Source organism: Lissotriton vulgaris, chromosome 10 (genome assembly GCF_964263255.1).
Source record: "Lissotriton vulgaris chromosome 10, aLisVul1.2, whole genome shotgun sequence".
Classification (NCBI taxonomy): Eukaryota; Metazoa; Chordata; class Amphibia; order Caudata; family Salamandridae; genus Lissotriton; species Lissotriton vulgaris.
Window position 1 is genome coordinate 1,148,013,995 of NC_141698.1, and position 144,179 is coordinate 1,148,158,173.

Here is a 144,179-nt window from a genome sequence, read left to right on the forward strand (position 1 = left end):
GGCTGCAGGTACTTAGTTACTCATCCATGAAAGCGATTGCAGCTTCGTAGGCTAACATTTCCAACATGAGGTCATTGTTGACTTCATCAAACAGGACGGTGAGTTCATCCATTAGCAGGTCCAGACAGATGTGCTGCATCCACCCCCTTTCACCAGCTTGCACTACAGCCCAATAGGGGAGCAGTTCAATGTGGTCACTGCACACAAGGATTTGTGCAAGGTTCAGCTGCCAGCATGTAAGCCAATTATCAAGGCATCCCATTAACGGGTATCACAGTGACACTCCTGGTCATGGGCCGACAGGGGGCGCACACACATGTCAAAATCCAGTTCAGCTACCTTCATGTTGGATAGGCAGACATGCACCACTCGAATGTGCACGATCAACAATGCAACACAGGCTGAACGCAGGTGACGTTGGCATGGCGGAAGCTAGCCGGTGACTGATCCGCATGACTGCCAATGGCAGTGCCCCAGTAAATGCAGCATACATTCACGGTACAGTTCCATGTGACAGGGGTGGGCATGTGTCCGGGATGTTCGGCCATTGTGCCAGTGGCTCTGGGTGAAGCAGGCACTGAGCTGACCAGCGCCAGTTCTGTGGATGAAATGCCACATCTTAGATCAATGAGTTGTTTTAGTGTGCAACAGTTGTACGCCTGGGATGTTGTGTTGGAGCAAGTGTGAAGGCATTCCATGCAAGATAACTTCAAGCAAGGACTTCTGTCTGTGGGGTGTGTATACGTTGTTCCTTCTAAGAGCTGTGCACAGTGTGGAAGTTGTCATCAGCTGCTATGGTATCTGTCAAGGGGTGCCAGGCACATGCAATTCCGAGGTCGGAGGTGCAGATGTGCTCCCATCCGATAGTTCAAACAAAGGAGCTTTCATTCCAATGTTAGTTTGTCATCTGCTTGCATTTAGGCAATGTAATGTGACTTGTTGGGGGTGGGGTTTTGAATGTGAGTGACTTTTGGATTCATGTTTGACATGTCTTGCATGTGGCATATGAGCTTATTAAACAAAACAATTGGTTCTGTCTGAGTTTTAATTGCTTTTGAGTACTCAAGGAGCATAAAGCTTACTTGCAACACATACCAATGATTTGAGAAAGAAGAACAAAAAAACATGACACACACCAAAGTTAGAATTCAATAATGTTTTCAGAAATAAGCATCAAATATTCACGGCTGTCACAATTTACAAATTCGATTGCAATAAAAAGTTGGTGATGTTGACAGTACACTATATACAAGACAAATAAACGTGCGATCAAAAAGAGGAAAAGAGTTTCTGTTTGTCCTTATGATGTTTGCACATATGCTTCAGGACCATTGATAAGTTAAACTGTGATCATGAGCACTGTGCAGACATATGTGGTACGTTGAGGTTTCAAGCCCGTTAGTAGCGCAAAATGTACAGTGCGTCAAGGTGGGTCTTCTTCAGGACAGGAGGGGAGAGTAGGCAGCCAAAGTGCATATTCTCTAATACATCTGCAAGTATGAAGGGCTTCTTATTCAGGGAGTGGCTAATTATTAAAACCTCTCCATTCTCCTCCAGCCGGTTGGAGCCTCAATAGTTTCCTTTAAACGACTCCCACCCGTCGGTAGGAGTCTTTTGTTACGGCCATTCAAGTGATTTACGTAATCTGGCAAAAATGCGTCCATCCAGCAGCAGCTTAGTTCAAAGAATATGAGCGGCATCACTGTGTGTTACGTTGCCTCACAGCTGCTGCTCACTCCCCCTGAGCCTATTTACTTGTGTGCACTGTGCAGTTGCATTGCTTGAACTCCTAAGACACACCATTGTCATGCCTGTCTGCACATGTCCACAAGCCTGACGACGATACTGTGATGTTGGCCGTTGTAGATGGTGGGCCACGTGAGTGTAGGCCTATGGTAAGGATAGGGCGGACACAGATGTAGAGTACATGCCTGGCTGAACTAGTGCAGCTAATGTGGCTAGGCATTTGGCTCCTGCTGTGGCAATACTGATACACACAACACTTGGCATGTATGATCCCGGACCCCAAGTGGCCTTCTGCTCCTTCATTACTCCGTTTTTGCCAGCCCGCCTTCCGGGTGCATGCTACATTGCAACATTTTCACTTATAGGGGATACGGGACTTAGCTACATGTCCAAGCTCTTCACCACTGCCTGAGGTAACATGGTTTCGTGCACTGGCCGCAACACTACAAACACCAGCAGTATATGTCCACATGGACCGGTCTGTGCTCTGCACACTGAGGTCTGTCCAGCACATCACCGCCACACTTGGCATTGTGTGCATTCCTATTCATGGGTGACTTGCCTCCTTCACAAATACTTAGTTCCCACCTATCCACACATTTTGCCATTGTGTGGCTGGGGGCCATGTCATTTTTGGAACATCTGCTGTCCTGTTCTGTGCTGCCTCGATGGTAGTCCGGGGGTGGTCCGTTGGGGGGGGTCCCGGGGGTTTTGGCGGTGGGTGTTTTGGTCTTCTTGGGTCTCCAATCTGCATGATCATTGGCTCCATGTCATGTGTTGTTCATCAGATGTGGATCTGAGCTGGGCTCCCTTTCATACTGCAGTTAGTCGTCCTGCTTAACACTAGTACGCCGAACTCAGCGCTCTTCTCAAGAAACCCACAGCGGACCCCACCGAACTCAAGAACTACCGCCCCATCTCGCTCCTCCCGTTTCCAGCCAAAGTCATTGAGAAGACCGTCAACAAGCAGATGGCCGCCTTCCTCGAGACGAACGGATCCCTCGACCCCTCACAGTCCGGCTTCCGAGCCAATCACAGCACCGAGACCGCCCTCATCGCCGCCACCGATGACATCCGAGCCCTGATGGACAACGGAGAAACAGCGGCCCTCATCCTCCTAGACCTCTCCGCGGCATTCGACACTGTCTGCCACCGCACCCTAGTACAGCGCCTCAGCAACGTCGGAATCCAGGACAAGGCGCTGGAATGGATCATCTCCTTCCTCGACGGAAGAACACAGAGAGTCCGTCTATCACCGTACAAGTCAGAGGCCACCGAAGTCATCTGCGGCGTCCCTCAAGGATCCTCCCTGAGCCCCACCCTCTTCAACGTCTACATGAGCCCCCTCGCGGCCATCGCACACCAGCACTACCTCAACATAATCTCCTACGCCAATGACACCCAGCTGATCCTCTCCCTGACCAACGACCCCGCCGCCGCCAGAGCCAACCTGCACGAAGGGATGAAAGAGGTAGCCCAGTGGATGACGACCAGCCGCCTGAAACTGAACTCGGACAAGACGGAGGTCCTCATCCTGGGCTCCTCACCCTCCGCCTGGGACGACTCCTGGTGGCCTCCCGCCCTGGGCACCGCACCCAAACCGACAGACCATGCGCGCAACCTGGGCTTCATCCTGGACTCCTCCCTCTCCATGACCAGGCAAGTCAACAACGTCTCTTCGGCATGCTTCAACATCCTTCGCATGCTACGGAAGATCTTCTGGTGGATCCCCACCGAGACCAGGAAGACCGTCACCCAGGCCCTCGTCACCAGCCGACTGGACTACGGCAACGCCCTCTACGCCGGTACCACCGCCAAGCTCCAGAAGAGACTCCAGCGGATCCAGAACGCCTCAGCCAGACTCATCCTCGACATCCCACGAACCAGCCACATCTCCGGACATCTGAAAGACCTTCACTGGCTCCCCGTCAACAAAAGAATCACCTTCCGCCTCCTCACCCACGCACACAAAGCCCTACACGACCAAGGCCCGAGCTACCTCAACAGCCGAGTCAACTTCTACGCTCCCAAACGCCACCTCCGATCAGCCAACCACACCCTCGCCGACGTCCCCCGCATCCGAAGAGCGACTACAGGAGGAAGGTCCTTCTCCTACCTGGCCGCCAAGACCTGGAACTCCCTCCCGACCGACCTGCGCCTGACCCAAGACCACCTCTCCTTCAGGAAGAAGCTGAAGACCTGGCTGTTCGAGCAGTAGCGGCACCCCCCCCACCCCCCCAGCGCCTTGAGACCCTACGGGTATGTAGCGCGCTCTATAAATGTCATTGATTGATTGATTGATAGTAAAAGGCAGGTGTTAAATCCAAACTGCTATCGCTGCATATCTTCTGTTTTTGGGTCTCATCTAGCACCAAGGACGCCTTCAAAAACGCCACCCGCATACACCACCAACTAATCCGAAAGGCCAAAAAAACAGCATTCATGGATCGACTAGACAACAACGCCCACAACAGCAAGGAACTTTTCAACATCGTCAAGGAATTCACCAATCCCTCGGCCAACTCCAACGACATCACCCCCTCTCAAGCCCTCTGCGACTCCCTAGCTTTATTCTTCCACAACAAAATTGCAGACATCCACAACAGCTTCAACAACCAACCCGGAGACCAACCCACCCAACCATATGCTGAACATTCACCCCCCTTGAACACCCTTAACGACTGGAACCCAATCTCCACTGAGGACACCATCCGCCTGATGAACTCCATCCACTCAGGATCCCCCATAGACCCATGTCCTCACCACATCTTCAACAAAGCAGACTCCATCATAGCACCACACCTCCGAGACGTCATCAACTGCTCCTTCAACTCTGCCACCTTCCCGGAAAACTGGAAACACGCTGAACTCACAGCCCTTCTGAAAAAACCCACAGCGGACCCCACCGAACTCAAAAATTACCGCCCCATCTCGCTCCTTCCTTTCCCGGCCAAAGTCATTGAGAAAGCTGTCAACAACCAGCTCGCCACTTTCCTCGAAACCAACAAATCCCTCGACTCCTCACAGTCTGGCTTCCGAGCAAAACACAGCACTGAGACCGCCCTCATCGCAGCAACAGATGACATTCGAACTCTACTGGACAATGGAGACACAGTCGCCCTCATCCTCCTCGACCTCTCTGCAGACTTCGACACAGTCTGCCACAGCACCCTTTTACAACGCCTCAAAAACATCGGAATCCAAGGAAAAGTACTAGAATGGATCACCTCGTTCCTCACCGGAAGAACCCAGAGAGTCCGCCTTCCACCATTCAAGTCCGAGGCCACTGAAGTCATCTGTGGCGTACCACAAGGATCCTCACTCAGTCCCACCCTCTTCAACGTATACATGAGCCCCCTCGCGGCCATCGCCCGCCAACACAACCTCAACATCATCTCCTACGCGGACGACACTCAACTGATCCTTTCACTCACCAATGACCCTTGCACCGCCAAAACTAACCTACACGAAGGAATGAAAGAAGTTGCCGAATGGATGAAACACAGCCGTCTGAAACTGAACTCAGATAAAACAGAAGTCCTCATCTTAGGTACATCCCCCTCTGCATGGGACGACTCTTGGTGGCCGGAAGCCCTTGGAAAAGCACCCATCCCGACGGACCACGCACGGAACCTGGGCGTCATCCTGGATTCCTCACTCTCAATGACCAGACAAGTCAACGCCGTCTCATCATCCTGCTTCAACATCCTTTGCATGCTCAAAAAAACATTTTGGTGGATTCCCACCGAAACCAGAAAAACAGTCACCCACGCTCTGGTCACGAGCCGTCTGGACTACGGAAACACCCTCTACGCAGGTACTACCGCTAAACTCCAGAAAAAACTCCAACGAATCCAAAACGCCTCAGCCAGGATCATATTAGACATCCCGCGTAACGAACACATCTCTAATCACCTGAAAAACCTCCACTGGCTACCCGTCAATAAGAGGATCACTTTCCGACTTCTGACCCACGCACACAAGGCACTCTACGAAATCGGACCAGAATGCCTCAACCCACGACTGTCCTTCTACACCCCCCCCGCCAACTACGATCCTCCAGCCAAGCCCTCGCCACTGTACCTCGCATCAACAAGACCACCATGGGAGGTCGATCCTTCTCATACCTGGCGGCTAAAACTTGGAATTCACTTCCCACTTATCTTCGCCTTACCCAGAACCACCTAGCATTCAGAAAGCAACTTAAAACATGGATATTTGACAAATAATCCTCCTCCCCTCCCTAAGCGCCTTTAGACCCTTTGGGTATGTAGTGCGCTATATAAATTTTATGACTTGACTTGACTTGACTAGATCTGGCTGGTCGTTGAGAATGTTGAAAAGTGTTATTTTTGCTTTTTTTTGCATGGGAATGCCTACTCTGCATATCATTAGCATTATTTGTCGCTCTCATCTGTGGCCATGTTTTTTGCGGGAGCTATCGGGGGAAACTGGCGATACGGGCAGTTTGCACCAGCTTGTGAATGGGGCGATGATTCTTTCACCACTTTTGCTGCGCTAAAGTGCCGATAACTCGGAAATGAGTGCTTGAGAATATGCACCTGTGTCTTCCCACTTATTCGATAAATAATGTTCCCCTTCCCCAAGCGCCTTGAGACCCTCTGGGTGAGTAGTGCGCTATATAAATTCCTGAACTTGAACTTGAACTCCACCACAATTTGTAATCTTGGGCAAAGCAAAGTATTAAGGGCCTTAAAAACAAAGCTTTTTGCACTTTTTAATTATTAGCATTTTACAATTGTGTGCAATGCCATCTCACGTGCTTTGCTATGGGTAACATGATTTGTTCAAGATCCATATGGACTTAAAAAGACGAAAGAAATTCTTTAATTTTAGTACTTGGCTATCGAACATGCAAAGTATTTTTGTTCATATGATGCTTTCCATGCAGTGTTTAAGAGGTGTTCTATTTATGACCTAGTGGAGAGGTTCCAAATGAGATACATTTTAGGAGCATTGTTTGGTAGATGCTAATAGAGCCACTAGGGCCAGGTATATAAGAAAACAGAATGGGAGGGATTGAAATAATGACATGGGGAGTGGGGCCTCTGACAGAGACTAGATGGGAGAAAGGGAGGGAGAGACATGGAGACGGGAATATAGGAAGGTAGGGAAAGACATGGAGACAGGAATATAGGATGTGAGGGAGAGACATAGAGACAGGAATATAGGAAGGGAGGGAGATACATGGAGACAGGAATATAGGAAGGGAGGGAGATACATGGAGACAGGAATATAGGAAGGGAGGAAGAGACATGGAGACAGGAATATAGGAAGCGAGTGAGAGACATGGAGACAGGAATATAGAAAGGGAGGGAGAGACATAGAGACAGGAATATAGGAAGGGAGGGAGAGACATGGAGACAGGAATATTGGAAGGGAGGGAGAGACATAGAGACAGGAATATAGGAAGGGAGAGAGAGACATGGAGACAGGAATATAGGAAGGGAGGGAGAGACATAGAGACAGGAATATAGGAAGGGAGGGAGAGACATAGAGACAGGAATATAGGAAAGGAGGGAGAGACATAGAGACCGTAATATAGGAAGGGAGGGAGAGACATGGAGACAGGAATATAGGAAGGGAGGGAGAGACATGGAGACAGGAATATAGGAAGGGAGGGAGAGACATGGAGACAGGAATATAGGAAGGGAGGGAGAGACATGGAGACAGGAATATAGGAACGGAGGGAGAGACATGGAGACAGGAATATAGGCAGGGAGGGAGAGAAATGCAGACAGGAATATAGGAAGGCAGGGAGAGACATGGAGACAGGAAAATAGGAAGAGAGGGAGAGACATGGAGACAGGAATATAGGAAGGGAGGGAGAGACATGGAGACAGGAATATAGGAAGGGAGGGAGAGACATGGAGATAGGAATAGAGGAAGGGAGGGAGAGACATAGAGACAGGAATATAGGAAGTGAGTGAGAGACATGTAGACAGGAATATAGGAAGGACGGGAGAGACATAGAGACAGGAATATAGGAAGGGAGGGAGAGACATGGAGACAGGAATATAGGAAGGGAGGGAGAGACATGGAGACAGGAATATAGGAAGGGAGGGAGAGACATGGAGACAGGAATATAGGAAGGGAGGGAGAGACATAGAGACAGGAATTTAGGAAGGGAGGGAGAGACATGGAGACAGAAATATAGGAAGGGAGGATGAGACATGGAGACAGGAATATAGGGAGGGAGGGAGAGACATAGAGACAGGAATATAGGAAAGGAGGGAGAGACATAGAGACCGGAATATAGGAAGGGAGTGAGAGACATGGAGACAGGAATATAGGAAGGGAGGGAGAGACATAGAGACAGGAATATAGGAAGGGAGGGAGAGACATGGAGACAGGAATATAGGAAGGAAGGGAGAGACATGGAGACAGGAATAGAGGAAGGGAGGGAGAGACATAGAGACAGGAATATAGGAAGGGAGGGAGAGACATGGAGACAGGAATATAGGAAGGGAGGGAGAGACATGGAGACAGGAATATAGGAAGGGAGGGAGATACATGGAGACAGGAATATAGGAAGGGAGGGAGAGACATGGAGACAGGAAAATAGGAAGGGAGGGAGAGACATGGAGACCGGAATATAGGAAGGGAGTGAGAGACATGGAGACAGGAATATAGGAAGGGAGGGAGAGACATAGAGACAGGAATATAGGAAGGGAGGGAGAGACATGGAGACAGGAATATAGGAAGGAAGGGAGTGACATGGAGACAGGAATAGAGGAAGGGAGGGAGAGACATAGAGACAGGAATATAGGAAGGGAGGGAGAGACATGGAGACAGGAATATAGGAAGGGAGGGAGAGACATAGAGACAGGAATATAGGAAGGGAGGGAGAGACATGGAGACAGGAATATAGGAAGGAAGGGAGAGACATGGAGACAGGAATAGAGGAAGGGAGGGAGAGACATAGAGACAGGAATATAGGAAGGGAGGGAGAGACATAGAGACAGGAATTTAGGAAGGGAGGGCAGGACATGGAGACAGGAATATAGGAAGGGAGGGAGAGACATGGAGACAGGAATATAGGAAGGGAGGGAGGGACATAGAGACAGGAATATAGGAAAGGAGGGAGAGACATAGAGACCGGAATATAGGAAGGGAGTGAGAGACATGGAGACAGGAATATAGGAAGGGAGGGAGAGACATAGAGACAGGAATATAGGAAGGGAGGGAGAGACATGGAGACAGGAATATAGGAAGGAAGGGAGAGACATGGAGACAGGAATAGAGGAAGGGAGGGAGAGACATAGAGACAGGAATATAGGAAGGGATGGAGAGACATGGAGACAGGAATATAGGAAGGGAGGGAGAGACATGGAGACAGGAATGTAGGAAGGGAGGGAGAGACATGGAGACAGGAATATAGGAAGGGAGGGAGAGACATGGAGACAGGAAAATAGGAAGGGGGGGAGAGACATAGAGACCGGAATATAGGAAGGGAGTGAGAGACATGGAGACAGGAATATAGGAAGGGAGGGAGAGACATGGAGACAGGAATATAGGAAGGAAGGGAAAGACATGGAGACAGGAATAGAGGAAGGGAGGGAGAGACATAGAGACAGGAATATAGGAAGGGAGGGAGAGACATGGAGACAGGAATATAGGAAGGGAGGGAGAGACATGGAGACAGGAATATAGGAAGGGAGGGAGAGACATGGAGACAGGAATATAGGAAGGGAGGGAGAGACATGGAGACAGGAAAATAGGAAGGGAGGGAGAGACATGGAGACAGGAATATAGGAAGGGAGGGAGAGACATAGAGACAGGAATATAGGAAGGGAGTGAGAGACATGGAGACAGGAATATAGGAAGGACGGGAGAGACATAGAGACAGGAATATAGAGTGAAAGGAAAGTTATTTCAAAAGGAACTGTTTTTTTATTTAAGAATTTAAACATACGCAACCTAGCTGATGTGGGTTTTTTGTTTTGTTTTCAGTGCCTTTTAAGATAAATTATTTTCATCTGTTTGAACAAAACAATGTATTATTCCATTTCAGACTTGAAAAATAGTATAAACGTCACATTAAAATGTTGAAATATTGGTGAAATAATTAAGCCAGGACCAAGGATTATATATATATTGGCCCTCAGTCTGCTTAAATAAAAAGCAGCATGGTAAAAATGGCAGCCAGATTCTCTTCTTTATAAAACTTTATTTACGTCGGATCTGGCCACCAATATAGGACATAACCCCTCCATTAGGATTACTTTAAGATAAATTAATCCTGCTATTTTTTTAATACGATTCACCTTTGCAAACAGTATTTTAATTGAACATATCTGCTGGCGAGTGTTGGTAATATGGCAGAATGATTCTTAAATCACTGACACTACTTTATTTCCCATTTGGTTTTATATGTGACTTTCATTTGAGGGACAGGGTTTGGTGAGGTATGTTGATGCTAAATGAATAAACTAGAAATGCAACCACTGAATGAAAACAATGGCCTGAGTGGCAAGGCAGAGAGTAAGTTCTGGTTCATTTGGCTACCTTGGCCTTTGTTTTTGTTTTTTTTACAGTTTCATATAGCGCCAACTCAACCCGAAGGGTCCTGAGCACTTTACATGAGCGCTAGTTGCATTACAGATGGACACATTCATTTTTAGGCACTGTCATATTAAGTGGTTTGCCAGAAATCACAGGATGTTTGAGCCTCCCACCAGACTTGAGCCTGGTTCCCCAGCATCAAAGTCAGCTGCTCTAGCTGTTAAGCCACAGAAAGACGGGGGACACTGTTTGTGCGTGATCATAGTCATGCCGAAGACACCTTGGCATTATTTCCCAAAAACCCTGGGGAGCTCTGGCATTGGAAATATTAGGCAAAAAAACAGATGGAAATGAAAACATTATGGAATTGGCCACCCCACAGATGTACTTCTCTCCATGCATAATCTAGCTTCTCAGCTGACAAAAAATGGCAAACATTTGTGGACAAAAGAAACATCTCAATAGTTCTTACCTGAGATGTGCAAAGTGGCACGACCAGAAAAAGATGGCTATGAGAGAAAGGATGTATGGGCTGCCTGTATTAGCATATGAAGTACATCTTGGCAATATTAAAGCCTTACGTGGCAAAACGGTTCTTTGGAAAAAGGAAAGGTGTGGAAAAAAGTAAATAAATGGAGCTTATGAATCACATTCCTCTGTTTTAAACATTAGTCTGAGCTTGCATGGAGCCGGAACAGCCAGGGTGACAGGCAGGTGCAGTTACGGCTCACCCAGGGGATCGCCGTACTGTGCATCGCGCTCGGCCTCGGCTCTTTGAGCTCATTCTGCTTCTTGCACAGAGTTCCAGCATTGACTTTGGTGTGATAGTGAGTGTGCAGCTCCTGCGAGAGCTTGCCCAGCACACATCTACTCCAGTACAAGCACCAGAGGTGCAACTAGAGTCAAATTCAGGGGGGGTAAGGAAAGATTTTGGGGGGGCTGACTCTTGAAGCAAAAGGCAGAGTCGAGCTGCAGGGGCCCTAAGCAGGGGGTGGGGACATCAAAGCATCAATTACAACCAAAAGGTCTTTAAAAGACCTGTGAAGTGCTTGGGTGCAGATGTGTGTGTGCCCGGCAAGCTGTCTCATCCCAGGTTGTGGAGTGCAAAAAAACGATGGATTTAGGCCCAGATCCTTGTACTGGGGTGAATGTATGACATTGTTCTACATTCTGTCCATCAACTGTGTTTTTTGCAATTTTCACCCGAGTGTGCTGGGTATACTCAGACGTGAGTCCCAGGCTCTCCACACCACTGGAGTCAAGCTATTCAGGCTGATGAAGGCTGATAGCCAGAAACCGGTCCTTGGATGCTTGATTCCGGTCTGGGAAAGACATGGCCCTAGTACGGCGCCTCAGCAACGTCGGAATCCAGGACAAGGCGCTGGAGTGGATCACCTCCTTCCTCGACGGGAGAACACAGAGAGTCCGCCTACCACCGTACAAGTCAGAGGCCACCGAAGTCATCTGCGGCATCCCCCAAGGATCATCTCTGAGCCCCACCCTCTTCAACGTCTACATGAGCCCCCTCGCGGCCATCGTACGCAAACACAACCTCAGCATTATCTCCTACGCCGACGACACCCAGCTGATCCTCTCCCTGACCAACGACCCCGCCGCCGCCAGAGCCAACCTGCACGAAGGGATGAAAGAGGTAGCCGAGTGGATGACGACCAGCCGCCTGAAACTGAACTCGGACAAGACGGAGGTCCTCATCCTGGGCTCCTCTCCCTCCGCCTGGGACGACTCCTGGTGGCCTCCCGCCCTGGGCACCGCACCCAAACCGACAGACCATGCACGCAACCTGGGCTTCATCCTGGACTCCTCCCTCTCCATGACCAGGCAAGTCAACAACGTCTCCTCGGCATGCTTCAACATCCTACGCATGCTACGGAAGATCTTCTGGTGGATCCCCACCGAGACCAGGAAGACCGTCACCCAGGCCCTCGTCACCAGCCGACTGGACTACGGCAACGCCCTCTACGCCGGGACCACCGCCAAGCTCCAGAAGAGACTCCAGCGGATCCAGAACGCCTCAGCCAGACTCATCCTCGACATCCCACGAACCAGCCACATCTCCGGACATCTGCGAGACCTTCACTGGCTCCCCGTCAACAAAAGAATCACCTTCCGCCTCCTCACCCACGCACACAAAGCCCTACACGACCAAGGCCCGAGCTACCTCAACAGCCGAGTCAACTTCTACGCTCCCAAACGCCACCTCCGATCAGCCAACCACGCCCTCGCCGCCGTCCCCCGCATCCGAAGAGCGACTACAGGAGGAAGGTCCTTCTCCCACCTGGCCGCCAAGACCTGGAACTCCCTCCCGACCGACCTGCGCCTGACCCAAGACCACCTCTCCTTCAGGAAGAAGCTGAAGACCTGGCTGTTCGAGCAGTAGCGGCTCCCCCCCCCCAGCGCCTTGAGACCCCACGGGTATGTAGCGCGCTTTATAAGTGTCACTGATTGATTGATTGATTGATTGATGGCTTAGTAGTTCGGACTGGACTGTTCCCATGAGGCACAGAGTCAGAGCTGATTTGCATATAGCCAGTGTCTAACCCAGGGTGGTGTGGAGTGCAAAAAAACGATGGATTTAGGCCCAGATCCTTGTACTGGGGTGAATGTATGACATTGTTCTACATTCTGTCCATCAACTGTGTTTTTTGCAATTTTCACCCCGAGTGTGCTGGGTATACTCAGACGTGAGTCCCGGGCTCTCCACACCACTGGAGTCAAGCTATCCAGGCTGATGAAGGCTGATAGCCAGAAACCGGTCCTTGGATGCTTGATTCCGGTCTGGGAAAGACATCGCTTGGTAGTTCGGACTGGACTGTTCCCATGAGGCACAGGGTCAGAGCTGATTTGCATATAGCCGGTGTCGAACCCAGGGTGGTGTGGAGTGCAAAAAAACGATGGATTTAGGCCCAGATCCTTGTACTGGGGTGAATGTATGACATTGTTCTACATTCTGTCCATCAACTGTGTTTTTTGCAATTTTCACCCGAGTGTGCTGGGTATACTCAGACGTGAGTCCCAGGCTCTCCACACCACTGGAGTCAAGCTATTCAGGCTGATGAAGGCTGATAGCCAGAAACCGGTCCTTGGATGCTTGATTCCGGTCTGGGAAAGACATGGCCCTAGTACGGCGCCTCAGCAACGTCGGAATCCAGGACAAGGCGCTGGAGTGGATCACCTCCTTCCTCGACGGGAGAACACAGAGAGTCCGCCTACCACCGTACAAGTCAGAGGCCACCGAAGTCATCTGCGGCATCCCCCAAGGATCATCTCTGAGCCCCACCCTCTTCAACGTCTACATGAGCCCCCTCGCGGCCATCGTACGCAAACACAACCTCAGCATTATCTCCTACGCCGACGACACCCAGCTGATCCTCTCCCTGACCAACGACCCCGCCGCCGCCAGAGCCAACCTGCACGAAGGGATGAAAGAGGTAGCCGAGTGGATGACGACCAGCCGCCTGAAACTGAACTCGGACAAGACGGAGGTCCTCATCCTGGGCTCCTCTCCCTCCGCCTGGGACGACTCCTGGTGGCCTCCCGCCCTGGGCACCGCACCCAAACCGACAGACCATGCACGCAACCTGGGCTTCATCCTGGACTCCTCCCTCTCCATGACCAGGCAAGTCAACAACGTCTCCTCGGCATGCTTCAACATCCTACGCATGCTACGGAAGATCTTCTGGTGGATCCCCACCGAGACCAGGAAGACCGTCACCCAGGCCCTCGTCACCAGCCGACTGGACTACGGCAACGCCCTCTACGCCGGGACCACCGCCAAGCTCCAGAAGAGACTCCAGCGGATCCAGAACGCCTCAGCCAGACTCATCCTCGACATCCCACGAACCAGCCACATCTCCGGACATCTGCGAGACCTTCACTGGCTCCCCGTCAACAAAAGAATCACCTTCCGCCTCCTCACCCACGCACACAAAGCCCTACACGACCAAGGCCCGAGCTACCTCAACAGCCGAGTCAACTTCTACGCTCCCAAACGCCACCTCCGATCAGCCAACCACGCCCTCGCCGCCGTCCCCCGCATCCGAAGAGCGACTACAGGAGGAAGGTCCTTCTCCCACCTGGCCGCCAAGACCTGGAACTCCCTCCCGACCGACCTGCGCCTGACCCAAGACCACCTCTCCTTCAGGAAGAAGCTGAAGACCTGGCTGTTCGAGCAGTAGCGGCTCCCCCCCCCCAGCGCCTTGAGACCCCACGGGTATGTAGCGCGCTTTATAAGTGTCACTGATTGATTGATTGATTGATTGATGGCTTAGTAGTTCGGACTGGACTGTTCCCATGAGGCACAGAGTCAGAGCTGATTTGCATATAGCCAGTGTCTAACCCAGGGTGGTGTGGAGTGCAAAAAAACGATGGATTTAGGCCCAGATCCTTGTACTGGGGTGAATGTATGACATTGTTCTACATTCTGTCCATCAACTGTGTTTTTTGCAATTTTCACCCCGAGTGTGCTGGGTATACTCAGACGTGAGTCCCGGGCTCTCCACACCACTGGAGTCAAGCTATCCAGGCTGATGAAGGCTGATAGCCAGAAACCGGTCCTTGGATGCTTGATTCCGGTCTGGGAAAGACATCGCTTGGTAGTTCGGACTGGACTGTTCCCATGAGGCACAGGGTCAGAGCTGATTTGCATATAGCCGGTGTCGAACCCAGGGTGGTGTGGAGTGCAAAAAAACGATGGATTTAGGCCCAGATCCTTGTACTGGGGTGAATGTATGACATTGTTCTACATTCTGTCCATCAACTGTGTTTTTTGCAATTTTCACCCCGAGTGTGCTGGGTATACTCAGACGTGAGTCCCAGGCTCTCCACACCACTGGAGTCAAGCTATCCAGGCTGATGAAGGCTGACAGCCAGAAACCGGTCCTTGGATGCTTGATTCCGGTCTGGGAAAGACATGGCTTGGTAGTTCGGACTGGACTGTTCCCATGAGGCACAGGGTCAGAGCTGATTTGCATATAGCCAGTGTCTAACCCAGGGTGGTGTGGAGTGCAAAAAAATGATGGATTTAGGCCCAGATCCTTGTACTGGGTTGAATGTATGACATTGTTCTACATTCTGTCCATCAACTGTGTTTTTTGCAATTTTCACCCCGAGTGTGCTGGGTATACTCAGACGTGAGTCCCAGGCTCTCCACACCACTGGAGTCAAGCTATCCAGGCTGATAAAGGCTGATAGCCAGAAACCGGTCCTTGGATGCTTGATTCCGGTTTGGGAAAGACATGGCTTGGTAGTTCGGACTGGACTGTTCCCATGAGGCACAGGGTCAGAGCTGATTTGCATATAGCCAGTGTCTAACCTAGGGTGGTGTGGAGTGCAAAAAAACGATGGATTTAGGCCCAAGATCCTTGTACTGGGGTGAATGTATGACATTGTTCTACATTCTGTCCATCAACTGTGTTTTTTGCAATTTTCACCCCGAGTGTGCTGGGTATACTCAGACGTGAGTCCCAGGCTCTCCACACCACTGTAGTCAAGCTATCCAGGCTGATGAAGGCTGATAGGCAGAAACCGGTCCTTGGATGCTTGATTCCGGTCTGGGAAAGACATGGCTTGGTAGTTTGGACTGGACTGTTCCCATGAGGCACAGGGTCAGAGCTGATTTGCATATAGCCAGTGTCTAACCCAGGGTGGTGTGGAGTGCAAAAAAACGATGGATTTAGGCCCAGATCCTTGTACTGGGGTGAATGTATGACATTGTTCTACATTCTGTCCATCAACTGTGTTTTTTGCAATTTTCACCCCGAGTGTGCTGGGTATACTCAGACGTGAGTCCCAGGCTCTCCACACCACTGGAGTCAAGCTATCCAGGCTGATGAAGGCTGATAGCCAGAAACCGGTCCTTGGATGCTTGATTCCGGTCTGGGAAAGACATGGCTTGGTAGTTCGGACTGGACTGTTCCCATGAGGCACAGGGTCAGAGCTGATTTGCATATAGCCAGTGTCTAACCCAGGGTGGTGTGGAGTGCAAAAAAACGATGGATTTAGGCCCAGATCCTTGTACTGGGTTGAATGTATGACATTGTTCTACATTCTGTCCATCAACTGTGTATTTTGCAATTTTCACCCCGAGTGTGCTGGGTATACTCAGACGTGAGTCCCAGGCTCTCCACACCACTGGAGTCAAGCTATCCAGGCTGATGAAGGCTGATAGCCTGAAACTGGTCCTTGGATGCTTGATTCCGGTCTGGGAAAGACATGGCTTGGTAGTTTGGACTGGACTGTTCCCATGAGGCACAGGGTCAGAGCTGATTTGCATATAGCCAGTGTCTAACCCAGGGTGGTGTGGAGTGCAAAAAAATGATGGATTTAGGCCCATATCCTTGTACTGGGGTGAATGTATGACATTGTTCTACATTCTGTCCATCAACGTGTTTTTTGCAATTTTCATCACAGGTTGACACACACAATGGGGGGGCTGAAGCCCTTTCAGTCCAATGGGCGTTGTGCGCCTGACAAGCACTCACCGCTTGGACATGAGCCTATCTAGGCTGCAGGGATAGAAAAAAAATGTCCGCAGGAGGAAGAGAACAAATGTGCTCCTGCACTTTTGCTAACTGTATGTAAACTACTGAGAGATTACAGTATCAAGGCCTGCCAGGCATCACTGCTGCTGCTCCCAGTTTCCGCCTCCTTCGATCCCTGAAGCAGCCACCGCCCGAGGGGTTGGCTGCAAGATCACAATCTGCTTACTTCGCTGGAGCCCGCAGCTGTTTGCAGCCACTTTCCATAGCCGAGCCCTGGCTAAATGCTCAATATGGCCGCAGCGCTACTATCTGTGCAGCACGGAAAGCACCCGGCCTCATGGACACATCACCGAAAGCGAAAACCCCAGCCTGGAGACCGGCAGCTAATAATTGACAAAACAGCAAAAAAGGGGCACCACGCCTTAGTACATGAAAGCTGTGCCTGTGGCAGTCACTGAAGAGGGACCATGATAAATAAATAAATGCACAAATGAAAATAAAATGTGAAAATTATTACAAATAAGCACCCATATTTTGGAACATGCACCTGTGTCCATAAAAGCTGTGCGTGCGGCAAGTGTGAAGCGGATGCGGTGATTAGCGTGATGAATAAATACACCTAAATTAAATAAACAGCACACTGTATTACAAACTATACTACCTATAGTGGAACACGAGGCGAAATTAAAATTTGTAGTCCACATAGGTACACACAAACGTTTTCATTGTAAGGAAACTGAAGTTGGCCGGGGCTCCTGAGTGAAACAAGAACAAGCCCAATCCTCCTTAAAACAAAGCCCCAAACCAACTAAAATATTACTTAGAAATGCCCAAATGAACTTCAACAATGAAAATTGCTATAATCCTAAATAAATATAACAAAGGAAGAGGGAGGCATGGCAAAAGACGTACCCCGATACAACTGTGGAATTAGGAGGTGGTGGGAGGGAGGAAAAGTACATTTAAATGTAATCAGCTATAGTGTCAAAACTACACACAAGCAAACAGAAACAGAGCAGGAAACCAAGAAAAAAAAGTAGTCCCCCAGAGAACAGACAAAGCACTGTTGCATGATGAGACAGTACTTAGTCCCTGCTGCATGGGGGTAACAGAAGAGAAAAAGGGGGGACAAAAAGGCAGGACTGACCACTGACAAGCAAGCATTTTTGAAGGACACTGCAACAAACAAATTAAAAGCAGGGGGATGGCTTTAAGTCAACATAAAACATTACAATAGATCTTGAATGCCCGACCTAAAAAATAGCTGTAGGGATATAAGGAAAGACTAAGAGCAAACTTAATAAACAACAACACACAGTTGTAATGATTGAAGAGGAAAAATGAATCAAATTAATTAAACGAGGATGAATGATACTAATTTACTGTATGTTATTACTTCTGGTCAAATTGGGAACATGTATCTCGGTATTTCTCTTGGTTCTCCCTTCCATGGATGCTCCATCCATCAGTCTTGGGTGCCACTGCCTGCCTGGCAGATGCGAATTGGTCAGGTAAGTGTGAGTTGTTTTTCCCAGTATAGCACAGGGTAAAGGCCAACCTGTAAGTGTAGATGAAAAAAAAAAGGGATATTGAAAAATCAAAGAGAAAAGAGTTAAAATGCATAAATTAAGGAGAAGAACAAAAAGAACACTTTCTGAGGCGGTATGGCTAAATCATGTCAAATCTGTTTCCAGCATTAACCATGCTACTACAAAAACAGGACAGGGCAGGCCCACGGCACCCACCCAACCTCGACTTAGCTTAGATTTCGACTGAGTCAGACAGAGGACACATATACAGCAACATAGCATGTGCCAAATTAACTAACTAAATCAATGCACCACTGTCTGACATACCACTACACTCAACTCCACCACTACACAGACATATAGGTCTTCTGAGGCTGTTGTTGACTTGTTTACCTTTTATGCTACTTCATGAAACACCCTAAGTTATTCCATCCATCACCCCCATTCCTACTGACTGTCTGCGAAGAGTATAGTACGTGGTCATCATCATCATGGTGTCCAACTCAGTGTATAGTGTACCGAGTGAGTCCAGATTCCATATTAAAAATGCAAGTGATCGGCCTACAGTAAAAGTACAATTTTGATATTAAACAACAAAAAGGGAAATATTGACATGAGTCACATTTAGTGTGTAGATAAAATACTAGTAAACTTCATGCACATCAATCTCTCAGAGTCAGCATCCAAGGTATGCCATCATTACCTGTTCTCATCTTAAGCGGCAGTCCCTCTTAGCTCAGAAAGGAGGACAGCTATAGTCATGTTTTTTGGAGGGACTTGACGAGGCAGGCACACATTTCTTGTACTATTCTCTTCATCTAATGCTTGGCTTGAGGGAAATGGATTTAGGGCCAGTCAGGATGGATGGAGCAGGACTCGGAGGAGCAGACTTCTTTAATAAATGCACACAGTTTCAACTCCAATACGACAATAAAAAGACAATACGGTTGTGATGGATTTGTTGTGATTCGAACCAGAAAGACAGAAACACACACACAAATAATAAAAGTAAATAAGGAAGAAATAAAGTAACAAGTTGAAGGCCTAGTTCTCAGGCAAGTAGAGCTCGTCCTCAAACTCTGATGGTTCACCCAGAAGTAGGTATTGTACCACACTACTTCCGTCACCTAAATCACTTTTCTCCTCTTCCTGCTGTGCTTCAGGAATGGTGTAATCCGGTGATATAAAGTACTGCTTCATTTTAATCATGGTTAACCTCTCCAGGTTTTGGAGCGAAAGACTGTTCCTTTTCACTATTCAAATTGCACCAGCAGCACTAAAAACGCCCTCAGAAGAGATACTTGCGAGAGGGAAAGCAAGATAGTTCATAGCCAGCCTGCTGAGCACTGGCCAATGGCAACGTTTTCTATACTTTTTTTTTTATTTGCAAAATGTTATATAGCGTTATATATATAGACCCGGAGGTATCAGAGCGCTTAACATGAGGATCAGCAAGTTACAGGATACATAGTTATAACATTTAAATCAGCGAGTTACAGGTTACATAGTTACAACAGTTTGAATCAAAGAATCCCAGAGGGAGGGGGAGTGAAGGAGACACGAACGGGGAGAGGAGGAAAACAATGTAAAATGACCGGATTGGTAGGTGATGGCCAAGGGGCCAGACTCCTCTATTGCTGTGTAGGACAGATCCACCAGGCATCGCCCAAGGTTGCTCGGGCTCTGCGGTAGGTAAGAACAGCTTTGGTATCTGCCCAGGGGGCGTCGTCATAGTTCCATCGAAGCGGGAGGGAAAGGGACATAGACGGGGAGACAAACAAAAAAACAATGTCAGTTGACCGGCTGGGTTACGTGACGGCCAAGGGGCCAGTCTCCTCTATAGCTACATAGGACAGCTAACCGGGCATCGGCCAAGGTTGCTCGGTCTCTGCGGTGGCTACAAACAGTTTTTGTATCCGCCCAGGTGGCGTCGTCATTGTTCCATCAAAGGGTGAGAGAAGAAGACACATAAAGGGGAGACGAAGAAAAACAATGTCAGATGACCGGCTGGGTAGGTGACGGCCAAGGGGCCAGACTCCTCTATAGCTACATAGGAAAGCTCCACCGGGCATCAGCAAAGGTTGGTAGATACAAACAGTTTTGTTATTTACATCAGTTGAATCAGCAAGTTACGGGTTACATAGCTACATCAGTTTGAATCAAAGGATCAACAGAGGGAGGACAAATGGTTTTTGATCAATGTAGACCTCTGTTGGGTCATCCAGATAGGCCTGGACCATCTGCTCGATACTCAGGGGTGCTCCGATTTGCCTGGCCTCTTTTGCCTTTGCATTTGCATCAGAACTGGACCTAATATACCCTTGCTGTAGAAACCATTCCTGTGCTGTTGATCCTGTTCTTTTTGTCGTTGATGTTGGTGGCTTTGACTGCTGTGAGCCAACGGCACTGCCCTCAGGCTCCGAGGTTGAACTCAACACAGGCTACCTTTCAGTACTTGTTGTGGGGTGGAGTAGCGTGCCAAATTTCTAGCAGGTCTTTTTGAAAGCAACTGGCTACCGCAGCTATCTAAGTTTTGTACTTGTCAACATCCACTTGTGATAAAGGAATTAATGTGTTAGTGTTCAGTACTGCTTTGTACCTTAGATCCAGATTTGTGGCAGAAACGTTGTATGATACATTGTCAGTTTTTACCCTTGTATTTTTAGCTAAGTGAAGGGATAAACCCTCCACCAACTCATATGCTTCTTTTTTCCCTCCACCAACTCATATGCTTCCCTTTTTTCCCCATGGTGCGCCGCATTTACAATGCGGCGCACCATGGGGCAAAAACGGCCCCAACGTGACGCATCTGTGCTGTAAAGGTGGCGCATTGCTGGAGTTGCATCGCAAGCGCGACTCAGCTCCAGCAAGGCTCGGGGGTGCCCTATCTGTCCAATGCTGCGTCAAGCTTTACGCCTGCTTCAAGCAGGCGCAGGGTTTTGACGCAGCATTGGCCTAAAAGTGACTGAGTGAAATCTTGTAGATTTCACTCAGCCACTTTTGCGAGGCGCACCTGCCCCGGAATGCCCACACTGTGCCGGAACGCCCACATGTGGCGCAGGGCTTTACAACGTGACGCATCTGCCTAGATGCATCACGTTGTAAATGGGTCGCAGGGAAGCGCCATGTTACGCCGCCATTGGGTGACGCAACGGCGGCGCAAGACCAACATAAAACTGCCCCTAAGCATGTAATAAGTTGAGTTCCAACGTGTTGGCACCTCCTGGATAAGTTCTTTAACTGGCACTCTATACTCAGGTTGAATGATCCTTAGCTGCTATCAGGCTTTAAATGAATGGCTGAAATGTTTGCCTATTCTTCTGCAGGTGGTCAGTAAGTTTCTGACTCAGTATTCTTTTTTCAGAGAATCTTAAACAATAATGTTAATGCACTGCGCCAACCACGGGACCCTGAAATAGCCACCCTCGCCCATGGCCTTAACTATATTACTGCCGTTGTCCGTGTCAACAAAAAAAATGTTAGCCTTCTCGGTTGCAGCTGTTAAACTCTTCCAAAATGTTTGCAGCAGTATGAGAGCTCTCAATGGCAAACATGGCTACATTTTCATATTTCCGAGTGGCATTAAAAATCTCAGCAGTGTCAACACCTGCAGATATCTTTTCTCTAACCCCTACAAAAGAGATCCAGTGTACAGTGATGCACATGTAATCAGTGACTTGGCAACTGTTCCACATGTCTTTTGTTATGTGGATACTGTGAACAGCACACGCTGCAAAGCTTGTCCAAGCAATTCCAGCACATCCTAAATCTAGTGCTGGAATTGTAACTCTGGCAAAATAGGACCGACTGGGAACTTTCCATTTTGGGCAGATGGCTGTCACAAGTTCAAAAAAACCCACCCCTTCCACAAAAAAAGGGAAAAGGTCCAGTGCTAACACTTTACCCAGCTGCGCATTGTACAAACGTGCCTTTGGGTAATTGCGTTCGTACTGTCGCTCCGACCTAAACATGCTGAGAATGGTAGGGTGAATTTAATTTTTTTTGGTTCCACTGATGCAGTTGACATCTTGATGCTAGATGCTGTTAGGATCAACGCCATACTTTTTTTTATTGCAGTTTCACTCTCAACCTGACTCTTATTCTTGTGCCACTGAGATGTTGCTGAGGCTGATGAGGATGTGGGTGGTACCACTGCACTGCTGTGGACAGGGCCAATTTGTGTCCCAAATAAAAGTTCTCCCTCTTTTTCACCTTCAACCGCGATCTTATCTTCTACTTGTTTTTTTGTTTTAAATGTTTTTATTATTTTTTAACATATAAATATTCCCCCCCTCCTCCCCGGGACAGGTAGACATTCTACACATTAACCTCATGTGCTTTACATTGTTTTTGTCATACATACATAGTCATTATAAACAATTTTCAAAATATATTCACAGTATCACGGAAGACAACAAAAGTTGTAACAATTTATAATGATTAGTTTTGTTTTGTACGTCTCGTAATTGTGTAAGAGGAATCCAGGTTTTTCGTACCCCATTGCGTCTCGATCTGCCTTTAAACTTATGTATAGCTATCTCGGTGTTATACAGAACAGCATTTGTAATAGTACTAATGGTTAGTTTTATGCGTCTCGCCATTGTGGAAGAGGGCCCCAGATTTTCTTACCCCTTTTACGTCGCAATCTACCTTTCCGCTTATATATAGCTATGTCAATGTTATGCACAGCTATAAGTCTGGCTAGCCACTGTTGAAAGGAGGGTGGTAGCGGGTCAAGCTAATCTTCTACTTCTTCATAACCATCAACAGCAATGGATGAAGTTTTACTTTTTTGATCAATAAACAAGTAAAGAGTGTCCTATGGTTACACTTAACCACATATAGGGAGGAAAAAAGGAAGGGTTTTAAACTGCCTGATTCAGGATGTTTAAAGAAAGCCCTCACTCACCACCTGGTGATGACATGCCTCAACATTGGACTCCACCAAAGAGACCGAATGTCTCTTTGGTGTGCTACAACGCCAGATCTACTTGGGTTCCTTGTTGGCGGGGTGAAGGAGGCCGTTGAGTATGGATAGACTTTTTCAAATTCGAATTTTTGTAAATCCTTTTGGAACTTGGTGACTTTGGCTTGCATGAGGTTGTCCTTATACTCATTTAATTCTTTGTTTATTTCATCTATTTTTTTCTTGTAACCAGTGATTGTTGTCTTGAATTGAGACTCGGAATCTTGAATCTCAATAAGAAGGGTCTCAGAAAGTCTTAAGGCTGTTTTGATAATTAGAACGAGCCAGTCGCTGGTACAGTGCCACGCGATCATGGCCCATTCCTTTCGGAAGATAGCATCGTTCAAGAAAATGCGTGGTGCATTTGTAACTAATAGCCCTCTGGGGGCCATATTTTTAAGGAGATATTGTTTCAGTATGGTCCGTATTCTATCTCGTTTGACTTCCGTGAGTTTTTCCCATTCAGAAGTATGGGCTATCACCTGTGAAATGGCTGGATCTGCAAACAGATTAGAGTCAGACAATATGTCAGCTACCTCTGACTCAGAGTATGCCAATCCCAAATTAGACATAGTGACCACGATGTAAGGAGACACGGGAAAGTAAAATTCTTAAAAGAGCCAGGAGTGCGCTCATCAAGAAAAACTCTCACAGCTGTGCGCTGCTAAGTATCCTTCAACAAAAAGAGAGGTGGGGAGAGTAGATTGACACTCTTATTCCCCAGTTATGATCAATAAACAAGTAAAGAGTGTTCTATGATTACACTTAACCACATATAGGGAGCAAAAAAGGAAGGGTTTTAAACGGCCTGATTTAGGATGTTTAAAGAAAGCCCTCACTCACCACCTGGTGATGACATGCTTCATCATTGGGCTCCACCAAAGAGACCGAATGTCTCTTTGGTGTGCTACAAAGCCAGATCTACTGCGGAGCAGGTTGGTGAGAATTAGGGTGTGGTGTGTTTTGTACAAAAATAAGCTAATGAGTGGTGAGGGAATTAAAAGTAGTCTGTAGTGTATCAACTGGAACTTTATCCTATGATCACTAAAGACAGTATTTTAAAATCAATGTGTATGGAAGCAGTTCACATTTAGTTGAGTGGTAGTTTCCTAAATATCAGTCAACATGTTTCTTGCCACGAAACGGTGTAAATTTACCGGGCAATTCTTCAGGACTAGAAAGGTGTATTTAAACCCTGGGGGTATGGACGCGCTAAGGCCCACCCTTACCTAGGGACGCGAAAGTGAAAATAATAAAAAACAGTGAAAAAGTGCAAAAAATTAGGAAGACAGGTAAGTCTCCTAAGTCACTCCAGGTTTTGGAGGCTTCAACTTTGTTGTTTCTGCACCTGAAAATAAAAGGACAAAGACATACATGTAGAACAAGACATATATTTAGTAATTGTTCTGATGGTAACCGTAAGTCTATGGTGCTCCAAATGTGGTTCAGAGACAATAGTGGTGCAACATAGCCATATCGTTAACACCACTGGGCTTGATTACGGGCCAAATTCCTTTCTTAGAACCAGCAACCGGCAACTAGAATTACACCTTCAGTGCCATAACAGCACCCTATCTATTCCCCTACAGGCATCAACATCTGTTCTTCAGCTTTAGCGTCTCTCAACAACCGCAAGATAGAAAACCGTCTAGACGCTCCTGGTTTCTAAGCAATTAGATGCCTACCACGTACCGAAACAGTCAATTGACAGTGATTGGCTCACGGTATGGCGCCAACCCTGGCCCCTCCTTTGACCACACCCATCCTGGAAATGATCCTCACCTCGCTGCCGATGATATATATACGGCATAGGGGCCCCGCTTCCACATCGTCGAGGTCCAGTAGAGGGTGATGCAGGTACACTGAGGGTGCCGAGCGTCGAGGGCGTGAGTAGTACCTACGATACAACGATCGGTTCACCATTAAGCTAAGTACCGAGTGTAATGTCAATGACTCACTCTATGTTTTCCTCCCCTTTTTCTGACAAACGCGCAGGGTGTGCAAATTACGTTCCCACCCCCCTCCTGTGACCCATGGTGTTCTTCCGAAACACCAACAAAGTGAGACATTTTTAACTATGTTTTTAATGACGCGATCTGCCTGTACCATTAATTTGATCGCAAATCGGAGTCTCCCGGTTTTTATCCATTCTACACACCTAGCTCGTACCACAAAATAGCACGTAGCACTTCCCTCTGAATAGTAGCTAAAAACCCAGGGGCTAAGGTGGTGTTAACGATATGGCTATGTCGCACCACTATTGTCTCTGAACCACATTTGGAGCACCATAGACTTACGGTTACCATCAGAACAATTACTAAATATATGTCTTGTTCTACATGTATGTCTTTTTCCTTTTATTTTCAGGTGCAGAAGCCTGAAGCCTCCAAAACCTGGAGTGACTTAGGAGACTTACCTGTCTTCCTAATTTTTTGCACTTTTTCACTGTTTTTTATTATTTTCATTTTCACGTCTCTAGGTAAGGGTGGGCCTTAGCACGTCCATGCCGCCAGGGTTTAAATACACCTTTCTATTCCTGAAGATTTGCCCGGTAAATTTACACCGTTTCGTGGAAAGAAACATGTCGACTGATATTTAGGAAACTACCACTCAACTAAATGTGGACTGCTTCCATACACATTGATTTTAAAATACTTTCTTTAGTGATCATAGAATAAAGTTCCAGTTGATACACTACTGACCACTTTTAACCTAATAACTGCTATGGAACGTACAGCTCCAGTGCTGGATGTTCCATTGCGCAGGTGCAGTTCGAACGTTCAACGGCCGACGGCAGCACTACAGAGGTAGTGGTGCCGTCGGCCGGTGAACGTGCGCAGCACTTAAGGGGTTAATTCCCTCACCATTCATTAGCTTATTTTTGCACAAAACACACCCTAATTCTCACCAACCTGCTTCGCAGTAGATCTGGCATTGTAGCACACCAAAGAGACATTCGGTCTCTTTGGTGGAGCCCAATGATGAAGCATGTCATCACCAGGTGGTGAGTGAGGGCTTTCTTTAAACATCCTAAATCAGGCCGTTTAAAACCCTTCCTTTTTTGCTCCCTATATGTGGTTAAGTGTAACCATAGGACACTCTTTACTTGTTTATTGATCATAACTGGGGAATAAGAGTGTCAATCTACTCTCCCTACCTCTCTTTTTGTTGAAGGATACTTAGCAGAGCACAGCTGTGAGAGTTTTTCTTGATGAGTGCACTCCTGGCTCTTTTAAGAATTTTACTTTCCCGTGTCTACTTACATCGTGGTCACTATATCTAATTTGGGATTGATATACTCTGAGTCAGAGGTAGCTGACATATTGTCTGACTCCAATCTGTTTGCAGATTCAGCCATTTTACTGGTGATAGCCCATACTTCCGAATGGGAAAAACTCACGGAAGTCAAACGAGATAGAATACGGACCATTCTCCATGGGACCATACTGAAACAATATCTCCTTAAAAATATGGCCCTCAGAGGCCTATTAGTTACAAATGCACTACGCATTTTCTTGAACGATGCTATCTTCCGAAAGGAATGGGCCATGATCGCGTGGCACTGTACCCGTGACTGGCTCATTCTAATTATCAAGACAACCTTAAGACTTTCTGAGAGCCTTATTATTGAGATTCAAGATACCGAGTCTCAATTCAAGACAACTATCACAGGTTACAAGAAAAAAATAGATGAAATAAACAAAGAATGACGATTCTCCAATTTTCATGCAGAGAGAATCTTGATTTCATTAAAGACATACGGAGGCTAACATTATGCAAATACTTGTATTTGCTGCCCAACATGCAGCCCTTTAAAGAATGTTAATACATCATAGTAAAATAGAACTTCAACAACAACATAATAGGCCAGTGCACACTCCCATCTTCCTCTCAGGCTGCGATGACACAGGAATAAAATGAATAGTTCCACGAATAAACCCATTTTTTCTTAAACCGTGTTATCTGAGAAAGAAACAAGACAAAAAGCATAGTAAACAGGAAAAGATCTTTTGGAATAAATTAATTTTCAGTAAACAAAGTTAACAATAATTAATCCCAAACCAACCTCTCAGGGAGAGGCGGGTGGGATAATGTTACCCTTCGTATGTCTTTAATAAAATCAAGATTCTCTCTGCATGAAAATTGGAGAATCGTCATTTCATTACAAGACCGGAGGCTACCATTATGCATGTTTAAAGCCATGTAGAGCTACACTGCTAACATGCTCAATTGGTCTCAGGTAGAACTTAGAGAAGGTACCCGCATTAGACCAATCTGCAGCTTTAAGTATTTCAGGGAGAGATCCCCCTGCCCAAAATACTTTACTAGCCATAGCTCCTCTAGAAGAATGAGCACCAAATCTAGAAAGATCGATACCTGCTTCAGACATAATCAGCCTAACCCATCTGGCTAGGGTGGCTGAAGAAACAGGTCTAAAAGGACTAACATAGGAGAGGATCAGTTGATCAGCACCAGTAGGTCTAAAACTTTCAATTTTTTTACCGTAACATTTCATACAATTTACAACACAAAGCTTCTCACATTCATGAAAAAGAGGATAGAAGATAAATTCAGACATAGTCTTAGTCCTTTTCCAGATATCAAAATGAACACCATTGGATGAATAAAATCTATTAGAAACCTCTAAAGCCTTAATATCCGAAACCCTCCTAAAAGAGATCAAGCACAAGAGAGTAGTTAATTTCATAGATATTTTCTTGAGAGAGAGCAAGTCATTAACTGGCCAGGAAAGGAAAAGACTGAAAATTAAGTTAACGTCCCAAATAGATTCGTACCTGGCTTTGGGAGGTCTTCTCAATCTAATGCCTTTCATAACCCTTTTGATTAAGGGGTTGCTACCAATGGCAAGATTATTAAACAAGGCATGTCCCGAAGAAATTGCTGACCTATAGCAGTTGATGGTTCTATAAGAGAGGCCTAATTCACAGAGGTGAGCAAGATAATTTGCTATTAGTTGCAAAGAACAATGTACGGGATCCAGACTCCTTTCCATGCACCAACAAGACCATTTTCTCCAAACACCTTTGTATCTTTTCCTGGTTCCGGGTGCCCATGAATCCTCCAAAAGGCTTTTAGCCTCTCCTGAAAGGCCAGAATATCTGTCTGAACCCCTGAAATCTTCCAAGCAAGAAGGTTCATCTTGCCCTCTAGAATCAAAGGATGTTCTTCTCCGTCCGGACCTAGGAGGAGTTCTAGAGAAGAAGGAATTAGACGAGGAAAGTCCATCGCCAATTCCATGACTCCTGGGAACCAAGCTTGAGACTTCCAGAATGAGGTGACTAGGACGATGGAGTAAGACTCCAGCCTCACTTTCCACAGCAGTCTCTGACTCATTGAGAATGGGGGAAAAGCATAACCTCTGATCCCTTCCCAGGACTGGAGAAACGCATCTACTCCCGAAGCAAGCGGGTCCGGTCTCCAACTGAAATATCTCTGGACCTGGTGGGTCAATCAGCTGGCAAATAGATCTATCTGAATTGGAAACCATAATTCCTCTATTTGAGCGAAAATTGTTGGATTCAATTTCCAGTCGCTGGAATCATGCAGAAACCGGGAATTCCAATCTGCCCTCAGATTCTGAACTCTTGGAATAAATTCTGCCCTGAGAGTAATCTTTTGATTCCAGAAAAAATACCAAATCTGTTTGGCAATATCCGAAAGCATCTTGGACCTCGCGCCCCCTAGGCGATTTATATATGAGACTGCTGAAAAGTTGTCTAGACGGATTAGGATATTTGAGTCCTTCAATAAATCTTTGAAGCTCATGAGAGCATTCAGGGCCGCCAACATTTCCAGAGAATTTATATGGAGGGGTTGCTCCTCTAAGGACCATCTCCCGCCAGTCTCCAAATTGTTTAGGCGAGCACCCCAACCTTGGTTGCTCGCATCCGATTCCAGGGTAAAATCTGGAATGTTCCCGAAAATAGCTTTCCCGTTCCAGGCCTGGAGGTTCCTCAGCCACCAGAGAAGATCCTCTCGGGCGTCCTCTGACAGGGGAATTAAGTCCTCGTACCAAAGGCCTTTCGTCAGACCGTGAGCCTTTAATCTCTGAAGACCCCTGTAGTGGAGAGGACCGGGAGAAATAGCCTGGATAGAAGAGGATAACAGACCCAAAACCCTGGCTAGGTCTTTCAGACGAACCAAATCTTTTGATAAGACAAGGGAATCAAATTTCTTTATCTTTGTCACTTTTTTGTGAGGAAGGATTAGGTTGGAGAGGATTGTATTTACCTGGAAACCAAGAAATTCCAGTTCCTGAGTGGGAACCATAATAGATTTTTCCATATTCACGATAAACCCTAGATCTTGCAGGAGGTCTACAGTCATTTGAAGATGTTTCAAAATTTCTACCTTGTCTTGATTCATAATGAGAATATTGTCTAAGTAAATAATTAGACAAACTCCTCTTTCCCTGAGATAGCTGACCACTGGTCTGAGCACCTTGGTGAAACACCAGGGTGCTGAGGACAGGCCGAATGGAAGACATTGGAACTGATAAAGAGTCCCCTTCCAAGTGAAACAAAGGTATTTTTGACAATTTACGTCCATGGGGATAGTAAAAGAAGCGTCCTTTAGGTCCAACTTTATCAGCCAGTCCTTGGCTTGTAAAATATCCCTCAAAATATGGATACCTTCCATCTTGAAATGTCTGTAGGTTAAAAAGCTGTTCAGGGATTTTAGATTTATTATGGGTCTCCAACCTTTGTCCTTCTTCTTGACCAAGAATATAGTGCTTAGAAAACCTTCTGCGATGTTCGAAAAAGGAATCTTCAGAATGGCGCCTTTCTCTAACATTTGTGAAATTTCTAATTCTATCAGTTTCGTATTCTCTGAATCTAGAGTTAATTCTCTTGGGACTCTCTTTTGGAAAGGTTTTTTCCAGAAGTCTATCTTGAAACCAACAACAGTTTCTAAGACCCAGGGGTCTTGAGTAACCTTGAGCCAATTGTGTGCAAAAAGTTTCAGTCTTCCGGCCACTTTTAGTGGGAAAGAAGACTTCGAACTTACCTTGGAAGGTTTGGTCTTGAGCTCTGCCTCTGCCACGAGATCTCGCACCCCTTGTTCGCTGGGGATAGAAGTTTGAGTTTGAGCGGTAGCCTCTTGAGCGGAAAGAGCCTCTCTCTTGGGGATAGAATTGGGACCGATACACACCACGGCCGGCAGACTGTCCCCGTCTGTCGGCCCTCCCAAAAAGTGGGCGGCCTCCAAAGACCCTGCGCATGCTGGATTGAGCTCTACTAAAGGCATTAAAGGTCGAAACGTAGTTTCCCAAGGACTTAACAAAGTTGTCTCCAAAGAGAAGACCTTTGGTGTCACTCAAATCTTCCTTGGTAGATAGATCTGCAAGTTTGGGGTTCATCTTTAGAAGAACTGCTTTTTTACGTTCTGCGATGAGGTTAGCATTTGCATTGCCTACAAAACAGATTGCTCTCTGGGACCAACCCCTAAGTAGATCGATGTCGACCGGAGAATCATTACTCCTAGCTTCCTCAGTCATGTCAAGAATTTTTGACAAAGGGCCAAGTACATCCAATAGCTTGTCTTGGCACTGCTTAAGACACCTTTCAATTCCTTTCCTAGGATCTCTGCCAGACTTAAACAGGAAGGTAATCAGTTCTGGGTCCAGATTAGGGGTGTTGCAAACTTTATCCTCCGAAGAGGGACGAGGACATTCATTACGCAACAAATTGCGTGTTTCCCTATCCAGAGGTTTCTTAACCCTTAGAGATGAGTATTTCCCAACATGCTCCATGGGCCACCACTCACTACTCCGAGGGTGGCGGATGTTAGATGGGTTAAACATTTCCCCCCCAAGGGGATCTTTTACAATAGAGGTCGAAGTAGATGGATGGTTCAGATCCTCATCAACATCCTCTAGAGTATCCTGAGGGTCAAAAACAAACTCATCAAACTCCGAATTTTCAAAATCTTCGTAATCATCGTGAGTAAATGAAGGATTGTCAAAATCATTTGTACCGTAAAGGTTACTCAAATCTTTCATGCCGCTAAGGACAACTCTCTTCTTTTTCCCAAGGAAGTGGGCTCTCTCTTTTGTGTTGCAGAGAACACCAGGATCTATTGTAGCACGAGGGCTACCACACTCAGTTGCATGAGTTAATGCTTCCTTCATATGCTTTTTCTTTTGTGAAACTTTTTTATGGCCAGAGGTAGAGGGCGAATCTCCATCTGAGAGTGAGAAATAAATCTCCTCCACAGGAGAAGTCCGTTTCCTTTTAGTTAGTGCGGCACTGACAGCTTCCTGAACGGAAGACTTAAGTTCTTGCCCAATAAATTTTTTTAAAGATTCACCCAAAAGCTCCTCAGGGGGCTGTTGTGGTGTTGGAGTATTACTCTCCATCTGATTAAATAAGGGAGTTTATTTTTTTATTTGTTTTTTTTTTTAATAAGAGTAGGGAGAGTAATATATATATATTATCTCTATTTATATTGAAGAAACGAATGTCCTCTAGCTAAGGTTTACTCACGTTCACCTTGGAGAGATAAATCTCGTGTAAGGCTGTTGAAGCACAAAATAGGCTCTTGTACACTACCAAAAGCGGTCACCGGGTGGTGCAATATGCCCAGAAAAGAGTATAAATTGTTTAGGAAACAGGCCGAGAGAGGCTCCGGCTCGGCAGGCACCGTTACGGGTTTTGACGTGTAGCCATAGTAACCTGCCGAGACGGAAGAAAAGACGCGTTGCTAAGGCACGCGCCTCTCGTCACAAGTCTTTCACGATCAAAACACGCTATGGGCAAATGCGCATCATTAGCAAAGCCTCGCTCTCGCGTCCCTGACCCGGTTGTTGTCCGGTTGCTAGGAGACGCGAGGGGGAGGCGAAGATTGATTTCAATACCTAAAAGCTTCTTGAAACCTCCGCTTCCCGTTCCATAAATACATTTTCATATTTCCGAGTGGCATTAAAAATCTCAGCAGTGTCAACACCTGCAGATATCTTTTCTCTAACCCCTACAAAAGAGATCCAGTGTGCAGTGATGCACATGTAATCAGTGACTTGGCAACTGTTCCACATATCTGTTGTTATGTGGATACTGTGAACAGCACACGCTGCAAAGCTTGTCCAAGTAATTCCAGCACATCCTAAATCTAGTGCTGGAATTGCAACTCTGGCAAAATAGGACCGACTGGGAACTTTCCATTTTGGGCAGATGGCTGTCAAAAGTTCAAGAAAACCCACCCCTTCCACAAAAAAAGGGAAAAGGTCCAGTGCTAACACTTTGCCCAGCTGCGCATTGTACAAACGTGCCTTTGGGTAGTTGTGTTCGTACTGCCCCTCCGACCTAAACATGCTGAGAATGGTAGGGTGAATTTAATTTCTTTCTGGTTCCACTGATGCAGTTGACATCTTGATGCTAGATGCTGTTAGGCTCAACACCATACTTTTTTTATTGCAGTACGCAGTTGCCTTGGTGTTTCACTCTCAGCCTGACTCTTATTCTTGTGCCACTGAGATGTTGCTGAGGCTGATGAGGATGTGGGAGGTACCACTGCATTGCTGTGGACAGGGCCACTCTGTGTCTCAGATAAAAGTTCTCCCTCTTTTTCACCTTCAACCGCGATCTTATCTTCTACTTCTTTTTTTTTTTTTAAATGTTTTTATTATTTTTTAACATATAAATATTCCCCCCTCCTCCCCCGGACAGGTAGACATTCTACACATTAACCTCATGTGCTTTACATTGTTTTTGTCATACATACATAGTCATTATAAACAATTTTCAAAATATATTCACAGTATTCCGGAAGACAACAAAAGTTGTAACAATTTATAATGATTAGTTTTGTTTTGTACGTCTCGTAATTGTGTAAGAGGAATCCAGGTTTTTCGTACCCCATTGCGTCTCGATCTGCCTTTCAACTTATATATAGCTATCTCGGTGTTATACATACCAGCATTTGTAATAGTACTAATGGTTAGTTTTATGCGTCTCGCCATTGTGTAAGAGGGCCCCAGATTTTCTTACCCCTTTTACGTCGCAATCTACCTTTCCGCTTATATATAGCTATCTCAATGTTATGCACAGCTAGAAGTCTGGCTAGCCACTGTTGAAAGGAGGGTGGTAGCGGGTCAAGCCAATCTTCTACTTCTTCATCACCATCAACAGCAATGGATGAAGTTTTACTTTTTTGATCAATAAACAAGTAAAGAGTGTCTTATGATTACACTTAACCACATATAGGGAGCAAAAAAGGAAGGGTTTTAAACGGCCTGATTTAGGATGTTTAAAGAAAGCCCTCACTCACCACCTGGTGATGACATGCTTCATCATTGGACTCCACCAAAGAGACCGAATGTCTCTTTGGTGTGCTACAACGCCAGATCTACTTGGGTTCCTTGTGGGTGGGGTGAAGGAGGCCGCTGAGTATGGATAGACTTTTTCAAATTCGAATTTTTGTAAATCCTTTTGGAACTTGGTGACTTTTGCTTGCATGAGGTTGTCCTTATACTCATTTAATTCTTTCCCCTGAGCCTATTTACTTGTGTGCACTGCGCAGTTGCATCGCTTGAACTCCTAAGACACACCATTGTCATGCCTGTCTGCACATGTCCACAAGCCTGACGACGATACTGTGATGCTGGCTGTTGTAGGTGGTGGGCCACGTGAGTGTAGGCCTATGGTAAGGATAGGGCGGACACATATGTAGAGTACATGCCTGGCTGAACTAGTGCAGCTAATGTGAATAGGCATTTGGCTCCTGCTGTGGCAATACTGATACACACAACACTTGGCATGTATGATCCTGGACCCCAAGTGGCCTTCTGCTACTTCATTACTCCGTTTTTGCCAGCCCGCCTTCCGGGTGCATGCTACATTGCAACATTTTCACTTATAGGGGGATACGGGACTTAGCTACATGTTCAAGCTCTTCACCACTGCCTGAGGTAACATGGTTTCGTCCACTGGCCGCAACACTACAAACACCAGCAGTATATGTCCACATGGACCGGTCTGTGCTCTGCACACTGAGGTCTGTCCAGCACATCACCGCCACACTTGGCATTGTGTGCATTCCTATTCATGGGTGACTTGCCTACTTCACAAATACTTGGTTCCCACCTATCCACACATTTTGCCATTGTGTGGCTGAGGGCCATGCCGTTTTTGGAACATCTGCTGTCCTGTTCTGTGCTGCCTCGATGGTAGTCCGGGGGGTGGTCCGTTGGGGGGGGTCCCGGGAGTTGTGGCGGTGGATGTTTTGGTCTTCTTGGGTCTCCAATCTGCATGATCATTGGCTCCATGGCATGTGTTGATCATCAGATGTGGATCTGAGCTGGGCTCCCTTTCATACTGCAGTTAGTCGGCCTGCTTAACACTAGTAAAAGGCAGGTGTTAAATCCAAAATGCTATTGCTGCTTATCTTCTGTTTTTCGGTCACATCACAGATCTGGCTGGTCGTTGAGAATGTTGCAAAGTGTTATTTTCGCTTTTTTTTGCATGGGAATGCCTACTCTGCATATCATTAGCGTTATTTGTCGCTCCCTTCTGTGGCCATGTTTTTTGCGGGAGCTATCGGGGGAAAGTGGCGATATGGGCAATTTGCACCAGCTTGTGAATGGGGCGATGATTCTTTCACCACTTTTGCTGTTCTAAAGTGATGATAACTCGGCAATGAGTGCTTAAGAATAAGCACCTGTGTCTTCCCACTCCACCACAATTTGTAATCTTGGGCAAAGCAAAGTATTAAGGGCCTTAAAAACAAAGCTTTTTGCACTTTTTAATTATTAGCGTTTTACGATTGTGTGCAATGCCATCTCACGTGCTTTGCTATGGGTAACATGATTCCATATGGACTTAAAAAAATGAAAGAAATTCTTTAATTTTAGTACTTGGCTATCGAACATGCAAAGTATTTTTGTTCATATGATGCTTTCCATGCAGTGTTTAGGAGGTGTTCTATTTATGACCAAGTGGATAGGTTCCAAATGAGATACCTTTTAGGAGCATTGTTTGGGAGATGCTAATAGAGCCACTAGGGCCAGGTAAATAAGAAAACAGAATGGGAGGGATTGAAATAATGACATGGGGAGTGGGGCCTCTGACAGAGACTAGATGGGAGAAAGGGAGGGAGAGACATGGAGACAGGAATATAGGAAGGGAGGGAGAGACATAGAGACAGGAATATAGGAAGGGAGGGAGAGACATGGAGACAGGAATATAGGAAGGGAGGGAGAGACATGGAGACAGGAATATAGGAAGGGAGGGAGAGACATGGAGACAGGAATATAGGAAGGGAGGGAGAGACATGGAGACAGGAATATAGGAAGGGAGGGAGATACATAGAGACAGGAATATAGGAAAGTAGGGAGAGACATAGAGACCGGAATATAGGGAGGGAGGGAGAGACATGGAGACAGGAATATAGGAAGGGAGGGATAGACATGGAGACAGGAATATAGGAAGGGAGGGAGAGACATAGAGACAGGAATAGAGGAAGGGAGGGAGAGACATAGAGACAGGAATATAGGAAAGGAGGGAGAGACATGGAGACAGGAATATAGGAAGGGAGGGAGAGACATGGAGACAGGAATATAGGAAGGGAGGGAGAGACATGGAGACAGGAATATAGGAAGGGAGGGAGAGACATGGAGACAGGAATATAGGAAGGGAGGGAGAGACATGGAGACAGGAATATAGGAAGGGAGGGAGATACATAGAGACAGGAATATAGGAAAGTAGGGAGAGACATAGAGACCGGAATGTAGGAAGGGAGGGAGATACATAGAGACAGGAATATAGGAAAGTAGGGAGAGACATAGAGACCGGAATATAGGGAGGGAGGGAGAGACATGGAGACAGGAATATAGGAAGGGAGGGATAGACATGGAGACAGGAATATAGGAAGGGAGGGAGAGACATGGAGACAGGAATATAGGAAGGGAGGGAGAGACATGGAGACAGGAATAGAGGAAGGGAGGGAGAGACATAGAGACATGAATATAGGAAGGGAGGGAGAGACATGGAGACAGGAATATAGGAAGGGAGGGAGAGACATGGAGACAGGGATAGAGGAAGGGAGGGAGAGACATAGAGACATGAATTTAGGAAGGGAGGGAGAGACATGGAGACAGGAAAATAGGAAGGGAGGGAGAGACATGGAGACAGGAATATAGGAAGGGAGGGAGAGACATGGAGACAGGAATAGATGAAGGGAGGGAGAGACATAGAGACATGAATATAGGAAGGGAGGGAGAGACATAGAGACAGGAATATAGGAAGGGAGGGAGAGACATGGAGACAGGAAAATAGGAAGGGAGTGAGAGACATGGAGACAGGAATATAGGAAGGGAGGGAGAGACATGGAGACAGGAATAGAGGAAGGGAGGGAGAGACATAGAGACAGGAATATAGGAAGGGAGGGAGAGACATGGAGACAGGAATATAGGAAGGACGGGAGAGACATAGAGACAGGAATATAGAGTGAAAGAAAGTTATTTCAAAAGGAACTGTTTTTTTATTTAAGAATTTAAACATACGCAACCTAGCTGATGTGGGTTTTTTGTTTTGTTTTCAGTGCCTTTTAAGGTAAATTATTTTCATCTGTTTGAACAAAACAATGGATTATTCCATTTCAGACTTGAAAAATAGTACAAACGTCACATTAAAATGTTGAAATATTGGTGAAATAATTAAGCCAGGACCAATGATTATATATATATTGGCCCTCAGTCTGCTTAACTAAAAAGCAGCATGGTAAAAATGGCAGCCAGATTCTCTTCTTTATAAAACTTTATTTACGCCCCATCTGGCCACCAATATAGGACATAACCCCTCCATTAGGATTACTTTAAGATAAATTAGTCATGCAATTTTTTTAATACGATTCACCTTTGCAAACAGTATTTTAATTGAACATATCTGCTGGCGAGTGTTGGTAATATGGCAGAATGATTCTTAAATCACTGACACTACTTTATTTCCCATTTGGTTTTATATGTGACTTTCATTTGAGGGACAGGGTTTGGTGAGGTATGTTGATGCTAAATGAATAAACTAGAAATGCAAACCACTGAACGAAAGCAATGGCCTGAGTGGCAAGGCAGAGAGTAAGTTCTGGTTCATTTGGCTACCTTTGCCTTTGTTTTTGTTTTTTTTACAGTTTCATATAGCGCCTACTCAACCCATAGGGTCCTGAGCACTTTACATGAGCGCTAGTTGCATTACAGATGGACACATTCATTTTTAGGCACGGTCATATTAAGTGGTTTGCCGGGAATCACAGGATGTTTGAGCCTCCCACCAGACTTGAGCCTGGTTCCCCAGCATCAAAGTCAGCTGCTCTAGCTGTTAAGCCACAGAAAGACGGGGAAAACTATTTGTGCGTCATCATAGTCATGCCGAAGACACCTTGGCATTATTTCCCAAAAACCCTGGGGAGCTCTGGCATTGGAAATAATAGGCAAAAAAACAGATGGAAATGAAAACATTATGGAATTGGCCACCCCACAGATGTACTTCTCTCCATGCATAATCTAGCTTCTCAGCTGACAAAAAATGGCAAACATTTGTGGACAAAAGAAACCTCTCAATAGTTCTTGCCTGAGATGTGCAAAGTGGCACTGCCAGTTAAAGATGGCTATGTGAGAAAGGATGTATGGGCTGCCTGTATTAGCATATGAAGTATATCTTGGCAATATTAACTCCTTCGCTGCGGCGGCTATTCCGCCGCAGCGCTAAAGGTCGCGGGCGGGCGCGCGGCTCACCCGCGCTGGTGACAGAACCGTTCCGTCACGGCTCGCGGGTGAGCTGTGCTTGTGACGGAACGGTTCCGTCACGGCCCCGCCCGCTCAATTAAACCTGCCGCGCAGGCCAAAATCAGCGCCACGCAGGCACGGCGGCCGGGCCGTGACTGAACCGTTCAGTCACCAGCACAGCCCACCCGAGGGGCGTGACGGAACGGTTCCGTCAGCAGCATCGAAGGAGTTAAAGCCTTACGTGGCAAAACGGCTCTTTGGAAAAGGGAAAGGTGTAGAAAAAAGTAAATAAATGGAGCTTGTGAATCACATTCCTCTGTTTTAAACATTAGTCTGAGCTTGCGTGGAGCCGGGACAGCCAGGGTGACAGGCAGGTGCAGTTACGGCTCACCCAGGGGGATCGCCGCACTGTGCAATACGCTCGGCCTGGGCTCGCTGAGCTCATTCTGCTTCTTGCCCAGAGTTCCAGCATTGACTTTGGTGTGATGGTGAGTGTGCAGCTCCTGCGAGAGCTTGCCCAGCACACATCTACTCCAGTACAAGCACCAGAGGTGCAAATAGAGTCAAATTCAGGGGGGGGGGTGTCTAAGAAAGATTTCTGGGGGGCTGACTCTTGAAGCAAAAGGCAGAGTCGAGCTGCAGGGGCCCTAAGCAGGGGGGTGGGGACATCAAAGCATCATTAACAACCAAAAGCTCTTTAAAAGACCTGTGAAGTGCTTGGGTGCGGATGTGTTTGTGCCCGGCAAGCTGTCTCATCCCAGGTTGGCACACACAATGGGGGGGGCTGAAGCCCTTTCAGTCCAATGGGCGTTGTGCGCCTGACAAGCACTCACCGCTTGGACATGAGCCTATCTAGGCTGCAGGGATAGAAAAAAAAATTCTGCAGGAGGAAGAGAACGCATGTGCTCCTGCACTTTTGCTAACTGTACGTAAACTACTGAGAGATTACAGTATCAAGGCTGGCCAGGCATCACTGCTGCTGCTCCCGGTTGCCGCCTCCTTCGATCCCTGAAGCAGCCACCGCCCGAGGGGTTGGCTGCAAGATCACAATCTGCTTACTTCGCTGGAGTCCACAGCTGTTTGCAGCCACTTTCCATAGCCGAGCCCTGGCTAAATGCTCAATATGGCCGCAGCGCTACTATCTGTGCAGCACGGAAAGCGCCCGGCCTCATGCATACATCACCGAGAGCGAAAACCCCAGCCTGGAGACCGGCAGCTAATATTTGACAAAACAGCAAAAAAAGGGGCACCGCGCCTTAGTACATAAAAGCTGTGGCTGTGGCAGTCGCTGAAGTGGGACCATGATAAATAAATAAATGCACAAATGAAAATAAAATGTGCAAATTATTACAAATAAGCACCCATATTTTGGAACATGCACCTGTGTCCATAAAAGCTGTGCGTGCGGCAAGTGTGAAGCGGATGCCGTGTTTAGCGTGATGAATAAATACACCTAAATTAAATAAACAGCACACTGTATTACAAACTAAACTACCTATAGTGGAACACGAGCCGCAATTAAAATTTGTCGTCCACAAAGGTGCACACAAACGTTTTCATTGTAAGGAATCTGAAGTTGGCCGGGGCTCCTGAGTGAAACAAGAAGAACAAGCCCAATCCTCCTTAAAACAAAGCCCCAAACCAACTAAAATATTACTTAGAAATGCCCAAATGAACTTCAACAGTGAAAATTGCGATAATGCTAAAAAAAATATAACAAAGGAAGAGGGAGGCATGGCAAAAGACGTACCCCGATAAAACTGTGGAATTTGGAGGTGGTGGGAGGGAGGAAAAGTACATTTAAATGTAATCAGCTATAGTGTCAAAACTATACACAAGCAAACAGAAACAGAGCAGGAAACAAAGAAAAAAAAGTAGTCCCCCAGAGAACAGACAAAGCACTGTTGCATGATGAGACAGTACTTAGTCCCTGCTGCATGGGAGTAACAGAAGAGAAAAAAGAGGGACAAAAAGGCAGGACTGACCACTGGCAAGCAAGGATTTTTGAAGGACACTGCAACAAACAAATTAAAAGCAGGGGGATGGCTTTAAGTCAACATAAAACATTACAATAATCAATCAATCAATCAATCAATCATAACATTTATATAGCGCACTACTCACCCAGAGGGTCTCAAGGCGCTGGGGGGAGGGGGTCCGCTACTGCTCGAACAGCCAGGTCATGAGCTGCTTCCTGAAGGCGAGGTGGTCTTAGGTCAGGCGGAGGTTAGTCGGAAGGGAGTTCCAGGTCTTGGCTGCCAGGTAGGAGAAGGACCTTCCTCCTGTGGTGGCTCTTCGGATGCGGGGTATGGCGGCGAGGGCGTGGCTGGTCGACCGAAGCTGGCGTTTGGGAGCGTAGAAGTTGAGGCGGCTGTTGAGGTATCCTGGGCCTTGGTTGTGTAGGGCTTTGTGTGCGTGGGTGAGGAGTCGGAAGGTGATACTCTTGTTGACCGGGAGCCAGTGCAGGTCTCTCAGGTGTCCGGAGATGTGGCTGCGGCGGGGGATGTCCAGGATGAGTCGTGCTGAGGTGTTCTGGATCCGCTGGAGTCTCTTCTGGAGTTTGGCGGTGGTTCCGGAGTAGAGGGAGTTGCCGTAGTCCAGACGGCTGGTGACGAGGGGTTGGGTGACCGTCTTCCTGGTCTCGTGGGGATCCACTGGAAGATCTTACGTAGCATGCGCAGGATGTTGAAGCATGACGAGGAGACGGCGTTGACTTGTCTGGTCATGGAGAGGGAGGAGTCCAGGATGAAGCCCAGGTTGTGTGCGTGGTCTGTGGGTTTGGGTGCGGTGCCCAGGGGGGGGGCACCAGGAGTCATCCCAACAATAGATCTTGAATGCCCGACCTAAAAAATAGCTGTAGGGATTTAAGCAAAGACTAAGAGCAAACTTAATAAACAACAACACACAGTTGTAATGATTGAAGAGGAAAAATGAATCAAATTAATTAATCTATGATGAATGATACTAATTTACTGTATGTTATTACTTCTGGTCAAATTGGGAACATGTATCTCGGTATTCCTCTTGGTTCTCCCTTCCATGGATGCTCCGTCCATCAATCTTGGGTGCCACTGCCTGCCTGGCAGATGCGAATTGGTCAGGTAAGTGTGAGTTGTTTTCCCCAGTATAGCACAGGGTAAAGGCCAGCCTGTAAGTGTAGATCAAAAAACAAAAGGGATATTGAAAAATCAAAGAGAAAAGAGTTAAAATGCATAAATTAAGGAGAAGAACAAAAAGAACACTTTCTGAGGCGGTATGGCTAAACCATGTCAACTCTGTTTCCAGCATTAACCATGCTACTACAAAAACAGAACAGGGCAGGCCCACGGCACCCACCCAACCTCCACTTAGCTTCTATTTTGATTGAGCCAGACAGAGGACACATATACAGCAACATAGCATGTGCCAAATTAACTAACTAAATCAATGCACCGCTGTCTGACATACCACTACACTCGACTCCACCATTACACAGACATATAGGTCTTCTGAGGCTGTTGTTGACTTGTTTACCTTTAATGCTACTTCTTGAAACACCCTAAGTTATTCCATCCATCAGCGCCATTCCTACTGACTGTCTGCGAAGAGTATAGTATGTGGTCATCATCATCATGGTGTTCGACTCAGTCTGTAGTGTACCGAGTGAGTCCAGATTCCATATTAAAAAATGCAAGTGATCGGCCTACAGTAAAAGTACAATTTTGATATTAAACAGCAAGAAGGGAAACATTGACATGAGTCACTTTTAGTGTGTAGATAAAATACTAGTAAACTTCATGCACATCAATCTCTCAGAGTCAGCGTCCAAGGTATGCCATCATTACCTGTTCTCATCTTAAGGGGCAGTCCATCTAGGCTCAGAAAGGAGGACAGCTATAGTCATGTTTTTTTGGAGGGACTTGACGAGGCAGGCACACATTTCTTCTACTATTCTCTTCACCTAATGCTTGGCTTGAGGGAAATGGATTTAGGGCCAGTCAGGATGGATGGAGCACGACTCGGAGGAGCGGACTTCTTTAATAAATGCACACAGTTTCAACTCCAATACGACAATAAAAAGACAAGACAGTTGTGATGGATTTGTTGTGATTCGAACCAGAAAGACAGAAACACACACACAAATAATAAAAGTAAATAAGGAGGAAATAAAGTAACAAGTTGGAAGCCTAGTTCTCAGGCAAGTAGAGCTCGTCCTCAAACTCTGATGGTTCACCCAGGAGTAGGTATTGTACCACACTACTTCCGTCACCTAAATCACTTTTCTCCTCTTCCTGCTGTGCTTCAGGAATGGTGTAATCCGGTGATATAAAGTACTGCTTCATTTTAATCATGGTTAACCTCTCCAGGTTTTGGAGCGAAAGACTGTTCCTTTTCACTGTTAAAATTGCACCAGCAGCACTGAAAACACCCTCAGAAGAGATACTTGCGAGAGGGAAAGCAAGATAGTTCATAGCCAGCGTGCTGAGCACTGGCCAATGGCAACGTTTTCTATACTTTTTTTTTAAGTGCAAACTTTTATGTAGCGCTGGCTAGACCCGGAGGTATCAGAGCGCTTAACATGAGGATCAGCAAGTTACAGGATACATAGTTATAACATTTAAATCAGCGAGTTACAGGTTACATAGTTACAACAGTTTGAATCACAGAGGGAGGGGGAGTGAAGGAGACACGAACGGGGAGAGGAGGAAAACAATGTCAAATGACCGGCTTGGTAGGTGATGGCCAAGGGGCCAGACTCCTCTATTACTGTGTAGGACAGCTCCACCAGGCATCGTCCAAGGTTGCTCGGGCTCCGCGGTAGGTAAGAACAGTTTTGGTATCTGCCCAGGGGGCGTTGTCATAGTTCCATCGAAGCGGGAGGGAAAGATACATAGACGGGAAGAGACAAACAAAAAAACAATGTCAGATGACCGGCTGGGTTAGGTGACGGCCAAGGGGCCAGTCTCCTCTATAGCTACATAGGGCAGCTAACCGGGCATCGGCCAAGGGTGCTCGGTCTCCGCGGTGGGTACAAACAGTTTTTGTATCCGCCCAGGTGGTGTCGTCATTGTTCCATCAAAGGGGGAGACAAGAAGACACATAACGGGGAGACGAGGAAAAACAATGTCAGATGACCGGCTGGGTAGGTGACGGCCAAGGGGCCAGATTCCTCTATAGCTGCATAGGAAAGCTCCACCGGGCATCAGCCAAGGTTGGTAGATACAAACAGTTTTGTTATTTACATCAGTTGAATCAGCAAGTTACGGGTTACATAGCTACATCAGTTTGAATCAAAGGATCAACAGAGGGAGGAGCAATGGTTTTTGATCAATGTAGACCTCTGTTGGGTCATCCAGATAGGCCTGGACCATCTGCTCGATACACAGGGGTGCTCTGCTTTGCCTGGCCTCTTTTGCCTTTGCATTTGCATCAGAACTGGACCTAATACACCCTTGCTGTAGAAACTGTGCTGTTGATCCTGTTCTTTTTGTCGTTGATGTTGGTGGCTTTGACTGCTGTGAGCCAACCGCACTGCCCTCAGGCTCTGAGGTTGAACTCAACACAAGCTACCTTTCAGTACTTGTTGTGGGGTGGAGTAGCGTGCCAAATTTCCAGCAGGTCTTTTTGAAAGCAACTGGCTACCGCAGCTATCTAAGTTTTGTACTTGCCAACATCCACTTGTAAAAAAGGAATTAATGTGTTAGTGTTCGGTACTGCTTTGTACCTTAGATCCAGATTTGTGGCAGAAACGTTGGATGATACATTGTCAGTTTGTACCCTTGTATTTTTAGCTAAGTGAAGGGATAAACCCTCCACCAACTCATATGCTTCTTTTTTCCCTCCACACCTGCCTACATTGCAGACACCCCCTTCAGCTGTTCCACAATGGGATAGCTTGGCCCGTAGTACAGTCTTCCTTGTTGACTTCACGTGTGAAGAGCTCAAAAGGTATTAGGATCTCTAGCAGGCATTTAACTAGGCCCCAATTGTTCATCTCAATGGTCATGCCTTTCACAGTAGCATCCCCTAGTCTTTGCATGACAAATTCATTGATTGGTCTGTACTGCTCAAACAGACAACTAAGGGGCAGATTTACAATAACTGGCGCATCCCCAGGGATGCGCCAGTTATTGTGCGCCGCAGCTCCGCCACCCATGGTGCGCCGCATTTAGAATGGGGCAAAAACGGCCCCAACGTGACGCATCTGTGCCGTAAAGGTGGCGCATTGCTGGAGTTGCGTCGCAAGCGCGACGCAGCTCCAGCAAGGCTCGTGGGTGCCCTATCTGTCCAATGCTGCGTCAAGCCTTACGCCTGCTTCAAGAAAGCGCAGGGTTTTGACGCAGCATTGGCCTAAAAGTGACTGAGTGAAATCTTGTAGATTTCACTCAGCCACCTTTGCGAGGCGCACCTGCCCCGGAACGCCCACCCTGTGCTGGAACGCCCACATGTGGCGCAGGGCTTTACAACGTGACGCATCTGCCTAGATGCGTCACGTTGTAAATGGGTTGCAGGGATGCGCCACATTTATGCCGCCGTTGCCTGATGCAACGGCGGCGCAAGACCGACATAAATCTGCCCCTAAGCATGTAATAAGTTGAGTTCCAACGTGTTGGCACCTCCTGGATAAGTTCTTTAACTGGCACTCTATACTCAGGTTGAATGATCTTTAGCTGCTATCAGGCTTTAAATGAATGGCTGAAATGTTTGCCTATTCTTCTGCAGGTGGTCAGTAAGTTTCTGACTCAGTATTCTTTTTTCCGATAATCTTAAACAATAATGTTAATGCACTGCGCCAACCACGGAACCCTGAAATAGCCACCCTCGCCCATGGCCTTAAGTATATTACTGCCGTTGTCCGTGGCAACAAAAACAATGTTAGTCTTCTTGGTTGCAGCTGTTAAACTCTTCCAAAATGTTTGCAGCAGTATGAGAGGTCTTAATGGCAAACATGGCTACATTTTCATATTTCCGAGTGGCAATAAAAATCTCAGCAGTGTCAACACCTGCAGATATCTTTTCTCTAACCCCTACAAAAGAGATCCAGTGTGCAGTGATGCACATGTAATCAGTGACTTGGCAACTGTTCCACATATCTGTTGTTATGTGGATACTGTGAACAGCACACGCTGCAAAGCTTGTCCAAGTAATTCCAGCACATCCTAAATCTAGTGCTGGAATTGCAACTCTGTCAAAATAGGACCGACTGGGAACTTTCATTTTGGGCAGATGGCTGTCAAAAGTTCAAGAAAACCCACCCCTTCCACAAAAAAAGGGAAAAGGTCCAGTGCTAACACTTTACCCAGCTGCGCATTGTACAAACGTGCCTTTGGGTGGTTGTGTTCGTACTGCCCCTCTGACCTAAACATGCTGAGAATGGTAGGGTGAATTTAATTTCTTTCTGGTTCCACTGATGCAGTTGACATCTTGATGCTAGATGCTGTTAGGCTCAACGCCATACTTTTGTTTATTGCAGTACTCAGTTGCCTTGGTGTTTAACTCTCAGCCTGACTCTTATTCTTGTGCCACTGAGATGTTGCTGAGGCTGATGAGCATGTGGGAGGTACCACTGCACTGCTGTGGACAGGGCCACTTTGTGTCCCAGATAAAAGTTCTCCCTCTTTTTCACCTTCAACCGCGATCTTATCTTCTACTTCTTTTTTTTTTTTTTTAAATGTTTTTATTTTTTTTCAACATATAAATATTCCCCCCTCCTCCCCCGGACAGGTAGACATTCTACACATTAACCTCATGTGATTTACATTGTTTTTGTCATACATACATAGACATTATAAACAATTTTCAAAATATATTCACAGTATCACGGAAGACAACAAAAGTTAAAACAATTTATAATGATTAGTTTTGTTTTGTACGTCTCGTAATTTTGTAAGAGGAATCCAGGTTTTTCGTACCCCATTGCGTCTCGATCTGCCTTTCAACTTATATATAGCTATCTCGGTGTTATACATACCAGCACCTGTAATAGTACTAATGGTTAGTTTTATGCGTCTCGCCATTGTGTAAGAGGGCCCCAGATTTTCTTACCCCTTTTACGTCGCAATCTACCTTTCTGCTTATATATAGCTATCTCAATGTTATGCACAGCTAGAAGTCTGGCTAGCCACTGTTGAAAGGAGGGTGGTAGCGGGTCAAGCCAATCTTCTACTTCTTCATCACCATCAACAGCAATGGATGAAGTTTTACTTTTTTGATCAATAAACAAGTAAAGAGTGTCCTATGGTTACACTTAACCACATATAGGGAGGAAAAAAGGAAGGGTTTTAAACAGCCTGATTTAGGATGTTTAAAGAAAGCCCTCACTGGTGATGACATGCTTCATCATTGGGATCCACCAAAGAGACCGAATGTCTCTTTGGTGTGCTACAACGCCAGATCTACTTGGGTTCCTTGTGGGCGGGGTGAAGGAGGCCGCCGAGTATGGATAGACTTTTTCAAATTCGAATTTTTGTAAATCCTTTTGGAACTTGGTGACTTTGGCTTGCATGAGGTTGTCCTTATACTCATTTAATTCTTTGTTTATATCATCTATTTTTTTCTTGTAACCAGTGATAGTTGTCTTGAATTGAGACTCAGTATCTTGAATCTCAATAAGAAGGGTCTCAGAAAGTCTTAAGGCTGTCTTCATAATTAGAACGAGCCAGTCGTGGGTACAGTGTCACGCGATCAGGGCCCATTCGTTTTGGAAGATAGCATCGTTCAAGAAAATGTGTGGTGCATTTGTAACTAATAGGCCTCTGGGGGCCATATTTTTAAGGAGATATTGTTTCAGTATGGTCCCATGGAGAATGGTCCGTATTCTATCTTGTTTGACTTCCGTGAGTTTTTCCCATTCAGAAGTATGGGATATCACCTGTGAAATGGCTGGATCTGCAAACAGATTAGAGTCAGACAATATGTCAGCTACCTCTGACTCCAAATTAGACATAGTGACCACGTTGTAAGGAGACACGGAAAAGTACAATTCTTAAAAGAGCCAGGAGAGCACTCATCAAGAAAAACTCTCACAGCTTTGCGCTGCTAAGTAGCCTTCAACAAAAAGAGAGGTAGGGAGAGTAGATTGACACTCTTATTCCCCGGTTATGATCAATAAACAAGTAAAGAGTGTCCTATGGTTACACTTAACCACATGTAGGGAGCAAAAAAGGAAGATTTTTAAACGGCCTGATTTAGGATGTTTAAAGAAAGTCCTCACTCACCACCTGGTGATGACATGCTTCATCATTGGGCTCCACCAAAGAGACCGAATGTCTCTTTGGTGTGCTACGAAGCCAGATCTACTGCGGAGCAGGTTGGTGAGAATTAGGGTGTGTTTTGTGCAAAAATAAGCTAATGAGTGGTGAGGGAATTAAAAGTAGCCTGTAGTGTATCAACTGGAACTTTATTCTATGATCCCTAAAGACATTATTTTAAAATCAATGTGTATGGAAGCAGTCCACATTTAGTTGAGTGGTAGTTTCCTAAATATCAGTCGACATATTTCTTGCCACGAAACGGTGTAAATTTACCGGGCAATTCTTCAGGACTAGAAAGGTGTATTTAAACCCTGGCGGTATGGACGCGCTAAGGCCCACCCTTACCTAGGGACGTGAAAGAGAAAATAATAAAAAACAGTGAAAAAGTGCAAAAAATTCGGAAGACAGGTAAGTCTCCTAAGTCGCTCCAGGTTTTGGAGGCTTCAACTTTGCGGTTTCTGCACCTGAAAATAAAAGGACAAAGACATACATGTAGAACAAGACATATATTTAGTAATTGTTCTGATGGTAACCGTAAGTCTATGGTGCTCCAAATATGATTCAGAGACAATAGTGGTGCGACATAGCCATATCGTTAATACCACCTTAGCCCCTGGGTTTTTAGCTACTATTCAGAGGGAAGAGCTACGTGCTATTCTGTGGTACGAGCTAGGTGTGTAGGTTGGTTAAAAACCGGGAGATTCCGATTTGCGATCAAATTAACCCTTTCCATGCTCATGATGAGCTCAGCTCGTCATGATGCACGGTTGAGCTGTGCTGATGACGAGCTAGCTCGTCATGAAAGTATGGAAATCAAAGTCTTTCAGCACAGGAGGGGAAAACACCTAGCAGCCAAGGTGTTAATGGTACAGGCAGATCGCGTCAATAAAAACATAGTTAAAAATGCCTCACTTTGTTGGTGTTTCGGAAGAACACCATGGGTCACAGGTGGGGGGTGGGAACGTAATTGTCACACCCTGCGCGTTTGTCAGAAAAAAGGGAGGTGAGTGAGTGAGTCATTGACATTACACTCGGTACTTAGCTTAATGGTGAACTGATTGTTGTATCATAGGTACTACTCATGCCCTCGACGCTCGGCACCCTCAGTGTACCTGCATCACCCTCTACTGGAGCCACATCACTGACCGCATAAATTCACAAACACGTAACTGGGCTTGATTGCGGGCCAAATTCATTTCTTAGAGCCAGCAACCAGCAATTAGAATTAGACCTTCAGTGCCATAATGGCGCCCTCTCTATTCCCCTACCGGCATCAACATCTGTTCTCCAGCTTTAGTGTCTCTCAACAACCGTGAGCTAGAAAACCGTCTAGACGCTCCTGGTTGCTAAGCAATTAGAAGCCTACCACGTACCGAAACCCTCACTTGACAGTGATTGGTTCGCGGTATGGTGCCACCCCTGGCCCCTCCTTTGACCACACCCATCCTGGAAATGATCCTCACCTCGCTGCCGATGATACATATACTTTTCTGAATCGTTTTTGGCCACTATCGGTGTGGCAGGGTATACTCAGACATGAGTCCCTTGCTCACTGCACCATCAGGATACAGGCAAGCCGGGCCGACGACGGCTGAAATGTCAGAAACCGGTCCCCGGAAGCTTGTCTCCTTTCTGGTGAAGAATTGGCTTGGTAGTTTAGTCTGCCCTGTTCCCATGATGCACTGGGCCAGGGACAGACTGATTTGCATATAGCCAGGTTCTGAGCTGGGATGGTACAATTAGCTAAATAACAGTGATGGATCAAGCCCTGATCTTTGGACTGGGTAAGAGTGGTCTGCTTAAATCAGACACTCTGTTCATCACCACCCCCTTTTCTGAATCGTTTTTGGCCACTATAGGTGTGGCAGGGTATACTCAGACATGAGTCCCTTGCTCACTGCACCATCAGGATTCAGGCAAGCCGGGCCGACAACGGCTGAAATGCCAGAAATCGGTCCCCGGAAGCTTGTCTCCTTTCTGGTGAAGAATTGGCTTGGTAGTTTAGTCTGCCCTGTTCCCATGATGCACTGGGCCAGGGACAGACTGATTTGCATATAGCCAGGTTCTGAGCTGGGATGGTGCAGTGAGCTAAATAACGGTGATGGATCAAGCCCTGATCTTTGGACTGGGTAAGAGTGGTCTGCCTAATTCAGACACTCTGTTCATCACCACCCCCTTTTCTGAATCGTTTTTGGCCACTATAGGTGTGGCATGGTATACTCAGACATGAGTCCCTTGCTCACTGCACCATCAGGATTCAGGCAAGCCGGGCCGACAACGGCTGAAATGCCAGAAATCGGTCCCCGGAAGCTTGTCTCCTTTCTGGTGAAGAATTGGCTTGGTAGTTTAGTCTGCCCTGTTCCCATGATGCACTGGGCCAGGGACAGACTGATTTGCATATAGCCAGGTTCTGATCTGGGATGGTGCAGTGAGCTAAATAACGGTGATGGATCAAGCCCTGATATTTGGACTGGGTAAGAGTGGTCTGCTTAATTCAGACACTCTGTTCATCACCTCCCCCTTTTCTGAATCGTTTTTGGCCACTATAGGTGTGGCAGGGTATACTCTGACATGAGTCCCTTGCTCACTGCACCATCAGGATTCAGGCAAGCCGGGCCGACGACGGCTGAAATGCCAGAAACCGGTCCCCGGAAGCTTGTTTCCTTTCTGGTGAAGAATTGGCTTGGTAGTTTAGTCTGCCCTGTTCCCATGATGCACTGGGCCAGGGACAGACTGATTTGCATATAGCCAGGTTCTGAGCTGGGATGGTGCAGTGAGCTAAATAACAGTGATGGATCAAGCCCTGATCTTTGGACTGGGTAAGAGTGATCTTCCTAATTCAGACACTCTGTTCATCACCACCCCCTTTTCTGAATCGTTTTTGGCCACTATAGGTGTGGCAGGGTATACTCAGACATGAGTCCCTTGCTCACTGCACCATCAGGATTCAGGCAAGCCGGGCCGACGACGGCTGAAACGCCAGAAACCGGTCCCCGGAAGCTTGTCTCCTTTCTGGTGAAGAATTGGCTTGGTAGTTTAGTCTGCCCTGTTCCCATGATGCACTGGGCCAGGGACAGACTGATTTGCATATAGCCAGGTTCTGAGCTGGGATGGTGCAGTGAGCTAAATAACGGTGATGGATCAAGCCCTGATCTTTGGACTGGGTAAGAGTGGTCTACTTAATTCAGACACTCTGTTCATCACCACCCCCTTTTCTGAATCGATGATACATATACGGCATAGGGGCCCCGCTTCCACATTGTTGGGGTCCAGTAGAGGGTGATGCAGGTACACTGAGGGTGCCGAGCGTCGAGGGTGTGAGTAGTACCTACGATACAACGATCGGTTCACCATTAAGCTAAGTACCGAGTGTAATGTCAATGACTCACTCTATGTTTTCCTCCCCTTTTTCTGACAAACTCGCAGGGTGTGCCAATTACGTTCCCACCCCACTCCTGTGACCATGGTGTTCTTCCTAAACACCAACAAAGTGAGACATTTTTAACTATGTTTTTATTGACGCGATCTGCCTGTACCATTAATTTGATCGCAAATCGGAATCTCCCGGTTTTTAACCATTCTACACACCTAGCTCGTACCACAAAATAGCACGTAGCACTTCCCTCTGAATAGTAGCTAAAAAACCAGGGGCTAAGGTGGTGTTAACGATATGGCTATGTCGCACCACTATTGTCTCTGAACCACATTTGGAGCACCATAGACTTACGGTTACCATCAGAACAATTACTAAATATATGTCTTGTTCTACATGTATGTCTTTGTCCTTTTATTTTCAGGTGCAGAAACCTCAAAGTTGAAGCCTCCAAAACCTGGAGTGACTTAGGAGACTTACGTGTCTTCCTAATTGTTTGAACTTTTTCACTGTTTTTATTATTTTCACTTTCACGTCCCTAGGTAAAGGTGGGCCTTAGCGCGTCCATACTGCCAGGGTTTAAATACACCTTTCTATTCCTGAAGATTTGCCTGGTAAATTTACACCGTTTCGTGGCAAGAAACATGTTGACTGATATTTAGGAAACTATCACTCAACTAAATGTGGACTGCTTCCATACACATTGATTTTAAATTACTTTCTTTAGTGATCCTAGAATAAAGTTCCAGTTGATACACTACAGACTACTTTTAATTCCCTCACCACTCATTAGCTTATTTTTGCACAAAACACACCCTAATTCTCACCAACCAGCTCCGCAGTAGATTTGGCATTGTAGCAGACCTAAGAGACATTCGGTCTCTTTGGTGGAGCCCAATGATGAAGCATGTCATCACCAGGTGGTGAGTGAGGGCTTTCTTTAAACATCCTAAATCAGATCGTATAAAACCCTTCCTTTTTTGCTCCCTATATGTGGTTAAGTGTAACCATAGGACACTCTTTACTTGTTTATTGATCATAACCGGGAATAAGAGTGTCAATCGACTCTCCCTACCACTCTTTTTGTTGAAGGATACTTAGCAGTGCACATCTGTGAGAGTTTTTCTTGATGAGCGCACTCCTGGCTCATTTAAGAATTTTACTTTCCTGTGTCTCCTTACATCGTGGTCACTATGTCTAATTTGGGATTGACATACTCTGAGTCAGAGGTAGCTGACATATTGTCTGACTCTAATCTGTTTGCAGATCCAGCCATTTCACTGGTGATAGCCCATACTTCCGAATGGGAAAAACTCACGGAAGTCAAACAAGATAGAATACGGACCATTCTCCATGGGACTATACTGAAACAATATCTCCTTAAAAATATGGCTCCCAGAGGCCTATTAGTTACAAATGCACTACGCATTTTCTTGAACGATGCTATCTTCCGAAAGGAATGGGCCATGATCGCGTGGCACTGTACCCGTGACTAGCTCATTCTAATTATCAAGACAACCTTAAGACTTTCTGAGACCCTTCTTATTGAGATTCAAGATACCGAGTCTCAATTCAAGACAACTATCACTGGTTACAAGAAAAAAATAGATGAAATAAACAAAGAATGACGATTCTCCAATTTTCATGCAGAGAGAATCTTGATTTCATTAAAGACATACGGAGACTAACATTATGCAAATACTTTTATTTGCTGCCCAACATGCAGCCCTTTAAAGAATGTTAATACATCATAGTAAAATAGAACTTTAACAACAACATAATAGGCCAGTGCACACTCCCATCTTCCTCTCAGGCTGCGATGACACAGGAATAAAATAAATAGTTCCACGAATAAATCCATTTTTTCTTAAACCGTGTTATCTGAGAAAGAAACAAGACAAAAAGCATAGTAAACAGGAAAAGATCTTTTGGAATAAATTAATTTTCAGTAAACAAAGTTAACAATAATTAATCCCAAACCAACCTCTCAGGGAGAGGCGGGTGGGATAATGTTACCCTTCGTATGTCTTTAATAAAATCAAGATTCTCTCTGCATGAAAATTGGAGAATCGTCATTTCATTACAAGACCGGAGGCTACCATTATGCATGTTTAAAGCCATGTAGAGCTACACTGCTAACATGCTCAATTGGTCTCAGGTAGAACTTAGAGAAGGTACCCGCATTAGACCAATCTGCAGCTTTAAGTATTTCAGGGAGAGATCCCGCTGCCCAAAATACTTTACTAGCCATAGCTCCTCTAGAAGAATGAGCACCAAATCTAGAAAGATCGATACCTGCTTCAGACATAATCAGCCTAACCCATCTGGCTAGGGTGGCTGAAGAAACAGGTCTAAAAGGACTAACATAGGAGAGGATCAGTTGATCAGCACCAGTAGGTCTAAAACTTTCAATTTTTTTATCGTAACATTTCATACAATTTACAACACAAAGCTTCTCACATTCATGAAAAAGAGGATAGAAGATCGATTCAGACATAGTCTTAGTCCTTTTCCAGATATCAAAATGAACACCATTGGATGAATAAAATCTATTAGAAACCTCTAAAGCCTTAATATCCGAAACCCTCCTAAAAGAGATCAAGCACAAGAGAGTAGTTAATTTCATAGATATTTTCTTGAGAGAGAGCAAGTCATTAACTGGCCAGGAAAGGAAAAGACTGAAAATTAAGTTAACGTCCCAAAGAGATTCGTACCTGGCTTTGGGAGGTCTTCTCAATCTAATACCTTTCATAACCCTTTTGATTAAGGGGTTGCTACCAATGGCAAGATTATTAAACAAGGCATGTCCCGAAGATATTGCTGACCTATAGCAGTTGATGGTTCTATAAGAGAGGCCTAATTCACAGAGGTGAGCAAGATAATTTGCTATTAGTTGCAAAGAACAATGTACGGGATCCAGACTCCTTTCCATGCACCAACAAGACCATTTTCTCCAAACACATTTGTATCTTTTCCTGGTTCTGGGTGCCCATGAATCCTCCAGAAGGCTTTTAGCCTCTCCTGAAAGGCCAGAATATCTGTCTGAACCCCTGAAATCTTCCAAGCAAGAAGGTTCATCTTGCCCTCTAGAATCAAAGGATGTTCTTCTCCGTCCGGACCTAGGAGGAGTTCTAGAGAAGAAGGAATTAGACGAGGAAAGTCCATCGCCAATTTCATGATTTCTGGGAACCAAGCTTGAGACTTCCAGAATGAGGTGACTAGGACGATGGAGTAAGACTCCAGCCTCACTTTCCACAGCAGTCTCTGACTCATTGAGAATGGGGGAAAAGCATAATCTCTGATCCCTTCCCAGGACTGGAGAAACGCATCTACTCCCGAAGCAAGCGGGTCCGGTCTCCAACTGAAATATCTCTGGACCTGGTGGGTCAATCTGCTGGCAAATAGATCTATCTGAATTGGACCCCATAATTCCTCTATTTGAGCGAAAATTGTTGGATTCAATTTCCAGTCGCTGGAATCGTGCAGAAACCGGGAATTCCAATCTGCCCTCAGATTCTGAATTCTTGGAATAAATTCTGCCCTGAGAGTAATCTTTTGATTCCAGCAAAAATACCAAATCTGTTTGGCAATATCCGACAGCATCTTGGACCTCGCGCCCCCTAGGCGATTTATATATGAGACTGCAGAAAAGTTGTCTAGACGGATTAGGATATTTGAGTCCTTCAATAAATCTTTGAAGCTCATGAGAGCATTCAGGGCCGCCAACATTTCTAGAGAATTTATATGGAGGGGTTGCTCCTCTAAGGACCATCTCCCGCCAGTCTCCAAATTGTTTAGGCGAGCACCCCAACCTCAGTTGCTCGCATCCGATTCCAGGGTAAAATCTGGAATGTTCCCGAAAATAGCTTTCCCGTTCCAGGCCTGGAGGTTCCTCAGCCACCAGAGAAGATCCTCTCGGGCGTCCTCTGACACGGGAATTAAGTCCTCGTACCAAAGGCCTTTCCTCAGACCGTGAGCCTTCAATCTCTGAAGACCCCTGTAGTGGAGAGGACCGGGAGAAATAGCCTGGATAGAAGAGGATAACAGACCCAAAACCCTGGCTAGGTCTTTCAGGCGAACCAAATCTTTTGATATGACAAGGGAAACAAATTTCTTTATCTTTGTTACTTTTTTGTGAGGAAGGATTAGGTTGGAGAGGATTGTATTTACCTGGAAACCAAGAAATTCCAGTTCCTGAGTGGGAACCATAATAGATTTTTCCGTATTCACGATAAACCCTAGATCTTGCAGGAGGTCTACAGTCATTTGAATTTCTACCTTGTCTTGATTCATAATGAGAATATCGTCTAAGTAAATAATTAGACGAACTCCTCTTTCCCTGAGATAGCTGACCACTGGTCTGAGCACCTTGGTGAAACACCAGGGTGCTGAGGACAGGTTGAATGGAAGACATTGGAACTGATAAAGAGTCCCCTTCCAAGTGAAACAAAGGTATTTTTGACAATTTACGTCCATGGGGATAGTAAAAGAAGCGTCCTTTAGGTCCAACTTTATCAGCCAGTCCTTGGCTTGTAAAATATCCCTCAAAATATGGATACCTTCCATCTTGAAATGTCTGTAGGTTAAAAAGCTGTTCAGGGATTTTAGATTTATTACGGGTCTCCAACCCTTGTCCTTCTTCTTGACCAAGAATATAGTGCTTAGAAAACCTTCTGCGATGTTCGAAAAAGGAATCTTCAGAATGGCGCCTTTCTCTAACATTTGTGAAATTTCTAATTCTATCAGTTTCGTATTCTCTGAATCTAGAGTTAATTCTCTTGGGACTCTCTTTTGGAAAGGTTTTTTCCAGAAGTCTATCTTGAAATCAACAACAGTTTCTAGGACCCAGGGGTCTTGAGTAACCTTGAGCCAATTGTGTGCAAAAAGTTTCAGTCTTCCGGCCACTTTTAGTGGGAAAGAAGACTTCGAACTTACCTTGGAAGGTTTGGTCTTGAGCTCTGCCTCTGCCACGAGATCTCGCACCCCTTGTTCGCTGGGGATAGAAGTTTGAGTTTGAGCGGTAGCCTCTTGAGCGGAAAGAGCCTCTCTCTTGGGGATAGAATTGGGACCGATACACACCACGGCCGGCAGACTGTCCCCGTCTGTCGGCCCTCCCAAAAAGTGGGCGGCCTCCAAAGACCCTGCGCATGCTGGATTGAGCTCTACTAAAGGCATTAAAGGTCGAAACGTAGTTTCCCAAGGACTTAACAAAGTTGTCTCCAAAGAGAAGACCTTTGGTGTCACTCAAATCTTCCTTGGTAGATAGATCTGCAAGTTTGGGGTTCATCTTTAGAAGAACTGCTTTTTTACGTTCTGCGATGAGGTTAGCATTTGCATTGCCTACAAAACAGATTGCTCTCTGGGACCAACCCCTAAGTAGATCGATGTCGACCGGAGAATCATTACTCCTAGCTTCCTCAGTCATGTCAAGAATTTTTGACAAAGGGCCAAGTATATCCAATAGCTTGTCTTGGCACTGCTTAAGACACCTTTCAATTCCTTTCCTAGGATCTCTGCCAGACTTAAACAGGAAGGTAATCAGTTCTGGGTCCAGATTAGGGGTGTTGCAAACTTTATCCTCCGAAGAGGGACGAGGACATTCATTACGCAACAAATTGCGTGTTTCCCTATCCAGAGGTTTCTTAACCCTTAGAGATAAGTATTTCCCAACATGCTCCATGGGCCACCACTCACTACTCCGAGGGTGGCGGATGTTAGATGGGTTAAACATTTCCCCCCCAAGGGGATCTTTTACAATAGAGGTCGAAGTAGATGGATGGTTCAGATCCTCATCAAGATCCTCTAGAGTATCCTGAGGGTCAAAAACAAACTCATCAAACTCCGAATTTTCAAAATCTTCGTAATCATCGTGAGTAAATGAAGGATTGTCAAAATCATTTGTACTGTAAAGGTTACTCAAATCTTTCATGCTGCTAAGGACAACTCTCTTCTTTGTCCCAAGGAAGTGGGCTCTCTCTTTTGTGTTGCAGAGAACACCAGGATCTATTGTAGCACGAGGGCTACCACACTCAGTTGCATGAGTTAATGCTTCCTTCATATGCTTTTTCTTTTGTGAAACTTTTTTATGCCCAGAGGTAGAGGGCGAATCTCCATCTGAGAGTGAGAAATAAATCTCCTCCACAGGAGAAGTCCGTTTCCTTTTAGTTAGTGCGGCACTGACAGCTTCCTGAACGGAAGACTTAAGTTCTTGCCCAATACATTTTTTTAAAGATTCACCCAAAAGCTCCTCAGGGGGCTGTTGTGGTGCTGGAGTATTACTCTCCATCTGATTAAATAAGGGAGTTTATTTTTTTTAAATTTTTTTTTTTAATAAGAGTAGGGAGAGTAATATATATATATTATCTCTATTTATATTGAAGAAACGAATGTCCTCTAGCTAAGGTTTACTCACGTTCACCTTGGAGAGATAAATCTCGTGTAAGGCTGTTGAAGCACAAAATAGGCTCTTGTACACTACCAAAAGTGGTCACCGGGTGGTGCAATATGCCCAGAAAAGAGTATAAATTGTTTAGGAAACAGGAGGAGAGAGGCTCTGGCTCGGCAGGCACCGTTACGGGTTTTGACGCGTAGCCATAGTAACCTGCCGAGACGGAAGAAAAGACGCATTGCTAAGGCACGCGCCGCTCGTCACAAGTCTTTCACGATCAAAACACGCTATGGGCAAATGCGCATCATTAGCAAAGCCTCGCTCTCGCGTCCCTGACCCGGTTGTTGTCCGGTTGCTAGGAGACGCGAGGGGGAGGCGAAGATTGATTTCAATACCTAAAAGCTTCTTGAAACCTCCGCTTCCTGTTCCATAAAGAACGTCTCACAGAGGTACTTTAACATTCAGGGAAAAAGCGGGTTATTGTTAGCGTTACGTTTCCAAATTCAGTTCACATACAACCAGCTCAAGATAAAAATGAAAAGATCGAAAATCTAAAGACATGTGAGCCATTCCCCGCCATAAATTGGACCGGGGAGATGGCGGCTGAAAGAAAGCGTCAGTTAGTTAAATAACAAAAGTAATCAACATAGGAAATGCTAAAAAATCAGTGACAGTAAATCAATAAAGGCAACGTTTATAAGAAAACGAAATATCAACCATACTTATTACTAAGGCTATATACCAAGTTGAGGAACTGTGTCTTTAGCTAAGAGGAATAGTACTTATCTGTGTCAGGAGCAGCGAATAAAAGAGGAAGATGGGAGTGTGCACTGGCCTATTATGTTGTTGTTAAAGTTCTATTTTACTATGATGTATTAACATTCTTTAAAGGGCTGCATGTTGGGCAGCAAATAAAAGTATTTGCATAATGGTAGCCTCCGGTCTTGTAATGAAATTAAATGAGTATAAGGACAACCTCATGCAAGCCAAAGTCACAAAGTTCCAAAAGGATTTTAAAAAATTCGAATTTGAAAAAGTCTATCCATACCTAGCGGCCTCCTTCACCCCACCCACAAGGAACCCAAGTAACACTGACCCATCGGATGATGATTCATCCAACAGCAGTGGTTCTAGCAATGGGTCTTTCAAACAAGGCAGAAGACGAGGCAACAGAGGAAACCGTAATAACAGAGGTCGGCAGGATTATCAAAACCAGCTAATAAGATGGCCATTACCGCCACAGATGACAGGAATGGGTCACTAGTTCCCCTTCCAACAACCACCATATCCAATGATGGGTTGGAACCCTGGCTTTATGCCACCACCCAACTTCCAACATCAGTACCGCTAGCCTTTTTTAGAACAGGGCCGGAGAGGAAGAGGGAAGAGGAGAGGGTCCAACCAAGTGTCATGGGAAGACAACGATGCGGTGATCAACCACACCCGAAACAAAGAACAGCAACCAGGAGTGAGCGGCCTATAAGCCTGATAACTAATCTCTCGGACAAAATTCTGTCCCCAGACGAAACCAGGGTCCTAGAAAAAGGCCTTGGATTTGTCCCGACCACCCGCCCAGAAAAATTCAAGCTCCATTGCAGGAAGCTCAAACTCAAGGCATTCTTTTGAAGGGAAAGAAGACCCCAATGAAATCACAAGAAAAGGTGACACTGGATTAAGACTCAATTCCACTTTTACCCGCCACCTCACACAGTCCCAGCAGCTATAACTGCCATTGAACAGGCAGTGTTTCTGGACCTTGAAACTTACCAAGACCCCTCAACCTACTACAATTTCAGCACCGCGGAATATCACGCACTGCAGGCCCTGCAAAACGACCAAAGCATCACAATCAAGCCAGCTGATAAGGGTGAAGGTCTGGTAATACAAAATACATCTGACTATGAAAGAGCTTGCCAAATCCTTTTGTATCATAAGAAAAATTATCTCCCGTTGCTTAGAGACCCAACAGAGGATCTTCGAACTCACATCAGTAACCTAGTCAGGCGAGCCGAAGAAGATGGAGAAATCTCCAAGAATGAGGCAGACTTTCTGAGCACTAATGAAAGCATAGTCCCGTACTTCTATACAATGCCAAAAACTCATAAGAACCGAATGCCCCCCCAGGCCGACCTATTGTGTCTGGCATAGGCTCCTTGCTCGAGCCTCTATCACGCTTCTGTGATTATTGCCTGAAACCGATAGTCCAGAGCACTCCAGCCTACCTCAAAGACACTAAGAACCTCTTCTTGGTGCTCCAAGACCTCGACCGCACAGAATACATGTAACTTTGGTCACACTCGACATCGAGAGCTTGTACACCAGTATTCCCCAGGACGATACCATCAAAGTCCTGGATACTGCTCTCAACTCTATTACCTGGGAATTCCAAACATCAAAAGATTTCATTTTGAAGTGCGCTACACTTGCACTAAAAGAGAACTTTTTCTCCTATAAAGGTAACCTCTTCCTACAATGCACTGGAACTTCAATGGGCAGCACATTTGCCCCGAGTGTAGCTGGCCTCTATGTTGCCGATTTTGAGGCTAAACATGTCTTACACCCGGAATGCCCCTTCGCTGCATCCTTAAAGATCGGGAGAAGCTATATTGACGATGTCCTGGTAATATGGACTGGCAATTACGAACAGCTACAGGCTTTCCTGACCTGGATCAACACTCTGGATCCAAACCTCAAATTTACTTTTGCAACCAGCAAGACTGAGGCAACGTTTTTGGATGTCACAATCAATGTCACTGGGACAAGACTCACTACAAAAACTTTTCACAAACCCACCGCCCGGAATACCCTCTTAGAATTCACGAGTTTCCATCCTCGTCCACTGAAAGAAAATCTACCATATGGTCAGTATTTGCGGCTAAGACGCAACTGCTCTGCATTACAAGATTTTAAATCCCAGTCTGTCGACTTGACAGATAAACTTAAATCTCGAGGCTACCCAATGGCAATACTGAATAAGGGTTACAAAAGAGCATGTAACCAGCCACGGGAAGCTCTCTTGGAGGACAAGGTCAACAACCCCAAAGAAATACCACTAACATGTGTGACTACATACAGTACCCTATCAAACTACATGAAGAAGTCCATTAACAGAAACTGGAGAATCCTATCAAGCACGAACAAAACCTGGGAAAAACCTTTATTCTCTTTCAAAAAAGGATGCAGCCTAAGAGATGCACTCATCCACACACAACCAAAAACTACTGCCCCGGATACAGTGAGATCCATTACAGATACCTGGAATCTACCAAGAGTCACTGGCCAATTTCCCTGCTCTAACTGCAGTGTTTGCCACCTCACTGTACATTCAAAAACACTCGACCTTGAACCTGGAAAAAATATGGACACAGAGAGACCACACAAATTGCAATTCGCAAAATGTGATATACCTGATCACGTGTCCTTGCGACCTACGTTACGTAGGCATGACGAGCCAAAAAGAGAAGCAGAGAATTTGTGAGCATCGCTCAAACATCAGATGCAAAAAACTAACAACTAAAATGAGAAGACACTTTCTAGAAAAGAACCACACAACTAAAGATTTACAGTGGACTGTAATTGAACATGTAAACAGTGGCAACAACATAAGCTGTCGCTTCTTTGAAAAGGAACGGAGGTGGGTCTACAGGCTTGGGACCCATCTCATTGGTCTGAATGATGATATACCTTGGAATGCTGTGATGTAATAGACATTTTATGAGTCTTACAGTTGTTCAGTAAAATCGGTACTTGCTGCCCCCGTAGCCACGTCACTGACCGCATAAAACTCAAAAACGTGTAAATTACAAAACTAATTCACAAACACATATCTGGGCTTGATTACGGGCCAAATTTCTTTCTTAGAGCCAGCAACCGGCAATTAGAATTACACCTTCAGTGCCATAACGGCGCCCTCTCTATTCCCCTACCGGCATCAACATCTGTTCTCCAGCTTTAGCGTCTCTCAACAACCGCGAGCTAGAAAACCGTCTAGACACTCCTGGTTGCTAAGCAATTAAATGCCTACCACGTACCGAAACCGTCACTTTACAGTGATTGGCTGACGGTATGGCGCCACCCCTGGCCCCTCTTTTGACCACACCCATCCCGGAAATGATCCTCACCTTGCTGCCGATGATACATATACGGCATAGGGGCCCCGCTTCTACATCGTCGGGGTCCAGTAGAGGGTGATGCAGGTACACTGAGGGTGCCGAGCGTCGAGGGCGTGAGTAGTACCTACGATACAACGATCGGTTCACCATTAAGCTAAGTACCGAGTGTAATGTCAATGACTCATTCTATGTTTTCCTCCCCTTTTTCTGACTAACGCGCAGGGTGTGCCAATTACGTTCCCACCCCCCTCCTGTGACCCATGGTGTTCTTCCGAAACACCAACAAAGTGAGACATTTTTAACTATGTTTTTATTGACGCGATCTGCCTGTACCATTAATTTGATCGCAAATCCGAATCTCCCAGTTTTTAACCAACCTACACACCTAGCTCGTACCACAAAATAGCACATAGCACTTCCCTCTGAATAGTAGCTAAAAACCCAGGGGCTAAGGTGGTGTTAACGATATGGCTATGTCGCACCACTATTGTCTCTGAACCACATTTGGAGCACCATAGACTTACGGTTACCATCAGAACAATTACTAAATATATGTCTTGTTCTACATGTATGTCTTTGTCCTTTTATTTTCAGGTACAGAAACCGCAAAGTTGAAGGCTCCAAAATCTGGAGTGACTTAGGAGACTTACCTGTTTCCTAATTTTTTTGAACTTTTTCACTGTTTTTTATTATTTTCATTTTCACGTCCCTAGGTAAGGGTGGGCCTTAGCGCGTCCATACTGCCAGGGTTTAAATACACCTTTCTAGTCCTGAAGAATTGCCCGGTAAATTTACACCGTTTCGTGGCAAGAAACATGTCGACTGATATTTAGGAAACTACCACTCAACTAAATGTGGACTGCTTCCATACACATTGATTTTAAAATACTGTCTTTAGTGATCATAGAATAAAGTTCCAGTTGATACACTACAGACTACTTTTAATTCCCTCACCACTCATTAGCTAATTTTTGCACAAAACACGCCCTAATTCTCACCAACCTGCTTCGCAGTTGATCTGGTGTTGTATCACACCAAAGAGACATTCGGTCTCTTTGGTGGAGCCCAATGATGAAGCATGTCATCACCAGGTGGTGAGTGAGAGCTCTCTTTAAACATCCTAAATCAGGCCATTTAAAACCCTTCCTTTTTTGCTCTCCATATATGTTTAAGTGTAACCATAGGACACTCTTTACATGTTTATTGATCATAACTGGGGAATAAGAGTGTCAATCTACTCTCCCCACCTCTCTTTTTGTTAGAAGGGTTTCACTTTTTTGGCCTTTAAGGTGTTCCTCCCACTGGATCAAGTGGTCTGTTTTCAGATGGGTTGTTTGGCCTCTGGTACCATGCTTTGTGCCAAGCTTCCCCCGGCTAACACCTTGCTTGCAAATAGAGCAAAAAGCAGCATTTTCCTTGTTACTGCTATCCAATAAGAAGTCCCATACTAGGGAGGAGAATTTTCTGGAGCAACTGTAGGTGCCACTTGCAATGCCAGATGAAATGGAGGGTGTGGCGTGGAATTTGACTCTGTGCACTTTCACTCCCTACTTCTACTGAGGTGGTTGTGCTGGATTTAGGTCGCTGCAGGGCCTTTGTAAATGCAAATATGGAAGCTGGAGGTGGTGTTGGTGTTACTTGTGTTGGTGGTATCCGTGCCACATCCCTCACAGCAATTTGGGATGGGGTAATGTCGGTCTCCACTGGGGCGGGACTGATGTCCATGATGACTGGCTCGTCATCATCCTCTTCTTCTACATCTAACTCCATAACCGTGATGCTTTCTGGAACCTTATTTTTCCCCACCCTTGTCTTGTGGTATCTCTCATTCTCAGACTGGGGTGGTGGCTTCCAAGTGGCATCTAGACCATCAGAAGGGGGGCTGGCAGAAAAACTTAATGGACTAACACTCCTTTTCCTTGCTGGGGCTGTGGAAGACACTGGATCTCTGAAAGAGTGACTTGTATTTCTTTCTCTGCATGATGCTCAATTTCCTGAACTGCCCCTACTTCAGGAGGAAAACCTGCTATTGTGGGCAGTGGTTGCGGCTGTTGTTGTCCACTTATCTGAGTTTCCTGCATTTATTATGTACTACTTTGAAGTAATGATAAGTCAATTTCAGCATAGCTACTCGTTGCTGTTTTTGTGATGAGACTGGCTGCCTTCTAGAATCGTGGGGTAAGTCCAATGATGCAGGGGTGCTGCTCCCAGCTTGATTCCCAGACATCGCTGCTGCAGGCGCAATGTTTGGTTTCCCAAAAAATATCTTGGTCAGCAGATAAGAAGTGGGAGTGGCACTTCCTTCTTCTCACTGGCCACTTTGTTGGTAATGGAGGACATGGAACCCTTCTTAGGGGCCATCTTCTTCAGATGTCAGCAGCATGCAGTGGCACAAGTTGAAGATATGTCTGTGGTCACATGTCATGTGACATCCTGTGCAGCAAGACTTCTGTCTGGCAGTACAATGGGTGATGACGTCTCCACCACTTTTGTGCACCTAAATGTAAAGAAGCAAGACGAACATCAGTGAAATGTGGCATTTATTGTTGTGGTTAAATTTACTACTGAACAAAAAAAAAATCTAATATGTAGAACTTAGTGGGTGGTCACACTTGTTAGTGTTATTATTATTAATATTAAATTGTATTAACTCAGTTATTTAAAAAAATGTATCAACAGTGTAGCCATTCATAAGACTTTGGTAACAAGGGCTTTCATGGTGTACTGTGTACACTCAGGAAGGATAGGAAGATGAAGAACAAAAACACAAATGTGATGGAACCTGTTTGGCATTATGAATGTAATTGTGCATCACGTGGGATGCAGCATCATTCAGGAAGCTGCAGATGGCAGTGGGCATGGAAGCAGTAAGCCAAGTGGAACAAAGGAAAGACAAGCAGGACTATGGCAAAAGCAGCACACTAACAACCATCACAAAATGGCCACCAGCCACATGGTAACTCACACAACAACAAAAAGGAGGCCTGTAAAACAATGAACTCAAGTAGGGCCTACATAGCCAGACAAAGGAGGCATGCTAAACAACACAGATTTAATGCAACAATACAAAAATAAAATTCCACACAGATAAAAAAAGGTTTGCGAGTGACACAACAAAGACACCACACTCATTCAACAAAAGCATTTGTTTAACACGCACGACAAATAGTGAAATTAACCCTAAAAAACACATTTTGCAATTTAATCCAATGCTATCCATGCCATAAATGATGTTTAAGTTCACCAAACAACAACAGAAACTGTTGTTTCATGCAGACATGAGTAGTTTTGGGCCTACTGGCTGAAAGGACTATTGGCAGACTACTGGGCTAGTGAATTAAAAAAATTTTGCAAATTGATTGCACATGTTGGAGAAAATGTATGAACCTTGCAACATGTTTCCTTTATAACGGAAAACTAGTAGAAAAATTACATACAAAGAAAACAACTTGACCCCTATTGAACCTACATGCCACACACAACAATAAATGTAAAAACAAATCATGAAGAGTACAAAACAATGCAGGCACAACGCTGCCACCAAACAAACAACACCAATTTTCCAACTTACTTGTAAAATCTCAAATCCAAAAGTCCTCAACTTCAATATGATATATCATGCAGCAGACACAAAGAGTGATACTTCCAGCTCCGAATCCAAATGAAAAGTGAACAGGACATGGACAAAACACTGGGAGGAGCCTGCTGGACAGGAACAGGAAGTTGGAGACTTTAGGGCACTTCCTTTCTCTTAAGAAAAGTAAAAAAATAAAAAAAAACTCCTTGCACAAAAAAGTACAGCAAAATGTCAATTTGAGGACATTTTTCATCCAAATCATCATTTTGAGAAGGTTTTATGCTGCTTGAGAGATATTCTGCTCCATCTTGGAAATTCTACATGCTCGGCATTGGGATCTTCACAGAATTTCTGGCGGAAGATGGTGGGTCCAAAATATGTGAACGGATAGGAAATCCCGTCAGCGAACGTAGGCATCCTGGTAATTCACTCCCACATGCGTGAAAACGCATTTTGAAAGTGTGAACAAAAAAAAAACCTGCGCTCTGTTGCGGAGCACTCAGTTTTCGGTAACTCTGAGGTACTGGGTTTTTAGGAACCCGGCGGTGCCAGGGGGAACACCCAGAGACCTCTTGAGTTCTTCCTCTTTTGGGCCCACAGAAACACAGAGTCTTCTAGGTGATGTGAGTGATCAAGTTTTATTGGCTGCAACCAAGTAACAAGCATCCTAGAAGTACAACAACACGGGATGTATATTCTCAGGAGACTGTTCGTTTTTACAGAGCCAGCCTTCTCTTTTTATACACAATATTACACTTCAGGCAAGAATTCTTTGTTTTACAATCGGCCATAAATATATTTTTACAATAAAGAAAAAAGCAAAGTCATGATGGCAAGCCCATATTTTCGTTCATCCAGTTTGTGATGGATTACCCAGCAAGGCCCAGAATTTCCATCAGATATCGATGAAACCCCAATAAAATCGGGCACCTCCCCCTTGTAAAACTAGCCATAAAGAAGAAACAGGGACAGGTGTGTGTATGATAAAGCGTGGTTTGTATGCGGTAAATGGTTTATGACATGTTGTGCCTTGATGCTAATCTTGCTCGGCCAAGGGAATGAGGACTGCCCGAACAGGTTTGGCTGGAGGCAGTGGAGTCAGCTCGCCCAGGTCACAGAGGAGTTATCAAAAGGTCTACGTGTCCTTTCAGCTCGAATTCAGCCTTGGTCAATTGACTATGTAAGGGCAACCACAAGATGGATGCCGTTCATAAAATGGAACCCGAGGGTTCAAGAAGAAAGTGCGATTATTGAGTCATTGTATCACTCAATCACAACGCAAATGCATGGGGATAATGCCTTGATCATTACCGGTCTGCCGATACCAAATTCGTCATGGTATGATGATATTTTCTGACACGAGTGTTGGGCTTCGGTACCACATTATAGAGGGGTCCATAATTTTCAGAACCACAGACCCTCCTTTTGCCCTTATATAGGCAATAACTCATGCTAATCTGAGTCCAGATCTGTATTCATGAAGTCATGGAGATGCTGCTGCAGCATCATCCTGTTACTTAGTTCGACCCTTGACACAGGCTTCCTTACGCATGATGTAGCACAGAGGCCACATATTGCAGGAGGGCACTGTACACACAGGCAGACCAGGAACAGAATGGCTAAGACCATTCCGATGAATATCAGAGTTTTCCATCCCCAGGCAGTTAGCAGTTCCCAGAACCACCCCAGCAGGGACCAGTCCCCTTTATCCACGTGAATGGAATCAGAGATTTTATGCAGTTTTGAGATGGCCTGGTACACTGTCGGAGCATTGTCAGGGATGAAAATGCAGCAACTGGATTGGATCACTCTACATACCCCACCACGGTCTTCAAGTATGACATCTAGGGCAACCCTGTTCTGAAGAGTCATAAGGCGGTCCGACTGGAGCTCCGCAGTCAAGTTACTAAGGGCACCAGCCGTTTCAATCACGGCGGATTCAACTACCCTCGTCAGTTGGCGAATGTTCCTGCTGTTCACCATAGGCCCCCAAAACGGCAGAAAACCTTTTGCGAAATCTCCAAACTCCTGTTCCGCAGTATCGTCTTTACTCACGACACCCCTAACTGTCCTTGTCCGATGGTAGTTTGCCTCGGCCGTGTAGGTGGGTGGCAGCAGAAACGAGATAAAACATGTGCCAGAGAAGTCAGGGGGCAACCATGTATACACTCTATTGTGGCAGATGAAGTAGGTACCCTTAGCTGCTAGGAATGAAGGAGAGGTCTGAGACGAGAAAACGTAAGTTTCAGTACAGACACTCTTCCCTAACCGAGCTCTGGGGTTTTTGCCATTTCCCTGCAGACATAGGTGACCTTGATGGGGCACTATCCAGATTCGGGGGGATTTCTATGCTAGCTGACTCTCACTCAAGGAAATCCCATACTTAGTTACATTCCATCTACTGTACGCTGTAAATTCATCTTTGGGAATGGTTCTGTATGTGTCGATATTCCTGCTCATATTTCTGATTCCTGCCACTAGTGCCTTGTTGCTTGAATTTCTTCCTGTGGGACGTGGGGGATACGGTTCTATGGCGAACAGGAACATTGTCTGGAAAGCCCACAGAGAACCATAGTAGCTAAATGGCAGGACGAAATACGGGATACCCTTATCTGTCGTGTGTGGCATAAGTCCACATACCCAACAATTTGTTGTGTTCATTACAGACTGGTGCTGGTGTAGGAGCTGGACGAATGAGTTATTTACGAATTCTAATCTTCTGGCAGACTCGTGTTCAGGTAGAGGGTGAAAGGAATGCGGAGAAACAGTAGGAGGAGGTGTGGGCTGTGTGCTGTGTACAAATGAAACTCGAAAGGTGAATAAAGCATAGCCCACCAGAAACATCATTATGCTGCACAACATGAAAATGCATATTATTAAAAATTGTTTTCTTGCCATCACAGTGCATATTCTCTTTTCAAAGTTCGCTGATTTGGCAGGTCTCTCCATCTCTGGAAACTCCATCCTCTAAGTTGCTGCCCGCGGCGGGAGATTGATTCTGCTAAGAAGTGCTTCTGTCAGTTTAGGGCAACTCCCTTAGACCGACCAGAACTGTCGACCTAACCGTCTCTAGCTGCACTCCAAAGACTGTGGCAGCCGCGGCCCTAGCAGCAGAACCGGATGGCGGTTCGAAAATCAAAAATGAGTAAGTTTCCTGGATGAGAGAGCTGCACAATCAAAAAGAAAAAAAAATGTTTTTATTTGTCCTTGGCCATAGGTCTTGGCCTTAAGTTATAGCGATCTCGACCAGGAGCTGTGTGGTCCAGAAACAGGAGTTCAGGCTCAGTAGTGTCCAAATGTATTGACGGTGGCACAGATCCTTGCAGAATGTTATTGCTCTCCTTTTCTGAAGTAGTTCCTTTCAAACGTGCATCACTGACGGGTAAGAAGCGAGGCACAGTCTCAGTCTCAGAGTCGGCAATTCCCTCCTGGACCCACCGGTCATATGGAAGGGGCAATGGGACCCGTTTACAATGGGCGCCATGCACCCAGTTCCTCTTGCCGTGGACACGTACTGCAGAGCGGGTAGCCAGCAAAACTTGGAAGGGTCCGGACCAGCGGGGCTGCTCGTTTTTGGTTCGCTGGAAGTTGAGCACCAGGACCCAGGTGCCAGGTTCAATTGCGTGGCCTGGATCATCGGACGCTGGCGGGGAGGAACTGTGGACCTGTTGGTGTAAAACACGCAATTTAGTTGTCAATTCGTGCAAATAGTCAAGCAGTACAGGATGCTCTATCTCGCTGAACTTTGTGGGCCTTGGCACTCCCCATATGTTGGCCGGGCGGCCGAACACAATTTCGTGCGGACTAAGTCCCAGTCTAGAATGAACAGTCATTCTTGTCGATAGGAGTGCCAAAGGCAGGGCGTCAGGCCATTTAAGACCTGTGCTTGCTTGAATCTTGGCAAGTTTCAACTTCAGAGTGCCATTATAGCATTCCACTAATCTAGCGGATTGAGGGTGATTTTCAGCGTGGAACTTCTGGTGTATGCCTAGACTCTCACACACTCTCTTCATCACTCGTCCCACGAATTCACTCCCATTATCACTCCAGATCATTCTAGGCATTCCAAACCTAGGGAAGAATTCCTTGACAAGGGCTTTGGCTGTGGACAATGCAGTATTGTCCTTAAGGGGATACGCTTCCACAAACAACAACCAGTGCATATTTCAGATTGTTGCACCTTTCCATGTGGATGAAATCTAGCTGCAAAACCTCGGACTGGTACGTTGGAGGCGCAAAATGACCAGCTGGAGTTGGGGTTCCCCTACCAGGATTGTACTTCAGACACACCATGCAGTTCTTGAACACGTTCTCTGCACATTTGGGGATTCCACTATTATGCCATACTGGAGCCAACAGCTTACAGATCCCTTTCACACTGATATGAGCCATTCCATGAGCCATTGTCACCACCGCGAGTACATACGCATCGGGTAACAACCATCTCTGATGTTCTGACAATTCAACCCAACAACCATTCGCATCCAGTTTACCCTTACTTTCTCGCCACATGCTCATCTCTTTCTCTGTGGCCTCAGACTGTATCGATTTCACACTCTCTATCGTGTCCTCACACATTCCAACATCACCAACCCATCTTGCAGGACCTGCAACATACATTCGGCTCATGACATTCCTTGCTGTTCCCTTTGCAACTTCATCAGCAACTGCATTCCCGCGACCAACATCATCAGTCACTTTCTTGTGGGCGCTACATTTCACAATCGCAACTTGTAGTGGCAAGGTCAGTGATTCGAGAAGCTCATTTACTAACTGACCATGTTGTATTTTTGTGCCATGTGATGTCAAGAACCCACGTTCACGCCACAATCGTCCAAAACTGTGAGCCACGCCAAAGGCGTACTGGCTGTCTGTGTACACATTCACTCGTTTTCCTTTTGCCAACACACACGCTCTTGTAAGTGCAATCAACTCTGCTGCTTGTGCAGAATTGTGTGGGATACGTGCAGTTTTTACAATCGTGTGCAAAGTGGTCACAGCATACGCTGCTGTGGTATCACCATTCGGTAATTTGAAACATGAACCATCAACCCATAAAGCATCATTACATTCAGGAAGAGTAGTGTCCTGCAAGTCTACTCTCCCTTTAGTCTCTTCTTCTGTCCTAAAACAGCAGTCATGTCGTTCGACCTCATCTGTCTCTGCTGGAGTGGGCAATAACGTGGCTGGGTTGAGTGTATCACACCTTTTTATGTGTATGTGGCTCTCTAACAGTGTCAGCTCATAACTTGACAATCGAGCACTAGTTAAGTGCTGTGTTTTTGTTCTGTTTAGCAAAATGTCCATTGCGTGTGGGACCATAACTACTAGTGTATTATTCATTACTAACCCAGCAGACTGTCGAATACAGACAGCCGCTGCCGCAGTGGCCCTCAAGCAAATTGGCAATGTCTTAGCTACGGGATCTAGAGTTGCTGAAAAATACGCGCATGGACGCTGTTTGTCCCCAAAGGACTGTGTCAGGACTGATAATGCGCAACCCTCCTTCTCATGGACATATAACGTGAAAGGCTTACTGTAGTCGGGGTTACCCAACACAGGAGCCGAACACAATGCACCACGCAATTCGTGAAAACTGTTCTGACAATCTTCAGACCAAGGAATGGGTTTTGGTGTATCCTTGCAAGTTAATGCCACCAAAGGTTTGGCCAACAAGGAGAAATTTGGTATCCATTGTCTGCAATATGATGTAATGCCCAAGAAAGCACGCACTTCTCTCTGTGTCCTTGGGACACTCAATTTTGCAATTGCTTGTATTCTCTCTGGGGTCAGCTTCCTTCCCTCCTTCGATAAGATGTGACCTAAGTAGGTCACTTCTTGTCGACAAAATTGTAATTTTGAAAGAGAGACTTTGTGCTTCATATCACATAAATGGCGCATCAATGACAAAGTGGCTTGCTTGCAAATCTCCTCAGTATCTGCAACTACCAGCAAATCATCGACATATTGAATAAGAGTCGCACCATCAGGTAAAACGATTGTGTCAAGCTGTGATTTCAGAGCCTGACTGAATATCGATGGACTTTCACAGTAGCCCTGAGGAGCGCGTTTGAAGCGGAAGCTTCGGCCATCTAAATTGAAGCCAAAAATATATCTGCTCTCCTCTGCAATAGGGATGCTGATAAAGCATTCTTTAAGTCAATCACCGAGAACCAAGTGGCTGACGCTGGGACCATAGTCAATAAGGCAGTGATATCAGGAACAACTGGAAATTGTGGCACAACAATCTTATTCACTTCTCTAAGGTCAATCACAAATCTATAGACAGGTGGTTGGGAAGGGTCAGTACGCTTTAAAACTGGCAGAACAGGACTATTGCAAATGTTGCCCGTTGTCTCTTCAATGACATCTCTCTCGATCAGATCGTAAATGATTGCTAACAACACCTTTTCGCCTTCGCTAGAGATCTTGTATTGGGGAATACGTGGCAACCTTACATTGACTCTCAATGTTATAACATATGGAGCTATTTCCAAGAGACCTACATCATTGGATCCAGTAGCCCAAAGTATATCAGGAAGGGAAGACAATTCTGTTGGAATATTTTCCCTTGACAAATACATTGGAGAAACCACTTTCTTACCTAGGGTAAGTTGTACTCCCGAGGGAGAACAGTACAAAGTCGCATATAGTCTCTTTAACAGATCCAATCCTAACAAGTTTTCACCACAACCTGTTGTAAGAATGAGGGGTGCTTCTAGTTCACATGGCCCAACAGAAAGGGACATAGGACTAGAGATCGGGTTCCTAACCGGGGCGCCAGAAAAACCTACTGAAACATTCATTTCGCCAGGCAAAGGTGCGCCAGGGAGTTTTGAGTGCATAATAGATTTCTTTGTAGCACCAGTATCCAACAGAAAAGGTTCTGACACACCTGATGTAATTACCTCAACATAGGGTCCATTCTGATCTACTGGAATTGAAACAACTCCCTCTCTCTGTCCATGGCTGTCCTAGCAATCATTACCCTCATTCTCATTCTCTGCATGGTAGTCATCAGCATAGTACTGAGTTGTCCTGGAAGACGCATTATTCTGTTGGTCAAAGCTGTTCATGGAATTCTGAGGCGGAAAAGGACGAGTATTCTGGGGGAAATTTCCACTGCCCCTACCTCTAGCAGCCTGTTGAACACCTCTACCTCTTGCACCAGAAACACCATTCAAACGTCGCAATAAAGCTGGACAACTATTCTTGAAATGACCCACTGCCTTGCAATACGCACACTGATTGGGACCATACGGTAAACGCTGTTGAGAAGACTCGTTTCTTTGCGAGTTTCTCGAATATTGTTGAGGTTGCTGATAATCGTGCTGACTAGCAGTACGAGGCGGATAAGCTTGCTGGAGAAGGACTTTAGTTTTCAATTCTTTAGTCTTTTTATCTGCCTTCTCTAGCTCGTCTTTGCGTCGATTCTCATAGTACTGGGCTGTGGCTAAAATCTGTGCTGACGTGGAAACATCCAATGCACTCTCTGAATCTTTCAACTTATTGCACAGTTCAGGAAGCAAATTATGTACAAACTTGTCAACAAACAATCTCTGGCCACCCTCAGTAGCCATATCCTGACCACTGTGATCGACGAAAGTCTCTTCAAACCTCGTGAAAAAGTCAGACACATTCTCATCTTTCTTCTGCTTGCATGCAGATAACTTGTCCCAATTCACACGTAATTCGGGCCTTACAGTCTTCACATATGTGATAATTCTACCAGGAAGTTCTGCTACCAAAGGCTCAGGTTTAGCACCACCCACTTGTCTAGCATCAGCAGCGGCAATATTCACCCATGTATCACCTAACTCTTGATCATGATCTGCATGAAAAATCTTTCCCCACAAAGGCTGTGGAACAACATTTCCAAACAACATGTCTACATCCGCTAAATTCATGATACAGGAGCTTGCAGTCTGTGATAACTCTTTATAATATCCTGCCGGATTCTTACGGGGATCAGGCAACGTCTGCTTTAGAGCCAAAACCTCAGATCTTTTCCAAGGGACATGTACCCATACACGCTGGAAATGTGGCGGAATTGCTGGATTCGCATTTGCATCACCTTCCCTCCATACTGGAGGAACCTCTCGCATGGGATACTGTTGCGCCTTTTTCCTACCTGGCGTAACATGATCGGACAGTGATCTAGAATTGCTTCCTTTACTCCTATAAGATAACAACATCTCAATTGCTTGTTCAAAATCGGCACCCACAATCATGCCTTCTGCGAACTTGAATTACACACGGAATAATTCATTCATGTTGTACTCTCAGTCATTTCCCTCCAAATCTTCAGAGAGGAATATACACATTTGTTCAAAGACATATCGCTGTGTAGATGCTTCCCATTGACTGAAGACTTCCATAACAGACTGAACGTCATACTTTACGGTATCAGTAACCCATTTACGTGCTAACTCACTCAGCACTTCTCTCTCGTGATAGTCAGGCAGTCGACTCCGCAACTGTCTATGTTCTGTATTAGGGGTCGTCTCGGCGACCCAAAGAAAGGTGAGAAAAGACCAGTGACAGTGTTTGCTACTCTCTGTCGAACAGAAGGAGAAACTGACGGAAAGGCAGATGCGCCAGAAAAGACAGGCTGGTGTAAAGCAGAAGTCGAGGTAGTAGCAGAAAGAGTATTAAGATGAGCAGTTGGAGCAGTAGGCGAAGTCGTAGAAAAGGCAGATGGAGTATGTAGCAAAGGCGGTGGCCCTTGAGAGGGCTGCGCCGGAGGAGTAGAGACCAGCTGAAGAATAGCTGGTGCTTGTGGAAGAACTGGAGTTCGTGCAGCGGGGCGTGGTATAGCAAAGCGTTGCGGGGGTGCAGTAGCGTTTTGTGCATAGGGGGGTGGTGAACTCAGAAAGTGAGACATTAGAGGATCGCTATCGAGTTTCTCTGTTGATCCTTGTCCTTTATGTGGCAGAACTGGGTAGCATTTATCTACTGCTAACTTCCTACCTCTAAGCGTTTGTTCACACTCTTGCTCTTCTTCATTATCCCTGTATGCAACGGCAGCTTGTACCATTGACATACCTCATTTATTTTTCTTCGCTAATTTCATTTCTTTCTGTTTGGCTTCCTAGCGCCATAGGCGAAAGGAGTCAAACATCGCCGGCCGGGGTTTCTTCTTAAAAAGTTTCACCTCTAAATTATCTAAGATTTCTGTGTCAAAGCTACCGTATTGAGGCCATTTTAAAACACCATCATTTCTGGTGTATCGGATCCATACTTCATTATTTGTGATAGGGCCTACGCCATGCTTCACATAGAGCTCATATGTTGGAGTTCCAATCGGAGAAACCGGACACGAATCCTCTAATCGGGAGTCCTTACCACAACCAAGACAAAACAAGTTCCCAAGTCTGCTAAGACCAGGCATCTTCGCGCTCTAGTCTAGCTTCAAACTTCAAAGGATTATCGATTACGATATTCTCGTGAATACACGAGTCCCTTGGTTTTGGCGCTTGCAAGTTCCAAACAAAGCGTATCTCAAGGATACCAAAACTAAGAATCAAACTAAGGACTGGGAGAGGCTCCACTTATACTTAACTGAAGTATTGAAGATCGATGACGTCACTAGAAGACTCGTCTATCGTTTCGCTCTACCAAGCATCAATGGGTCCAAAACAGGGCGATAGCAGGGCAGCAGTCCTTCGTAGCCGTCGGGACGCGGGGAACCTCGCAGCAAAGACCTTTGAAAAAACGTCGACATACAGGTGTTGCTGAAGTGGCTGGCCGTCCTCTGGAATTTTCCCACGAAGCTCCTCACGAACATCTGGCTTGGACCGACACCGCTTGATACCGCCCCGAGTTGGGTGCCAACTGAGGTACCGGGTTTTTAGGAACCCGCCGGTGCCAGGGGGAACACCCAGAGACCTCTTGAGTTCTTCCTGTTTTGGGCCCACTGAAACACAGAGTCTTCTAGGTGATGTCAGTGATCAAGTTTTATTGGCTGCAACCAAGTAACAAGTGTCCTAGAAGTAGAACAACACAGATGTATATTCTCAGGAGACTTCAGGCAAGAATTCTTTGTTTTACAATTCGGCCATAAACATATGTTAGACGGGGACCCTGAGGGTCGGCCGAGAAAGGGGGAGAGGCCTCCTGGTGAGGGCCCTCTCCTTAGATCGTACGAACGAGCAACTACCCCCCTCCACAGATGGACACCACACAAAGATAGGTTCTGCACAATTTTATCAGAATTCTTAAGCAGGTGATACTTGACGATACAGCTGGAGCAGGATACTGTGATCCCTTCAATTCGAGTCTCCGGGGGAAAAGGGGTAGCGGGACAGTATCGGTACCGGTCTGGTACAGGGGTATCTGGCGTACAGCTCTCAATCCTCGAGCTGGAGGGTTGTCAGGTAGGGACCGCAGCAGCGCCAGCAGGCCTTCAAGGATAGTTCACGAGGATGAGCCGCGGCAGCGCCAGCAGGCCTTCAAAGATAGTTCACGAGGATGAGCCGCGGCAGCGCCAGCAGGCCTTCAAAGATGGTTCACGAAGATGAGCCGCGGCAGCGCCAGCAGGCCTTCAAAGATAGTTCACGAGGATGAGCTGCGGCAGCGCCAGCAGGCCTTCAAAAATATTTAACGAAGATGGGCCGCGGCAGCGCCAGCAGGCCTCCAGGGATGAGTTTGTCTAGGTGTCTCTCGACTCCAGGATACAACTGCCTTCCTGCTCTGGAGCTACCGCAGTTATAGGTCTGGCCCTCTTTGATGTCCAGACGCTCGCACTTGGAGGCCGGGGGGTCCGGGATGAGGGAGTCCAGACACCCAGCAGGGGGGTAGAGCCAGCGCCCAGGAAGACTGGGGACGATCGAAACCAGGCGGAGGGAAGCCATCGACACTCCTTCTCCCATTGACTCGCCAAGTGGTCTCTTTACCCCCTGGGTGGAGGGTGGTGCCTCGATGTCGGGGCTTGGCTGGGCCTGAGGCGGAAGTCGACCCGAGGCCATGAGGCCTGGTCGTGGAGGGTCCAAGATGGCGGTTGGGCCGGGGACGGTGGTTCGGGAAAGAGCCCCGGCCAGCCGAGAAGGTTGCGGATGCGAGTCTGAGTTCCGTCGGGGAAGAGCTGGGGGTGACCCGGAGGGCTGCCGGTGCGGCTCTTGTCCTGGGAACAGGGCTAGCAGTAGTCCAGGACCCGCCATGCGGGGAGGGGTTGGGCCATGCCACGAGGCCGGTCCAACATGCTTCCCCCCCAGCTGAAGGCAGGGAGAGTCACCCATCCTCTTGGGTAGTCTCCTTGCCGAGGCGGAAGAAGCGGGACAGGCTGTCTGCGTTGGCGTGGTCGTGGCCTGGGCAATGCTCCACAGTGATGTCCATCCCTTGCAGGGAGATGGACCAACGCAACAGCTTCGGATTCTCTCCCCGCATCTGCATCAGCCATTGCAGAGGTCGGTGGTCTGTTTGCACCCGGAAGTGGGTACCGAAGAGGTAGGGCCGGAGCTTCTTGAGGACCCACACCACGGCGAAGGCCTCACGCTCTATGGTGCTCCAGCGCTGTTCTCGGGCCAGCAGGCATCGGCTGATGAAGGCCACTGGCTGGTCAACTCCCTCTGCATTGATTTAGGAGAGAACGGCCCCCACGCCGTGATCGGAGGCATCGGTCTGTACTATAAATTCCCGGCTGTAGTCGGGGGCTTGGAGCACTGGGGCGGTGCACATTGCTGTCTTGAGGGTCTCAAAGGTGGCCTGACACTCAGGTGTCCAGTGTACCTTCGGTGGGTTCTTCTTGGACGTGAGTTCTGTAAGGGGCCCCACAATGCTGCCATAGTCCTTCACGAAGCGCCGGTAGTATCCGGTGATCCCCAGGAAGGCTCGGACCTCGGTTTGGGTGACCGGAGGCTCCCAGGCTCGGATGGCGGCGATCTTGGGTTGGAGAGGGGCTACCTGGCCACTTCCCACCTGGTGCCCCAGGTAGGTCACGTACCCTTGGCCGATTTGGACTTGCTGGCCTTGATTGTTAGTCCTGCCCGCCGGAGGGCGGTCAAGACCTCCCGGAGGTGTTGGAGGTGTTCCGCCCAGTGAAGACTGTACACGGCAATATCGTCCAGATAGGCGGCGCTAAACTCCTCAAGCCCCGCCAATACCTTGTTCACAAGTCTCTGGAAGGTGGCGGGGGCATTTTTCATTCCGAAGGGCATTACTTTGAAGTGGTAATGGCCATCCGGGGTGGAGAAGGCGGATCGCTCCTGGGCGCCCAGGGTGAGGCCGATCAGCCAATAGCCCGCAGTCAGGTCAAAGGTGCTCAGGTAGCGGGCGGCCCCCAGGCAGTCGATCAGCTCATCGGCCCGGGGGATGGGGTGAGCGTCTGTTCGGGTGACGGTGTTAAAGCCCCGGTAGTCCACACAAAATCTGAGTTCTGGGGCGACGCCAGGGGGAGCGGCCTTGGGGACCAGCACGACCGGACTGGCCCAGGGACTGTCGGAGGGCTCTATTACTCCTAGAGCCAGCATCTTGGATACCTCTGACTGGATGCAGGCATGTACCCAATCGGGAACTCTGTAGGCCCTGTGCCTGATAGGGGGACTATCCCCTGTGTCGACATCGTGGAGGCACCAGGCAGTGACCCCGGGTGTGAGGGAGAATAGATCGGTGAATTGTTGCAACAAGTGTTGGCAGCTGTGGCGTTGTGCTGGGGTCAGGGTGGAAGAGAGGTTGACTCCGTCCACGGAGCCGTCTTGTTCTAGGGTCTTCAGGAGGTCGGGGAGGGGCTCGGAGTCCTCTTCAGCCCCACTGTCGGTAGCCATCAGGAGGCTAAGTTCTGAGCCCACAAAGTGCGGCTTAAGTCTGTTGGCATGGAGGACCTGGAGGGGGTTCCTGGGGGACTCCAGGTCCACCAGGTAGGTGACGGGGCCCTTGCGTTCCACTACCTTGAAGGGTCTGGTCCATCTGTCCTGGAGGGCGCAAGGTTCGACCGGGGACATGACCCAGACCTGTTGTCCCGGCTTGAACTCGATGGACGAAGCGTTTTGATCGTACCAGCGTTTCATGTCCTCTTGGCTGGCTTCGAGGTTGGCCTTGGCGAGTTCCCTGAACCTCTGAGTCTGGTTCCGGAGGGTCAAGAGGTACCTGTACACATCGGGGTGAGCCTTTTGGGGGGTCACCTCCCATCCTTCCTTGACCAGGCTGAGGGGGCCCCGGACGGGGTGCCCATACAGGAGCTCGAAGGGGATGAATCCCAGGGACTTCTGTGGGACCTCCCGGTAGGCAAACAGGAGGCAGGGTAGCAGCACGTCCCATTGGCGGCGTAGGGGCTCTTCCAGGCCCATGATCATACCCTTAAGGGTGCGATTGAATCGTTCCACTAGTCCATTTCCTTGCAGGTGGTAGGTGGTCGTAAATTTGTAGGTGACCGCACACTGTTGCCATAGGGACTTCATATATCGGGAGATGAAGTTCGTGCCCCGATCACTGACGACCTCTCGGGGGAAGCCCACCCGCGAGAAGATCCCCATCAGGGCTCGGCCCACCACGGGCGCTGTCACGGTCCGGAGAGGTATGGCCTCAGGATAGCGAGTGGCATGGTCCACCAGGACGAGTATGAACCGGTGACCTTGCGCTGTCCGGGGCTCCAGGGGCCACACAATGTTGATCCCCACCCGCTCAAAGGGAGTGGTGACGATTGGAAAGGGTTGCAGGGGGACTTTTAGTTTCCGGCCGCTCTTCCCGCTGGCCTGGCAGGTGGGGCAGGCCCGGCAGTGGTTTATCACATCATTCCTCATCTTGGGCCAGTAGAAATGGGTCACCAGGCGGCTGTAAGTTTTGTCCTGCCCCAGGTGCCCGGCGAGAGGCACATCGTGAGCCAGGTTCAGGAGGAAGTCTCTGAGTCGGAGGGGGACTACAAGCACCCGGCTGGCGCCCAGTTCGGCAATCTTCTGCTCACTGTAGAGGAGCTTATTGTCCCAATAGATCCAGTGGGCCCCCGAGGCATCCCCTGCGCTCTGGGCTGCGGATTGCTGTCTGAGCCCCTCGAGGGAGGGACACGTTTTTTGTTCTTGGCGGAACTGTTCCTGAGTGGGGCCACCTTCTTGGCGCCACTGGGCCAGCTCCGGGAGGTCTCGGAGTGGGTCAGGCTCTTCGTTGTGGGGCCCCAGTGGACCGGGTTCAGGGGTTGTGTCTTCAGTAACGACAGGCGGTGGAGGTTCGGGCCACTCGGGTTCTTCAGTGGAGGGGATGGCGCGGGCGGCCATGGATCGGGTCATTGCACAGACCCATTCAGGAAGGCCAAGCATCCCCAGGTGCTCTCTTCGTTCAACGGCTGCCCAGGGGGAGCTCTCGAGATCGTTCCCCAGGAGGCAGTCCACGGGGGCATCGTCTCGGACGGTTACTTTCAGTATGCCCGACACTCCCCCCCACTCGAAGGTGACGCGGGCCATCTGGCACAGGCTTTCGGAGTTGTCCGCAGACCGCACTGGACACAGTACGTTGGGCAAGATTTGATCGGGGGTCACCAGATGGCAAGGAACGGCGGTCACACTGGCCCCTGTGTCGCAGAGGGCTTCAGCCCGGTGTCCATTAATGGTGACCCACTGGCTGTACTTCTGCGTGTTGGCTTGGATGGGGTCCCACGGGACCATGTCCCTTTCCCCTAGACGTACCAGGGACATGGCTGCAGGTTCCCACTCTGTCTGGTATTGTTCGCAATCTTCGGCTTCTTCTTCGCCTTGTTCTTCTCCGAGGGCGACGGCAGTGATCTGGCGGTTCATTGGACCCGGGGCATTGACTGACTGGTTTTTCGGACAGTTGGGGTCATTGGCGTATTGGCCGGGCCACTGGCATTTGTGGCAGACAACGTTGGAGCGGAGTCCCGGTCGCGTCGGAGGAGGACTTCCTCTTCCGGCCGGGGACGGGGGGTTGCTAGTGGGGGGCACCGTGGCGGTGTCCCTGCCCCGACCCTGGCCTCCTCCTCCTCCTCGCAGATGGTGGGACCCCTGGGAGGCTCTGTTGTGTTTGCCCGGCCAATTCCGGGGGACCCGGGTGCTCTCCCATCGATCCGCTTCGATGGCGAGTTTCCGGGGCTCGGTCTGCTTGCTGTCGAGGAGATGCTGCCTTAGTTCAACGTAACAATTTTTGGAGAGGTGCTCCCACACGATGAGATCGACCAATTGTTCGTAGGTGGTGACCTGGCTGCCTTTGATCCACCCATCTAAGGCTCTGCTAAAAAAGTTCACATATTCCACCCAGGTGGTACCGGGGATTCTTTTACAGTCTCGGCATCATTGACGGTACATCTCGGGGGTGAGCCCATAGCGAGTGAGAAGGGCGGCTTTCATGTGCTCGTAGGAGGTCATCACGGCGTCGGGGAGTTGTAGCAGAGCATCTCTTCCTTCGTTGACGAATCTCCCCCACAACCCGGCTCCCCAGTCTTTTCGCGGGATACGGTGGGAGGTCATGGCCACCTCGTAGGCCTTGAACCATTGCTGGATATCGTCGTTCCGGTAGTACTCTCGGACGACGTCTTTGGGAATGTGGACCTTGGTGTCTGTAGGGGGAGCAGAGCTCTGGTTCTCGGGAACGCCGAGGTCCTTGTTCTGTCTTCGAATCTCTAGTTCTTTTAAACTGCGCTCGTGTTCGTACGCTAGCTTCTTCTCCTCCAGCTCCCTCTGGCTTTTTTTCTCTTCTCGTTCTCCCTGTAGCCGTAAGTGTTCGAGGGCTATGTTTTTTTCCGCTAGTTTCAGTTCCCCATCTAAGCGTAGTCGAGCCAGTTCCAACTTGTGGAGCCGGCTCCTCTCCCGTTCCCGGGCCTCCTCGGGAGAGAGGCCCGCTCTTCTTTCCTCTTCAGGGGTTGCAATTGTTTCTGTGGTCTCGATGTTTTCGTTTTGGGGTGGGGACGCTCCTGTCTCCACCCAAGACTCCAAGGCGTGCTTGAGATCGTCTTTGGTGCTCAGTCCCGTGGTAGCGATACCCAAGTCTATGCAGAATTGTTTCAATTCCTTGTGGCTGTATTCTTCCAGCCGTTCCATCTGGAATTTTGTGGTTTTTCCGGTTTCTTTCGTTGACATGGTTGCTGTGTGTCGTGGGGCGAGTTACTCTCCGTACGATTATGCGTCGGCTCGAATCCCGCCGCTACCACCAATGTTAGACGGGGACCCTGAGGGTCGGCCAAGCAAGGGGGAGAGGCCTCCTGGCGAGGGCCCTCTCCTTAGATCGTACGGACGAGCAACTACCCCCCTCCACAGATGGACACCACACAAAGATAGGTTCTGCACACTTTTATCGGTATTCTTAAGCAGGTGATACTTGACGATACAGCTGGAGCAGGATACTGTGATCCCTTCAATTCGAGTCTCTGGGGGAAAAGGGGTAGCGGGACAGTCTCAGTAACGGTCTGGTACAGGGGTATCTGGCGTACAGCTCTCAATCCTCGAGCTGGAGGGTTCTAAGGTAGGGGCCGCGGCAGCGCCAGCAGGCCTTCAAGGATAGTTCACGAGAATGAGCCGTGGCAGCGCCAGCAGGCCTTCAAAGATAGTTCACGAGGATGAGCCGCGGCAGCGCCAGCAGGCCTTCAAAGATGGTTCACGAAGATGAGCCGCGGCAGCGCCTGCAGGCCTTCAAAGATAGTTCACGAGGATGAGCCGCGGCAGCGCCAGCAGGCCTTCAAAGATAGTTCACGAAGATGGGCCGCGGCAGCGCCAGCAGGCCTCCAGGGATGAGTTCGTCTAGGTGTCTCTCGACTCCAGGATACAACTGCCTTCCTGTTCTGGAGCTACCCCAGTTATAGGTCTGGCCCTCTTTGATGTCCGGACCCTCGCACTTGGAGGTCGGGGGGTCCGGGATGAGGGAGTCCAGACACCAAGCAGGGGGGTGGAGCCAGCGCCCAGGAAGGCTGGGGGCGATCGAAACCAGGCCAAGGGAAGCCATCGACACTCCTTCTCCCATTGACTCGCCAAGTGGTCTCTTTACCCCCTGGGTGGAGGGTGGTGCCTCGATGTCGGGGCTTGGCTGGGCCTGAGGCGGAGGTCGACCCGAGGCCACGAGGCCTGGTCGTGGAGGGTCCAAGATGGCGGCTGGGCCGGGGACGGTGGTTCTGGAAAGAGCCCGGGCCAGCCGAGAAGGTTGCGGATGCGAGTCTGAGTTCCGTTGGGGAAGAGCTGGGGGTGACCCGGAGGGCTGCCGGTGCGGCTCTTGTCAGGGAACAGGGGTAGCAGTAGTCCAGGATCCGACATGCGGGGAGGGGTTGGGCCACGCCACGAGGCCGGTCCAACAACATATTTTTACAATAAAAAAAAAGCAAAGTCATGATGGCAAGCCCATATTTTCGTTTGTCCAGTTTGTGATGGATTACCCAGCAAGGCCCAGAATTTCCATCAGATATCGATGAAACCCCAATAAAATCGGGCACCTCCCCCTTGTAAAACTAGCCATAAAGAAGAAACAGGGACAGTTGTGTGTATGATAAAGCGTGGTTTGTATGCGGTAAATGGTTTATGACATGTTGTGCCTTGATGCTAATCTTGCTCGGCCAAGGGAATGAGGACTGCCCGAACAGGTTTGGCTGGAGGCAGTGGAGTCAGCTCGCCCAGGTCACAGAGGAGTTATCAAAAGATCTACGTGTCCTTTCAGCTCGAATTCGGCCTTGGTCAATTGACTATGTAAGGGCAACCACAAGATGGATGCCGTTCATAAAATTGAACCCGAAGGTTCAAGAAGAAAGTGCGATTATTGATTGATTGCATCACTCAATCACGACGCAAATGCATGGGGATAAAGCCTTGATCATTACCTGTCTGCCGATACCAAATTCGTCATGGTATGATGATATTTTCTGACACGAGTGTACCACATTATAGAGGGGTCCATAATTTTCAGAACCACAACTCTGCGTTCTACGCATAACGCGGAGTTGCCAAAAATCTGCATACTCCACGAGCAGAGTAGAGTTTTATGCCCAGGGTTACTCTCTTCTCACAATTGGACCCACAGAGGCAGATAGAGTAAATAATACATTAACCCATACCCGACCGTCTGTATCCAGTGCATCCCGGGACCTCTCTTCTTACATGTGTGGACACACAAAGGCAGATACATTCAATAATAAATGAATCAATACCATGACAGTCTGTATCCAGTACATACCGGGAACCTCTCTTCTCACATTAGTGGACCAACAGAGGCAGATATTGTCAATAATACATTAACCCATACCTGACCGTCTGTATCCAGTGCATACCATTGACCTCTCTTTCACATGTGGGGACCCGCAGAGGATGATAGAGTCAATAATACTTTAAAGCTTAGCATGGAGTTGAACCCCTCATACCTCTTCTTTAAATTCTGCATACAGTGATTTAAATCGTGTGAACTAACTCAAGATAAGGTCTGCCTACAGTCACTCATACAGGACAGCAAAATGCCTGTGACATAGACCAGCCTATAGCTCCAACACTTTCACAACCCAGTGACAGTTCCCTCTTCTACTCGTTTGTGTTAGCACCTTGTCAGGATTATGAAGCACTACACAAATATAACAGCATTGCAAAAAAATACCAGTGTCGCTTTTCTTGTTATACCATTACATATGTATTCTATATCATGGTGGTTCCAACTGTTCATCAGGCACACACTGGTACATGCATGTTCCAGTACATTGCAACATTTGCACAGGTATATACAAGCAACTACCAGTACACAAGTACATCTTGACACAAACTCCTAGTAAATGATTAATGTATTGTATGAGAGATATCACATAACAATCACTGAGTATCTGCAACATTAATCTTCCACTGTATTCAAAGCAAGAAAATAGTCACTATTCTTAATTTAAGTTATTCTTGTGAATCAAATCAAATCAAATCAATTATCTTTATTTAGATATAACACATATATCTTTAAAAGAAGGTTACAAAATTCACATTGTGTATCAATAAATAAGATTAAAAAATCTTGAAGAATAAAAACATGGTCAGTTGACAGTCATTATAAAAACTGAAATTGTCTTCTCTTAAGCCTCTTTAAATAAAATAGAGTAGCTTGAAGCATGATGTATAGGCAAAAAAGTCGTCTCTTCCTCCCTTTTATATTATACTCGGCATCAATGGTATCCTACTTTTAGGAAGCAGACGACATTCCTGAGGTTGCTGGTCGTTTTATTTTAACCTCCCTAAGAGTTGGAAAGTGGGAGGGGCACTTTAGCAGGGCCTCTTTTGATTGAAATTACGGTATGCTTGCAGAATGAAGTTTATGAGTCTTATGTTTAGGGATGTGTTTTCCGGATTTAAAGCTACCATGATAGCTTGCCTGCAAGTCCTGGCACCCAGCCTATTCCATTCTGGTTTTAGTCTCCGCCTGCGTTCTGAATTAAAAGCTGGGCAGAGGCAGATCACATGCGACATAGTTTCAGCTGTTTTGCCACACCCTCTACAAGTTAAATCTTCAGCGGTGCGTCGCCAGGAGGGTAAATCTTTCAGGAATCGCCAGTCGCCCATTCTAATGGCGATAAGGCTGCATTTTAGGTGGAGTGAATATGTACAGGCCAGATAGGAGGCGGGGGCTAGCCGTCTATAAGAGTTTACAAGAGCCCAGGCGTGACTGCGTTTCAAAAAGAGTGCTTTATCGATGATACTTGATCTCATTCTCACACCCTTTTTGATCCCTATTTTGAATGCTGTCTGACTAGGATTCAGGGCCCACAAATCACTTGCTGACATTTGCTGAATGGCGTCTTTAAAGAGACGGCCGTATGTTCCTCCAGTTATTCTTGTGACTTTCAACCATACTGGTTCATACAGGCGAATAATGTCCCGTTTGTGTGGGTATTGCTTTCTGTATGAATTCTGGTTTACACTGATCAATAAACGCCCTTGTATGTATATTCTGGTGCACACTGATCAACAATGGCCCTGGCATGTGCATACTGCATCCGGTAAATATATTATGATGCACACTGATCAATAATGGCCCTTGCATTTGCCTACTGCTTCTGATATACATATTCTGGTGAACACTGGTGAATAATAGCCCTTGCATGTACATACAGCTTCAACTATATATGCTGGTGTATAATAATAATTGCCCTTTCACGTGCATACTTTTCAAGTGCATATTCCGCTACCCACTTATCAATAATGGCCTTACATGTACATTGCTTCCAGTATATATTTGTGTGCATGTTGGTAGATACTTTACATGGTGCTCACTGGGTTCAAGATTATGGTATAAACTATAACCTTGTGACCAAATCCTCCCCAAGCTGTGATGCTTTTGTTAGAAGATTCCTTGGTGAAGTGGTCATATTATCTCCATTTGACGTGATAACATCTGGAAAACACTTATCCCATTGGCAGACTTCTAGGTGTTTACAACTACACAGTTGCAATTGTGCCTTCCACTGTTAGTTCTAAACACACGGTAGAAGTGCTCTGGTATGATGCTTGCACTGTAATAATGGTAGTAATAATAGATACATTCCCATGATGCCTTGCTATGGTGTAATAAATCCCCTTGTAAAATATGGGTGATTCTTGGTGCATTTACACAATATTGTATCTACTGTCGGAGATCTGCAACGGCACTGTTGGTGTATCCTGGCTGAATCCATGACGGTACTCACTCACCTATTCATCCATTCATGTACATATCATTCCAAACAGATTTCAGTCAACTCATTAATTTGACCACTGTTTCATGAAGTTTTCAATTGTTTTATACACATAATCACTTTTTCAACACTTCATACTTGCAGTTTCCCATTCATCCTTGCAGTCATAGTCAAAATTACCCAAGCACGCTGTCATTTACTCAACCATCCAACTGTAGATTCATTTCTCACAGTCTCCAGGTCACAGGTCCATATGTACACGCACTCGTAAATACACGGAGAAGAATATTCTCCTATAAAGAAGGCAGACCTAATAGCTTTGCCATTGCTTGTTTTCAGTACTGACACTCTGCATCTCCCTGCACCTGTTCTATTACCCAATGCACAGATGCCCCATTATTGAACAGACACATTTCCCTTTAGTTCATGCATAAGCGTTCCACTGCCATCCGCACGTCACAGTATTCAGCAGGCACAAGTGCTTTCATATATCACATATCTTGTTGAAGCTTTAAGTCCACATATTTCCTACTATGTATGATAGACCTGTCAGCCCTAGCATGGTCCTCTCTCTAACTCTTTCCCTGCTTTCCTCCTCTTCTTGCTGATTCTGTTTGTTGGCCTTAGGACTCTGAGGACTTTACCACTGTTGACCCATGCTAAAGTACCTGTGCTTCTCGCCAAAACATGGTTAAAATTGGTATATATCCTCAAATAGGATATTTGATTTATCTGTAAGTCCTTATTAGAGTGTACTTACTACCTGTGCCCTGGGTCTGTAAATGAAATGCTTCTTGTGGGCCTGCAGCACTGATTGTGCCACTCACGCAAGTAGTCCTTCAAACATGTCTCAAGCCTGCCACTGCAGAGCTAGTTTACTGCCACTTTAACTTAGCATTTAAAACCCCTTGCCAAGCCTTAAGGTAGTCCCTAAGTAGCTCATAGGGCAGTATGCCATGTACATAAAAGGTAGGACACATACTTTTAAATTTTGCAGGTACTGGCAGTGAAAAACCCCTACATTTGTTTTTCTCTACTGTATGGCCTTCTCCTCTCATAGGTTAACATTTGGAATTCCTTATGACACTTTTAAGCTGGAATGCCTGATTAGAAAGGAGCATCTCTGTCACATATTATATCTTTGGAATGGTAATGTTATAATTCTGGGTTTGTGACCGCTTGACCTTGTGCAATCACTCTAGACATCCACACATACAGGAAGGTTATGTGTGTCTGAGTGCCCTCTGTACCCTTATGGCTCATCCTTGGCAGGATGGGAAGGAGGAGCTGGCACTTACAGTCGAATACACAATGTCCTGTCCCCACACAAAGAGCTGATTACCCCCACAGATAGTCTTGAGCCATTGCTGGGAAGAAAGGACTTCTGTGAATTTCAAAGACCCTTCTTTGAAGTCAGCTCTACTTCAAAGGTACAACTGGGTATATGTACTGGGTCACTGACCCAACCAAGTAAGACACATGTGGACCTGTAAAGAATCCCTGTCAAAAGAACTGCTGTGCTGCTACAAATGACTGACACTCTGATTGACTGCTGACCTGGAAGACCTGCTTTTCTGCTGTGCTGCTGCCTGCTACTCTCTGACCTTGCTGAGGGAGAGCTGGACTCTGCCTTGTAACCCAAGTGATCTTCAGGGGCTTGTTGGCTTGCTTCCTGTTGCTTGAGACTCGGAGATATCAAATTCTCTACCCCATCTCCTGTGCGTGGTCCATTGGAAGTGGACCCAATACTTCTTCCGAAAAATCAATGCCTCTTCAGTCTGCGTGTAGGAGAAGCGGCGCATTAACCATGTTGCAGGGGCATAATTGGTGCATCGCACTCAGAACTAGCGCATCACATTCAGAGCATGACAGATTGGAATTACACATCCCTGTGAGGAAATATAAATTTTATGGTCAAGTTGTGTTCCCTAACGAGACCCCACCGTCTCCATGTACCAGCTTGAAGTGCATGTAACTTCCCTCCTGAGCCAGCTATGAAGACACAAATACATTTGCATCCAACGTCAACATGTCCTCTTTCAGACCCACCCTGACTGGGTTGAATAGTCCGTTCCTAAGTATGCCATGCCAACGTCTTTTTGTGGTGTACTTTACACGTTTTCCAGTCCAGGCGAAGTAGGCCCTGTTTTCTGTCATCCAGTTCCTTTCCGAAAAGCACCTCTGCCTCCTGAAACTGCGAGGTGGGATGCCCCCACCCGTGAACTCTGTCCTACTCCCTGCGCGGCTCACGGTGCTTAGCTCAGCCTGCTGCCTGCCAAGACTGACTTCAACCTTCGAATTATCTGTTGCGCTCTCCGAAAATGCATTCCTGCCTACTAGTTTAAGTAAACATCCTCCCAGCTGCAGAGCAGGGGCTCGGTCTCACTGTCTCCTAGCAAGTAATTCATAGCATCCGTTGCCATGCTCCCATGAAAGGCCCATGCCCCCACGCTTCTCATGCAGACACTCAGGCGCTTATACACGCACTCACAGTCAGTATAGAATAGCTTCTGCCCCAGAGACCTTTTCCGCCCAGATAATATGGTTCCCAAACATCAGATACCAGATATGATAGAAGCACAAGTTGATCTGACATGCCAGACTTCTGTCTCTTTCCGCCAGTGTAAATGTCAAGTCCCCCGTACCCTCCAGTCTCACGTCAATCACACGTCATGCAGCTGCGCGCGCATCCAAGCTTCAGATTTCTGCTGACATTGTAACATTTCTGTTTTGTGCCACCCACTTATGACACCTACCTGTGACGTTTCTAGCACACACCTCTATGTTCACGCCTTGTTCACGCCTTCTAATTACGTATCACTACCACGTGTATACTGTTATCTTGTTTCTCTCAGCTGTTACGCCTACTGTATTGGTTTCTATTGAACGATTTAAGTATATAAGCTATGTATTGTCAATAAAATATTGCTCTATCCCTTCCTGAACCCCCTGTGGTTGCAGGAACATGATATCCAGTTCCGGAACGATTCCTTTTTAAGGAATAAAACCCCTAAGAACTCTAACACCACGGACTCTGCCTTTTTCTTTCCGATTGAGTTATTATTGATTAAGTACTTACCTGCATAGAAATTAAGACGGTAAATCAAATATTTACCACATTATTTTGGCGCCCGAACAGGGACCCCTCCCCCACCCCACGCGCCGGTTGGTGCGTTGCAAGCTCTGTCCCCTCCCATCAGTTAGACGGAAACTACGCGTACTGGCAGGATTTCCTGTATCTCCCTCTGGCCCACGGAGGTGACGAAGACTGCAATCAGCGCCCAGACGAGGCGGTGAGGAGTGCGGAGGATCCCGACCAGAGCCTAGCCGAAAGAAGCAAGGTCCGAGGTGTCAAGAGGCCCACCAGTTTTCCGAAGTATCCACGTGTCGAGTCGAGTCCAGTCCAGTCCGGTCCAGTCCAGTCGAGTTTTCCGAGGCCTTCCGATTTCCGTGCTTCCCGGTGAGTACCATTGCTGGGACGTATCAAGACGAGTTTGGGTACACAAATTCGGTCTGCACTGTTTTAGACAGTGTATCTGTACTGTTTAGCAGTATATCCGTTTTCAAGTTCTTGCACTGTTCTCAGCAGTGTATCTGTACTGTTTAGCAGTATATCAGTTATCAAGGGTAGTCATATATGTCTCAAATGTCTTTTCATGTGATTAATGTCGTGGTATGAGTGTGACTGTTTTAATGTGCATTATTGTATTCTTGTGTAACTAGCTGTATTCAGTATTAAGCAGTAAGGATTGAGCATTCAGTACTAAGTAAGTAAAATGCCGTTTTTCAATAAGTTAAAGCAGATAGGAACTAGGAAAGGGATACTAGAGGAAGAAATTCCTATTCCCCCTAGGGACACGCCTGGGAATTTCATGTACCACAAGCATGGCTTAGACGCCATACTGTATCTAGATTTATGGGCCGATTATACTAAGCATCTAGACGAGAGACACAGATGGCCCGTTACAGGAACATGGGATGCCGAGTGCATCATGAAGGTAGAAGAAGCACTGTGGAAAAAGAAAGCCAGACAATCTCAGAAAGACGCCATAGAGTTTTGGCGTAAGGAATCACATAAGCGTGCTGAAAAAGCACTCCGTAGAGAAGACAGACTTAAAGAATCAGATAAAGCCCAAGAAAACAAATTAGTTACTGAAGGGATTCGAGTAAAGTCAGAACAAGTAGACCGTGCACGAAACAATCTCGTAAACGGTATGTATCTTGTGTCCGAGGGTTCGCCTAAGGCCACTTCAGAAATACCGAAAAATCTGCCGCCACCATTGGTTCCAACTAAAGTAAATCACAGAACTACTAAAGACATATTTCTGAATTCCTATCTAGAGGACGTAGCACCCGCTTACACCAATCTGCCTGTCCGCGTCCCGCCTACTGCCGGTGACGGGGGTGGTAACCCGCCTCCAGACTCTACCCCGCCATTACCGCAAGCAGGTTTTCCCGTTCGACAGTCTGTCTCCCCTCATCACAGACAGCACAGACAGTAGCGGTACCACAGCCACAGCCCATTGCCGCGACTCAGCAAGTGTCACAACAGATGTACCAGTATGCCCAGTCTGCTTACCCCGATTATCAGCGATACTCATGAAACAGCCTAGAGAGGGAAGTTGGCTTGCCTCTTATTGAGATTCCTGTAGATCAAGAGGGTCCTTATGTACACAGTCAAGTATTGGGAAAAGACAGAAAGTTTTTAATTGACACAGGGGCAAGTCGCACAACAATCAGCCATGAAGAAGTTCCAGGGGCACCCCTCTCAGGCTCACAGAATGTTTCCCTTGGTTTTTCAGGACAGCCTATTGTAAATGAGGTATCAGAACCAGTCCCTTTGGCAGTAGGTCCATTATCACGTATTACAGACTTGTTACTTACGAAATCATGTCCAGAAAATCTGTTAGGAATAAAGACATTGAAGGCTCTAGGAGCTGTTATATGTTGTTCCCCAGAGGGAGTTAGACTCTTTCTGCGGGATTTCAAAGGTCACTATGTATTACGAGAGTTTGATGTCAGATTGAAAAATGTACCAGATCACTTGTGGGCAAAAGGCCCAACTGATGTAGGTTGTATGCATATCACACCATACCGTGTTACACTCAAGCCAGGAGTTGTTTTACCCCGAATCAGACAATACAAGTTACCACCTGATGCTGTAGTGGCTTTACTGGAAATCATTGAAGAGCTTATTGCCCAAGGAGTGGTCGTAGAGACCAACTCCAATATCTGTAATTCACCGATCATTCCGATTCTTAAACGTACTGATCCCAATGCACCGCCAGTATATCGGCTGGTGATTGATTTAAGAGAACTGAATAAATGCATTGTTCCACAGTACCCTGTGGTCCCCGATATCTCTTCCCTATTGACTGCTATTGATTCAGAAGCAACGTTCTTTACTGTAATTGACCTCAAGAACGCCTTCTTTAGTGTACCGATTGACCCAGAGAGCCAATACCTCTTCGGATTCAGTTTAAATGGACGAAGTTTCAAATTTTCCCGCGCACCTCAAGGATTCACAGAAAGCCCCAGCATCTATAGTCAAGCACTGAAAAGACAACTAGATTGTATTCAAATGCCAGTTAATACCGCTTTACTGCAATACGTCGATGATCTGCTGATCACCGCACGAAGTGAGCCCGAATGTGAACAAGCATCACTAACAGTGTTACATTTCCTGGCCGACAAGGGACACAAGGTGTCTCCTTCGAAGCTACAATTCTGTGTTCAGCAAGTTGTGTACTTGGGTCACTTGCTGTCCAAAGTGGGGAGACAGCTCACTCCCGATCGCATTCAGTTAATTGTAAATATGCCGCAACCCCAGACACAAAAGGAAGTGCGGGCCTTTATAGGCCTCACCTCGTACTGCAGACAATGGATCCCTCACTATGCATTCCTAGCTAAACCACTCATTCAGTTAACGACACAAGAGGCAGCGAATTCGACTGCCCTTCCTTGGACTCAGGAACATACACAGGCTTTTGAAGAATTAAAGAAAGCCTTATGCCAAGCACCAGTTTTAGCGACACCATGTTACAGCAAACCGTTTACACTTTTTGTTACAGAACGTGACGGTACAGCATTGTCTGTCCTCACTCAAGATCAAGCAGGTTCACATAAGCCTTGCGCTTATTTTTCAAGTACATTGGATTCAGTAGCCCAGGCACTCCCTGCGTGCTTAAAGTCAGTAGCAGCAACAGCGTTAGCAATCAGACAGAGCGATTCAATTGTTTTAGGACATCAATTAACAGTACATGTTCCACATTCTGTAGAGGTTCTTTTAAATAGAACTGAGACTCAGCACTTAACCATAGCACGACTGACAGGTTATGAATTGACGTTATTCCAGCCACACATAGAAATCAGACGTTGTAGCATCCTAAACCCCGCAACATTGTTACCTTCAATTATGACAGATCCAGCCCCGCATGATTGTATAGAGATCATTAATGCAGTAACAAAGCCTAGACGAGACTTAACAGATGTCCCACTGACAAATCCAGACCTGACACTTTACGTGGATGGTTCATGTTTGAGAACAAGTACAGGAGAATTAGTGGCCGCGTATGCAGTGACCACTGAAACTGAAGTTAAAGAAACACATCGTATTGACACACTGTCTGCTCAAGCGGCAGAGCTCATCGCTCTGACCCGAGCCTGTATACTAGCCAAGAACAGAAATGTTAATATATACACTGATTCCCGTTATGCGTTCGGAGTCGTACACGACTTTGGAATGCTATGGCAAGAACGAGGTTTCTTGACCTCTCACGGTACCAAGATCCAACACGGTCCCCTCATTCAAGCACTGTTAGAAGCAATACATCTGCCTTCAGGCATATCCGTCATGAAGTGTAAGGCACATACTAAAGTTACAGATTCTGTTTCCCAGGGTAACGACCTGGCAGACCAGACAGCAAAACATACAGCATTAACTCACACCCAGACTACTGATGTGACAAAGACAATAGTACCGACACAGTGTATGGCAGTTAGAGATCCCACCCTAGATGTAATCGATATCCAGACACATGCCACTCCAGACGAAATAAAGAAATGGACTGAACTAGGAGGGATTCAGACAGATCAAGGATGGGTGACGAAGGGAAAATCTACATGGTTTCTCCCTGACTCAATGGTTCAAATCATGGTAAATACAGCACATAGTCCGGCACATCTAGGAGAGAAAGCAATGTTAGACAGTTTACAGAATCTCTGGTATAACAAACACTTACGAGCAGCAGCAAAACAGAAAGTGCGTACTTGCATGATCTGTTGTCAGTTCAATCCAGGAAAAAGTGTCCCCGTAGAGCAAGGTGGATTTCATCCTCCCGATCACCCTTTTGAAGTACTCCAGATGGATTATATCCAGATGGACCGTTGTCGAGGATTCAAATATGTCCTCGTAATTGTTTGTGCACTTTCCCGTTGGACCGAAGCATATCCAGTCCCAGATTACACTGCTCCAACCACTGCCCGACAGCTGGTTCGAGAATTTTTCCCACGATACGGCTTGCCTCGTGTCGTGTACTCAGATAACGGACAGCCATTCTCATCCGAATTAATGAAACAGGTTTCCCTGCTGCTAGGATACCAGTGGAGATTCCATTGTGTCCGACACCCCGAAGCCGCAGGCCTTGTAGAAAGGCATAACCAGACATTAAAGACACGCCTTGCCAACGTTTGTAAAGAAAAAGGGGTCGACTGGATAGTCGCCCTGCCAGTTGCACTGTTCTTTATGAGGATGGTTGCCCATTCGAGATCAGGACTATCCCCGTATGAAGTGGTCTTTGGCAGACCACCGAATATGTGGGGGACGCCCATGCCTAAGAAAATTACTGATGTTGATTGTAACATGTTGACAGATTACCTTGCCTCCTTGATGTCTGCACTCCAATCATGTCGTTCACAGGTTGCCGCAGCCTTCCCTGACAACACTGATGTAAAGCCGCATGATGTCCGACCCGGCGACCTGGTTTTAATTAGGAACTTTGACAGGAAAAGTCCGCTGGAGCCCCGCTGGAAAGAGCCGAAGATCGTCCTCCTTACAACCCGGACCGCCATTAAAGTAGAGGGCAGAAAGGGGTGGATCCATACGAGTCATGTTAAAAAGTGCAACGAACTGAAACCAGATCCAGACTCGTCCACCCCCTCCAAAGACTGTATCGAGCCTAGTGACTTTGACATTCCAAAACAAGAGAAAACTCCCCGAGAAGAGTACCGCATGAAACTCCGATCTAGCAAGTCAGACAGTTTAATTGTTTAAGTCCTCCCCTAGGTGAATCGGTTAAATAGTTTCTGACATGTATCCCCTAGATCGAGATAGAGAGAGAGAGAGACAACTCAAGAAACGTACATATTGTAAATCACTCCGTAGTCACTGTATAGTGACCTTATTAATTATGTTTTTTCTAAGTCTTCTGATTATTGTTGCCAGTATACTGCTCCCTATCTATTACCCTATTTTCAAGGGTGAACAATCTGCTTACAATGTTTCTGCTGAACATTCTTTTAGTGAATTACCTCCCCCTGAACGTTCTTACAGGCTTGCGCTGCGCAACAACACCTTCATTAGTATGTTACATCACTCCCATCAGACTAACAACGCTACAAACTGCTGGATATGTGGCCGACTCCCTCCCTATCAGAAATACAAGGGAGTTCTGCCCCTCTTCCCGTACCCGTTCACTCACAACGGCTCCTGTGGAGCATGGTTTAGAATAATTAATTCTTTAGATCCTGATGTCGCTGTTTTCAAAGGGAGCTGGGTTTGGGGAAACTTGAACTTAGTTCTACTTAACGCCTGTTACCCTGACAAGAAGGGACTACCCACTAGAATAGGAACTGATCTAGAAAATGAAGTATATGGATTAGGTAATTATACGATTAACCTTATGATTCTTACTGTTGAATCCGAAGCCGCACCAGTTCTCCCCGCTATGTCAGTATTACCAGTCACTGGTGAATTATGTGTTAGTAAGAAAGGTTCAGTACACTTAGGTCATAGTAAATGTACTACTGTAGTCGAATTCAGTGATCAGGGCAAATCGTCTTTTAAAGCTACCCGTCATTCCTACTTTGTTTGTGGCCATACCGCATACATACGCTTGCCTCCAGATTGGGATGGTACCTGTTACATTGCATTCCTTCTGCCCCCTGTTTTTCTAGCCCCTCCTGATTATCACAGAAATACAAATCTAGTAAAGAATAGGCTCCGAAGAGATCTCCCGATTGTCGACTACACTGAAACGGCATGGGAGCAATACACAGATTTCAATAAAGGATTCTTTTTCTTTACAGGCCCCGTCCAAAATAGTAAATTAATACGCAGATTAACTAGAACACTTGAAGCAGTAGTGAATGAAACTGCCTCCGCTCTAGGTAACTTAACAGAGGAGCAGTCTGCTATCCGGATTGTTGTTCTTCAGAATCGTCTTGTTATTGACGTCATCTTGGCAGATAGAGGTGGAGCTTGTAAGGTCATCGGGTCAAGTTGCTGTATTTTCATTCCAGAAAACGCGCCAACTGTCTATCAAGCTATTACACGTCTTCATAAAATTGCAAATCTGATACATCAGAATCCAGGCACCTGGACTTGGTCCGGTTGGTTCTGGACAACGTTAACTGCTTGGGGATGGAAGATCCTATCCTTCCTAGGTATTGGCCTAGTCATAGTATTCAGTTGCTGCCTGTGCCTACAGTGTGGGCCAGCGATTTGTGGACTGTGTGCCACATCGTGCATTGAACATTCCAGTTTTCTCTCAAACCGCCAAAGGAAGAAAGATGAGCAAATGATGTTACAAGAACAGACTGATCAATTCATGAGGATCGATATATCATGAAGGGTCCGTAGGGAACAAGGAGGGAATGAGGAAATATAAATTTTATGGTCAAGTTGTGTTCCCTAACGAGACCCCACCGTCTCCATGTACCAGCTTGAAGTGCATGTAACTTCCCTCCTGAGCCAGCTATGAAGACACAAATACATTTGCGTCCAACGTCAACATGTCCTCTTTCAGACCCACCCTGACTGGGTTGAATAGTCCGTCCCTAAGTATGCCATGCCAACGTCTTTTTGTGGTGTACTTTACACGTTTTCCAGTCCAGGCGAAGTAGGCCCTGTTTTCTGTCATCCAGTTCCTTTCCGAAAAGCACCTCTGCCTCCTGAAACTGCGAGGTGAGATGCCCCCACCCGTGAACTCTGTCCTACTCCCTGCACGGCTCACGGTGCTTAGCTCAGCCTGCTGCCTGCCAAGACTGACTTCAACCTTCGAATTATCTGTTCCGCTCTCCGAAAATGCATTCCTGCCTACTAGTTTAATAAAACATCCTCCCAGCTGCAGAGCAGGGGCTCGGTCTCACTGTCTCCTAGCAAGTAATTCATAGCATCCGTTGCCATGCTCCCATGAAAGGCCCATGCCCCCACGCTTCTCATGCAGACACTCAGGCGCTTATACACGCACTCACAGTCAGTATAGAATAGCTTCTGCCCCAGAGACCTTTTCCGCCCAGATAATATGGTTCCCAAACATCAGATACCAGATATGATAGAAGCACAAGTTGATCTGACATGCCAGACTTCTGTCTCTTTCCGCCAGTGTAAATGTCAAGTCCCCCGTACCCTCCAGTCTCACGTCAATCACACGTCATGCAGCTGCGCGTGCATCCAAGCTTCAGATTTCTGCTGACATTGTAACATTTCTGTTTTGTGCCACCCACTTATGACACCTACCTGTGACGTTTCTAGCACACACCTCTATGTTCACGCCTTGTTCACGCCTTCTAATTATGTATCACTACCACGTGTATACTGTTATCTTGTTTCTCTCAGCTGTTACGCCTACTGTATTGGTTTCTATTGAACGATTTAAGTATATAAGCTATGTATTGTCAATAAAATATTGCTCTATCCCTTCCTGAACCCCCTGTGGTTGCAGGAACATGATATCCAGTTCCGGAACGATTCCTTTTTAAGGAATAAAACCCCTAAGAACTCTAACACCACGGACTCTGCCTTTTTCTTTCCGATTGAGTTATTATTGATTAAGTACTTACCTGCATAGAAATTAAGACGGTAAATCAAATATTTACCACACCTGCCACAGCAGTGTGTAAAGATCGATGCATCCCCTCAACTGCAATGTAGAAGACCAGCTCATCTACCTCGGAACCAACACATCTCGGATTCGGCTCTTCGCCTTCAGAACAGACGCATAACCTCGACTGTGGGATTGACATCAATGCATCACTCATTTGCACCCTGCATCTTGCTGGTGCAAACAGGATCAGGTTACTTTGTTCATTGGGCCTGCATGTCTCCTTTACTTGCCAGTGCTCGGTCTTGGTTGGCCCGAACTCTTGACTTTGCCCTAGTCTAGCGTGGCCAGAGAGTCCCCATCTTTAAAAATTTATATCTCGACTTTTACTTTTTTTTGTCATTTTGGTCTTATTTCATTTACCAAATTATTCTTTATTTTTCTAACCTGGTGTGAATTCTTTTTGGGGTGCTTTTACTCTATTCCTGTGCGTTGTGTTACACAAATATTTTACACATTGCCTCTTTAGATAAACCTGACTGTGTGTGCCAAGCTACCTGCACAGGTTATCTTTAAATACGTATCTGACTTATCCTGACAAAGATTCTGATTCTTACTTGGAGAGGGTGCATACCTCTACAAACCATAAATACAATTACTAACAATGTAACGTACATGTTTATCTCCATAACAGAATACTCAGAATACTGCTGTGCTTCACAGACAGACAGCACCAGGTTATTGATCAAGATTCCTTGATTTAAAAAAACGCCTGTTCAATAAACTGATCACTCATCAGATGAAAAGTATTTTGAAATATGCATGTTGTCCAGGTGTGAGCAGTGACCACCAGGGAGCTCTCACTAGAGGCCTCTCTGCCTGCTGAAATTGATGTTATTGAAGACACCTGTCAGCCTCCAGGCAGAGGTTATTTCTGAAGGCAGCAGGTGGCAGGGAGGCGGGCTTGTTAGAGACACCAATGGGAGGGAGCATCATGGGAGGGCTAATTTTTGTGAACAAGGATCACAACAACTTGCTAGAGATGCCAGGAGGAGGTACTGTCTGGGGAGAGCTCACTTGTGTGAACAGGAATCAAAAAAACAAAGAGCAAATCTTCCAAAAACATATCTTTTCTTGTTACTTCCATCTCTAAGAGCTCCCTGGGCATTCAGGAAACATTCTTCCACCACAGAGAAACATTCAGCAGAGCATCTATCACACTACCACAGTGAAACATTCATCTATCCGTTGTACACCATGTCTCACACCCCCACAGTGAAACATTCATCTATCAGTTGTACGCCATGTCTCACATCCCAACAGTGAAGCATTCATCTATCAGTTGTACACCATGTCTCACACCCACACAGTGAAACATTAAAGCTTTCACCTTCGTTGTACTGTAGCTAGTATACTGCCAGAGTAAAACGTTCACCTATGAGTTGTACACCATGTCTCACACCCCCGTAGTGAAACACATTCATCTATCAGTTGTACACCATGTCTCAAACTCCCACAGTGAAAAATTAATCTATCAGTTGTACACCATGTCTCACACCCCCACAGTGAAGAATTCATCTATCAGTTGTACACCATGTATCACACCCCCACAGTGAAACATTTATCTCTCAGTTGTACACCATGTCTCACACCCCACAGTGAAACATTCATCTATCAGTTGTACACCATGTCTCACACCCCAACAGTGAAACATTCATCTATCAGTTGTATACCATGTCTCACACCCCCACTGTGAAACATTCATCTATCAGTTGTACACCATGTCTCACACCACCACATTAAAGCTTTCACCTTCATTGTACTTAAGCTAGTATACTGCCACAGTGAAACGTTCACCTATCAGTTGTACAACATATCTCACACCCCCACAGTGAAACATTCATCTATCAGTTGTACACCATGTCTCACACCCCAACAGTGAAACATTCATCAATCAGTTGTACACCATGTCTCACACCCCACAGTGAAGCATTGATCTATCAGTTGCACACAATGTCTCACCCCCCCACAGTGAAGCATTCATCTAGCAGTTGCACACCATGTATCACACCCCCACAGTGAAACATTCATCTAGCAGTTGTACACCATGTCTCACACCCCCACAGTGAAACATTCATCTATCAGTTGTACTCCATCTCTCACACCCCACAGTGAAAGATTCATCTATCAGTTGTACACCATGTCTCACACCCCCACAGTGAAACATACATCTATCAGTTGTACACCATGTCTCAAACCCCCACAGTGAAACATTCATCTACCAGTTGTACACCATGTCTCCCCCCCCCCACAGTGAAACATTAATCTATCAGTTGTATACCATGTATCACACCCCCACAGAGAAACATTCATCTATCAGTTGTACACCATGTCTCACACCCCCACAGTGAAACATTCATCTATCAGTTGTGCACCATGTCTCACACCCCCACAGTGAAACCTTCATCTATCAGTTATACACCATGTCTCACACCCCCACAGTGAAACATTCATATATCAGTTGTACACCATGTCTCACACCCCCAAGTGAAACATTCATTGATCAGTTGTACACCATGTCTCACACCCCAACAGTGAAGCATTCATCTATTAATTGAACACCATGTCTCACACCCCCACAGTGAAACATTCATCTATCAGTTGTGTACCATGTCTCACACCCCCACAGTGAAAAATTAATCTATCAGTTGTACACCATGTCTCACACCACAACAGTGAAATATTCATCTATCAGCAGTACACCATGTCTCACACCCCAGAGTGAAACATTAATCTATCAGTTGTACACCATGTCTCACACCCCCACAGTGAAGCATTCATCTATCAGTTGTACAACATGTCTCACACCCCCACAGTGAAGCATTCATCTATCAGTTGTACACCATGTCTCACACCCCAACAGTGAAACATTCATTTAGCAGTTGTACACCATGTATCACACCCCTACAGTGAAACATTCATTTAGCAGTTGTACACCATGTATCACACACCCACAGTGAAGCATTCATCTATCAGTCGTACACCATGTCTCACCCCCCCACAGTGAAGCATTCATCTATCAGTTGTACACCATGACCCACACCCCCACAGTGAAGCATTCATATATCAGTTGTACACCATGTATCACAACCCCACAGTGAAACATTCATCTATCAGTTGTACACCATGTCTCACACCCACACAGTGAAACATGCATCTATCAGTTGTACACCATGTCTCACACCCAGACAGTGAAGCATTCCCCTATCAGTTGTACACCATGTCTCACACCCCCACAGTGAAGCGTTCAACTATCAGTTGTACACCTTGTCTTACACCCCCACGGTGAAGCATTTATCTATCAGTTGTACACCATGTCTCACACCCCCACAGTGAAGAATACATCTATCAGTTGTACACCATGTCTCACACCCCCACAGTGAAATATTCATCTATCAGTTGTACACCATGTCTCACACCCCCACAGTGAAATATTCATCTATCAGTTGTACACCATGTCTCACACTCCCACAGTGAAACATTCATCTATCAGTTGTACACCATGTCTCACACCCCCACAGTGAAGCATTCATCTATCAGTTGTACAACATGTCTCACACCCCCACAGTGAAGCATTCATCTATCAGTTGTACACCATGTCTCACACCCCCACAGTGAAACATTCATCTATCAGTTGTACACCATGTCTCACACCCCCACAGTGAATCATTCATCTATCAGTTGTACACCATGTATCACAACCCCACAGTGAAACATTCATCTATCAGTTGTACAACATGTCTCACACCCCCACAGTGAAGCATTCAACTATCAGTTGTACACCATGTCTCACACCCCCACAGTGAAGCATTCATCTATCAGTTGTACAACATGTCTCACACCCCCACAGTGAAGCATTCAACTATCAGTTGTACACCTTGCCTTACACCCCCACAGTGAAGCATTCATCTATCAGTTGTACACCATGTCTCACACCCCCACAGTGAAACATTCATCTATCAGTTGTACACCATGTCTCACACCCCCACAGTGAAACATTATTCTATCAGTTGTACACCATGTCTCACACCCACACAGTGAAACATTCATCTAAAAGTTGTACACCATGTCTCACACCCCCAGAGTGAAGCATTCATCTATGAGTTGTACACCATGTCTCACACCACCACATTAAATCTTTCACCTTCGTTGTACTGTAGCTAGTATACTGCCACAGTGAAACGTTCACCTATGAAGTGTACACCATGGCTCACACCCCCACAGTGAAACATTCATCTTTCAGTTGTACACCATGTCTCACACCCCACAGTGAAACATTTATCTATCAGTTGTATACCATGTCTCACACCCCACAGTGAAGCATTCATCTATCAGTTGTACACCATGTCTCACACCCCCACAGTGAAGCATTCATCTATCAGTTGTACACCATGTCTCACACCCCCACAGTGAAATATTCATCTATCAGTTGTACACCATGTCTCACACCCCCACAGTGAAACATTCATCTATTAGTTGTACACCATGTCTCACACCCCCACAGTGAAACATTCATCTATCAGTTGTACTCCATGTCTCACACCCCCACAGTGAAATATTCATCTATCAGTTGTACACCATGTCTCACACCCCCACAGTAAAACATTCATCTATCAGTTGTACACCATGTCTCACACCCTAACAGTGAAGCATTCATCTATCAGTTGTACACCATGTCTCACACCCCTACAGTGAAACATTCATCTATCAGTTGTACACCATGTCTCATACCACCACATTAAAGCTTTCACCTTCGTTGTACTGTAGCTAGTATACTGCCACAGTGAAACGTTCACCTATGAATTGTACAACATGACCCACACCCCCACAGTGAAACATTCATCTGTCAGTTGTACACGTGTATCACACCCCCACAGTGAAACATTAATCTATCAGTTGTACACCATGTCTCACACCCCTACAGTGAAACATTCATCTATCAGTTGTACACCATGGCTCACACCCCCACAGTAAAGCATTCAACTATCAGTTGTACACCATGTCTCACAACCCCACGGTGAAGCATTAATCTATCAGTTGTACACCATGTCTCACACCACCACATTAAAGCTTTCACCTTCGTTGTACTGTATCTAGTATACTGCCACAGTGAAACGTTAACCTATGAGTTGTACAACATGTCTCACATCCCCACAGTGAAACATTCATCTATCATGTGTACACCATGTCTCACACTCCCACTGTGAAACATTCATCTATCAGTTGTACATAATGTCTCACACCCCAACAGTGAAACATTTATCTATCAGTTGTACACCATGTCAAACACACCCACAGTGAAACATTCATCTATCAGTTGTACAACATGTCTCACACCCCCACAGTGAAACATTCATCTATCAGTTGTACACCATGTCTTAGCCCCCCACAGTGAAACATTCATCTATCAGTAGAACACCATGTCTCACACCCCCACAGTGAAACATTCATGTATCAGTTGTACACCATGTCTCACACCCCCACAGTGAAACATTCATCTACCAGTTGTACACCATGTCTCATACCACCACATTAAATCTTTCACCTTCGTTGTACTGTAGCTAGTATACTGCCACGGTGAAACGTTCACCTATGAGTTGTACACCATGTCTCACACCCCCACAGTGAAACATTCATCTATCAGTTGTACACCATGTCTCACAGCCCCACAGTGAAACACATTCATCTATCAGTTGTACACCATGTCTCACACCCCCACAAAGAAACATTAATCTATCAGTTGTATACCATGTATCACACCCCCACAGTGAAACATTCATCTATCAGTTGTACACCATGTCTCACACCACCACAGTGAAAAATTCATCTATCAGTTGAACTCCATATCTCACACCCCCACAGTGAAACATTCATCTATCAGTTGTACATCATGTCTCACACCCCCACAGTGAAACATTCATCTATCAGTTGTACACCATGTCTCACACCCCCAAAGTGAAACATTCATCTATCAGTTGTACACCTTGTCTCACACCCCCACAATGAAACATTCACCTATCAGTTGTACACCATGTCTCACACCCCCACAGTGAAACATTCATCTATCAGTTGTACACCATGTCTCACACCCCCACAGTAAAGCATTCATCTAAAAGTTGTACACCATGTCTCACACCCCCACAGTGAAACATTCATCTATAAGTTGTACACCATGTCTCACACCCACACAGTAAAATATTCATCTAAAAGTTGTACACCATGTCTCACACCCCAACAGTGAAACATTCATTTAGCAGTTGTACACCATGTATCACACCCCTACAGTGAAACATTCATTTAGCAGTTGTACACCATGTATCACACCCCTACAGTGAAACATTCATCTATCAGTTGTACACCATGTCTCACACCCCCACAGTAAAACATTCATCTATCAGTTGTACACCATGTCTCACATCCCCACAGTGAAACATTCATCTATCAGTTGTACACCATGTCTCACACCCCCACAGTGAAACATTCATCTATCAGTTATACACCATGTCTCACACCCCCAAAGTGAAACATTCATCTATCAGTTGTACACCATGTCTCACACCCCCACAATGAAACATTCACCTATCAGTTGTACACCATGTCTCACACCCCCACAGTGAAACATTCATCTATCAGTTGTATACCATGTCTCACACCCCCACAGTGAAACATTATTCTATCAGTTGTACACCATGTCTCACACCCACACAGTAAAACATTCATCTAAAAGTTGTACACCATGTCTCACCCCCCCACAGTGAAACATTCATCTATCAGTTGTACACCATGTCTCACACCCCCACAGTGAAGCATTCATCTATCAGTTGTACAACATGTCTCACACCCCCACAGTGAAGCATTCATCTATCAGTTGTACACCATGTCTCACACCCCCACAGTAAAACATTCATCTATCAGTTGTACACCATGTCTCACACCCCCACAGTGAAGCATTCATCTATCAGTTGTACACCATGTCTCACACCCCAACAGTGAAACATTCATTTAGCAGTTGTACACCATGTATCACACCCCTACAGTAAAACATTCATCTATCAGTTGTACACCATGTCTCACATCCCCACAGTGAAACATTCATCTATCAGTTGTACACCATGTCTCACACCCCCACAGTAAAACATTCATCTATCAGTTGTACTCCATGTCTCACACCCCAACAGTGAAACATTCATCTATCAGTTATACACCATGTCTCACACCCCCACAGTGAAATATTCATCTATCAGTTGTACACCATGCCTCACACCCCCACAGTGAAGCATTCGTCTATCAGTTGTACACCATGTCTAACACCCCACAGTGAAACATTCATCTATCAGTTGTACACCATATCTCACACCCCCACAGTGAAACATTCATCTATCAGTTGTACACCATGACCCACACCCCCACAGTGAAACATTCATCTATCAGTTGTACACCGTGTATCACACACCCACAGTGAAGCATTCATCTATCAGTTGTACACCATGTCTCACCCCCCCACAGTGAAGCATTCATCTATCAGTTGTACACCATGACCCACACCCCCACAGTGAAGCATTCATATATCAGTTGTACACCATGTATCACAACCCCACAGTGAAACATTCATCTATCAGTTGTACACCATGTCTCACACCCACACAGTGAAACATGCATCTATCAGTTGTACACCATGTCTCACACCCAGACAGTGAAGCATTCCCCTATCAGTTGTACACCATGTCTCACACCCCCACAGTGAAGCGTTCAACTATCAGTTGTACACCTTGTCTTACACCCCCACGGTGAAGCATTTATCTATCAGTTGTACACCATGTCTCACACCCCCACAGTGAAGAATACATCTATCAGTTGTACACCATGTCTCACACCCCCACAGTGAAATATTCATCTATCAGTTGTACACCATGTCTCACACCCCCACAGTGAAATATTCATCTATCAGTTGTACACCATGTCTCACACTCCCACAGTGAAACATTCATCTATCAGTTGTACACCATGTCTCACACCCCCACAGTGAAGCATTCATCTATCAGTTGTACAACATGTCTCACACCCCCACAGTGAAGCATTCATCTATCAGTTGTACACCATGTCTCACACCCCCACAGTGAAACATTCATCTATCAGTTGTACACCATGTCTCACACCCCCACAGTGAATCATTCATCTATCAGTTGTACACCATGTATCACAACCCCACAGTGAAACATTCATCTATCAGTTGTACAACATGTCTCACACCCCCACAGTGAAGCATTCAACTATCAGTTGTACACCATGTCTCACCCCCCCACAGTGAAGCATTCATCTATCAGTTGTACAACATGTCTCACACCCCCACAGTGAAGCATTCAACTATCAGTTGTACACCTTGCCTTACACCCCCACAGTGAAGCATTCATCTATCAGTTGTACACCATGTCTCACACCCCCACAGTGAAACATTCATCTATCAGTTGTACACCATGTCTCACACCCCCACAGTGAAACATTATTCTATCAGTTGTACACCATGTCTCACACCCACACAGTGAAACATTCATCTAAAAGTTGTACACCATGTCTCACACCCCCAGAGTGAAGCATTCATCTATGAGTTGTACACCATGTCTCACACCACCACATTAAATCTTTCACCTTCGTTGTACTGTAGCTAGTATACTGCCACAGTGAAACGTTCACCTATGAAGTGTACACCATGGCTCACACCCCCACAGTGAAACATTCATCTTTCAGTTGTACACCATGTCTCACACCCCACAGTGAAACATTTATCTATCAGTTGTATACCATGTCTCACACCCCACAGTGAAGCATTCATCTATCAGTTGTACACCATGTCTCACACCCCCACAGTGAAGCATTCATCTATCAGTTGTACACCATGTCTCACACCCCCACAGTGAAATATTCATCTATCAGTTGTACACCATGTCTCACACCCCCACAGTGAAACATTCATCTATTAGTTGTACACCATGTCTCACACCCCCACAGTGAAACATTCATCTATCAGTTGTACTCCATGTCTCACACCCCCACAGTGAAATATTCATCTATCAGTTGTACACCATGTCTCACACCCCCACAGTAAAATATTCATCTATCAGTTGTACACCATGTCTCACACCCTAACAGTGAAGCATTCATCTATCAGTTGTACACCATGTCTCACACCCCTACAGTGAAACATTCATCTATCAGTTGTACACCATGTCTCATACCACCACATTAAAGCTTTCACCTTCGTTGTACTGTAGCTAGTATACTGCCACAGTGAAACGTTCACCTATGAATTGTACAACATGACCCACACCCCCACAGTGAAACATTCATCTGTCAGTTGTACACGTGTATCACACCCCCACAGTGAAACATTCATCTATCAGTTGTACACCGTGTATCACACACAAACAGTGAAGCATTCATCTATCAGTTGTACACCATGTCTCACCCCCCCACAGTGAAGCATTCATCTATCAGTTGTACACCATGACCCACACCCCCACAGTGAAGCATTCATATATCAGTTGTACACCATGTATCACAACCCCACAGTGAAACATTCATCTATCAGTTGTACACCATGTCTCACACCCACACAGTGAAACATGCATCTATCAGTTGTACACCATGTCTCACACCCAGACAGTGAAGCATTCCCCTATCAGTTGTACACCATGTCTCACACCCCCACAGTGAAGCGTTCAACTATCAGTTGTACACCTTGTCTTACACCCCCACGGTGAAGCATTTATCTATCAGTTGTACACCATGTCTCACACCCCCACAGTGAAGAATACATCTATCAGTTGTACACCATGTCTCACACCCCCACAGTGAAATATTCATCTATCAGTTGTACACCATGTCTCACACCCCCACAGTGAAATATTCATCTATCAGTTGTACACCATGTCTCACACTCCCACAGTGAAACATTCATCTATCAGTTGTACACCATGTCTCACACCCCCACAGTGAAGCATTCATCTATCAGTTGTACAACATGTCTCACACCCCCACAGTGAAGCATTCATCTATCAGTTGTACACCATGTCTCACACCCCCACAGTGAAACATTCATCTATCAGTTGTACACCATGTCTCACACCCCCACAGTGAATCATTCATCTATCAGTTGTACACCATGTATCACAACCCCACAGTGAAACATTCATCTATCAGTTGTACAACATGTCTCACACCCCCACAGTGAAGCATTCAACTATCAGTTGTACACCATGTCTCACACCCCCACAGTGAAGCATTCATCTATCAGTTGTACAACATGTCTCACACCCCCACAGTGAAGCATTCAACTATCAGTTGTACACCTTGCCTTACACCCCCACAGTGAAGCATTCATCTATCAGTTGTACACCATGTCTCACACCCCCACAGTGAAACATTCATCTATCAGTTGTACACCATGTCTCACACCCCCACAGTGAAACATTATTCTATCAGTTGTACACCATGTCTCACACCCACACAGTGAAACATTCATCTAAAAGTTGTACACCATGTCTCACACCCCCAGAGTGAAGCATTCATCTATGAGTTGTACACCATGTCTCACACCACCACATTAAATCTTTCACCTTCGTTGTACTGTAGCTAGTATACTGCCACAGTGAAACGTTCACCTATGAAGTGTACACCATGGCTCACACCCCCACAGTGAAACATTCATCTTTCAGTTGTACACCATGTCTCACACCCCACAGTGAAACATTTATCTATCAGTTGTATACCATGTCTCACACCCCACAGTGAAGCATTCATCTATCAGTTGTACACCATGTCTCACACCCCCACAGTGAAGCATTCATCTATCAGTTGTACACCATGTCTCACACCCCCACAGTGAAATATTCATCTATCAGTTGTACACCATGTCTCACACCCCCACAGTGAAACATTCATCTATTAGTTGTACACCATGTCTCACACCCCCACAGTGAAACATTCATCTATCAGTTGTACTCCATGTCTCACACCCCCACAGTGAAATATTCATCTATCAGTTGTACACCATGTCTCACACCCCCACAGTAAAACATTCATCTATCAGTTGTACACCATGTCTCACACCCAAACAGTGAAGCATTCATCTATCAGTTGTACACCATGTCTCACACCCCTACAGTGAAACATTCATCTATCAGTTGTACACCATGTCTCATACCACCACATTAAAGCTTTCACCTTCGTTGTACTGTAGCTAGTATACTGCCACAGTGAAACGTTCACCTATGAATTGTACAACATGACCCACACCCCCACAGTGAAACATTCATCTGTCAGTTGTACACGTGTATTACACCCCCACAGTGAAACATTAATATATCAGTTGTACACCATGTCTCACACCCCTACAGTGAAACATTCATCTATCAGTTGTACACCATGGCTCACACCCCCACAGTAAAGCATTCAACTATCAGTTGTACACCATGTCTCACAACCCCACGGTGAAGCATTAATCTATCAGTTGTACACCATGTCTCACACCACCACATTAAAGCTTTCACCTTCGTTGTACTGTATCTAGTATACTGCCACAGTGAAACGTTAACCTATGAGTTGTACAACATGTCTCACATCCCCACAGTGAAACATTCATCTATCATGTGTACACCATGTCTCACACTCCCACTGTGAAACATTCATCTATCAGTTGTACATAATGTCTCACACCCCAACAGTGAAACATTTATCTATCAGTTGTACACCATGTCAAACACACCCACAGTGAAACATTCATCTATCAGTTGTACAACATGTCTCACACCCCCACAGTGAAACATTCATCTATCAGTTGTACACCATGTCTTAGCCCCCCACAGTGAAACATTCATCTATCAGTAGAACACCATGTCTCACACCCCCACAGTGAAACATTCATGTATCAGTTGTACACCATGTCTCACACCCCCACAGTGAAACATTCATCTACCAGTTGTACACCATGTCTCATACCACCACATTAAATCTTTCACCTTCGTTGTACTGTAGCTAGTATACTGCCACGGTGAAACGTTCACCTATGAGTTGTACACCATGTCTCACACCCCCACAGTGAAACATTCATCTATCAGTTGTACACCATGTCTCACAGCCCCACAGTGAAACACATTCATCTATCAGTTGTACACCATGTCTCACACCCCCACAAAGAAACATTAATCTATCAGTTGTATACCATGTATCACACCCCCACAGTGAAACATTCATCTATCAGTTGTACACCATGTCTCACACCACCACAGTGAAAAATTCATCTATCAGTTGAACTCCATATCTCACACCCCCACAGTGAAACATTCATCTATCAGTTGTACATTATGTCTCACACCCCCACAGTGAAACATTCATCTATCAGTTGTACACCATGTCTGACACCCCCAAAGTGAAACATTCATCTATCAGTTGTACACCTTGTCTCACACCCCCACAATGAAACATTCACCTATCAGTTGTACACCATGTCTCACACCCCCACAGTGAAACATTCATCTATCAGTTGTACACCATGTCTCACACCCCCACAGTAAAGCATTCATCTAAAAGTTGTACACCATGTCTCACACCCCCACAGTGAAACATTCATCTATAAGTTGTACACCATGTCTCACACCCACACAGTAAAATATTCATCTAAAAGTTGTACACCATGTCTCACACCCCAACAGTGAAACATTCATTTAGCAGTTGTACACCATGTATCACACCCCTACAGTGAAACATTCATTTAGCAGTTGTACACCATGTATCACACCCCTACAGTGAAACATTCATCTATCAGTTGTACACCATGTCTCACACCCCCACAGTAAAACATTCATCTATCAGTTGTACACCATGTCTCACATCCCCACAGTGAAACATTCATCTATCAGTTGTACACCATGTCTCACACCCCCACAGTGAAACATTCATCTATCAGTTATACACCATGTCTCACACCCCCAAAGTGAAACATTCATCTATCAGTTGTACACCATGTCTCACACCCCCACAATGAAACATTCACCTATCAGTTGTACACCATGTCTCACACCCCCACAGTGAAACATTCATCTATCAGTTGTATACCATGTCTCACACCCCCACAGTGAAACATTATTCTATCAGTTGTACACCATGTCTCACACCCACACAGTAAAACATTCATCTAAAAGTTGTACACCATGTCTCACCCCCCCACAGTGAAACATTCATCTATCAGTTGTACACCATGTCTCACACCCCCACAGTGAAGCATTCATCTATCAGTTGTACAACATGTCTCACACCCCCACAGTGAAGCATTCATCTATCAGTTGTACACCATGTCTCACACCCCCACAGTGAAACATTCATCTATCAGTTGTACACCATGTCTCACACCCCCACAGTGAAGCATTCATCTATCAGTTGTACACCATGTCTCACACCCCAACAGTGAAACATTCATTTAGCAGTTGTACACCATGTATCACACCCCTACAGTAAAACATTCATCTATCAGTTGTACACCATGTCTCACATCCCCACAGTGAAACATTCATCTATCAGTTGTACACCATGTCTCACACCCCCACAGTAAAACATTCATCTATCAGTTGTACTCCATGTCTCACACCCCAACAGTGAAACATTCATCTATCAGTTATACACCATGTCTCACACCCCCACAGTGAAATATTCATCTATCAGTTGTACACCATGCCTCACACCCCCACAGTGAAGCATTCGTCTATCAGTTGTACACCATGTCTAACACCCCACAGTGAAACATTCATCTATCAGTTGTACACCATATCTCACACCCCCACAGTGAAACATTCATCTATCAGTTGTACACCATGACCCACACCCCCACAGTGAAACATTCATCTATCAGTTGTACACCGTGTATCACACACCCACAGTGAAGCATTCATCTATCAGTTGTACACCATGTCTCACCCCCCCACAGTGAAGCATTCATCTATCAGTTGTACACCATGACCCACACCCCCACAGTGAAGCATTCATATATCAGTTGTACACCATTTATCACAACCCCACAGTGAAACATTCATCTATCAGTTGTACACCATGTCTCACACCCACACAGTGAAACATGCATCTATCAGTTGTACACCATGTCTCACACCCAGACAGTGAAGCATTCCCCTATCAGTTGTACACCATGTCTCACACCCCCACAGTGAAGCGTTCAACTATCAGTTGTACACCTTGTCTTACACCCCCACGGTGAAGCATTTATCTATCAGTTGTACACCATGTCTCACACCCCCACAGTGAAGAATACATCTATCAGTTGTACACCATGTCTCACACCCCCACAGTGAAATATTCATCTATCAGTTGTACACCATGTCTCACACCCCCACAGTGAAATATTCATCTATCAGTTGTACACCATGTCTCACACTCCCAAAGTGAAACATTCATCTATCAGTTGTACACCATGTCTCACACCCCCACAGTGAAGCATTCATCTATCAGTTGTACAACATGTCTCACACCCCCACAGTGAAGCATTCATCTATGAGTTGTACACCATGTCTCACACCCCCACAGTGAAACATTCATCTATCAGTTGTACACCATGTCTCACACCCCCACAGTGAATCATTCATCTATCAGTTGTACACCATGTATCACAACCCCACAGTGAAACATTCATCTATCAGTTGTACAACATGTCTCACACCCCCACAGTGAAGCATTCAACTATCAGTTGTACACCATGTCTCACACCCCCACAGTGAAGCATTCATCTATCAGTTGTACAACATGTCTCACACCCCCACAGTGAAGCATTCAACTATCAGTTGTACACCTTGCCTTACACCCCCACAGTGAAGCATTCATCTATCAGTTGTACACCATGTCTCACACCCCCACAGTGAAACATTCATCTATCAGTTGTACACCATGTCTCACACCCCCACAGTGAAACATTATTCTATCAGTTGTACACCATGTCTCACACCCACACAGTGAAACATTCATCTAAAAGTTGTACACCATGTCTCACACCCCCAGAGTGAAGCATTCATCTATGAGTTGTACACCATGTCTCACACCACCACATTAAATCTTTCACCTTCGTTGTACTGTAGCTAGTATACTGCCACAGTGAAATGTTCACCTATGAAGTGTACACCATGGCTCACACCCCCACAGTGAAACATTCATCTTTCAGTTGTACACCATGTCTCACACCCCCACAGTGAAACATTCATCTATTAGTTGTACACCATGTCTCACACCCCCACAGTGAAACATTCATCTATCAGTTGTACTCCATGTCTCACACCCCCACAGTGAAATATTCATCTATCAGTTGTACACCATGTCTCACACCCCCACAGTAAAACATTCATCTATCAGTTGTACACCATGTCTCACACCCTAACAGTGAAGCATTCATCTATCAGTTGTACACCATGTCTCACACCCCTACAGTGAAACATTCATCTATCAGTTGTACACCATGTCTCATACCACCACATTAAAGCTTTCACCTTCGTTGTACTGTAGCTAGTATACTGCCACAGTGAAACGTTCACCTATGAATTGTACAACATGACCCACACCCCCACAGTGAAACATTCATCTGTCAGTTGTACACGTGTATCACACCCCCACAGTGAAACATTAATCTATCAGTTGTACACCATGTCTCACACCCCTACAGTGAAACATTCATCTATCAGTTGTACACCATGGCTCACACCCCCACAGTAAAGCATTCAACTATCAGTTGTACACCATGTCTCACAACCCCACGGTGAAGCATTAATCTATCAGTTGTACACCATGTCTCACACCACCACATTAAAGCTTTCACCTTCGTTGTACTGTATCTAGTATACTGCCACAGTGAAACGTTAACCTATGAGTTGTACAACATGTCTCACATCCCCACAGTGAAACATTCATCTATCATGTGTACACCATGTCTCACACTCCCACTGTGAAACATTCATCTATCAGTTGTACATAATGTCTCACACCCCAACAGTGAAACATTTATCTATCAGTTGTACACCATGTCAAACACACCCACAGTGAAACATTCATCTATCAGTTGTACAACATGTCTCACACCCCCACAGTGAAACATTCATCTATCAGTTGTACACCATGTCTTAGCCCCCCACAGTGAAACATTCATCTATCAGTAGAACACCATGTCTCACACCCCCACAGTGAAACATTCATGTATCAGTTGTACACCATGTCTCACACCCCCACAGTGAAACATTCATCTACCAGTTGTACACCATGTCTCATACCACCACATTAAATCTTTCACCTTCGTTGTACTGTAGCTAGTATACTGCCACGGTGAAACGTTCACCTATGAGTTGTACACCATGTCTCACACCCCCACAGTGAAACATTCATCTATCAGTTGTACACCATGTCTCACAGCCCCACAGTGAAACACATTCATCTATCAGTTGTACACCATGTCTCACACCCCCACAAAGAAACATTAATCTATCAGTTGTATACCATGTATCACACCCCCACAGTGAAACATTCATCTATCAGTTGTACACCATGTCTCACACCACCACAGTGAAAAATTCATCTATCAGTTGAACTCCATATCTCACACCCCCACAGTGAAACATTCATCTAACAGTTGTACATCATGTCTCACACCCCCACAGTGAAACATTCATCTATCAGTTGTACACCATGTCTCACACCCCCAAAGTGAAACATTCATCTATCAGTTGTACACCTTGTCTCACACACCCACAATGAAACATTCACCTATCAGTTGTACACCATGTCTCACACCCCCACAGTGAAACATTCATCTATCAGTTGTACACCATGTCTCACACCCCCACAGTAAAGCATTCATCTAAAAGTTGTACACCATGTCTCACACCCCCACAGTGAAACATTCATCTATAAGTTGTACACCATGTCTCACACCCACACAGTAAAATATTCATCTAAAAGTTGTACACCATGTCTCACACCCCAACAGTGAAACATTCATTTAGCAGTTGTACACCATGTATCACACCCCTACAGTGAAACATTCATTTAGCAGTTGTACACCATGTATCACACCCCTACAGTGAAACATTCATCTATCAGTTGTACACCATGTCTCACACCCCCACAGTAAAACATTCATCTATCAGTTGTACACCATGTCTCACATCCCCACAGTGAAACATTCATCTATCAGTTGTACACCATGTCTCACACCCCCACAGTGAAACATTCATCTATCAGTTATACACCATGTCTCACACCCCCAAAGTGAAACATTCATCTATCAGTTGTACACCATGTCTCACACCCCCACAATGAAACATTCACCTATCAGTTGTACACCATGTCTCACACCCCCACAGTGAAACATTCATCTATCAGTTGTATACCATGTCTCACACCCCCACAGTGAAACATTATTCTATCAGTTGTACACCATGTCTCACACCCACACAGTAAAACATTCATCTAAAAGTTGTACACCATGTCTCACCCCCCCACAGTGAAACATTCATCTATCAGTTGTACACCATGTCTCACACCCCCACAGTGAAGCATTCATCTATCAGTTGTACAACATGTCTCACACCCCCACAGTGAAGCATTCATCTATCAGTTGTACACCATGTCTCACACCCCCACAGTGAAACATTCATCTATCAGTTGTACACCATGTCTCACACCCCCACAGTGAAGCATTCATCTATCAGTTGTACACCATGTCTCACACCCCAACAGTGAAACATTCATTTAGCAGTTGTACACCATGTATCACACCCCTACAGTAAAACATTCATCTATCAGTTGTACACCATGTCTCACATCCCCACAGTGAAACATTCATCTATCAGTTGTACACCATGTCTCACACCCCCACAGTAAAACATTCATCTATCAGTTGTACTCCATGTCTCACACCCCAACAGTGAAACATTCATCTATCAGTTATACACCATGTCTCACACCCCCACAGTGAAATATTCATCTATCAGTTGTACACCATGCCTCACACCCCCACAGTGAAGCATTCGTCTATCAGTTGTACACCATGTCTAACACCCCACAGTGAAACATTCATCTATCAGTTGTACACCATATCTCACACCCCCACAGTGAAACATTCATCTATCAGTTGTACACCATGACCAACACCCCCACAGTGAAACATTCATCTATCAGTTGTACACCGTGTATCACACACCCACAGTGAAGCATTCATCTATCAGTTGTACACCATGTCTCACCCCCCCACAGTGAAGCATTCATCTATCAGTTGTACACCATGACCCACACCCCCACAGTGAAGCATTCATATATCAGTTGTACACCATGTATCACAACCCCACAGTGAAACATTCATCTATCAGTTGTACACCATGTCTCACACCCACACAGTGAAACATGCATCTATCAGTTGTACACCATGTCTCACACCCAGACAGTGAAGCATTCCCCTATCAGTTGTACACCATGTCTCACACCCCCACAGTGAAGCGTTCAACTATCAGTTGTACACCTTGTCTTACACCCCCACGGTGAAGCATTTATCTATCAGTTGTACACCATGTCTCACACCCCCACAGTGAAGAATACATCTATCAGTTGTACAACATGTCTCACACCCCCACAGTGAAATATTCATCTATCAGTTGTACACCATGTCTCACACCCCCACAGTGAAATATTCATCTATCAGTTGTACACCATGTCTCACACTCCCACAGTGAAACATTCATCTATCAGTTGTACACCATGTCTCACACCCCCACAGTGAAGCATTCATCTATCAGTTGTACAACATGTCTCACACCCCCACAGTGAAGCATTCATCTATCAGTTGTACACCATGTCTCACACCCCCACAGTGAAACATTCATCTATCAGTTGTACACCATGTCTCACACCCCCACAGTGAATCATTCATCTATCAGTTGTACACCATGTATCACAACCCCACAGTGAAACATTCATCTATCAGTTGTACAACATGTCTCACACCCCCACAGTGAAGCATTCAACTATCAGTTGTACACCATGTCTCACACCCCCACAGTGAAGCATTCATCTATCAGTTGTACAACATGTCTCACACCCCCACAGTGAAGCATTCAACTATCAGTTGTACACCTTGCCTTACACCCCCACAGTGAAGCATTCATCTATCAGTTGTACACCATGTCTCACACCCCCACAGTGAAACATTCATCTATCAGTTGTACACCATGTCTCACACCCCCACAGTGAAACATTATTCTATCAGTTGTACACCATGTCTCACACCCACACAGTGAAACATTCATCTAAAAGTTGTACACCATGTCTCACACCCCCAGAGTGAAGCATTCATCTATGAGTTGTACACCATGTCTCACACCACCACATTAAATCTTTCACCTTCGTTGTACTGTAGCTAGTATACTGCCACAGTGAAACGTTCACCTATGAAGTGTACACCATGGCTCACACCCCCACAGTGAAACATTCATCTTTCAGTTGTACACCATGTCTCACACCCCACAGTGAAACATTTATCTATCAGTTGTATACCATGTCTCACACCCCACAGTGAAGCATTCATCTATCAGTTGTACACCATGTCTCACACCCCCACAGTGAAGCATTCATCTATCAGTTGTACACCATGTCTCACACCCCCACAGTGAAATATTCATCTATCAGTTGTACACCATGTCTCACACCCCCACAGTGAAACATTCATCTATTAGTTGTACACCATGTCTCACACCCCCACAGTGAAACATTCATCTATCAGTTGTACTCCATGTCTCACACCCCCACTGTGAAATATTCATCTATCAGTTGTACACCATGTCTCACACCCCCACAGTAAAACATTCATCTATCAGTTGTACACCATGTCTCACACCCTAACAGTGAAGCATTCATCTATCAGTTGTACACCATGTCTCACACCCCTACAGTGAAACATTCATCTATCAGTTGTACACCATGTCTCATACCACCACATTAAAGCTTTCACCTTCGTTGTACTGTAGCTAGTATACTGCCACAGTGAAACGTTCACCTATGAATTGTACAACATGACCCACACCCCCACAGTGAAACATTCATCTGTCAGTTGTACACGTGTATCACACCCCCACAGTGAAACATTAATCTATCAGTTGTACACCATGTCTCACACCCCTACAGTGAAACATTCATCTATCAGTTGTACACCATGGCTCACACCCCCACAGTAAAGCATTCAACTATCAGTTGTACACCATGTCTCACAACCCCACGGTGAAGCATTAATCTATCAGTTGTACACCATGTCTCACACCACCACATTAAAGCTTTCACCTTCGTTGTACTGTATCTAGTATACTGCCACAGTGAAACGTTAACCTATGAGTTGTACAACATGTCTCACATCCCCACAGTGAAACATTCATCTATCATGTGTACACCATGTCTCACACTCCCACTGTGAAACATTCATCTATCAGTTGTACATAATGTCTCACACCCCAACAGTGAAACATTTATCTATCAGTTGTACACCATGTCAAACACACCCACAGTGAAACATTCATCTATCAGTTGTACAACATGTCTCACACCCCCACAGTGAAACATTCATCTATCAGTTGTACACCATGTCTTAGCCCCCCACAGTGAAACATTCATCTATCAGTAGAACACCATGTCTCACACCCCCACAGTGAAACATTCATGTATCAGTTGTACACCATGTCTCACACCCCCACAGTGAAACATTCATCTACCAGTTGTACACCATGTCTCATACCACCACATTAAATCTTTCACCTTCGTTGTACTGTAGCTAGTATACTGCCACGGTGAAACGTTCACCTATGAGTTGTACACCATGTCTCACACCCCCACAGTGAAACATTCATCTATCAGTTGTACACCATGTCTCACAGCCCCACAGTGAAACACATTCATCTATCAGTTGTACACCATGTCTCACACCCCCACAAAGAAACATTAATCTATCAGTTGTATACCATGTATCACACCCCCACAGTGAAACATTCATCTATCAGTTGTACACCATGTCTCACACCACCACAGTGAAAAATTCATCTATCAGTTGAACTCCATATCTCACACCCCCACAGTGAAACATTCATCTATCAGTTGTACATCATGTCTCACACCCCCACAGTGAAACATTCATCTATCAGTTGTACACCATGTCTCACACCCCCAAAGTGAAACATTCATCTATCAGTTGTACACCTTGTCTCACACCCCCACAATGAAACATTCACCTATCAGTTGTACACCATGTCTCACACCCCCACAGTGAAACATTCATCTATCAGTTGTACACCATGTCTCACACCCCCACAGTAAAGCATTCATCTAAAAGTTGTACACCATGTCTCACACCCCCACAGTGAAACATTCATCTATAAGTTGTACACCATGTCTCACACCCACACAGTAAAATATTCATCTAAAAGTTGTACACCATGTCTCACACCCCAACAGTGAAACATTCATTTAGCAGTTGTACACCATGTATCACACCCCTACAGTGAAACATTCATTTAGCAGTTGTACACCATGTATCACACCCCTACAGTGAAACATTCATCTATCAGTTGTACACCATGTCTCACACCCCCACAGTAAAACATTCATCTATCAGTTGTACACCATGTCTCACATCCCCACAGTGAAACATTCATCTATCAGTTGTACACCATGTCTCACACCCCCACAGTGAAACATTCATCTATCAGTTATACACCATGTCTCACACCCCCAAAGTGAAACATTCATCTATCAGTTGTACACCATGTCTCACACCCCCACAATGAAACATTCACCTATCAGTTGTACACCATGTCTCACACCCCCACAGTGAAACATTCATCTATCAGTTGTATACCATGTCTCACACCCCCACAGTGAAACATTATTCTATCAGTTGTACACCATGTCTCACACCCACACAGTAAAACATTCATCTAAAAGTTGTACACCATGTCTCACCCCCCCACAGTGAAACATTCATCTATCAGTTGTACACCATGTCTCACACCCCCACAGTGAAGCATTCATCTATCAGTTGTACAACATGTCTCACACCCCCACAGTGAAGCATTCATCTATCAGTTGTACACCATGTCTCACACCCCCACAGTGAAACATTCATCTATCAGTTGTACACCATGTCTCACACCCCCACAGTGAAGCATTCATCTATCAGTTGTACACCATGTATCACAACCCCACAGTGAAACATTCATCTATCAGTTGAACAACATGTCTCACACCCCCACAGTGAAGCATTCAACTATCAGTTGTACACCATGTCTCACACCCCCACAGTGAATCATTCATCTATCAGTTGTAAAACATGTCTCACACCCCCACAGTGAAGCATTCAACTATCAGTTGTACACCTTGCCTTACACCCCCACAGTGAAGCATTCATCTATCAGTTGTACACCATGTCTCACACCCCCACACTGAAACATTCATCTATCAGTTGTACACCATGTCTCACACCCCCACAGTGAAACATTATTCTATCAGTTGTACACCATGTCTCACACCCACACAGTGAAACATTCATCTAAAAGTTATACACCATGTCTCACACCCCCAGAGTGAAGCATTCATCTATCAGTTGTACACCATGTCTCACACCACCACATTAAATCTTTCACCTTCGTTGTACTGTAGCTAGTATACTGCCACAGTGAAACGTTCACCTATGAAGTGTACACCATGGCTCACACCCCCACAGTGAAACATTCATCTTTCAGTTGTACACCATGTCTCACACCCCCACAGTGAAACATTTATCTATCAGTTGTATACCATGTCTCACACCCCACAGTGAAGCATTCATCTATCAGTTGTACACCATGTCTCACACCCCCACAGTGAAGCATTCATCTATCAGTTGTACACCATGTCTCACACCCCCACAGTGAAACATTCATCTATCAGTTGTACACCATGTCTCACACCCCCACAGTGAAACATTCATCTATCAGTTGTACACCATGTCTCACACCCCAACAGTGAAGCATTCATCTATCAGTTGTACACCATGTCTCACACCCCTACAGTGAAACATTCATCTATCAGTTGTACACCATGTCTCACACCACCACATTAAAGCTTTCACCTTCGTTGTACTGTAGCTAGTATACTGCCACAGTGAATTATTCAACTATGAATTGTACAAAATGACCCACACCCCCACAGTGAAACATTCATCTGTCAGTTGTACACGTGTATCACACCCCCACAGTGAAACATTAATCTATCAGTTGTACACCATGTCTCACACCCCTACAGTGAAACATTCATCTATCAGTTGTACACCATGGCTCACACCCCCACAGTAAAGCATTCAACTATCAGTTGTACACCATGTCTCACAACCCCACGGTGAAGCATTAATCTATCAGTTGTACACCATGTCTCACACCACCACATTAAAGCTTTCACCTTCGTTGTACTGTATCTAGTATACTGCCACAGTGAAACGTTAACCTATGAGTTGTACAACATGTCTCACACCCCCACAGTGAAACATTCATCTATCATGTGTACACCATGTCTCACACTCCCACTGTGAAACATTCATCTATCAGTTGTACATAATGTCTCACACCCCAACAGTGAAACATTCATCTATCAGTTGTACACCATGTCTAACACACCCACAGTGAAACATTCATCTATCAGTTGTACAACATGTCTCACACCCCCACAGTGAAACATTCATCTATCAGTTGTACACCATGTCTTAGCCCCCCACAGTGAAACATTCATCTATCAGTAGAACACCATGTCTCACACCCCCACAGTGAAACATTCATCTATCAGTTGTACACCATGTCTCACACCCCCACAGTGAAACATTCATCTACCAGTTGTACACCATGTCTCATACCACCACATTAAAGCTTTCACCTTCGTTGTACTGTAGCTAGTATACTGCCACAGTGAAACGTTCACCTATGAGTTGTACACCATGTCTCACACCCCCACAGTGAAACATTCATCTATCAGTTGTACACCATGTCTCACAGCCCCACAGTGAAACACATTCATCTATCAGTTGTACACCATGTCTCACACCCCCACAGTGAAACATTAATCTATCAGTTGTATACCATGTATCACACCCCCACAGTGAAACATTCATCTATCAGTTGTACACCATGTCTCACCCCCCCACAGTGAAACATTCATCTATCAGTTGTACACAATGTCTCACACCCACACAGTGAAACATTCATATATAAGTTGTACACCATGTCTCACACCCCCACAGTGAAACATTCATCTATCAGTTGTATACCATGTCTCACAGCCCACAGTGAAGCATTCATCTATCAGTTGTACACCATGCATCACACCCCCACAGTGAAAAATTCATTTGGCAGTTGTACACCATGTATCACACCTCTACAGTGAAACATTCATCTATCAGTTGTACACCATGTCTCACACCCCCACAGTGAAACATTCATCTATCAGTTGAACTCCATGTCTCACACCCCCACAGTGAAACATTCATCTATCAGTTGCACACCATGTCTCACACCCCCACAGTGAAGCATTCATCTATCAGTTGTACACAATGTCTCACACCCCCACAGTGAAACATTCATCTATCAGTTGTACGCCATGTCTCACATCCCAACAGTGAAGCATTCATCTATCAGTTGTACACCATGTCTCACACCCACACAGTGAAACATTAAAGCTTTCACCTTCGTTGTACTGTAGCTAGTATACTGCCAGAGTGAAACGTTCACCTATGAGTTGTACACCATGTCTCACACCCCGTAGTGAAACACATTCATCTATCAGTTGTACACCATGTCTCAAACCCCCACAGTGAAAAATTAATCTATCAGTTGTACACCATGTCTCACACCCCCACAGTGAAAAATTCATCTATCAGTTGTACACCATGTCTCACAGCCCCACAGTGAAACATTCATCTATCAGTTGTACACCATGTCTCACAGCCCCACAGTGAAACACATTCATCTATCAGTTGTACACCATGTCTCACACCCCCACAGTGAAACATTAATCTATCAGTTGTATACCATGTATCACACCCCCACAGTGAAACATTCATCTATCAGTTGTACACCATGTCTCACCCCCCCACAGTGAAACATTCATCTATCAGTTGTACACCATGTCTCACACCCACACAGTGAAACATTCATATATAAGTTGTACACCATGTCTCACACCCCCACAGTGAAACATTCATCTATCAGTTGTATACCATGTCTCACACCCCACAGTGAAGCATTCATCTATCAGTTGTACACCATGCATCACACCCCCACAGTGAAAAATTCATTTGGCAGTTGTACACCATGTATCACACCTCTACAGTGAAACATTCATCTATCAGTTGTACACCATGTCTCACACCCCCAGAGTGAAGCATTCATCTATCAGTTGTACACCATGTCTCACACCACCACATTAAATCTTTCACCTTCGTTGTACTGTAGCTAGTATACTGCCACAGTGAAACGTTCACCTATGAAGTGTACACCATGGCTCACACCCCCACAGTGAAACATTCATCTTTCAGTTGTACACCATGTCTCACACCCCCACAGTGAAACATTTATCTATCAGTTGTATACCATGTCTCACACCCCACAGTGAAGCATTCATCTATCAGTTGTACACCATGTCTCACACCCCCACAGTGAAGCATTCATCTATCAGTTGTACACCATGTCTCACACCCCCACAGTGAAACATTCATCTATCAGTTGTACACCATGTCTCACACCCCCACAGTGAAACATTCATCTATCAGTTGTACACCATGTCTCACACCCCAACAGTGAAGCATTCATCTATCAGTTGTACACCATGTCTCACACCCCTACAGTGAAACATTCATCTATCAGTTGTACACCATGTCTCACACCACCACATTAAAGCTTTCACCTTCGTTGTACTGTAGCTAGTATACTGCCACAGTGAATTATTCAACTATGAATTGTACAAAATGACCCACACCCCCACAGTGAAACATTCATCTGTCAGTTGTACACGTGTATCACACCCCCACAGTGAAACATTAATCTATCAGTTGTACACCATGTCTCACACCCCTACAGTGAAACATTCATCTATCAGTTGTACACCATGGCTCACACCCCCACAGTAAAGCATTCAACTATCAGTTGTACACCATGTCTCACAACCCCACGGTGAAGCATTAATCTATCAGTTGTACACCATGTCTCACACCACCACATTAAAGCTTTCACCTTCGTTGTACTGTATCTAGTATACTGCCACAGTGAAACGTTAACCTATGAGTTGTACAACATGTCTCACACCCCCACAGTGAAACATTCATCTATCATGTGTACACCATGTCTCACACTCCCACTGTGAAACATTCATCTATCAGTTGTACATAATGTCTCACACCCCAACAGTGAAACATTCATCTATCAGTTGTACACCATGTCTAACACACCCACAGTGAAACATTCATCTATCAGTTGTACAACATGTCTCACACCCCCACAGTGAAACATTCATCTATCAGTTGTACACCATGTCTTAGCCCCCCACAGTGAAACATTCATCTATCAGTAGAACACCATGTCTCACACCCCCACAGTGAAACATTCATCTATCAGTTGTACACCATGTCTCACACCCCCACAGTGAAACATTCATCTACCAGTTGTACACCATGTCTCATACCACCACATTAAAGCTTTCACCTTCGTTGTACTGTAGCTAGTATACTGCCACAGTGAAACGTTCACCTATGAGTTGTACACCATGTCTCACACCCCCACAGTGAAACATTCATCTATCAGTTGTACACCATGTCTCACAGCCCCACAGTGAAACACATTCATCTATCAGTTGTACACCATGTCTCACACCCCCACAGTGAAACATTAATCTATCAGTTGTATACCATGTATCACACCCCCACAGTGAAACATTCATCTATCAGTTGTACACCATGTCTCACCCCCCCACAGTGAAACATTCATCTATCAGTTGTACACAATGTCTCACACCCACACAGTGAAACATTCATATATAAGTTGTACACCATGTCTCACACCCCCACAGTGAAACATTCATCTATCAGTTGTATACCATGTCTCACAGCCCACAGTGAAGCATTCATCTATCAGTTGTACACCATGCATCACACCCCCACAGTGAAAAATTCATTTGGCAGTTGTACACCATGTATCACACCTCTACAGTGAAACATTCATCTATCAGTTGTACACCATGTCTCACACCCCCACAGTGAAACATTCATCTATCAGTTGAACTCCATGTCTCACACCCCCACAGTGAAACATTCATCTATCAGTTGCACACCATGTCTCACACCCCCACAGTGAAGCATTCATCTATCAGTTGTACACAATGTCTCACACCCCCACAGTGAAACATTCATCTATCAGTTGTACGCCATGTCTCACATCCCAACAGTGAAGCATTCATCTATCAGTTGTACACCATGTCTCACACCCACACAGTGAAACATTAAAGCTTTCACCTTCGTTGTACTGTAGCTAGTATACTGCCAGAGTGAAACGTTCACCTATGAGTTGTACACCATGTCTCACACCCCGTAGTGAAACACATTCATCTATCAGTTGTACACCATGTCTCAAACCCCCACAGTGAAAAATTAATCTATCAGTTGTACACCATGTCTCACACCCCCACAGTGAAAAATTCATCTATCAGTTGTACACCATGTCTCACAGCCCCACAGTGAAACATTCATCTATCAGTTGTACACCATGTCTCACAGCCCCACAGTGAAACACATTCATCTATCAGTTGTACACCATGTCTCACACCCCCACAGTGAAACATTAATCTATCAGTTGTATACCATGTATCACACCCCCACAGTGAAACATTCATCTATCAGTTGTACACCATGTCTCACCCCCCCACAGTGAAACATTCATCTATCAGTTGTACACCATGTCTCACACCCACACAGTGAAACATTCATATATAAGTTGTACACCATGTCTCACACCCCCACAGTGAAACATTCATCTATCAGTTGTATACCATGTCTCACACCCCACAGTGAAGCATTCATCTATCAGTTGTACACCATGCATCACACCCCCACAGTGAAAAATTCATTTGGCAGTTGTACACCATGTATCACACCTCTACAGTGAAACATTCATCTATCAGTTGTACACCATGTCTCACACCCCCACAGTGAAACATTCATCTATCAGTTGAACTCCATGTCTCACACCCCCACAGTGAAACATTCATCTATCAGTTGCACACCATGTCTCACACCCCCACAGTGAAGCATTCATCTATCAGTTGTACACCATGTCTCACACCCCCACAGTGAAACATTCATCTATCAGTTGTACGCCATGTCTCACATCCCAACAGTGAAGCATTCATCTATCAGTTGTACACCATGTCTCACACCCACACAGTGAAACATTAAAGCTTTCACCTTCGTTGTACTGTAGCTAGTATACTGCCAGAGTGAAACGTTCACCTATGAGTTGTACACCATGTCTCACACCCCCGTAGTGAAACACATTCATCTATCAGTTGTACACCATGTCTCAAACCCCCACAGTGAAAAATTAATCTATCAGTTGTACACCATGTCTCACACCCCCACAGTGAAAAATTCATCTATCAGTTGTACACCATGTCTCACACCCCCACAGTGAAACATTCATCTCTCAGTTGTACACCATGTCTCACACCCCACAGTGAAACATTCATCTATCAGTTGTATACCATGTCTCACACCCCCACTGTGAAACATTCATCTATCAGTTGTACACCATGTCTCACACCACCACATTAAAGCTTTCACCTTCATTGTACTTAAGCTAGTATACTGCCACAGTGAAACATTCACCTATGAGTTGTACAACATATCTCACACCCCCACAGTGAAACATTCATCTATCAGTTGTACACCATGTCTCACACCCCAACAGTGAAACATTCATCAATCAGTTGTACACCATGTCTCACACCCCCACAGTGAAACATTGATCTATCAGTTGCACACCATGTCTCACCCCCCACAGTGAAGCATTCATCTAGCAGTTGCACACCATGTATCACACCCCCACAGTGAAACATTCATCTAGCAGTTGTACACCATGTCTCACACCCCCACAGTGAAACATTCATCTATCAGTTGTACTCCATCTCTCACACCCCACAGTGAAACATTCATCTATCAGTTGTACACCATGTCTCACACCCCCACAGTGAAACATACATCTATCAGTTGTACACCATGTCCCAAACCCCCACAGTGAAACATTCATCTACCAGTTGTACACCATGTCTCATACCACCACATTAAAGCTTTCACCTCTGTTGTACTGTAGCTAGTATACTGCCACAGTGAAACGTTCATCCATCAGTTGTACACCATGTCTCACACCCCCAGATTGAAACATTCATCTATCAGTTGTACACCATGTCTCACACCCCCACAGTGAAACATTAATCTATCAGTTGTATACCATGTATCACACCCCCACAGAGAAACATTCATCTATCAGTTGTACACCATGTCTCACACCCCCACAGTGAAACATTCATCTATCAGTTGTGCACCATGTCTCACACCCCCACAGTGAAACCTTCATCTATCAGTTATACACCATGTCTCACACCCCCACAGTGAAACATTCATCTATCAGTTGTACACCATGTCTCACACCCCCAAGTGAAACATTCATCCATCAGTTGTACACCATATCTCACACCCCCACAGTGAATCATTCATTTATTAATTGAACACCATGTCTCACACCCCCACAGTGAAACATTCATCTATCAGTTGTGTACCATGTCTCACACCCCCACAGTGAAACATTCATCTATCAGTTGTACACCATGTCTCACACCCCCACAGTGAAGAATTCATCTATCAGTTGTACACCATGTCTCACACCCCCACAGTGAAACATTAATCTATCAGTTGTACACCATGTCTCAAACCACAACAGTGAAATATTCATCTATCAGCAGTACACCATGTCTCACACCCCAGAGTGAAACATTAATCTATCAGTTGTACACCATGTCTCACACCCCCACAGTGAAGCATTCATCTATCAGTTGTACAACATGTCTCACACCCGCACAGTGAAGCATTCATCTATCAGTTGTACACCATGTCTCACACCCCAACAGTGAAACATTCATTTAGCAGTTGTACACCATGTATCACACCCCTACAGTGAAACATTCATTTAGCAGTTGTACACCATGTATCACACCCCTACAGTGAAACATTCATCTATCAGTTGTACACCATGTCTCACACCCCCACAGTAAAACATTCATCTATCAGTTGAACTCCATGTCTCACACCCCAACAGTGAAACATTCATCTATCAGTTATACACCATGTCTCACACCCCCACAGTGAAATATTCATCTATCAGTTGTACACCATGCCTCACACCCCCACATTGAAGCATTCGTCTATCAGTTGTACACCATGTCTAACACCCCACAGTGAAACATTCATCTATCAGTTGTACACCATGTCTCACACCCCCACAGTGAAACATTCATCTATCAGTTGTACACCATGACCCACACCCCCACAGTGAAACATTCATCTATCAGTTGTACACCGTGTATCACACACCCACAGTGAAGCATTCATCTATCAGTTGTACACCATGTCTCACCCCCCCACAGTGAAGCATTCATCTATCAGTTGTACACCATGACCCACACCCCCACAGTGAAGCATTCATATATCAGTTGTACACCATGTATCACAACCCCACAGTGAAACATTCATCTATCAGTTGTACACCATGTCTCACACCCACACAGTGAAACATGCATCTATCAGTTGTACACCATGTCTCACACCCAGACAGTGAAGCATTCCCCTATCAGTTGTACACCATGTCTCACACCCCCACAGTGAAGCGTTCAACTATCAGTTGTACACCTTGTCTTACACGCCCACGGTGAAGCATTTATCTATCAGTTGTACACCATGTCTCACACCTCCACAGTGAAGAATACATCTATCAGTTGTACACCATGTCTCACACCCCCACAGTGAAATATTCATCTATCAGTTGTACACCATGTCTCACACCCCCACAGTGAAATATTCATCTATCAGTTGTACACCATGTCTCACACCCCCATAGTGAAACATTAATCTATCAGTTGTACACCATGTCTCACACCCCCACAGTGAAGCATTCATCTATCAGTTGTACAACATGTCTCACACCCCCACAGTGAAGCATTCATCTATCAGTTGTACACCATGTCTCACACCCCCACAGTGAAACATTCATCTATCAGTTGTACACCATGTCTCACACCCCCACAGTGAATCATTCATCTATCAGTTGTACACCATGTATCACAACCCCACAGTGAAACATTCATCTATCAGTTGTACAACATGTCTCACACCCCCACAGTGAAGCATTCATCTATCAGTTGTACAACATGTCTCACACCCCCACAGTGAAGCATTCAACTATCAGTTGTACACCTTGCCTTACACCCCCACAGTGAAGCATTCATCTATCAGTTGTACAACATGTCTCACACCCCACAGTGAAACTTTCATCTATCAGTTGTACACCATGTCTCACACCCCCACAGTGAAACATTATTCTATCAGTTGTACACCATGTCTCACACCCACACAGTGAAACATTCATCTAAAAGTTGTACACCATGTCTCACACCCCCAGAGTGAAGCATTCATCTATCAGTTGTACACCATGTCTCACACCACCACATTAAATCTTTCACCTTCGTTGTACTGTAGCTAGTATACTGCCACAGTGAAACGTTCACCTATGAAGTGTACACCATGGCTCACACCCCCACAGTGAAACATTCATCTTTCAGTTGTACACCATGTCTCACACCCCCACAGTGAAACATTTATCTATCAGTTGTATACCATGTCTCACACCCCACAGTGAAGCATTCATCTATCAGTTGTACACCATGTCTCACACCCCCACAGTGAAGCATTCATCTATCAGTTGTACACCATGTCTCACACCCCCACGGTGAAATATTCATCTATCAGTTGTACACCATGTCTCACACCCCCACAGTGAAACATTCATCTATCAGTTGTACACCATGTCTCACACCCCCACAGTGAAACATTCATCTATCAGTTGTACTCCATGTCTCACACCCCCACAGTGAAATATTCATCTATCAGTTGTACACCATGTCTCACACCCCCACAGTGAAACATTCATCTATCAGTTGTACACCATGTCTCACACCCCAACAGTGAAGCATTCATCTATCAGTTGTACACCATGTCTCACACCCCTACAGTGAAACATTCATCTATCAGTTGTACACCATGTCTCACACCACCACATTAAAGCTTTCACCTTCTTTGTACTGTAGCTAGTATACTGCCACAGTGAAACGTTCACCTATGAATTGTACAACATGACCCACACCCCCACAGTGAAACATTCATCTGTCAGTTGTACACGTGTATCACACCCCCACAGTGAAACATTAATCTATCAGTTGTACACCATGTCTCACACTACTACAGTGAAACATTCATCTATCAGTTGTACACCATGGCTCACACCCCCACAGTAAAGCATTCAACTATCAGTTGTACACCATGTCTCACAACCCCACGGTGAAGCATTAATCTATCAGTTGTACACCATGTCCCACACCACCACATTAAAGCTTTCACCTTCGTTGTACTGTATCTAGTATACTGCCACAGTGAAACGTTAACCTATGAGTTGTACAACATGTCTCACACCCCCACAGTGAAACATTCATCTATCATGTGTACACCATGTCTCACACTCCCACTGTGAAACATTCATCTATAAGTTGTACATAATGTCTCACACCCCAACAGTGAAACATTCATCTATCAGTTGTACACCATGTCTAACACACCCACAGTGAAACATTCATCTATCAGTTGTACAACATGTCTTACACCCCCACAGTGAAACATTCATCTATCAGTTGTACACCAGGTCTTAGCCCCCCCACAGTGAAACATTCATCTATCAGTAGAACACCATGTCTCACACCCCCACAGTGAAACATTCATCTATCAGTTGTACACCATGTCTCACACCCCCACAGTGAAACATTCATCTACCAGTTGTACACCATGTCTCATACCACCACATTAAAGCTTTCACCTTCGTTGTACTGTAGCTAGTATACTGCCACAGTGAAACGTTCACCTATGAGTTGTACACCATGTCTCACACCCCCACAGTGAAACATTCATCTATCAGTTGTACACCATGTCTCACAGCCCCACAGTGAAACACATTCATCTATCAGTTGTACACCATGTCTCACACCCCCACAGTGAAACATTAATCTATCAGTTGTATACCATGTATCACACCCCCACAGTGAAACATTCATCTATCAGTTGTACACCATGTCTCACCCCCCCCACAGTGAAACATTCATCTATCAGTTGTACACCATGTCTCACACCCACACAGTGAAACATTCATATATAAGTTGTACACCATGTCTCACACCCCCACAGTGAAACATGTATCTATCAGTTGTATACCATGTCTCACACCCCACAGTGAAGCATTCATCTATCAGTTGTACACCATGCATCACACCCCCACAGTGAAAAATTCATTTGGCAGTTGTACACCATGTATCACACCTCTACAGTGAAACATGCATCTATCAGTTGTACACCATGTCTCACACCCCCACAGTGAAACATTCATCTGTCAGTTGAACTCCATGTCTCACACCCCCACAGTGAAACATTAATCTATCAGTTGCACACCATGTCTCACACCCCCACAGTGAAGCATTCATCTATCAGTTGAACTCCTTGTCTCACACCCCCACAGTGAAGCAATCATCTATCAGTTGTACACCATGTCTCACATCCCCACAGTGAAACATTCATCTATCAGTTATACACCATGTCTCACACCCCCAAAGTGAAACATTCATCTATCAGTTGTACACCATGTCTCACACCCCCACAATGAAACATTCACCTATCAGTTGTACACCATGTCTCAAACCCCCACAGTGAAACATTCATCTATCAGTTGTACACCATGTCTCACACCCCCACAGTGAAACATTATTCTATCAGTTGTACACCATGTCTCACACCCACACAGTAAAATATTCATCAAAAAGTTGTACACCATGTCTCACACCCCCACAGTGAAACATTCATCTATCAGTTATACACCATGTCTCACACCCCCACAGTGAAACATTCATCTATCAGTTGTACACCATGTCTCACACCCCCACAGTGAAACATTATTCTATCAGTTGTACACCATGTCTCACACCCACACAGTAAAATATTCATCTAAAAGTTGTACACCATGTCTCACCCCCCCACAGTGAAACATTCATCTATCAGTTGTACACCATGTCTCACACCCCCACAGTGAAGCATTCATCTATCAGTTGTACAAAATGTCTCACACCCCCACAGTGAAGCATTCATCTATCAGTTGTACACCATGTCTCACACCCCCACAGTGAAGCATTCATCTATCAGTTGTACAAAATGTCTCACACCCCCACAGTGAAGCATTCATCTATCAGTTGTACACCATGTCTCACACCCCCACAGTGAAGCATTCATCTATCAGTTGTACACCATGTCTCACACCCCCACAGTGAAACATTCATCTATCAGTTGTACACCATGTATCACAACCCCACAGTGAAACATTCATCTATCAGTTGTACAACATGTTTTACACCCCCACAGTGAAGCATTCAACTATCAGTTGTACACCATGTCTCACACCCCCACAGTGAAGCATTCATCTATCAGTTGTACAACATGTCTCACACCCCCACAGTGAAGCATTCAACTATCAGTTGTACACCTTGCCTTACACCCCCACAGTGAAGCATTCATCTATCAGTTGTACACCATGTCCCACACCCCCACAGTGAAACATTCATCTATCAGTTGTACACCATGTCTCACACCCCCACAGTGAAACATTATTCTATCAGTTGTGCACCATGTCTCACACCCACACAGTGAAACATTAATCTAAAAGTTGTACACCATGTCTCACACCCCCAGAGTGAAGCATTCATCTATCAGTTGTACACCATGTCTCACACCACCACATTAAATCTTTCACCTTCGTTGTACTGTAGCTAGTATACTGCCACAGTGAAACGTTCACCTATGAAGTGTACACCATGGCTCACACCCCCACAGTGAAACATTCATCTTTCAGTTGTACACCATGTCTCACACCCCCACAGTGAAACATTTATCTATCAGATGTATACCATGTCTCACACCCCACAGTGAAGCATTCATCTATCAGTTGTACACCATGTCTCACACCCCCACAGTGAAACATTCATCTATCAGTTATACACCATGTCTCACACCCCCAAAGTGAAACATTCATCTATCAGTTGTACACCATGTCTCACACCCCCACAGTGAAACATTCATCTATCAGTTGTATACCATGTCTCACAGCCCACAGTGAAGCATTCATCTATCAGTTGTACACAATGCATCACACCCCCACAGTGAAAAATTCATTTGGCAGTTGTACACCATGTATCACACCTCTACAGTGAAACATTCATCTATCAGTTGTACACCATGTCTCACACCCCCACAGTGAAACATTCATCTATCAGTTGAACTCCATGTCTCACACCCCCACAGTGAAACATTCATCTATCAGTTGCACACCATGTCTCACACCCCCACAGTGAAGCATTCATCTATCAGTTGTACACAATGTCTCACACCCCCACAGTGAAACATTCATCTATCAGTTGTACGCCATGTCTCACATCCCAACAGTGAAGCATTCATCTATCAGTTGTACACCATGTCTCACACCCACACAGTGAAACATTAAAGCTTTCACCTTCGTTGTACTGTAGCTAGTATACTGCCAGAGTGAAACGTTCACCTATGAGTTGTACACCATGTCTCACACCCCGTAGTGAAACACATTCATCTATCAGTTGTACACCATGTCTCAAACCCCCACAGTGAAAAATTAATCTATCAGTTGTACACCATGTCTCACACCCCCACAGTGAAAAATTCATCTATCAGTTGTACACCATGTCTCACAGCCCCACAGTGAAACATTCATCTATCAGTTGTACACCATGTCTCACAGCCCCACAGTGAAACACATTCATCTATCAGTTGTACACCATGTCTCACACCCCCACAGTGAAACATTAATCTATCAGTTGTATACCATGTATCACACCCCCACAGTGAAACATTCATCTATCAGTTGTACACCATGTCTCACCCCCCCACAGTGAAACATTCATCTATCAGTTGTACACCATGTCTCACACCCACACAGTGAAACATTCATATATAAGTTGTACACCATGTCTCACACCCCCACAGTGAAACATTCATCTATCAGTTGTATACCATGTCTCACACCCCACAGTGAAGCATTCATCTATCAGTTGTACACCATGCATCACACCCCCACAGTGAAAAATTCATTTGGCAGTTGTACACCATGTATCACACCTCTACAGTGAAACATTCATCTATCAGTTGTACACCATGTCTCACACCCCCAGAGTGAAGCATTCATCTATCAGTTGTACACCATGTCTCACACCACCACATTAAATCTTTCACCTTCGTTGTACTGTAGCTAGTATACTGCCACAGTGAAACGTTCACCTATGAAGTGTACACCATGGCTCACACCCCCACAGTGAAACATTCATCTTTCAGTTGTACACCATGTCTCACACCCCCACAGTGAAACATTTATCTATCAGTTGTATACCATGTCTCACACCCCACAGTGAAGCATTCATCTATCAGTTGTACACCATGTCTCACACCCCCACAGTGAAGCATTCATCTATCAGTTGTACACCATGTCTCACACCCCCACAGTGAAACATTCATCTATCAGTTGTACACCATGTCTCACACCCCCACAGTGAAACATTCATCTATCAGTTGTACACCATGTCTCACACCCCAACAGTGAAGCATTCATCTATCAGTTGTACACCATGTCTCACACCCCTACAGTGAAACATTCATCTATCAGTTGTACACCATGTCTCACACCACCACATTAAAGCTTTCACCTTCGTTGTACTGTAGCTAGTATACTGCCACAGTGAATTATTCAACTATGAATTGTACAAAATGACCCACACCCCCACAGTGAAACATTCATCTGTCAGTTGTACACGTGTATCACACCCCCACAGTGAAACATTAATCTATCAGTTGTACACCATGTCTCACACCCCTACAGTGAAACATTCATCTATCAGTTGTACACCATGGCTCACACCCCCACAGTAAAGCATTCAACTATCAGTTGTACACCATGTCTCACAACCCCACGGTGAAGCATTAATCTATCAGTTGTACACCATGTCTCACACCACCACATTAAAGCTTTCACCTTCGTTGTACTGTATCTAGTATACTGCCACAGTGAAACGTTAACCTATGAGTTGTACAACATGTCTCACACCCCCACAGTGAAACATTCATCTATCATGTGTACACCATGTCTCACACTCCCACTGTGAAACATTCATCTATCAGTTGTACATAATGTCTCACACCCCAACAGTGAAACATTCATCTATCAGTTGTACACCATGTCTAACACACCCACAGTGAAACATTCATCTATCAGTTGTACAACATGTCTCACACCCCCACAGTGAAACATTCATCTATCAGTTGTACACCATGTCTTAGCCCCCCACAGTGAAACATTCATCTATCAGTAGAACACCATGTCTCACACCCCCACAGTGAAACATTCATCTATCAGTTGTACACCATGTCTCACACCCCCACAGTGAAACATTCATCTACCAGTTGTACACCATGTCTCATACCACCACATTAAAGCTTTCACCTTCGTTGTACTGTAGCTAGTATACTGCCACAGTGAAACGTTCACCTATGAGTTGTACACCATGTCTCACACCCCCACAGTGAAACATTCATCTATCAGTTGTACACCATGTCTCACAGCCCCACAGTGAAACACATTCATCTATCAGTTGTACACCATGTCTCACACCCCCACAGTGAAACATTAATCTATCAGTTGTATACCATGTATCACACCCCCACAGTGAAACATTCATCTATCAGTTGTACACCATGTCTCACCCCCCCACAGTGAAACATTCATCTATCAGTTGTACACAATGTCTCACACCCACACAGTGAAACATTCATATATAAGTTGTACACCATGTCTCACACCCCCACAGTGAAACATTCATCTATCAGTTGTATACCATGTCTCACAGCCCACAGTGAAGCATTCATCTATCAGTTGTACACCATGCATCACACCCCCACAGTGAAAAATTCATTTGGCAGTTGTACACCATGTATCACACCTCTACAGTGAAACATTCATCTATCAGTTGTACACCATGTCTCACACCCCCACAGTGAAACATTCATCTATCAGTTGAACTCCATGTCTCACACCCCCACAGTGAAACATTCATCTATCAGTTGCACACCATGTCTCACACCCCCACAGTGAAGCATTCATCTATCAGTTGTACACAATGTCTCACACCCCCACAGTGAAACATTCATCTATCAGTTGTACGCCATGTCTCACATCCCAACAGTGAAGCATTCATCTATCAGTTGTACACCATGTCTCACACCCACACAGTGAAACATTAAAGCTTTCACCTTCGTTGTACTGTAGCTAGTATACTGCCAGAGTGAAACGTTCACCTATGAGTTGTACACCATGTCTCACACCCCGTAGTGAAACACATTCATCTATCAGTTGTACACCATGTCTCAAACCCCCACAGTGAAAAATTAATCTATCAGTTGTACACCATGTCTCACACCCCCACAGTGAAAAATTCATCTATCAGTTGTACACCATGTCTCACAGCCCCACAGTGAAACATTCATCTATCAGTTGTACACCATGTCTCACAGCCCCACAGTGAAACACATTCATCTATCAGTTGTACACCATGTCTCACACCCCCACAGTGAAACATTAATCTATCAGTTGTATACCATGTATCACACCCCCACAGTGAAACATTCATCTATCAGTTGTACACCATGTCTCACCCCCCCACAGTGAAACATTCATCTATCAGTTGTACACCATGTCTCACACCCACACAGTGAAACATTCATATATAAGTTGTACACCATGTCTCACACCCCCACAGTGAAACATTCATCTATCAGTTGTATACCATGTCTCACACCCCACAGTGAAGCATTCATCTATCAGTTGTACACCATGCATCACACCCCCACAGTGAAAAATTCATTTGGCAGTTGTACACCATGTATCACACCTCTACAGTGAAACATTCATCTATCAGTTGTACACCATGTCTCACACCCCCACAGTGAAACATTCATCTATCAGTTGAACTCCATGTCTCACACCCCCACAGTGAAACATTCATCTATCAGTTGCACACCATGTCTCACACCCCCACAGTGAAGCATTCATCTATCAGTTGTACACCATGTCTCACACCCCCACAGTGAAACATTCATCTATCAGTTGTACGCCATGTCTCACATCCCAACAGTGAAGCATTCATCTATCAGTTGTACACCATGTCTCACACCCACACAGTGAAACATTAAAGCTTTCACCTTCGTTGTACTGTAGCTAGTATACTGCCAGAGTGAAACGTTCACCTATGAGTTGTACACCATGTCTCACACCCCCGTAGTGAAACACATTCATCTATCAGTTGTACACCATGTCTCAAACCCCCACAGTGAAAAATTAATCTATCAGTTGTACACCATGTCTCACACCCCCACAGTGAAAAATTCATCTATCAGTTGTACACCATGTCTCACACCCCCACAGTGAAACATTCATCTCTCAGTTGTACACCATGTCTCACACCCCACAGTGAAACATTCATCTATCAGTTGTATACCATGTCTCACACCCCCACTGTGAAACATTCATCTATCAGTTGTACACCATGTCTCACACCACCACATTAAAGCTTTCACCTTCATTGTACTTAAGCTAGTATACTGCCACAGTGAAACATTCACCTATGAGTTGTACAACATATCTCACACCCCCACAGTGAAACATTCATCTATCAGTTGTACACCATGTCTCACACCCCAACAGTGAAACATTCATCAATCAGTTGTACACCATGTCTCACACCCCCACAGTGAAACATTGATCTATCAGTTGCACACCATGTCTCACCCCCCACAGTGAAGCATTCATCTAGCAGTTGCACACCATGTATCACACCCCCACAGTGAAACATTCATCTAGCAGTTGTACACCATGTCTCACACCCCCACAGTGAAACATTCATCTATCAGTTGTACTCCATCTCTCACACCCCACAGTGAAACATTCATCTATCAGTTGTACACCATGTCTCACACCCCCACAGTGAAACATACATCTATCAGTTGTACACCATGTCCCAAACCCCCACAGTGAAACATTCATCTACCAGTTGTACACCATGTCTCATACCACCACATTAAAGCTTTCACCTCTGTTGTACTGTAGCTAGTATACTGCCACAGTGAAACGTTCATCCATCAGTTGTACACCATGTCTCACACCCCCAGATTGAAACATTCATCTATCAGTTGTACACCATGTCTCACACCCCCACAGTGAAACATTAATCTATCAGTTGTATACCATGTATCACACCCCCACAGAGAAACATTCATCTATCAGTTGTACACCATGTCTCACACCCCCACAGTGAAACATTCATCTATCAGTTGTGCACCATGTCTCACACCCCCACAGTGAAACCTTCATCTATCAGTTATACACCATGTCTCACACCCCCACAGTGAAACATTCATCTATCAGTTGTACACCATGTCTCACACCCCCAAGTGAAACATTCATCCATCAGTTGTACACCATATCTCACACCCCCACAGTGAATCATTCATTTATTAATTGAACACCATGTCTCACACCCCCACAGTGAAACATTCATCTATCAGTTGTGTACCATGTCTCACACCCCCACAGTGAAACATTCATCTATCAGTTGTACACCATGTCTCACACCCCCACAGTGAAGAATTCATCTATCAGTTGTACACCATGTCTCACACCCCCACAGTGAAACATTAATCTATCAGTTGTACACCATGTCTCAAACCACAACAGTGAAATATTCATCTATCAGCAGTACACCATGTCTCACACCCCAGAGTGAAACATTAATCTATCAGTTGTACACCATGTCTCACACCCCCACAGTGAAGCATTCATCTATCAGTTGTACAACATGTCTCACACCCGCACAGTGAAGCATTCATCTATCAGTTGTACACCATGTCTCACACCCCAACAGTGAAACATTCATTTAGCAGTTGTACACCATGTATCACACCCCTACAGTGAAACATTCATTTAGCAGTTGTACACCATGTATCACACCCCTACAGTGAAACATTCATCTATCAGTTGTACACCATGTCTCACACCCCCACAGTAAAACATTCATCTATCAGTTGAACTCCATGTCTCACACCCCAACAGTGAAACATTCATCTATCAGTTATACACCATGTCTCACACCCCCACAGTGAAATATTCATCTATCAGTTGTACACCATGCCTCACACCCCCACATTGAAGCATTCGTCTATCAGTTGTACACCATGTCTAACACCCCACAGTGAAACATTCATCTATCAGTTGTACACCATGTCTCACACCCCCACAGTGAAACATTCATCTATCAGTTGTACACCATGACCCACACCCCCACAGTGAAACATTCATCTATCAGTTGTACACCGTGTATCACACACCCACAGTGAAGCATTCATCTATCAGTTGTACACCATGTCTCACCCCCCCACAGTGAAGCATTCATCTATCAGTTGTACACCATGACCCACACCCCCACAGTGAAGCATTCATATATCAGTTGTACACCATGTATCACAACCCCACAGTGAAACATTCATCTATCAGTTGTACACCATGTCTCACACCCACACAGTGAAACATGCATCTATCAGTTGTACACCATGTCTCACACCCAGACAGTGAAGCATTCCCCTATCAGTTGTACACCATGTCTCACACCCCCACAGTGAAGCGTTCAACTATCAGTTGTACACCTTGTCTTACACGCCCACGGTGAAGCATTTATCTATCAGTTGTACACCATGTCTCACACCTCCACAGTGAAGAATACATCTATCAGTTGTACACCATGTCTCACACCCCCACAGTGAAATATTCATCTATCAGTTGTACACCATGTCTCACACCCCCACAGTGAAATATTCATCTATCAGTTGTACACCATGTCTCACACCCCCATAGTGAAACATTAATCTATCAGTTGTACACCATGTCTCACACCCCCACAGTGAAGCATTCATCTATCAGTTGTACAACATGTCTCACACCCCCACAGTGAAGCATTCATCTATCAGTTGTACACCATGTCTCACACCCCCACAGTGAAACATTCATCTATCAGTTGTACACCATGTCTCACACCCCCACAGTGAATCATTCATCTATCAGTTGTACACCATGTATCACAACCCCACAGTGAAACATTCATCTATCAGTTGTACAACATGTCTCACACCCCCACAGTGAAGCATTCATCTATCAGTTGTACAACATGTCTCACACCCCCACAGTGAAGCATTCAACTATCAGTTGTACACCTTGCCTTACACCCCCACAGTGAAGCATTCATCTATCAGTTGTACAACATGTCTCACACCCCACAGTGAAACTTTCATCTATCAGTTGTACACCATGTCTCACACCCCCACAGTGAAACATTATTCTATCAGTTGTACACCATGTCTCACACCCACACAGTGAAACATTCATCTAAAAGTTGTACACCATGTCTCACACCCCCAGAGTGAAGCATTCATCTATCAGTTGTACACCATGTCTCACACCACCACATTAAATCTTTCACCTTCGTTGTACTGTAGCTAGTATACTGCCACAGTGAAACGTTCACCTATGAAGTGTACACCATGGCTCACACCCCCACAGTGAAACATTCATCTTTCAGTTGTACACCATGTCTCACACCCCCACAGTGAAACATTTATCTATCAGTTGTATACCATGTCTCACACCCCACAGTGAAGCATTCATCTATCAGTTGTACACCATGTCTCACACCCCCACAGTGAAGCATTCATCTATCAGTTGTACACCATGTCTCACACCCCCACGGTGAAATATTCATCTATCAGTTGTACACCATGTCTCACACCCCCACAGTGAAACATTCATCTATCAGTTGTACACCATGTCTCACACCCCCACAGTGAAACATTCATCTATCAGTTGTACTCCATGTCTCACACCCCCACAGTGAAATATTCATCTATCAGTTGTACACCATGTCTCACACCCCCACAGTGAAACATTCATCTATCAGTTGTACACCATGTCTCACACCCCAACAGTGAAGCATTCATCTATCAGTTGTACACCATGTCTCACACCCCTACAGTGAAACATTCATCTATCAGTTGTACACCATGTCTCACACCACCACATTAAAGCTTTCACCTTCTTTGTACTGTAGCTAGTATACTGCCACAGTGAAACGTTCACCTATGAATTGTACAACATGACCCACACCCCCACAGTGAAACATTCATCTGTCAGTTGTACACGTGTATCACACCCCCACAGTGAAACATTAATCTATCAGTTGTACACCATGTCTCACACTACTACAGTGAAACATTCATCTATCAGTTGTACACCATGGCTCACACCCCCACAGTAAAGCATTCAACTATCAGTTGTACACCATGTCTCACAACCCCACGGTGAAGCATTAATCTATCAGTTGTACACCATGTCCCACACCACCACATTAAAGCTTTCACCTTCGTTGTACTGTATCTAGTATACTGCCACAGTGAAACGTTAACCTATGAGTTGTACAACATGTCTCACACCCCCACAGTGAAACATTCATCTATCATGTGTACACCATGTCTCACACTCCCACTGTGAAACATTCATCTATAAGTTGTACATAATGTCTCACACCCCAACAGTGAAACATTCATCTATCAGTTGTACACCATGTCTAACACACCCACAGTGAAACATTCATCTATCAGTTGTACAACATGTCTTACACCCCCACAGTGAAACATTCATCTATCAGTTGTACACCAGGTCTTAGCCCCCCCACAGTGAAACATTCATCTATCAGTAGAACACCATGTCTCACACCCCCACAGTGAAACATTCATCTATCAGTTGTACACCATGTCTCACACCCCCACAGTGAAACATTCATCTACCAGTTGTACACCATGTCTCATACCACCACATTAAAGCTTTCACCTTCGTTGTACTGTAGCTAGTATACTGCCACAGTGAAACGTTCACCTATGAGTTGTACACCATGTCTCACACCCCCACAGTGAAACATTCATCTATCAGTTGTACACCATGTCTCACAGCCCCACAGTGAAACACATTCATCTATCAGTTGTACACCATGTCTCACACCCCCACAGTGAAACATTAATCTATCAGTTGTATACCATGTATCACACCCCCACAGTGAAACATTCATCTATCAGTTGTACACCATGTCTCACCCCCCCCACAGTGAAACATTCATCTATCAGTTGTACACCATGTCTCACACCCACACAGTGAAACATTCATATATAAGTTGTACACCATGTCTCACACCCCCACAGTGAAACATGTATCTATCAGTTGTATACCATGTCTCACACCCCACAGTGAAGCATTCATCTATCAGTTGTACACCATGCATCACACCCCCACAGTGAAAAATTCATTTGGCAGTTGTACACCATGTATCACACCTCTACAGTGAAACATGCATCTATCAGTTGTACACCATGTCTCACACCCCCACAGTGAAACATTCATCTGTCAGTTGAACTCCATGTCTCACACCCCCACAGTGAAACATTAATCTATCAGTTGCACACCATGTCTCACACCCCCACAGTGAAGCATTCATCTATCAGTTGAACTCCTTGTCTCACACCCCCACAGTGAAGCAATCATCTATCAGTTGTACACCATGTCTCACATCCCCACAGTGAAACATTCATCTATCAGTTATACACCATGTCTCACACCCCCAAAGTGAAACATTCATCTATCAGTTGTACACCATGTCTCACACCCCCACAATGAAACATTCACCTATCAGTTGTACACCATGTCTCAAACCCCCACAGTGAAACATTCATCTATCAGTTGTACACCATGTCTCACACCCCCACAGTGAAACATTATTCTATCAGTTGTACACCATGTCTCACACCCACACAGTAAAATATTCATCAAAAAGTTGTACACCATGTCTCACACCCCCACAGTGAAACATTCATCTATCAGTTATACACCATGTCTCACACCCCCACAGTGAAACATTCATCTATCAGTTGTACACCATGTCTCACACCCCCACAGTGAAACATTATTCTATCAGTTGTACACCATGTCTCACACCCACACAGTAAAATATTCATCTAAAAGTTGTACACCATGTCTCACCCCCCCACAGTGAAACATTCATCTATCAGTTGTACACCATGTCTCACACCCCCACAGTGAAGCATTCATCTATCAGTTGTACAAAATGTCTCACACCCCCACAGTGAAGCATTCATCTATCAGTTGTACACCATGTCTCACACCCCCACAGTGAAGCATTCATCTATCAGTTGTACACCATGTCTCACACCCCCACAGTGAAACATTCATCTATCAGTTGTACACCATGTATCACAACCCCACAGTGAAACATTCATCTATCAGTTGTACAACATGTTTTACACCCCCACAGTGAAGCATTCAACTATCAGTTGTACACCATGTCTCACACCCCCACAGTGAAGCATTCATCTATCAGTTGTACAACATGTCTCACACCCCCACAGTGAAGCATTCAACTATCAGTTGTACACCTTGCCTTACACCCCCACAGTGAAGCATTCATCTATCAGTTGTACACCATGTCCCACACCCCCACAGTGAAACATTCATCTATCAGTTGTACACCATGTCTCACACCCCCACAGTGAAACATTATTCTATCAGTTGTGCACCATGTCTCACACCCACACAGTGAAACATTAATCTAAAAGTTGTACACCATGTCTCACACCCCCAGAGTGAAGCATTCATCTATCAGTTGTACACCATGTCTCACACCACCACATTAAATCTTTCACCTTCGTTGTACTGTAGCTAGTATACTGCCACAGTGAAACGTTCACCTATGAAGTGTACACCATGGCTCACACCCCCACAGTGAAACATTCATCTTTCAGTTGTACACCATGTCTCACACCCCCACAGTGAAACATTTATCTATCAGATGTATACCATGTCTCACACCCCACAGTGAAGCATTCATCTATCAGTTGTACACCATGTCTCACACCCCCACAGTGAAACATTCATCTATCAGTTATACACCATGTCTCACACCCCCAAAGTGAAACATTCATCTATCAGTTGTACACCATGTCTCACACCCCCACAATGAAACATTCACCTATCAGTTGTACACCATGTCTCACACCCCCACAGTGAAACATTCATCTATCAGTTGTACACCATGTCTCACACCCCCACAGTGAAACATTATTCTATCAGTTGTACACCATGTCTCACACCCACACAGTAAAATATTCATCAAAAAGTTGTACACCATGTCTCACACCCCCACAGTGAAACATTCATCTATCAGTTATACACCATGTCTCACACCCCTAAAGTGAAACATTCATCTATCAGTTGTACACCATGTCTCACATCCCCACAATGAAACATTCACCTATCAGTTGTACACCATGTCTCACACCCCCACAGTGAAACATTCATCTATCAGTTGTACACCATGTCTCACACCCCCACAGTGAAACATTATTCTATCAGTTGTACACCATGTCTCACACCCACACAGTAAAATATTCATCTAAAAGTTGTACACCATGTCTCACCCCCCCACAGTGAAACATTCATCTATCAGTTGTACACCATGTCTCACACCCCCACAGTGAAGCATTCATCTATCAGTTGTACAAAATGTCTCACACCCCCACAGTGAAGCATTCATCTATCAGTTGTACACCATGTCTCACACCCCCACAGTGAAGCATTCATCTATCAGTTGTACACCATGTCTCACACCCCCACAGTGAAACATTCATCTATCAGTTGTACACCATGTATCACAACCCCACAGTGAAACATTCATCTATCAGTTGTACAACATGTTTTACACCCCCACAGTGAAGCATTCAACTATCAGTTGTACACCATGTCTCACACCCCCACAGTGAAGCATTCATCTATCAGTTGTACAACATGTCTCACACCCCCACAGTGAAGCATTCAACTATCAGTTGTACACCTTGCCTTACACCCCCACAGTGAAGCATTCATCTATCAGTTGTACACCATGTCCCACACCCCCACAGTGAAACATTCATCTATCAGTTGTACACCATGTCTCACACCCCCACAGTGAAACATTATTCTATCAGTTGTGCACCATGTCTCACACCCACACAGTGAAACATTCATCTAAAAGTTGTACACCATGTCTCACACCCCCAGAGTGAAGCATTCATCTATCAGTTGTACACCATGTCTCACACCACCACATTAAATCTTTCACC